The sequence below is a fragment of the Capricornis sumatraensis genome, chromosome 1 (assembly GCF_032405125.1).
Source record: "Capricornis sumatraensis isolate serow.1 chromosome 1, serow.2, whole genome shotgun sequence".
Taxonomy (NCBI): Eukaryota; Metazoa; Chordata; class Mammalia; order Artiodactyla; family Bovidae; genus Capricornis; species Capricornis sumatraensis.
The window spans coordinates 91,427,780-91,571,958 of record NC_091069.1 but is presented as its reverse complement, the minus strand read 5'-3'; the positions used below and the strand labels follow the sequence as shown (position 1 = coordinate 91,571,958).

At 38.7% G+C, this 144,179-nt stretch overlaps 3 protein-coding genes across 6 annotated transcripts in view; 2 read left to right on the top strand and 1 right to left on the bottom strand.

Moving 5' to 3' along the window:
• SPAST (spastin) overlaps positions 1-35,793 on the top strand; it is a 50,877-nt gene extending 15,084 nt beyond the window's left edge. The window contains exons 2-17 of one of the 4 annotated variants that reach the window (XM_068970597.1): positions 51-134; positions 1,831-1,914; positions 8,315-8,410; positions 11,271-11,458; positions 12,486-12,619; positions 12,878-12,971; positions 18,262-18,336; positions 19,297-19,368; positions 21,036-21,111; positions 21,398-21,489; positions 21,635-21,714; positions 23,672-23,714; positions 24,863-24,942; positions 27,501-27,571; positions 28,971-29,011; positions 34,537-35,793. In XM_068970597.1, coding sequence (XP_068826698.1) covers positions 51-134; positions 1,831-1,914; positions 8,315-8,410; positions 11,271-11,458; positions 12,486-12,619; positions 12,878-12,971; positions 18,262-18,336; positions 19,297-19,368; positions 21,036-21,111; positions 21,398-21,489; positions 21,635-21,714; positions 23,672-23,714; positions 24,863-24,942; positions 27,501-27,571; positions 28,971-29,011; positions 34,537-34,659 — 1,433 coding nt within the window. In that variant the 3' untranslated portion in view covers positions 34,660-35,793. Of the gene's footprint in view, positions 1-47; positions 135-1,830; positions 1,915-8,314; positions 8,411-11,270; positions 11,459-12,485; positions 12,620-12,877; positions 12,972-18,261; positions 18,337-19,296; positions 19,369-21,035; positions 21,112-21,397; positions 21,490-21,634; positions 21,715-23,671; positions 23,715-24,862; positions 24,943-27,500; positions 27,572-28,970; positions 29,012-34,536 lie in introns of all 4 variants that reach the window. The other 3 variants (XM_068970589.1, XM_068970614.1, XM_068970605.1) reach the window with 3 other exon arrangements.
• Positions 35,794-49,338: 13,545 nt separating this feature from the next.
• SLC30A6 (solute carrier family 30 member 6) lies at positions 49,339-91,091 on the top strand. The gene is made up of 14 exons (XM_068973127.1): positions 49,339-49,371; positions 53,471-53,557; positions 58,683-58,767; positions 59,754-59,796; positions 61,256-61,321; positions 66,886-66,966; positions 67,432-67,467; positions 68,169-68,263; positions 70,476-70,524; positions 70,840-70,959; positions 73,305-73,407; positions 74,323-74,370; positions 75,526-75,594; positions 90,054-91,091. The coding sequence occupies exons 1-14, from the start codon at positions 49,369-49,371 to the stop codon at positions 90,552-90,554; spliced, it is 1,386 nt and encodes a 461-aa protein (XP_068829228.1). The 5' UTR covers positions 49,339-49,368; the 3' UTR covers positions 90,555-91,091.
• A 5,885-nt stretch (positions 91,092-96,976) lies between these two features.
• On the bottom strand, positions 96,977-142,223 carry NLRC4 (NLR family CARD domain containing 4). The gene is made up of 8 exons (XM_068967149.1): positions 142,022-142,223; positions 130,196-130,456; positions 127,301-129,295; positions 116,267-116,359; positions 115,948-116,118; positions 113,237-113,329; positions 112,433-112,600; positions 96,977-97,269 (listed from the first exon to the last, which is right to left on the bottom strand). The coding sequence occupies exons 1-8, from the start codon at positions 142,221-142,223 to the stop codon at positions 96,977-96,979; spliced, it is 3,276 nt and encodes a 1,091-aa protein (XP_068823250.1).
• Positions 142,224-144,179: the final 1,956 nt, after the last annotated feature.

Genomic DNA, 144,179 nt, shown 5'->3' with positions numbered 1-144,179 from the left:
CACACACACACACACGATTTACACAAATTATTATTTTTATTTTAAAGTAGGACAAAAGGACCAAGCTGTGGAATGGTATAAGAAGGGTATTGAAGAACTAGAAAAAGGAATAGCCGTTGTCGTTACAGGACAAGGTAAGGTTGTGTTTACATTTATTTAGTGGCATCCCAAATTATATTCACATGATTGCCCTGATTTCAGATATGTTTATCTAAATAAAAGTATTTAACAGATTTTCAAATGTTACTGTTGCTCTTTCTAGACTTACAGTTGATGCTTTATTACCTGTGCTAAAAATGAAGTTATGACCAAATATGCTTAAACTTGATTACCTATAGCAGTAAGATAAAAAATGGTATATTACCTGTGTCCTCCTTGGAACCACGATTCATGATATTTTAACCCTATTTGTAGCCCTGGCTTTGAAACCTCATCCTTTCCTCAATGTCAAGGGAGGGAAGGAGTAGTTAATCCACAGATCCCCCTTCTGCACTATGGGTAATGCTTGACTGCGTGTTAGAATATGAGCTGTAATGTTTTTGTTTTTGTTTTTGATTTACACATGACCTTTTAAAATCAAAGTAGATACTTTTCATCTTTTTTGTCACATCAAATTAAAAACCAGAGTCTAATATTATCGTTAAATATATAGACAATTTTTGCACATACTGTGTACTGAAGCATCATTTTATGTGCTTCATACTTACCATCTCTTTTAATTTCACCACAGCCCTACACTCTGAAGCTGCTACTGTTTTCCTTATTTTTCAGATTAAAAACCTTAAGTGGGAAGAAGTTAAGTAACTTGCCTGAGGTCTCATAGGCATGAAGAGGTAGAGTCAGGATTTGAACTCAGGCAGTCTGGCTTCAAAACCTGAATTCTTAAATACTGTATGTGAATATGTGTGATATGTGACACTATTAAATGAGTAACGTACTTCAGCTGTCACAGCTCTGATAAATTCAAAAGCAGAAATTATAATACATGGGCTAAGAATCTTAGCCTTAGGGATCAATCCACCCAGTAGATATTTTATCTGGCTGACTGATTCTATAATTTATATCAGCTAATCTCCAATAACTACAATGTGTCCAATATTTACCATGATTTTTTCTGTCTCCTTTTTATTTTGACTATTTCTCTAGCTGGTCTCCTATATAAAAGAGAGCAGGGAGGTTGGGTCTTGGAGACTTTCATGAGTTTATGAGCATCACTTTATAAATTATGTACAAAATATATTTGCTAATTTTTGTCAAATGTATAGAAGAAGAGATCAAAGAAAATGAGTTAGTTATGAGAAAAATGCTTCATTGAATTCAAGATGCCTTCGATTGTACCACTAAAAGAAAAAAATGTCAATTAAACTATTAACACATTCTTTTCTTAACACATAGAATTTGACTTTTAACCTTATTCAGTTTGCTGTCTTAATCTTATTTAGACATAGCTGTAATAGAAATATTAATATTTATGACCAAATTTTTGTATGCAGAGGCAGTGACAAGCTATGTTGTGACTGCAGTCTGGCTAATAGCATTAGTAGGTTGGACCGGTGTTAAAACACTTCCCGACTTCAGAGATTTTTAAATGTCAGGGAAAAAATATGTCTCATAAGCCATGAAATCCATGAAATACCACCCTAGGTCTGATACTATCATAAGGAACTATAACTGATTTTTTTAAAGATATTATTTGAAAATGATATTTTCTTAATTTCTTTATAAAGACCATGACTTCTCTTGAGGTTAGTTGTTGTGATAACTTATCTTGAAGCAGTGTTAGTAGGTAAATGTAGATATTTAATTATTTTTTTCTGCTTTTTCTTTCAGGTGAACAGTGTGAAAGAGCTAGACGCCTTCAGGCTAAAATGATGACTAATTTAGTGATGGCCAAGGACCGTTTACAACTATTAGGTATCAATTAATGAATTGTATAACTGCAATGAGATACATTTGAAATCTGTGTTTAGTGAAATTCTAAATGTAGTTAGAAATAAATCAGTGATCACACTGGATCAATGGTCACACAAGAACACACTTGAAAATATGTTCTAGTCTTTTCTTTAACTCATGAAAATTTTAAAATACAGAAAAGAGCATATTGAACTAATTATCTATCATTCAACTTTGGTAATTATCAGTTTATCATTGGCCTTGATTCAAGATTGGCAAACTATAGCCTATGGACTCAGTTCAGTACACTGCCTGTTTTTATAAGTTGACACAAAGCTGCTCTCATTTCTTTGTATATTATCTGATTGCTTTTGTGCTGCAGTGACAGAATTGAGGTGTTGATACAGAGATCATGTAGCCTGCAAAGCCTCTTAATATATAACTTTTGAAAATATTTTAATATTTACTCTCTGGCTCTTTACAAAAAATGTTTGCAAACCCCAGTTTATATCCCTGCCCACCTTCCCCAGCTTCATATTACTATTTTGAAACTATTTCTTGATATCTTTTTATTTCATTTATAAATAATTTATATTGTATCTCAAAAGATAAAGATGCTTTAAAAATAAAATTCCCAAAGTGAGAAGAATATACCTTCTTATGTTTCCCTTCTTTCCCTTCTTCCATTATTTCCTGTGTATCATTTTAATTTTTTACTTTGCTTTGTACTTGGAACCTTCAAAAAGAAAACTCATTTCATTATAGGTAATGAAGGTAATGATTCCTCCTTCTGAGGAAGCTGTATTAAATGGGGTCATGAACATGACCACCAGGGGGAAAAAATTGCCAAAATACCATATCACACCTAAAAAAATAAATAGTTCTTTTAATACAAACATAAAACTAATAGCCAAAAAAGGTCAGTTTCTAGATTTAATATATAATGTGCAGTCAGTATCTCATAATTTAATAACTGCTACTATTTTTTTATAATTGTGTGAATCCGGATCTCAAGAAGATCTATGTTATATGTCTTTTTTTAATATACATATCTGTTTTTTCTTTTTCTTGTGATTTATTTATGAACCAAATCTTTGCCACATAGTTTTTCCTATAGTCTCTGTTTTGTTGCATGTATATCCATGTTATCTTTTCATATATTCTTGTCCTCCCTGTAAATTGATATTTGAATATAGAGCCTTAATTGGATTGAAAGTAGATTTTTATTTCTTAATGCTAAGACTGCTTGATAGGTGGTTTTGTGTTTATCCATCAGTAGTTCTTTAATGATGTTAGTAGCAGTTGATGACTTGTGCCCAGTGACATTGTAATTGTCACTCTTTCTATGTTTATCAGTTGAAAAAGGACTATAATGAGAAACTTCTCTTTTTCTATTTGATGGTATAGGCTTTAAAAATATGTTACAGTAAATCTACCCTTCAAACAAAGTGGAACTAAAACCCACCCTTCTTGGGTGGTTGGTTCTACCATAGCTTGAAGTGATACAGGTAGTATAGAAACTTGGCAAACAGGCAGACTTTATTTGTTGCTCTGCAACTTTGATAAGTTACTTAGCATGTCTCAGTCTTTTTTATTTCATTTGTAACATGAGGCTGATAGATAATTACTATCTCAGCATATTTGTGACCAATATATTGTTGAGTAAGCAAGTACTCAGAAATGCTGATTTTTGTTCATCTCCTTGCCTGTGTGTAATCACCACCCCTGCTTTTGAGTAATATATATACATTTGTATTTTATTCATTCAGTCATTCATCCATTCATTCTTACATGGTCTGTTGAGTTTATAAATCCCCACCCCCACCCCCACATTGTTGAAAAAGAAGCCCTTACTGTTTTCAGATAGCCAATAAGACAGTGTTCCCCTGGCTCCTCTGGCTGACAGGGTTCACCTTCTTAAGTGAGGGTTACTGTGTTATAGTACATCGAGGGTTGTTGTAGTAAAATAATTACCTAGTTGTTCTAATTGGTCCTTTCTATGTGTTTTAGCTGTAACACCTTGTAGTATATATATAGAGTATCAATATATGTGATGAAGATTGTTTGATTATGGAACATTTTATAGCTTGTTTCAAACTGAACAATAGCTGGTTTTTAATCTTTTATTGTAAGTTGTGATATGGTAAAACATTAGAAGCAGCTCATCAGTTTGTAGACTTGTCTTTAAATGCAGCTTTGTAATTTCTTATTTGTGTTATTAGAAAAATGGATAAAAAGGATATATGATAGTAATACAACATGAAACTAGGTATTAATAGAATTAATATTTGGATGCTGTTGTTGTCTGTTATCAAAAATATGATTTGTCCATTCATGAAAGACATTAGTTTAAAAAAGAGAGGATGGAATAAAAGACATCATCAACATGTTCCTGTCTTCTGAGAATGCAGAATTTCTGGGAGTTATATACAAAAGACAGTAAAGAAGAAGTGTGCAAAAGTGCACAGTAGAGTGTATTTGAGTATCATGTGCTATTTTAAAAATGGAGCCTTTCAGAGGTGGGATGGCTGACAGGCATCCAATTAGGATGAAGAATGATATTGGGAGTTCCCCACACAGGGTTTGAGAGGATATATCTTCTCTGATAGAGGTGGGGAAGAGTTCCTGTGTATAATATATCTTTAATTTAGTCAAAGTGAACCTTAGAGCAAAGGTTAAGTGTAAAATCTGCTATAAATAGAAAGGTAATTCTGGCACTGACTTCTTGGTATACTTGGCAGTTGCTCTTTTTAAAAAATTTAGCTTTATTCAGTGTCCAGTTTAAATCCTTACTCTGTACCAGATACAGTACCAAGGGATATAAACTGAATTTATTTCTTAACTTGGGAAATATTTATTGGGTGGTTACCATATTGTAAGCACTTAGGATATAGACAAGGATCCCTGTGTCATAGAATTTATATTCTAGCAGGAGGAATAATGACAGTAGGCAGTAGACATATAGAATAAACAAATTATACCATGTATTGCTGCTGCTAAGTCATTTTAGTCGTGTCCGGCTCTGTGCGACCCCATAGACGGCAGCCCACCAGGCTCTGCCGTCCCTGGGATTCTCCAGGCAAGAACACTAGAGCAGGTTGCCATTTCCTCCTCCAATCCATGAAAGTGAAAAGTGAAAGTGAAGTCGCTCAGTTGTGTCCGACTCATAGCGACCCCGTGGACTGCAGCCTACCAGGCTCCTCTGTCCATGGGATTTTCCAGGCAACAGTACAGGAGTGGGGTGCCATTGATGGTGATAAATACATGGAGAAAAAAAAGCATAAAATACAGCACAAGGGTTTAGGAGTAGATGAGAGGTGGTCTGAATTTTTAGCTTTAAATAGGATGGTCAGGGTATGCCTCTTTGAGAAGCTGACATCAGTTAGTCTTGCAAGTGTCTGGGAGAAGAATGTCTGCAGAGAAGTAAGAGCTGATGCAAAGCCTTAAGAAAACACATCTGACATGTTTGAGTTTCCCTGGTGACGCAGACGGTAAGGAACCCACCTGCAATGCAGGAGACCTGGGTTCAGTCTCTGGGTAGGGAAGACCCCCTTGAGAAGGAAATGGCAACCCACTCCAGTATTATTGCCTGGAGAATCCTCATGGACAGAGGAGCCTAGCTGGCTACAGTCCATGGGGTGGCAAAGAGTTGGACACGACTGAGCACACAGCAAAGAGACCAGTGCGCCAGAGCAAGGAGAATATAGTAGAGATTGGAGAGCCGATGGGGCAGGTGGGGACGGGAGGGTCTTGACAACAGGCAGGGTTTTAGAGGGCACTCTGAAGATCTGAGCTTTTACCTCGTGTGAAGTGGGGTGCAGTTAGAAGGATTTTTAGGAAAGGAATAACATCATCTGACCTCTGTATTAAAAGGATCCGTGGTTGTGATGTTGCAAGAGTATGAGTGAGACAACTGTTATGGTAAGCTAGGGGGAAAATGGAGTCTTGGACTAGGGTGATACCAGGAGTAACCATCAGGTGAATTAATATTATGTTTGAAGGTTGAGCAAACAGATTTACTGATAGATTGGATAAAATATTCTGTTTAAGGCTCTTGATACAATGGAGGAGGCATAAATAGATAAATTATCACTGCAGGATGGAGAGATGTATGTATTTTGTGGAGATGGGAAAACACATGTCTGAGAAGTCTTCCTAGAAGAAGTAAAATCTGAAGTGGGGATTTAAAAAGATACATAAGTTATTAATATTTGGGAGTAAGGATATTCCAGGAGGAACTAACAGCATGAACATAGACTGAGGGACAAGGAAAACCATGGTGCTGATGGAGATGTGAATTTGGGATTGCTCAGGCATGAAAAGTGTAGGCAGATTGTGGCAGACCTCCCTGGTCATATCAAGGAGCTTCAGTGCTGATCTGTGGGCAGCAGGAAGCTGCTAAAGGGTTTTAAATCCACGAGTTATGTGGTTAAGATTTCCCTTCTTAAGTAGATCACTGAGATGATTGTGTGGGGGTTGCCCATGAGGGGATCAACAAGCAAGGTGACTTGTTTTATGTTAAATCATTGGTTAATCTATGACCTTTAGTCATTCTAAAAGGAAGCATTAAACTAAGTTTACTTTCTTAAAAAAAAAAAAAAAAAGAACTGGAGCAGATTCGCATTAGCTGTGTCCTGCTATTGTATATGTATATGTTTTCACACATATAAACGTAAACCCTACAAACAAGTTCTGTGGTTTTTCATTCTTAGTTATCAGAACTAAGGATTTGTTTGTTTTTTTGGCTATATAATGAATGTTTACGTGACCTTTTTGTTAACATTGAAGAGAATGTTGAAGAGAGTGTTAATTGATAAATAAGATATTTACAAATCAGTTTTTTCTAATTTATGTCTTTTACCAACACAAATGGTTTCTTTCTCAGTATAGTGATTTGATGAGTATTATCTTTGAGAAAAATCAGATGACCTATCTGTTAACTAACAATAAGAAAAGGGCTCCAAGGTATATTGTATCAGCCAGTTCTAGGATACAAAAGCTTTGTGCTTTGTGCAGAGAGGGTAGCTGCTATTTAACCTGTCCCAAAGGCATGTGTGTTTGTACCATAAACCAAGCAGGGCGCCTGCTTGTCTGACCTTAGAAATGAAAGTTTAAGAGAGTCAGTATATATGTGTTAACATTTCATTGACTTCTTAGTACTGGAGATAAGAATCAGTAATGAGAGACTTCCCTGGCAGTCCAGTGGCTAAGACTCTGTGCTCCCAATGAGGAGGGCCTGGGTTCAATCCCTGGTCAGGGAACTGGATCCCACATGCCTCAACTAAGAGTTCACATGCTGCAGCTAAGATCATGCAGAGCCAAATAAATAAATAAAAATAAATCATTTAAAAAAAGAATCAGTAATGATAACTTGGAGTATTTCAATAAAATAGACATGGTCAAAATTTAGCCCTCATATAAATGAAGCCCAGGTAGGTCCATTATGTATTACTTTATTTAATCCTTGAAACCCTTGTGAAACTAATGCTGAAGCAAGTTCATACTAGTGAATGAGTGAGTGGTGGAGCAAGGTGTTCATCAGTTAGAAATAGGGGGTGACTTCACTAGGGAAAGACTGCAGCAATGATGTAGGGTGGCAAGAAAGTTCAAACAGCTACACTTTGGGGCTTCAGGTCCTAGACGTAAAAGACCCAGATCTTGAGAGGATCACATTGTAATTTGAACTGGAGGGGAAGGGTAGGGTTGATATAATCCTTTAAAATCTTTGATTAATTTAAAAATAGATACTATATGCACATGCCAAAAATTTTGAGACGTTGGAAAAGCATCCACCCCATACTATGTCCCAGCCACTCATTTCCGCTCCCCAGAGGCAGCTAGTATTTACCAGTTTCTCTGGGTCTTTTTTAGAGAGAATTTTTATATATACAAATATACATGTGTGTTTAAATAAGTGGTTGGGTACTGTACACACAGTTCTGCAGCTTGCTTATTCCTTTCTGCTTTGTTGCATTTCTTTTTTGCTGATGAGATGTCCTTTTGTTTTTTTTTAATCTTTCCAGATCCTAGCCAACTCAGAGCCCACGTTCTCTGTAAAGTCTTCTTAATGTTCTCTTTCTAACTGTATCCTGTTCTCCCTGTACAATGATTTGGATGTATTGGATATCCAGGAAATGTTTACTGGTGATAGTAGTGTTATAGAATTGCCTCAGGTTACCAAACCTGAATAATGCATATTTTGAATATAGTCATTCACTTGTTTATTTTTGTTGCTATTTTAATGTCTGAGTTTTTGCTAATTAGTTATGTTGTTAAAGATAATTTTATATAAATGCAAAATCCTTCGCTATATAACTTTTTAACACCTTGAATCATTTTTAATTTTCACATAAACATTTTTTATTATGTTGTTTTCTGTTTGTTTATTTTTTTCTTTTTTACATCCCCCTCTGTTGCATAGAGAAGCTGCAACCAAGTTTGCAATTTTCCAAGTCACAAACGGACGTCTATAATGACAGTACTAACTTGACATGCCGTAATGGACACCTCCCGTCAGGTGGGTTTAGGTTAACTAACATGTCAAATAGTAAAGCTTGCATGCAAAGTAGAGTCCTGCTTAACCCGATAACGTTGATTTGATTTTACAGTGATAGATTTGATTGGTTTTTGTTCACACAGGGCTGTGTAGAAAATACAGCATCCTTATTGTTCATGATATGTAAACATGTAACAAATAGGTGTAGCCATTCTCAGCATGTTATATTTTCATATTTTACAACCTCCAAGTTTTGAGATGATAAAATGTGAAGGTTCATTTTCCTAAACTATTAAGATGTTCTTTTGTTTCTATTTGATTTTGAGCTTTGGTGTTTTTTCCTATCAGTACCTGTACCAGGTTTTTATAAAGCAGTGTTTTTTGAGACAGTAATTTTAATTTTTTGATCATATATCAGTTTTTAGTGCATACACATTTTACTTATACAATGAGTGAGTATTTAGTCATAACCGCTGTTGGAAAAGTTTGAAGCTGAGTTCACACAGTGAGGAGAAACATTAGAATACTGTTATTCACTATGGGTTAAATTTGTTTCCCATAAGCTTTGAACATCACATAAGCTCCTACAGAAAATTAGATGTTTTTTTGTCTTGTTTTGTTTGGGTGGAAGGAATCTTCATTTCGTAGGTTCCCTGACATCATGTTTAGTTTTATTGGTAACTTTTTCAGAATTAGTTTTGTGTCCAGTACTTAAATTTTATTGAAGTAAATATTACTTTGTTCAAATTGTAACAGAAAACTTGTAGTATAGACCATAAAAAAACTGCTCTCTTTACTCATATGTAATAAAAAAAAAGTTTAAAGATTTCTTGTATTTTAAATTTTTATTTAAATCAATTATATATAACTGATTTACATTGTTATATTAGGTCCAGGTGTACAGCATAGTGATTCAATTATACATATATCCTCTCTTTTTTAGATCCTTTTTCCATATAGGCCATTACAGAGTATTGAATAGAGTTCACGATGCTGTACATTAAGTTCTTATTAGTTATCTACTTTATACGTAGCAGCATGTGTATGCCAATCCCAATCTCTATTTGTCCCTCCCCGCCCTTACCCCCTGGTGATGATGTTTGTTTTCTACATCTGTAACTCAATTTCCATTTTTCCTCCCCTCAAGTTGTCTGATTTTTTTTTCTTGCTCTCTAGCTTCACATTACAGGTTCTTGCTCTTTGTGCTTTTTAACTAAAAGACCTGCTTTAAAATTTCTTTTAATGAAGTTTTGTAGATTGTAAACTCTCAGCGTAGTGTCTGAAAACACCCTCGTCCTTACTTGTCTGGTCACCGGAATATAGAATAGATGAGAATTAACATTGTTTTTTCCTTCAGCATTTTGAGCCCTCTCAGTTGCCTGCTGACCTTTGTTATTTTTATGAGAAGTCTGCTATCATCCTCACAGTTCCTTATAAAAATTTTTATCCATTTATAATCTTAGGACTGTATATTTTCTGTTTGTAGAAATTCTTCTCCAGTCTCTTTTTTCCCGTTTGAAGTGGGTGATAAATACTTACCACCCTAGACGGATCTTGCTTTTATTCACACTTTGACTTTTAATTGTTGTCATTCTCTTTTTCTGGATTGATTTCCTGGTTTTTTCTATAGGGTCTTTATCCTTTAGTTCCTTAAACAAATGGTGCAGAACATTGCATTTATTTATTGGAAAAGAACCCTTGTTTATTTTACTGTACTTAAAAAATTTTTTTTATTTTTTTCACCACACCATGTGGCATATGGGATCTTAGTTTCCCAATCAAGGATTAAACCCATGCCCCCTACACTGGAAGCAAGTTCCCTTCTTTGGAGTTTCCTTAAGCTACATTAAGGGATATTATGACAGAGCAACGATAAGGCTTTTGTCTTTAAGCTAGTCTTTTCTCTAGGCCTCTCTAATTTGCTGACTGATTTAACAATGAACATTGCTATTAATAAACTTTGATGTTTGTTATATAGTATATGAAAATATTTAGAAGCAGTGAGATTTGAACATTTAAAGTGTATAATTTATGTAGAAGAGCAGAGTACGTAGGTCATGTGACCTTTTAGACTTATTAGAAAATATCTTATACTTGTTCATTTATCTGTGCATGCATGCGTGCCCAGTCATGTCTGACCCTTTGCCACCCTTGGACTGTAGCTTGCTAGGGTCCTTTGACCATAGGATTCTCTAGGCAGGAATACTGAATGAGTAGTCTTCCTGACCCAGGGATCGAACCCACATCTCCTGTGTCTCCTTGCATTGGCAGGTGGATTCTTTACCACTGAGCCACCTGGTAACATAGATATAGCACAAAATACTTGGCATATTAATCACATCTTTATACTCTTTAAATTAAAATTGCCTTTTAAAACTCTTCTGGTGGCACGGATTGGATTTTCACACTGTTTTATAGTCTGAAAAATTTAGAATGATGTGCTATTTGTCCCCCCCCCCCACCCCCATACAGCCTACCCCTAGTGCCTTTACTACATTTTGTTTCTTTAATTTTTGGCAGCTTTTAAATAAAACAAAACAAAAAAGAAAAAAATTTTGGCAGCTCTATTTTCTTGGTACCTTTTTTGTATCCTCCTCCTGCCCCCACAAATAGTTATTTCTTTTTATGACAAATACGTGTTTCTTAAAAGAAAATTACACACCAGGAAAAGGGAAAGGCTAAACACTCATAATCTTGTCCACACCCAGTAACAATCGTTAAGAATACTTTAGTATATATTCTGACTGAAGTCTTATTTTGAGATACTGCTGAAATAAAAATAATATTATTAGCTTTCAAATTTGTACTGGTCCTTATATTAACTTTTATAATGTTTAGCCACAGTTTTCTGACCATGATGACTTTATTTTTTCCTTGATAGAAAGTGGAGCTGTTCCAAAAAGAAAAGATCCGTTAACACATGCTAGTAATTCACTGCCTCGTTCAAAAACAGTTATGAAAACTGGACCCACAGGTCTTTCAGGCCACCATAGAGCACCTAGTTGCAGTGGTTTATCCATGGTTTCTGGCGTGAGACAAGGACCTGGTTCTGCAGCTGCCACTCATAAGGTATTTTGAGACAGTAACTTCAGTTGCTCTGCTGTTGCAAACAAAATTTTGAACATGACAATGCTTACTGAAATTTATTATAAGTACTTTGTAATACCTTAAGAGAATTGATAAGTTTCCACAAAGTTGAATGATTTCTTTTCCTTTTTTTGAATTTAGATTTATAAAAATCTAAGTAGGAACTTCCCTGGTGGTCCAGTGGCTAAAACTCTGCACTGCCAAGCCTGGGGACTTAGGTTCAATCCCTGGTTAGGGATCTAGATCCTGCATGCTGCAGCTAAAAGAAACTACATGCTGCAGTGAAAACCCAGTACTGCCAAATAGTAAATAAATACAATTTTTTTTAATAAAAAGAATAAAAAATAAAATCTAAGTAGCAGAGGCAACTTGCTACTAAAAAGCAAATCTTTTTTTTTTTTCTCTATTATCTTTGAAGGAAATCTTGCTAACTAGGTGTTTTTAACAGTAAGTTTCTTTATCCAGTGTGTTTCATATATTCTTTATCCAGTCTGTTTCTAATTTTATTTTATTTCTTTATTTGGCTATGCCATGAAGTGTGGCTTACCATTATCACTTCCCAAACCAGGAACTGAACCCAGGCCTTCAGCAGTGAAAGCAGGGAGTTCCAAGCACTAGGCCACCAGGAAATTCCCTATAGGTCATTTTAAATTCGTTCTTTGTATAATTGTGTAAATGTACATAAATGTTTTGTAACATTAAACATACATACAGTTTTGTTACAATTCTAACAAGGATCAAAATTATGTGAATGTGTTGTCATAGAGCCTTTTTATTTCATAGTAAGTAAATCTCTCTGGATAAAATCTTCTATAAACCCACTTCATGCCAAATGTAGTTCTATAGAGAATGCCATTTTATCTTAGAGTAAGTATACAGTTTGGGGATTTTTATATCTATTTTTTGCTACTTTTATTCTTTTAATTCTGTGAACATTAAAGTTAACTCACATGTGAAAATTGCAGACATTATGTTGTGTTTTCACATCAAAATTTTGTGTCCTTCCAAGAGTACACCAAAAACAAATAGAACAAATAAACCTTCTACCCCTACAACTGCTGCTCGTAAAAAGAAAGACTTGAAGAATTTTAGGAATGTGGACAGCAACCTTGCTAACCTTATAATGAATGAAATTGTGGACAAGTAAGTATTGTCATCTAAAGCATTTTATGGAGTTTAAACATTTTTTATTGGCAAAATATATCATTAGTAAAATGGATAATAAATACCTTGTCTAATTTACATATTTAATTTTTATGATGGTTTTCAATTACTGTAAATGAGAAAGCCATTGCTTTACTAATTTAACTATATATGGCTACATTACATAGAGCTTAGACTTAATATTATAATAACTGAAGAATATTTATGTGTGTAGTTAACTGAAATTCTGTTTCTTAGCGGAACAGCTGTTAAATTTGATGATATAGCTGGTCAAGAGCTGGCAAAACAAGCATTGCAAGAAATTGTTATTCTTCCTTCTCTGAGACCTGAGGTAAGGACTTTATATTGTCATTTTCTTATAATATCATCCATTACTGAATCCATAGTATCAGTAAATAAATGAGCTACACTAGAATGATTAATTCATTTAACAGTAGGTTTGATTTTTTTTTTTTTTAAGGAAAAATCATTAGCAGTTGATGTTGACTGTATTGGAGAGGAGATTGACTATAATGGTAACTAATTCCCAATCCGTTTGTAATTAAGTTTATAGGAAAAATAGGTAACAGGCAATAATTTTATATTAAGGTAAGAGAGATTTAAAATTAAAAGACAGAAATCATACTGGAGAAAAGAGAAATTAAGATAAAGTTATTTAGAAGAATTATTTCGAAGATACTAAGTGATCAAAGTAAATGAAGAGCTGATAAGTGATGAGTAGGAGCCTAACCTTCCATCCCATAATTTTTTAACTCACTGAAGAAGTTAGGTAATCTTGCAATTGATAATAAATATTTAATTTTCCATATTTGGTATTGTTTTCGGTTTTCACAATTCACAGATTTCATATTTGATGCTATTCTGAAAAAATTGCAAAAAATAAACCTGAGGATCCAGTCTGGGTCAGCTGTTTCTCTTCCTTCTGAGCTTTCAAGTCTTTGTGGACTCGTTTACAAAATCTAGTGAACATAGATGTTATATGGCATGTTATTGTGAATACACTCTTAAACGAACGTGTAAAGGTTGTGTGGCCCTATTTTTCTGTAGTCTTTGTCATTTTCATACTGTTTGTAACTCGTGAGTACCAACTATACTGACATTTATTATTTGTTGATTGTATTTTCTTTTACCTCTTGCTCATTCTAAGAAGCAGTGTGCAGGAAATCACTGGTTTAATATACTAATTGAATATTCTTAATAATAAAATAATAAAGGTGGAAAGCATTTGTCTTTATAGTAGCCAAATTTGTCCCTTGTACCACCTCAGGCCACACTTTGAGGAAACCTGTGATGGTTTGTATTTTGGGCTAACGTTTCCCCCTGGGGCTATATATAAGCGTAGTAAATGCACCAGACTGAGTATTGACCAAAAAAATGCCTGTTGAAAGGATTCATGCAACCATAGACCTGAACAGGATTTTAGCAGTCATTTAGTCCATTTGTTGCCAAAGAAACTAGTCCTAAGACCTAAATTTCTTTCTCTACATTTTAGTTAAGTGATAGATCAGTCTCAAGTATGGCCTTTATTATAAATGATGTGCTTCTTAGGGTACAAAAATATATCTAAAATTGTAAAGGTAGTAAGGAAATATCTGGACTGTGTTAGAAGTCATTCAGCTTCTGCTCTATGCATAACTTTAAGGAGCACATCTAAAATGGAGAGTAAGGTCAAACAGCATATGAATTTACATTTAGGAATATTTCCATGGTAGGGCCATACTGTTTGAAAAAACTGGAATTTCAAAGTTGAATAACCTAGGCTTGGGTGGGTCGGAAGCCTTAGTAAATGTACTAAATTGGAGCTTAAGGAGGAATGGCATCTGAGGTAGAGCCAGATCTCAGGATTTGGACCATTTGTCTATCTCTGCATCTGCCAATTTGAACATTTTTATAATTCCTGTTAAGATTCCCAAAAAAGAGAATATGATTACCCTAGCTCATCTTTTCACAGTAGACTGTAAAATGGGTCATCGGTCAGAGCTTATTTCATAAAGCACCTTTATTGTGCAACAGGTCAGCTTTATTCTTAATTCTCCACAGTGGAGAGCTTGTATGGATCACAATGGGGACATTGTTAGGCTAGATTGGAAAGCTGGGTATGACAGGCATCAGGATGAATTTCATTCATTTTTTTTTTACAGTGCTAGAATTTTTATTTCATCTTAAAAACACGGAATCCTAATTTTTTTGTGCAGTCACTCAGTCATGTCTGACTCTTTTCGATGCCATGGACTACAGCACGCCAGGCTTCCCTGTCCTTTATCACCTTCCAGAGTTTGTTCAAACTTATATCCGTTGAGTTGGTGATGCTGTCCAACCATCTCGTCCTCTGTCCCCTACTCTCCCTGTCTTCAATCTTTCCCAGCATCAGGGTCTTTTCCAATGAGTCAGTTCTTCACATCTGGTGGCCAAAGTGCTGGAGCTTCAGCATCAGTCCTTCCCATGAATATTTAGGACTGATTTCCTTTAGGATGAACTGGTTTGATCTGCTTGCAGTCCAAGGGACCCTCAAGAGTCTTCTCCAACAAAACAGTTCAAAAACATCAATTTTTTGGTGCTCAGCCTTATTTATGGTCCAGCTCTCACATCCGTATACTGGAAAAACCATAGCTTTGACTATACAGACTATTGTTGGCAAAGTAGTGTCTCTGCTTTTTAATATACTGTCTAGGTTTGTCATAGCATTTCTTCCAAGAAGCAAGTGTCTTTTAATTTCATGGCTGTAGTCACCATCTACAGTGATTTTGGAGCCCAAGAAAATAAAGTCTGTTACTGTTTCCATTGTTTCCCCATCTATTTGCCATGAAGTGATGGGACCCGATGCCATGATCTTAGTTTTTGAATGTTGAGTTTGAAGCCAGCTTTTTCACTGTCCTCTTCCACCTTCATCAAGAGGCTCTCCAGTTCTTCTTCTCTTTCTGCTGTTAGGGTGGTGTCTTCTGCGTATCTGAGGTTATTGATATTTCTCCCAGCAATCTTGATTTTGACTTGTGCTTCACCTAGCCCGGCATTTTGTATGATGTACTCTGCATGTAAGTTAAATAAGCAGGGTGACAGTATACAGCCTTGACGTACTCCTTCCCCAATTTTGAACCAGTCCATTGTTCATTCCAGTTCTAACTGTTGCTTCTTGACCTGCATACAGATTTCTCAGGAGGTAGGTTAAGGTGGTTTGGTATTCCCATCTCAGTAAGAATCTTCCATAATTTTTTGTGATCCACACAGTCAAAGGTTTTAGCATAGTCAGTGAAGCAGAAGTAGATGTTTTTCTGGAATAGCCTAGCTTTTTCTATGATCTAATGGATGCTGGCCATTAGATCTCTGGTTCCTCTCCATTTTCTAAATCCAGCCTATATATCTGGAAGATCTCAGTTCACGTACTGTTGAAACCTAGCTTGAAGGATTTTTGAGTGTTACCTTGCTATCATATGAAGTGAGTGCAATAGTGCAGTACTTTGAACATTCTTTGGCATTGCCCTTTGGAATTGGAATGAACACTGACCTTTTCCAGTCCTGTGGCCACTGCTGAATTTTCCATATTTGCTGGCCTATTGAATGCAGCACTTTAACAGCATAATCTTTTAGGATTTGAAATAACTCAACTGGAATTCTATCACCTCAACTAACTTTGTTCTTAGTGATGCTTCCTAAGGTCCACTTGACTCACGATGTAACTACATTCAGATAAATATATCTTTCCTTTTCTTCTTTTCCTTTCACCTCTTTTCTCAGCTAGTTGTAAGACCTTCTCAACAATAATAATTAAGTTACTGAACACTAAAAGTGGCTTGAATGAGATAAATAATATTAAAAACACATTCTTGAGTTAATTTATTCTCAGAATTACTTAAAGCAAATACTTTCACCTTTGTTCATTCAAGATGGTTTTCAGTAGTTAAATGTATAAGCAAACTATGGTATATCCATAATAATGAAATATTATTCAGCACTAAAAAGAAATGAGCTATCAAGCCATGAAAATACATAGAGGAACATTAAGTACATATTGCTAAGTCAAAGAAGATAATCTTAAAAGTCTTATACTGTATGATTTCAACTAGAATAACTATGGAAACAGTAAAAAGATCAGTGGTTGCCAGGCATTCATGGGTAGGACAGGAAGGTTAAATAGATGGTGGAGAAGGCAGTTTTTAGGGTAGTGAAACTGTTCTGCATGAAACTAATGGTAAATATTTGACACAAATAGTGGACCTTAATGTAAACTATGAACTTATGTTAATAATAATGTGTCAGTATTCATCAGCTGTATTAAATGTACCATACCAATGCAAGATGTTAATAATAGGGGAGATGGGGGAGGTGAGGAGTTACATGGAAACTCTGTTCTTTCCATTAAATTTTCTGTAAACCTGAACCCACTCAAATAAAATTTTGTGTCTAAGTTGATTATCAGTTACTTCATATGGTTCAACTTAAAATACATACGCTTTCACTGTTGAGTAAAATGTTATCAGTTGAATGCCGTGCCTGGTGTCCTTGAGTTTGGCAGCTGTGGTTTGATGTCTCTAGAGAAGGAAACCTCTGCCTCCTTTTTTTTTTTTTTTGACTCTTTTTTTTTTTTCTCCAATAAAAATTATATATATATATATTTTTTTAATTTTAAAATCTTTAATTTCTGCCTCCTTTTGTTATGGAAGAGCAGTACATGCTGCATGCTCTTGGTCAGGGCAGGAGCGTGGTTTCCGTTGTTCCTCACACAGACTTTCAATCAGTCCCCCTGTTTTTGGCCAACTGCCTCACTAGTGCTTTCTCCCATACCTGATTCCTCCAATTCCAGAGCTTTTCCAGGGTTTTTTGTTCATGTCAGCTTGCTCCTGGTATCTAGGTATCCCTTCACAAGCAGGCGCTTGGTTTTAGCTCCCTCAACTCCATTAAATAATTTACCACACTTTATCAATTCACCATCTACAAAAATTTGTGTCCTCTGTTGTTTCCTTTTGTATTTTTTTGTTTTGTATTGAAGATTTCTTTTTTTTATTCATTTACTGTTATTTTGGTGAGATTTCTAAAAGTGGAGAAACATTCTTTGTTCAAGATGTCTTATTTAATAAGCCTGCTTTCAGTTTTTTCAGTGTACTTTTAAAATGTTTTTAATTTTTATTTTGGCTGTACTGGGTCTTCACTGCTGCACAAGGGGGCTTTCTGTAGTTGCAGTGAGCGGGGACTACTTTCTAGCTGTGCACGGGCATTGCAGTGTGGTGGCTTCTCTTATTGTGGAGCATGGGCCCTAGGGCACACAGGGTTCAGCGGTTGCAGCTTGCAGGCTCAGTAGTTGTGGTTCACGGGCAGTTGGCTCACAGCCTGTGGTGTCTTCCCAGGCCTAGGTCTGAACCTGCGTCCCCTGCATTGACAGGCGATTCTTAACCACCGGACCACCAGGGAAGCTCAGTTGCTTTCAATTTGATCAATAAGAATTTGGGTTTATTTCACTTTGTTTTCTTCTGTTTGGGGTAATTATAGTAACTTATTGATTATATGTTCTGTTTAGAGCTCTGGGCAGCTCTCTTTTGGAGGATGCTACTGATAACAAATAATACTCAAAATGTCTGGAAAAAGTGTCTCCAGAATCACAGTTGTGAACTAAAGTATGTATTTTTAAGTTGTTCACAGGGCTTAGGGCTCCTGCCAGAGGATTGTTACTCTTTGGTCCACCTGGAAATGGGAAAACAATGCTGGTAAGAATTCCTTTTAACTTGGCAAGTTCTGTTGAGATATTAAGGGTATATTGTGAATAAAAGAAACATTTCATTGTCAGAGTCTGTCGTTTATGATTTGCCTTTTGTTGTTATATACTTTCTCCCTCCCCCTCCCTCCCCTCCCCTCCCCCCACACTGCACACCTTATGGGATCTTAGTTTTCAGATCAGGGATTGAATCCAGGGTCATGGCAGTGAAAGCACTGAGTACTAACCACTGGACCACCGGGGAACTCCCAGGTTTTAAGCTAGTTTTTAATGATGAAGATAGGTGAAAAACCATGTATGTTATCTCCAGTATTAGTTTGATGCTGGGAACAGTATAATTTTCATTGTTTTCCCAAGTTAAATATTAAAATTTTGCCCTAGAAGAGCTTACCTTACTATATTGAGTATCTTCCTAATCTCTGTTTTTGTTTTTGTTTTACTATTTTAGCAAGTTTATTTAAATAAAATAATCAGCCTGATAACAGATTTCTCCCTTTCTTTTTTTCTAATTGAGGCATAACTGACATACAGCAGATTGTTTTTTTCCATATCGTTTTGCCAGAAGTTTTTTGCTAGGATCTGAATACCTCTTTTCCTGAATGACTCTGCTACAGGGAAAACTAAATAGAGAAAGAGTAACTTTTTCCTTCAGCTGTTTCTCTTTCTCTAACCAGTTATCTTCTATAGCTGGGAAGAGAATAACACACCCTTTTTTTTTTTTTCCAACCTGTCCCTTTGACATCTCTCTTAGAGAGAAAGAGAGTGAGAAGAAGTACAGCTCCTCCTGCACCTTTTTCTCATTGCTGAGAAGGAAGTACATTGATTGCTATTTGTTGGAAATTGTGTCATACCTTATGTTTTTAGGAAATGTTTTATAGAAATTAAGTTGATCACATGTAGTTATCTTTTTAAAGCAATTGAACTAATATATTTACCCTTCTGATTTTTAAAGGCTAAAGCGGTAGCTGCAGAATCTAATGCAACCTTCTTTAATATAAGTGCTGCAAGTTTAACTTCAAAATATGTGAGTGTTCTTTTTCCAGTATTGTCATGCTTTAAGTTACTGTCTAAATGTTACTGTGTTAAGAATAAATGGCAATAACATTACACAGAGATGTTTTTCTATGGGTTTTATATCTATTACTTACATATTATTTAAATATTTTTTTACTCTTCAAAGTAGAAAGTTATGTACATTTGTTAGGCTCATTTAAAAGTGAAATTTTTCTGTGAGATTTGTTAGGGTTGTGTATTAAAGTAGCACAGACTAGCTGGCTTGAACAATAGAAATTTGGAGGCTAGAAGTACAAGATCAGTTACTGGCAGATGTCTCAGTTTTGTAAAGTAATTAAAAGTAACTATACAGTGATACTTTTCCCGGTTAAGTTTTGCTTCCTGTGTGAAATTTTACAAGTAAAACTGTTGTTACAGAAGGCTACCTATAGCCTACAACAGAGAACACTGTCAGGTAGGGATGCCAACCTAACTTACATACAGAACTGGCCTTAAGAAAGTATCACTTGAGGTTTTACTTCTTTTATAAAGTGGTTTTTTTTTAAAATGTATTTGCTTATTTTTGGCTAGGCTGGGTCTTCATTTCCGCATGCAGGCTTTCTCTAGTTGTGGCGAGCAGGGACTACTCTCCTGTTGCGATGCACAGGCTTCTTATTGTGGTGGCTTCTCTTGTTGCGGAGCACAGGCTCAGGAGTTGTGTCCCTCAGGCTTAGTTGTTCCCGCAGCATGTGGAATCTTCCTAGATCAGGGTTTGAACCCAGGTTCCCTGCATTCACAGGGGGACTCAACCACTGGATCACCAGGGAAATCTTACAGGGTTGATGTCATAAGAGGTCATCTCTTGCGGTTCCTTCTGGCTCTGAGAATACTTGTTTTGCAGATTCTAAATCTGAGGCTTTTCCTTTTTAATTTAATTTTCAATAAAAAGAATAGATGCCACCTAGAGTACAAAGTAGAAATGGCAACCCACTGCAGTATTCTTGCCTGGAAAATCCCATGGACGGAGGAGCCCAGTAGGCTACAGTCCGTGGGGTCGCAAAAGTCCGACACGACTGAGCAACTTCACTTTACCGCAAACCTCATGACCCTTTCAAAGCATAGATGCTTTGGTGCATAGAATGGCTTTAGTATAGTGTTCAAGCCCCTGATAATGTCTTAAGGAGTGTTCATAGACCACCTGGACCACCTAGAAATGCTTTGACATTTATTGACAGTGATATTGTGAGAATGGATTTTCAAGATGTTTTTAGTAGAGCAAGTTTTGTTTAGGAGAGCACGTTCCAACTTCTGTGCTTCTGTAAACACACCCTGCAGCCTACAGCTTACGGAATATTGCTGCATCCCTCTGTCCTCTGGTGTTCCCTCTTCTCAATAGTTACATCCCAATCTCAAGTCTTAGAAATGCATAGTGAAACAAGACAGAGAGATATTTTGTTTTGTTTTTTAAAGTACTCACCAGATTCTCTTAATAAATAAGCCGTCTATTTACTGGTGTTGTAAGGAACAATCAATAACCCCCAAAACCCCTCACCCCTACTCTTTAAACCAAATCTTTGGTTGCTGCAAAGAAGGGAAGTTAAATTCCTAGGTACTAGATTTTCAGTAGTGACATTAAAAAAGCTGGAAGGAACAATCTTGCGTTTTGTGGGTTTAACAGTGTCCAATGCCTTGTTTTAGGTGGGAGAAGGAGAGAAATTGGTGAGAGCTCTTTTTGCTGTGGCTCGAGAACTTCAACCTTCCATAATTTTTATAGGTAAGAACATGTCTTCCAATAGCTTAGTTGAACATTTGTAAAGTTCCCTTCTTCCAAATGTGAGGGGATGATAGGAAAGATTATTCAGAAGTAAAAAGTTTTTAAAAATTTTTATTGAAGTGTAGTTGCAGAAGTAAAAAGTTTTTAAAAAGCACAAGATTAAAGACTGTCCAACAAATTGAGTAAGATACATTATATTAATAACCTAAATAATAAACTAGGTTAATCTCAGATAACTCACGTAGCTTGGCTTTTAATTAAAGTTTCATCCTTGTATTTCCTCTAGATGAAGTTGATAGTCTTTTGTGTGAAAGAAGAGAAGGAGAACATGATGCTAGCAGACGTCTAAAAACTGAATTTCTAATAGAATTTGATGGTGTACGTATTGATTATGATATTTTTATGTGGTAGCATTTTAGTGTATATATTTTCCAATTGAATGGCCCAAATTAGAAATAGATATCTTTATTGTGTTTTTCTTTGTTATTACTTTAAAAATATTGAAAATAATTTTGACTTATAGGTACAGTCTGCTGGAGATGACCGAGTGCTTGTAATGGGTGCAACTAACAGGCCACAAGAGCTTGATGAAGCTGTTCTCAGGTAGGGAAATTTATGTGGAAATGCACACATTACAGATGTATTTACTCCTTTATTCATCTCACGTATTACTTGTCTCTTTCGTTCTCAGTGTAAAGACTGAATTCATTGTAACATGTTCCTCTCTATATCCATCCTCTGGCCTCTTGTTAGTAAACAAAACTTTTGAGGACAGGACCAGCATGATATCAGGAAAACTATTTTTAACTTTATGGTTTTAGGCAAATTGCTTATTTCTTCTGGGTTGAATTAAAGTCTTAAAACTCCAAAACTGATTTTTACCCTGCTAACACAGTTCATGTTTGAGCAAATTTGTTCCCTTTCTACTGGGAGGACAGTTTGACTCAACTGTCCAAATTATAAAATTCTTGGACCTCCCATTCTTTTCCTGAGGAATTTGTAACATTACCTATTGTTTCTAGGACTGGATGTTGCAGTGTGAAAGTCTGAAGCCAGCCTGCTTTTATTCACATTTATTGGTTAACCCAGTAGGGTTAGTGTCTAATCTCCTTTCTACTACTACTATTACTTTTGTGACCTTTGTTTTTGTGATGGTTTTTGTTTTCTTTTTTATTGCTTTCCTGTTCTTTGCAGTCCCATTTTTCATCTTCTGTTGTCTTACTTCTTTGAACCTTTTTATCTCATTGAGCTCTTATTTCATAGGAGCCTTTATTTTTTCCATTAAATTATTTTCTTGGAAAGATATTGGTCACAGTTTTAACTTGCTTTATGGCAAAATCCTCTTGTGCATGTTCTTCATTTTATCTATTTTATGTTTATTGTATTTTTTCCCATCTTTTTTTGGTACTGTTCTTTAAAATCAGTCCTATGCTTTTGTCTGTTTTGCCTATTTTATTTGAATGAGGGGAGTTTTCTTGGAGAACCTAATTTTGAAAGGATGTTGTAGAAGAGCTAGAAAAGTAAGATAGCAAGGCAAATATCTTGAATTGTCCTATATACCCTGGACTGGTGGGCAGTCTCACTGACTCACAGCAAAACCCCACCTGGTAAAGAAGTGTACGTGTATGTAAATAAGAGATTGGGTCGATTTAGTCTTCTTCAACTGAAAAAGATTGGCCATTGCAAGACAGCTTGTCCTCTTGCCAGACTGATATCTCCTTACAAAGATGTTGTGTCTTTGAGTTTCTTTGTTCAGTCTCATCTTCCTTATCATTCCTTTGCTACTGACTAGGGTCACATGATCTGCAGAGCCAGTCCTCACATGCTTGTTTAAATGTGGGGAGGTTAGTTTTATTGCCCCTTTATTGTTCTCTGTTTTCTCTGGAAAACTGCTCTGACAGCTGTGTCTGGAATTTGCATTGGCAGGTCCTGTCTGTATTCACCTTTGTCGGTATAATTTTCACTGCCCTAGGCAGGCCTTCTTCATACATCTTAGTTCTATAAGCATTACCTGGTTTGCTAACGATGGAGTTTGCATTTCTGTTTCTGTTGTTCGTGTTGGTTTTAGTTGTTTTCAGTTTCAAGGATCTGTTTCTTCAACTCCTTATAGCAGATATTTTGTTTTAAAGTGTTAACTACTGTTAAAAAAATACAGATACATAAATGGTTAATTCTGACAATACTAAGGATTTTTAAACATTAACTGGAATTTTCTTAAATTGTATTGGAGTACAGTTGATTTACAGTGTTCTGTTAGGTTCAGGTGTACAGCAGAGTGAGCCAGTTATACACATACATATATCCACTCTTTTTTAGATTCTTTTCCCATATAGGTCATTACAGAGTATTGGGTAGTCTTCCCTGTGGTATATACAGTAGATCCTTACTAGTTATCTATTCTATATATTTAACTAGAATGTTTTAAAAGAGTGATTTTTTACATTGATGACTACTAAAATGTATTCAAATGCCTTGAGCACTATACTTAAAGCTTTGTTTCTGTTATTTGCTGTTTAAATTCAAAATTGTATTTCTGAGATTGCTTGAATCCTTTTTTTAGGCGTTTTACCAAACGGGTTTATGTGTCTTTGCCAAATGAGGAGGTATGTATCCATGTTTGAACTTTTTAATTTTAGGCAGAAACAAGACCTACCATTTAACATTACTGAGTCTTCTAGTATATGGTACAGCTGCATTGGAAAGTTTGGCAGTTTCTTAAAAAGATGAACTTACTGTAAGACTCCACGGGCTTCCCAGGTGGCGCAGTGCTAAAGAATCTGCCTGCCAGTGCAAGAGACGCAGAAGACGTGGTTCAATCTCTGGGTCAGGAAGATCCCCTGGAGGAGGAAATGGCAACCCACTCCAGTATTCTTGCCTGGAGAATCCCATGGACAGAGGAGCCTGGCAGGCTACAGTCCATAGGGTTGCAAAGAGTCGGACACGACTTAGCAACTGAGCATGCATGTAAGACTCCAAAATTTTAATCATAAGATTCTACTAGAGAAATGAAAACATGTATCTATAAAGACACGTACAAGAATTTTTACAACAGCATTATAAATAATAACCAAGAACTGCAAAAAAATCTAGTCATCAATTGGTGAATAGATAAATGTGCTCATTCCTTTTATTGCTAAATGGTACCATACCATTCCATATATGGTACTTTTACATACCGTAATATGGATGGACCTCAGAAACATTTTTTTAAGTGAGGGATGCCAGATGCAAAAGATTACCTATTATATGATTCCATTTATATGAAGTGTCTGAAAAAAGGCTATTTCTAGAAACATAAAGTAGATAGTGGTTAGCTAAGGCTTTGGGTGGAAGTCAGAATTAATTGCAAACAGACACAGGTGAGCTTTTTGGAGTGATAGAAATGTTCTAAAATCGGATTATGGTGATGGTTGCCCAACTCTAATCTTATTAAAAGTCACTGAATTATACACTTAAAGTGGGTGAGAGTCCATGTTATATGAACCCATACCTTTAAATTGTGGTTGTCTACCTCAGACCCTTAACATCCTTGGTGGTAGCAGCAGCTATTTACTTATTTGGATTAGTTTTAACTCTTTTAGAAACTTTCAAAAAATTATCATTTTAATAGATAAGAGTGAGGCAGTAAGAGGTAGAGTGTTTTGTGTAAAATCATAGAGTTCCTAAATGAGAGTTAGGATTTGAACCTAACTTCTGGATATTTTATTAAGCTAACTCTTTGGACTGATAATTCTTTAATATTTCTTTTCAGACACGACTACTTTTATTAAAAAATCTATTATGTAAACAAGGAAGCCCATTGACCCAAAAAGAACTAGCTCAACTTGCTAGGTGAGTGATTGGATTTCATCTATCCTGCAGCTTTTCTTTATTGTTAAGAAGTCTTTCTGTTTTGTTTAAAGTAAGCGCATGTCTGAAACAAGTAATTTATCTGAATACTTGTTTTATTCTCTACTTCCTTTATCTTTTCCCTTACCTCATTTTCTTATGTATGATACCTAAATTTCAGTTTCTAAATCCTCTGGAAGACATGACCTATTAGCTATTTGCTAATGATGGTACTATATTTTTTTAATAAACTTAAGTTCTATTAAAATAATTTTTCAGATGTAAAACATTGCATATTTGCCCACACCAACAGGTATTTTCACTTAAACTTGTTCTTTTGTATTACACATAATTTTTTTTAAACTTTGACATCTTCAAGTTTTTTTTAATAAGTGGTGTATTAAGTAGAAACTGAATATAGGAGATGCACTCATACATTTTTAGTCATTGGAAAAAACTCAAAAAGTAATTTAAAATATTCAACAAGAATGTGAATAGCTAGTATTGTGAGTTAAAACTCTTGAGTTGCCAGATACCTATGAAAAAAGAACAAATTCATTCTTTGTTATTCCAGTAAAAAATCTGCTAATAATGTTTCTGCAGTTATTTAACAGAGTACATGAAAAGTAAATATTTTTTTCCTGTTCTGTTTTCCTCTTCCTCTTGACTTCCCTAGTTCTTAGTTCCCTTTAATAATCTTTTGGCTGCCCAGGAGTTCCCACTGTGGCATCCCATTCAGGTATACCTCTTTTTGCCCATGTCTTCTACCCCAGACCCTCCCTTCACCCTGTCTGTCCTATAGGGTGTCCTACAGATGAAGAAATCTTCCTTGATTGCCTCTCATTCCATCAAGGCAGTTCTTGGTCTAGATAGAGACTCGTTAATCTATAGAGAAGTAATTGCAGTTATGTGTCAGTTGGCCAGCAATGGTTTATAGATGTAAGCTTTCCAGGGCACATATTTACAACTTAATGGAGTCTCCTGGAGATGCAGTATACCTTAATCTAAAGGAATGGTTCTACTTCCTATTGCCATACACAAAGATAAACTCAAAATGGATTAAAGACCTAAATGTAAGACCAGAAACTATAAAACTCTGAGAGGAAACATAGGCAGAACACTTGGCAACATAAATAAATTAAAACAAGATCCTCTATGACCCAACTCCTAGAGTAATGGAAATAAAAGCAAAAATAAACAAGTGGGACCTAATTAAATTTAAAAGCTTTTGCACTGGAAGGGAAACTATAAACATGGTGAAAAGAAAAGCCTCAAAATGGGAGAAAATAATAGCAAATGAAACAACTGAAAAAGGATTTACTTCCAAAATATATAAGAAGCTCATATAACTCAATACCAGAAAAACAACCCAATCAAAAAGTGGGACAAAGACCCTTAACAGATATTTCTCCAAAGAAGACATACAGATGGCTAACAAACCCATGAAAAAATGCTCAACATTGCTCATTATTAGAGAAATGCAAATCAAAACCATGATGAGACACCAGCTGACACTGGTCCGAATGGCTCTCATCAAAAAGTCTATAAGCAGTAAATGCTGGAGAGGGTGTGGAGAAAAGGGAACCCTCTTGCACTGTTGGTGGGAATGTAAATTGATACAGCCACTGTGGAAGATGGAATGGCGATTCCTTAAAAAGCTAGGCATAAAGGCACCATATGACCCAGCAATCCCACTCCTAGGCATATACCCTGAGGAAACCGAAATTGAGAAAGACACATATACTCCAATGTTCATTTCAGCACTATTTACAATAGCTAGAACATGGAAGCAACCTAGATGTCCATCAACAGATGAATGGATAAAGAATCTGTGGTACATATGTACAATGGAATATTACTCAGCCATGAAAAGGGATGCATTTAGGTCAGTTCTAATGAAGTGGATGAACCTAGAGCCTACTATACAGAGTGAAGTAAGTCAGAGAAATATAAATATCACATACTAACACGTATATATGGAATCTAGAAAGATGGTACTGATGAGTTTATTTATAAGGCAGCAGTGGAGAAACAGACATAGAGAACAGACTTATGGACATGGGGTCGGGGAGGAAGAAGAGGGTGAGATGTATGGAAAGAGTAACATGGAAGCTTACAGTACTATATGTGGAAATAGATAGCCAATTGGAATTTGCTGTATGACTCAGGGAACTCAAACAGGGGCTCTGTGACAATCTAGAAGGGTGGGATGGGGAGGGAGGTGGGAGGGAGGTTCAAGAGGGAGGGGACATATGTATACCTATGGCCAATTCATGTTGACATTTGGCAGAGAATAAAATTCTGTAAAGCAATTATCCTTCAGTTAAATTAATTAAAAAATAAAAAGGGAATGTTTCTAATGGTGAAGACTTGAGGCATTATAAGGAACCAGTAAGTTGCTTTGTTTTTAGTGAGTGGGCCTTCCTGTGCCCTTAAAAATCAAATCACAGAGCTGTCTGCTTGATGACAAAGGCAAACTAGGGTTTTACCCTCTTATTATGTGGTGATTTTAAATCTGGAAAGGTAAAAATAACTTGTTCTTTCTTCCTTCTCATTCTCAGAATGACAGATGGATACTCAGGCAGTGATCTAACAGCTTTGGCTAAGGATGCAGCACTGGGTCCTATCCGAGGTAGGAATTCCAGAGCTTGAAACGTTTAGAACTGTTTATTACACCATTCAGAAGTTTAAGAAGTCATTATTGAGAGGTCTTTTTTATTGTTGGAAAGCAGTAAAGCTGAATCAGTGGAAAACTTGATTAACACTTGATACAGAGTTTTTAGACTTAAAGTTAAGTAACCTTTCTGAGAAAAGCTTTAGATTCGTTGGCCACATATGCTCTGTAGCATAGCTGCTGCTGCTGCTGCTACTGCTTCTGCTGTTTCTTCTTCCTCTTCCTGCTTTTCCATTCTCCTCCTTCCTCCTCTTCTTCCTTCTCCTCATCTTCCTCCTTCCTCCCCCTCCCCACTTTTTTTCCCCACAACACAGGAAATGTGAAACCATTCTTAGCTCACAGACCATATAAAGACAGTCCATGGATCATTGTACCTTCTAGACAGCAGATTTTGCAACTTGATAGTAGGTTCGCAGCAAAAAAAAAACCCTCAGGAATAACAGAGCTTTTTTAAGCAAGTGAAAAAGAATAATAAAGGGAAAATGTTCTTATCTATTTTATGGTTCTTTTCTATATTCTAATATCGCTTGAAATTGATGTGTGTAAGGAAACTTATATAAATAGATGTTTTTACTTTTATCATTATATGTTATCTTTTGAAAAATTGCAGCAAAGTATATCATTCATTGCTTTGTTTTGATTCAAGGTAATTTGTTGATTCTGAAATACCACATCTGTCATTTTTAGATTATGTTAAACTCCGGGTGATAATCACTTTAGAGTAGATGTTGTCAGCTACTTTTCCACAGGCAACATGGGAAGTGGATGGGTGATGCTCCCAGGTTTGCACTCAGATTACTGGCTATGATGGCAAAATAGAACATGGAACATGCAACTTCAGAATATATCTCTCACAGTCAGACTACTGGTTAAGAACTGCTGCTTTAGAGAGTAATAAATAGAACCTTGAGAATATATTTTGAAATTCTGGGTAAAGCATTTTAGTCAAGCTTTCATTATGCTGGAGGCATAACATCTTGTTCAGATACCGAACTCAGAAACATTAGCTAATGTATAAATCGTTTGTATTTTGGGGGATATGTTAGCTATTATCCTGAAAAAAAAAAGTTGTTGGCTTAAAACAACTAATGACTTTTGTAAAAAAGTTGCATTATTTTAAGTTTAGTTTCACATTTATAGATCCTATTGTTCTTAAGCAATATATGAAGAAACCGATGCCTTCCTAAGAAAGAATATTAGTGTAAGCATTTATAAATTGTATATGCTCTTATTAATAATCTATTTTTCTCTTCATATAATGATTTATATTGAACATATACTTTTAGATTTTGAACTTTGTTTATTTAAACTTGGAAGTCTTTTTCTTCCCTAAGTGCTTCATTTTTATATTTTACAGAACTGAAACCAGAGCAAGTGAAGAATATGTCTGCCAGTGAGGTAAAGTGTTTTATAATTACCTTTCTTTTGTCTGGTCCTGTAGATTGTAAAACATATATTTTGTCTGGATTTTTCCAGTTTGATTAGAAACCAGAAAAAATTACTTTTGCTTCATTTCAAAATATGGAAGACTCAAATGATGATCTCCTTTGGTGTCATTTGGTAATGCACAAAATATATTAGACATAATCATTAAGTCATTTTCTGTCAAATCATTATATAAATACTAAACAAAACAAACTTATAGGCAACTTGAGAATTTTATACATTGTAAAGATGACTTGTAACGAGTTAACCCCTTGATGTTCTATTCTGTTAGTTTTTCAGTAATGTTTGTTTTCTTTCTTATAAAAGCAATACAGTTTCCATTGTAACATAATTTGTTACATCTTAAAAATATGGTAGGTCCCTTTAAGAAATGCTGAAGCATTACTTTTGAAAAAAATTGCCTGCAAAATATAGAATTGGATATGCAGAATGTTCATAACTATGTATTCAGACATTTTAAATCAGATTTAAATTATGTAACTTATCTCTCAGAGCTCAGATAGCACCTGAGACATTACTAACCAAAGAGACTTCATTCTTGGCATAGAATAGAGAACAGAACTCCACTGGAGTTCGAGTGTGAACGCCAAAAAAGAAAAAAACCAACAAAAACCCCCAGAAACATGGGCTGGAGGATGGCAAGGGGTTTGCACATTGCAGAGAGTCCTGTCCAAGTATTAATAGTGAAATCTTAATGTAGAGAATGAGTGTACTTGAATTTGAGTACATTTTGGCAGTCCTCTTTCTTCATGTTTCCAAGTAAATTTGAGGTTATTATCTTCAGGCATCTTGTGCATAGTGGTTAACCAGCTACATTACTAAGAAAGCCTTCACACTTCTTGCAGCCACAACACTTTTCCATTTCAACAGTCTAGTTTTCCTGGAGTATGAATGAAACTTTTTAGGAATAAAGAATTCCACATATCATATACTTGTGTTTAGCTACGATTACCTTTAAAATTCACGTTTAAAGTATAGTTTCATGTTCCTCTTATCTGACTCATTATTTTGATTCCATATATTTCTAATTTAAAAAATATGTATTAGTATTAAGTGTCTTGAGGGCTTTTATACTTATATATAAATTATTAACAATATCCCATCTATATATTATTTTTTAAATGTTCTTTTAGCATAAACCTAATATGTGCTTTTCTATCCAAAAAGTAAGCACTGTGCATGAATTTCTTTCTTTCCCACACACCACTCTCCCTACCTTGGACTCAGGACAGGTGAACTTGGTATTTCATGTATATACCCTGTCCCCCCTAGATTAAAATTGAAGAAAGGTCTGTTGTGTGACACTTTAGGCCTCTGTCTTTGTCCCGTGAACAGACCACACAGAATGAAGGCGCTAATCAAGCCCATAAGTAATGAACTAAAACCATCAGCTGACAAATAATTTTTAGTAAGAAGTTGTCTACTAATTCCTAATCAACTTCTACAAAATCCACTGAACCCCATGTCTGCAAGTATTCCTCACTCTGTCTCAAGTGCCTCGGCCCTGGCATTTTCTGTGAATAAGGAATGGCTACCCACTCCAGTATTCTTGGCCTGGAGAATTCCATAGACAGAGGAGCCTGGCAGGCCCCAGTCCATAGGGTCGCAAAGAGTCAGACATGACTGAGCAACTAACACTTGTACTTTTTCACTTTCAACCATTCAGAAGGCCACTAAAAAACCTATAAATGGATGCTTGGATACACCTTCATTAGTACCTTATACTGATTTTATGAAAGCAAGTGGGTGGCTGCTTAGGGAATAGGAAAAATTCTTAGGAATCTGTTCATAATTATTTCATGAGAAAAGAAACCTGTTTTCTGTTGATAGTGGATTTATTAACCTTTATGTTTTACCCATCCTGAGAATTATACATACAACTAAACTTTAACATTTTTCTTCATTGAACAAACTCAACTTAAACATAGTTCCTATTTTACTTGAAGAGTAAATTGAGTCTATTTTCTTTTTTTAGTAACTCTTTTAGAGTCATGATTTTAAAACAAGGCAGTTCTGTGGCAATAGGTGTCTATTGCCATGTAACAAAACTTGCCACAAAATTTAGCAGCTTAAATGGCATGTGTTTATTATCTCACGTTTTCACAGAGAAAGGAATATGGGCACAGTTTAGCTCAATCCTCCACTTCAAACTCTGAGGGCTGCAGTCAAAGCATTGGTCTAGGGTTTCTTACAAAGCTGTAATCAGGATGTTGTCTGGGGCTATAGTCATTATAAGGCTCAAACTAGAAAGATCTGCTTCCAGGCTCATGTGTTTTTTTGTGTTTTGTTTTTTGCCAGATTAATTTCCTCTTGTGTTGTTGGCCTGAAAGCCTCAGTTTTCTCTGTTTATTGGCTGGAAGCCACCTTCTGTTCCTTGTCACATAGGCCTCTCCAACATAGTAGTTTGCTTCATCAAAGCCAGTGAGCCAGGAAGAGAACAGAGAGTGCCAGCAGGATGGAAGTCATAGTCTTGATAACCTAATCATGGAAGTCACATCTTATCACTTTTGCTGTAGTCTGTGCTTAGGTCCAGTCTATACTCAGGGGAAGGGATTACACAAGGGCATATATAACAGGAGATGGAATCATTAGGAGACACAGCAGGATATACCTGCCACATCTGTAAATCAATTTAATTTTATGTTTAATGGGTCACACTTGGCCAGCAAAATCTGCTTTTATATTAAGATGAGCCCTCTCAACTCTGCTTTAGAACTCTGAAAAACATTGTTGCTTTCTGGGAGCAAGGCACACCTTGAAATTGCATATCCCAAGACTAGAATCAGCAACTTTAAGAACCTGGGTTCATTTTAATGGAGAATAATTTAAAGACTGTGTGTCAAAATGCATACTACTTTGTTTTTATTAGTTTGGGTGTTAAGTTAGCCTACTCCAATGACAGCTTAAAAATGCAGATTTTTTTAAATATCATGAATTCATTCTAACAGTACATTTATTTCAGTATTACAGTGTAACATATCTACTTGAATTATATCTTGTATTTTAAAAATATGTAAGCCATTTCATTATTTTAAACTAAGTTTTTTCTATTTATTTGGCTGTGTTGGGTCTTCATTGTGGCACGTGGGTCTTCCTTGCAACCTGTGGGATCGTCCATCGTGGTGCACAGACTGTCTAGTTGTGGTGTGTGGGCTCAATAGTTGTGGCACATGGGCTCCAGACTACACGGGCTTTAGTAGTTGCTCTGCAGCATATGGGATCTTAGTTCCCTAACCAGGGATCAAATCTGTGTCCCCTGCATTAAAGGCAGGTTCTTAACCTCTGGACCACCAGAGAAGTCCCTAAATTTTAGATAGTACTAAAACTTAAAACTACTGAATTATAAAAAATAACATGATGGTACCTTTTTGTGATCATTCCAGTAATAATGTGTGTCTGGTTACATTATTAAAGTTTTTGCTCCTACTGTATACTTTTATGCAATATATTTTTAACCTAATGGTCTTAATATTAATAATTTGGTAACAGCTTTTAGCTATTAGTCCTGGTTTATGAGTTGATGTTTATAAAGCACTGAAAGTCTGGCAATAGTGAATACTGCATTAAAAAAGTGAAAGTGTTAGTCACTTAGTCATGGTCGACTCTTCGCAACCCCATGGACTGCAGCTCATCAGGCTCCTCTGTCCATGAACTTCTACTGTATAAGTGTCCATTAAATAACTGACATGAGTCTCCTGCAATGCAGGCAGATTCTTTACCATCTGAGCCACCAGGGAAGCCCTAATTTAAAAATACATAAATAATAATGGCAACCTTTTATAGAGATCAAGGAAATCCATTTTATTTTCTTACTCTATGATTTTCTTAATCTATGCAGTGTTGATATTAGCGAGGATATAAAGTAGTTAGATTGGGTTTTATAAGAGTAATAAAAAGAATATACTCAATATAGATGTCTATCAACAGATGAATGGATAAAGAAGTTGTATACATATATACAATGGAATATTACTCAGCAATAAAAAAAACGAATTTGAGTCAGTTCTAGTGAGGTAGATGAACCTAGAGCCTGTTTTACAGAGTTAAGTAAGTCAGAAAGAGAATAACAAATACCATGTATAAATGCATACATATGAAACCTAGAAAAATGGTACTGATGAACCTATTTGTAGGGCAGTAATAGAGACATAGACATAGAGAACAGACTTGTATACCACAGCAGGGGAAGGAGAGGATGGGACAAATTGAGAGAGTAGCATTGAGACATATTCATTACCATATGTAAATAGTAGCCAGTGGGAATGTGCTGTATGATGCAAGGAGCTCGACTTGGTGCTAGAGGGCTGGGAGGTGGGAAGGAGGTTCAAGAGGAGGAGACATATGTATACCGATGGCTGATTCATGTTGATGTATGGCAGAAACTAACAACATTGCAAAGCAGTTATCCTCCAATTAAAAATAAATTTTAGGACTTCCCAGGTGGCGCAGTGGATAAGAATCCACCTGCCAGTGCAGAGGACATGGGTTTGATCCCTGGCCCAGGAAGATTCCACATGCTGAGAAGCAACTAAGCCCATGTGTCACAACTACTGAAATCTGCATGCTCTAGAGCCTGCAAGAGTAGCCCTCACTCTCTGTAGCACTAGAGAAAGCTCTCACGCACCAATGAAGACCCAGCACAGCCATAAATAAATCAAATTTAAAATGTAAATTAAAAAAAATACAGATAAGTATCAGTTGAAATTTTGTCTCCAGTTCTTCTTATTTGGAAGCAAAATATACATGTAAATCTGTGATAATTTTTAATTTACCACTTTGTGCCAGATTTCATTTTGTCTTTTAAAAATGCTTAGGTAAAAATTAGGTATTTATTAACTCATTTTTGTTTTATTCTATATTCTCAAAACCAATTAAAAATCTGAGAAAATAAGACCAAATTAAATATATTGCAAACAATAATAATAAAACTTTAGACATAAGCATCCTCCATGTTGTATTAAGAGCAATATTTCCTTCAGAGTCCCACGTGCATCTTGTAAACTCCTTTTCCCTTTCTGAGAAACATGAATTTAGCCAGAGTATGCTTGTGGTGAGTGAGACTTGAGAATGTAAAATTTCATGAAACTGTGCAGAAAAAAAATTGGAAGGAGATAACCCAAACAGTGGTTGTATATCTGAGTAGTGGGATTGTGTTTATTTTTTCTGATTGCAAATATTTTGTCTAGCTTTCTGCAATGATTGTGTTTTGTTTTTATAGTGGGAAAATACTGGGATTTAAAATGTTAATACCTAAGAAGCCAAACACATGAAATGAAAGTATATTATTTGGTAGGATTTCTTAGATAGGAAACGTACCTAATATATACTAATATGTAAAATAAGATGATTGGCATGATTTTCTAAGAATACGTCTATATATATTTTAACATTAATAAACAAAGCATTTTTAGCCACCATTGGGTCGGCTATTGTATATGTGATAATCATTTGTATTGTGTGCTTTTTTTTAAATCTAGATGAGAAATATTCGATTATCTGACTTCACCGAATCCTTAAAAAAGATAAAACGCAGTGTGAGCCCTCAAACGTTAGAAGCATACATACGTTGGAACAAGGACTTTGGAGATACCACTGTGTAAGCCTGCAGAATATTTACTTTTCAAGAGAAAAACATACCATCTTCGATGAATAGTTTTATCAGCTACGGAAAGTCAGCCTAAGTTTACAGGACTTTTCAGAGTCTTACAACTACTTGTGCACCCCAGAAGATGAACCATAAAATAAATTTAAATAAAGTATACAATGCAAATGGAATATTTTTGTTTAAGGCCTTCTTGGCTTAATGGTCACGGATATCCCAATGGGCACTGTAAGTCAGAACACAACAAAAACTGAATCTGGTCTTCTTTACCAACATAATCGTAATGTAAATAGTAATTTGTATATTATGTTGCAGATGAAAGTATTCCAGAGACGGTGAATGGTAGAAGACACAGAGCCTTTGGTGGTTTGTCTTCTGACATCTTTTCTTAAAATAGTCATTTTTCCTGTTTTCATTTCCTGCTGTTGTCTTTACTATGAGTGATTGGAATGCCAAACACTCTGTTTCTTTTTTTTTCTTTTTACAAATTGTGTGCCAAATGAAACTTTTTCCTATGTAACAGTAGTAGGAAAAAGAATTTTGAAGGTTTTTTTTCTTCTTCTTACATCTACAGACATTAAAAATGTTTTCTTTTCACTTTTTATTTTTTCTATTACCTTTCTACCAAACAATTTGGAGAGCAATACGATAGCAACAAAACAAATCTAGTGAAAGGAGAAGGAGAAATTTTGAAGTTTTCAGATACTCTGTCATACAACATGTAGACCAGTCCTCCTGTGATCTGTAGTATTTTTTTTCTAATATGTTTGTCAGAAATCTATTGTAGACTGTTAACTTATTCCTAATGGAATTTATTTTCTGCTAGAATTAGTCTAATATTTAAGAAAGCCAGTTTTAACCACTATGAAAGTGGTTCCTGTGCAAGAGAAGGGAAATACTGGGAGCGAAGACATTTCTAATTTATTGCTTATTACTTTCTTACTGTTTACAGGATAATTACAAGCCAGTGGATCTACCATGTTTTATTAATGCCTCCAATGAAACTTTAAAAAATTACTGAATTTTTATATTGCATACATTTTATAGGTTTCTTGTGCTCACTTTGTTAACTAAAAAGTTTTAGTCTGTTAATCTGCCTTTTGTTCCCCAAAAATGTACAGTAATTCCATTACTTGTTTGTATGTGTGGGCTTTTGTTACAAAAATGTCCTTGTAGGAAGTAGAGACTCATATCAAGGCCTTCTAAATATTGTAATAAAGGCAAATGGATATTTGCCATTAGTTTACTGGTTAAAAGTTTGTTTACAGAAATCGTCTTTGGTGCTTTTATGTAAAATGTCATGGGTGGAAAGAATAATTTTATAGTAGTAACAAATATTTTTTTTTTTGAAAAATATCTCTGCTTTGAGAAAATATATTAAAGTTAACTTGCCCCCACTAGATAAGAATTTTATAATGAAGACATACATTCTTCTTAACTTTACTCTTTCTTATCTTTAAGATTTATCTAAATGTAGAAGATGTATGATTATATGCTGTTTGTAGTTATAACTTAAATCATGTCTCCTCTAGTCATAGAACTCCCTGGATAATAAAAATGAGGGTTGAGATACATAGAAAAAAAAAATTTTAAGCCAAAACCATGATATTTTAGGTCATGAGTAATATCTTTTTAAGGTCTCAAACATTATAGCATCCATTATAAAATACTGATAATGAAAGATGATGAAAATATACACAATAAGTATGATGAACATCCCAAATTAAAACATTTTCAATAAAGCTCATAAAATTTCATTTTTAAATTTTCATTTGGAAAAAGATTATTGATAACTGATAAGTTGTATTAAAAGTCCATGGGCTTTAAACTTAAAACTTTTAAACTACAAACTCCTCTAAAACTGTCATAATACTATTTACATTAATTGTAGCTCATTTATTGGGAAAAGTTTTAGATAACAGACTTCACATGTTACATAATAAATTAATATTATCATAAACATTGAGTCAGAATTATACTACTGTATGCACATCCATGTATGGAAGTTAATTTCCTGATCAAGTCTGAAATTGAACTTAGTGCTAGAGGACAATTTTCTTTGACTTACATGACGTGAGTTTTATTTTAAGCTGTGTTTCTCATAGAATGGCCATAAAAGTAGAGTAATTATATGGTAGGATGTGTAAGGTTTTGGTTTGATCTTTTTCAATAAAGATAGAAGTTGCTGAGGATTTCTGAAATAATTTTAGATTGTGACCTTGTAGATTTTGCATTGAGCTCTGTGTCATAGTATTCAGTAAAAGGTAATGTTTAAACCTTAGTGTGCTCTTCATGTTACTATGGCAGAGTTTTGTAAACTAAATTAAAACTTACTGATGTACTGGACTTTGAGCCAATGGAAAGAATCAGTACTATCTTTCCAGATATCTTAAGGGTAAAAGCTTATTCTAAGACAGTCTGCCAAATGAGGTTATTAGGTTTCTGACTTGCAAATATGCTTCGTGCTTGGAAAGAATTGGAAGAAAAGGTAGAACTCTAATTTACTATACAGCCGTCTTTGTTTATAGTGTACACTTCATTATATTTTGTACAAAAACTAATTCTTTTGGTAGAATGAACCATTTACAGTTCGTTTTTGGACTTTGAGTCAAAGGATTTACCTTCAAATACTTGTCTCAGTTTTACTCTGGTCTTTTGTACTTTTCTTCAGAAGAAATGAATTAAAAGATTCAGCTGCATAAGTGGGTTTTTATCCTAATGGATTGGAAATAAATTATAAAGTTTATTTTGCCTTTAATTTATTTGAAACTTTTTGAGATTTCAGAGGTTGTAGTCTGGTATTGAAGGAGTAGCTTGTATTGAACTGACTCTTGCCAATAACAATTACAAACTCTGAATAAAATATAAAAAGCTGTGATTAGAAGACTAGAGAGCAGTCAAAAATGGGCAAAAACAGCACAAAATCATACTAGAAGAGATCCACATTAACTAGGTTTCACCATGAGAGCAACTTGCAGCATCTGCACTGTGCTTGGAAATAAATTCAAGGAGAATGTGACAGTCTTAATGAGCTGAGGAGTCATTTAGTGCTCCTAGAACAGTGTGAAGTTGGGAGGGAAATTTTGAAAAGGAGAGATCTAAGTCCCAAAATCTGCCTGCAGATTCTTTTCAAATGCTTGTTGGTTTCTGAAATTATACCTGTGCAGAGTGACAGTCAAAAGAATCCAGGAAGAAGCAATCATTGAAATCCAGAGTAGTTGTAGCAGTCGCTGGACGAATAAAGTTTGAAATTCAAATTCCAGTAAGGGGTCTAGTAAACACTCTGGTTTTCTATTGACACCCGAAAAGGGCCATGGCTTAGGAGGAAGGACAGCATCCTAGAATGAGGGCTGTACTTTAGAACTCTGGGCACAGCTGGAAGAAACTCGCTGAAACAAAGCTTAAAATCAGGCTTTCAAAACATCAGGGTTATCCATTAGTACTTTAACAGCTAGCCAGAATAAAACATTGTTAAAACAGAATCCAGAGCCTTTACAACATATTAATTCACAAAGCCCAGCAAAAATAATAAGCATATAAAGAAAAATTACATGATCCATAATCAACAGAAAATCTATAGAAGCAGAAACACAGATGACTTTTGGAATTAACAGAAAATTATTTAACAGCTTTAAAATACATTAAAAATTTTACAAGGGAAAATGGTGGATTAATGGATTAGGATTCTTAGCAGAAAAATAGAAACTGAAAACCAAATAGAAGGTCTGTGATTATAAATTATGAAATGAATGACATTGTCTGAAATTTGAAAAATCACTGGGCGGGCTTAACAGTAAACTGGATGCATCAGAGATAAAACAGGAAGGCAGTTAATAAAATTATCAAAGTGAAGCACAGAGAAATAAAGAAACAGATTTCAGACCTGTGGGACAGAATCAGTCTAATGTACATGTACTTTGAGGTCCAAAAGGAGAGGACAGGGAGAGAATGGGGCAACAGAAATATTTGAAGCAGTAATGCCTGGAATTTCCCAAAATTGTTGGAAGACATCAACTTACAGGTCCAAGAAGTTCAGTGAACTCCAAGCAGAATAAATGCGACAAAGATCACATCTGAGTACCTCCTTTGCAAAATACACACACATGCACAAAACGAAATCAATTAAAATAAATATCAAAAGCAGCCAGCAAAGGGAAATGACATTACACTTGAATAAAGCAAAAATGGTGGGTAACTATTTGAAACAGTGGAATCCAGGAAATGGAGTGACATTTTTAAAGTGTAAAAATTATACAATACTATGTAAAAAAAAAAAAGGTGAACAGTGGACCTACTGTGTAGCATAGGAAACTATATTCAATATCTTACAATAACATATCATCAAAAAAAATCTGAAAGAGAATATATAACTGAAATCACTTGACTATGCACCTGAAACATGTTGTTCAGTCGATTAATGGTGTCTGATTCATTGCGACCCCATGGACTGCAGCACAATAGGCTTCCCTGTACTTCATCTCCCAGAGTTTGCTCAAACTCATGTCCATGGAGTTGATGGTGCCATCCAACCATCTTATCAACAACACTGGAACTCAACTATACATCAATTTAAAAAATAAATGCAAGAATAAAAGTTAACCTAAAATTTTGTTTACTTAGAATGTTCAAAATACATAAAACTCATTCCAGTTGTACAAAAAGTAAGAGAATTTGTTCTTAACAGGCTGACATAGGAAATTCTTAAGCCTGTTTTTAAAAATAGTTATTTTATTTATTTGGCTGCTCCAGGTCTTGGTTGTGGCACTTGGGATCTTTGATCTTCATTGTGGCATGCGATCTAGTTCCCTGGCCAGGGGTCAAACCTGGGCCCCGTGAATTGGGAGCTCAGCGTTTTAACCACTGGACCACCAGGGGAAGTATCTAAAAAATTCTTTGGGCTGATGAAAAGGAATCCTCCAAAGGAATCCACATCTCCAGGAAGGATTTAAGGACTTTGGAAATGATATTGTTGTTCAGTCATGCAGTCTTGTCCCACTGTTAGTCACCCCATGGACTGCAGCATGCCAGGCTTCCCTGTCCATCACCATCTCCCAGAACTTGCTCAAACTCATGTCCATTGAGTCAGTGATGCCATCCACCCATCTCGACCTCTGTTATCCCCTTCCTCCTGCCTTCAGTCTTTCCCAGCATCAGGGTCTTTTCCAATGAGTCATTTCTTCCCAAAGTGGCCAAAGTATTGGAGCTTCAGCTTCAGCGTCAGTCCTGCCCATGAATATTCACGGTTGATTTCCTTTAGGATGGACTGGTTGGATCTCCTCGCAGTCTAAGGGACTCTCAAGAGTCTTCTCCAACACCACAGTTCAAAAGCATCAATGCTTCGGTGCTCAGCCGCCTTTATGGTCCAACTCTCATCCATACGTTGCTACTGGAAAAACCTATTTTTGACTATACAGACCTTTGTTGGCAAAGTGATGTCTCTGCTTTTTAATATGCTTTTTAATATGATGTCATAGCTTTTCTTCCAAGGAGCAAGCGTCTTTTAATTTCATGGCTGCAGTCACCATCTGCAGTGATCTAGGGACCCCAGAAAATAGTCTGTCACTGTTTCCATTGTTTCCCCATCTATTTGCCATGAAGTGATGGGACCAGATGCCATGATCTTAGTTTTTTGAATGTTGTTTTAAGCCAGCTTTTTTACTCTCCTCTTTCACCTTCATCAAGAGGCTCTTTAGTTCTTCACTTTCTGCCATAAGGGTGAAGTCATCTGCATAGCTGAGGTTATTGATATTTCTCCTGGAAATCTTGATTCCAGCCTGTGCTTCATCCAGCCTGGCATTTCTTATGATGTACTCTGCATATAAGTTAAATAGGCAGGGTGACGATATACAGCCTTGATGTACTCCTTTCCCACTTTGGAACCAGCCCGTTGTTCCATGTCCAGTTCTAACTGTTGCTTCTTCACCTGTATACAGGTTTCTCAGGAGGCAGGTCAGGTGGTCTGGTATTCCCATCTCTAAGAATTTTCCACAGTTTGTTGTGATCCACAGAGTCAAAGGCTTTAACATGGTCATTGAAACAAGTGGATGTTTTTCTGGAATTTGCATGCTCTTTCTATGATCCAATGGCTGTTAGCAATTTAATCTCTGGCTCCTCTGCCTTTTCTAAATCCAGTTTGAACATCCAGAAGTTCTTGGTTCCTGTACATTGAAGCCTCACTTAGAGAATTTTGAGCATTACTTTGCTAGCATGTGAAATGAGTGAAGTTGTGTGGTAGTTTGAACATTCTTTGGCATTGCCTTTCTTTGGGATTGAAATGAAAACTGACCTTTTCCAGTCTTGTGGCCGCTGCTGAGTTTTCCAAATTTGCTGGCATATTGAGTGCAGCACTTTCACAGCATCATCTTTTAGGATTTGAAATAGCTCAGCTAGAATTCTATCACCTCCACTAGCTTGTTCATAGTGATGCTTCCTAAGGCCCACTTGACTTCGCACTTCAGGATGTTTGGTTCTAGGTGAGTGATCACACCACTGTGGTTATCTGGGTCATCTCTCGTATAGTTCTGTGTATTCTTGCCACCTCTTCTTAATATCTTCTGCTTCTGGTAGGTTCATACCATTTCTGTCCTTTATTGTGCCCATCTTTGCATGAAATGTTCCCTTGCTATGTCTAGTATTCTTGAAGAGATCTTCTTTCCCATTCTATTGTTTTTCTCTATTTCTTCACATTGATCACTTAGGAAGGCTTTCTCATCTCTCTATGCTTTTCTTTGGAACTCTGCATTCAGATGGATATATCTTTCCTTTTCTCCTTTGCCTTTTGCTTCTCTTCTTTTCTCAGCTATTTGTAAGGCCTCCGCAGACAACCATTTTGTGTTTTTGCATTTCTTTTTCTTGGGGATGGTTTTGATCACCGCCTCCTATACAATGGGGTTTCCCTTGTGGCTCAGCTGGTAAAGAGTCTGCCTTCTATGCAGGAGACCTGGGTTTGATCCCTGGGTTGGAAAGATCCTCTGAAGAAGGGAAAGGCTACCCACTCCAGTATTCTGGCCTGGAAAATTTCATGGACTCTATCATGTGGTCACAAAGAGTTGGACCCGATTAAGCGACTTTCACTTTCATTCCCGTGGAATAAGATGACCCTCCATCCATAGTTCACGCACTCTATCAGCTCTAGTCCCTTGAATTTGTTTGTCACTTCCACTGTATAATCTTAATGGGTTTGATTTAGGTCATACCTGGAAATGATATAACTGTCAGTAAATACAAAAGATAATTTTTCTTATATGTGTCTAAATACCTACCAGTTTTTTTTTAAAGTTTACAGTGTAGTATTTATATGTAGAAGTAAAGTAGATAACAGTAATAGCACAAACGATGGGAGAGGACAGTAAATGGAATTATGTTGAAATAAGTTTATTGTGGATAAAGTTGTACAGTTGTAGTATTAAGGCAGACTTATGATGGTGCATCTCTTCCCAGCAAAGGGAACAAGGGTATGGCACAAAGTCTAGAGGAAACCAAAGACTGGCTGTGAAGAGTCCTCTCCCAGTGGAGTTACACAGGATGTGCTTAATTCCTCCAGCATTGTTATGACATCTGTGAAAAGAAAGTGGTCCACTGGAGAAAGGAATGGCAAACCACTTCAGTATTCTTGCCTTGAGAACCCCATGAACAGTATGAAAAGGCAAAATGATAGGATACTGAAAGAGGTACTCCCCAGGTCAGTAGGTGCCCAATATGCTACTGGAGGTCAGTGGAAAAATAAATCCGGAAAGAGTGAAGGGATGGAGCTAAAGCAAAAACAGTACCCAGCTGTGGATGTGACTGGTGATAGAAGCAAGGTCCGATGCTGTAAAGAGCAATATTGCATAGGAACCTGGAATGTCAGGTCTATGAATCAGGGCAAATTGGAAGTGGCCAGACAGGAGATGGCAAGAGTGAACGTCGACATTCTAGGAATCAGCGAACTAAAATGGACTGGAATGGGTGAATTTAACTCAGATGACCGTTATATCTACTACTGCGGGCGGGAATCCCTCAGAAGAAATGGAGTAGCCATCATGGTCAACAAACAAGTCCAAAATGCAGTACTTGGATGCAATCTCAAAAATGACAGAATGATCTCTGTTCATTTCCAAGTCAAACCATTCAGTATCACAGTAATCCAAGTCTATGCCCCAACCAGTAATGCTGAAGAAGCTGAAGTTGAACAGTTCTATGAAGACCTACAAGACCTTTTAGAACTAACACCCAAAAAAGATGTCCTTTTCATTATAGGGGACTGGAATGCAAAAGTAGGAAGTCAAGAAACACCTGGAGTAACAGGCAAATTTGGCCTTGGAATGCGGAATGAAGCAGGGCAAAGACTTAAGAGTTTTGCCAAGATAATGCACTTGTCATAGCAAACACCCTCTTCCAACAACACAAGAGAAGACTCTACACATAGACATCACCAAGATGGTCAACACCGAAATCAGATTGATTATATTCTATGCAGCAAAAGATGGAGAAGCTCTATACAGTCAGCAAAAACAAGACCAGGAGCTGACTGTGGCTCAGATCATGAACTCCTTATTGCCAAATTCAGATTTAAATTGAAGAAAGCAGGGAAAACCACTAGACCATTTAGGTATGACCTAAATCAAATCCCTTATGATTATACAGTGGAAGGGAGAAATAGATTTAAGGGCCTAGATCTGATAGATAGAGTGCCTGATGAACTATGGAACGAGGTTCATGACATTGTACAGGAGACAGGGATCAAGACCATCCCCATGGAAAAGAAATGCAAAAAAGCAAAATGGCTGTCTGGGGAAGCCTTACAAATAGCTGTGAAAAGAAGAGAAGTGAAAAGCAAAGGAGAAAAGGAAAGATATAAGCATCTGAACACAGAGTTCCAAAGAATAGCAAGAAGAAGAAAGCCTTCTTCAGCGGTCAGTGCAAAGAAATCGAGGAAAACAACAGAATGGGAAAGACTAGAGATCTCTTCAAGAAAATTAGAGATATCAAGGGAACATTTCATGCAAGGATGGGCTTGATAAAGGACAGAAATGGTATGGACCTAACAGAAGCAGAAGATATTAAGAAGAGATGGCAAGAATACACAGAAGAACTGTACAAAAAGGATCTTTACTACCCGGATAATAACAATGGTGTGATCACTCATCTAGAACCAGACATCTTGGAATGTGAAGTCAAGTGGGCCTTACAAAGCATCACTACGAACAAAGCTAGTGGAGGTGATGGAATTCCAGTAGAGCTATTTCAAATCCTGAAAGATGATTCTGTGAAAGTGCTGCACTCAATATGCCAGCACATTTGGAAAACTCAGCAGTGGCCACAAAACTGGAAAAGGTCAATTTTTATTCCAATCCCAAAGAAAGGCAATGCCAAAGAATGCTCAAACTACCACACAATTGCACTCATCTCACACGCTAGTAAAGTAATGCTCAAAATTCTCCAGCCAGGCTTCAGCAATATGTGAACCGTCAACTTCCTGATGTTCAAGCTGGTTTTAGAAAAGGCAGAGGAACCAGAGATCAAATTGCCAACATCTGCTGGATCATGGAAAAAGCAAGAGAGTTCCAGAAAAACATCTATTTCTGCTTTATTGACTATGCCAAAGCCTTTGACTGTGTGGATCACAATAAACTGTGGAAAATTCTTAAAGAGGATGGGAATACCAGACCACCTGACCTGCCTCGAGAAATCTGTATGCAGGCCAGGAATCAAGAGTTAGAACTGAACATGGAACAACAGACTGGTTCCAAATTGGAAAAGGAGTACATCAAGGCTGTATATTGTCACCCTGCTTATTTAACTTATATGCAGAGTACATCATGAGAAACGCTGGACTGGAAGAAACACAAGCTGGAATCAAGATTGCCGGGAGAAAAATCAATAACCTCAGATACGCAGATGACACCACCCTTATGGCAGAAAGTGAAGAGGAACTCAAAAGCCTCTTGATGAAAGTAAAAGAGGAGAGTGAAAAAGTTGGCTTAAAGCTCAACATTCAGAAAACGAAGATCATGGCATCTGGTCCCATCACTCCATGGGAAATAGATGGGGAAACAGTGGAAACAGTGTCAGACTTTATTTTTGGGGGGCTCCCAAATCACTGCAGATGGTGACTGCAGCCATGAAATTAAAAGACGCTTACTCCTTGGAAGGAAAGCTATGACCAACCTAGACAGCATATTAAAAAGCAGAGATATTACTTTGCCGACTAAGGTCCGTATAGTCAAGGCTATGGTTTTTCCAGTAGTCATGTATGGATGGGAGAGTTGGACTGTGAAGAAGGCTGAGCGTCTAAGAATTGATGCTTTTGAACTGTGGTGTTGGAGAAGACTCTTGAGAGTCCCTTGGATTGCAAGGAGATCAACCCTGGGATTTCTTTGGAAGGAATGATGCTAAAGCTGAAACTCCAGTACTTTGGCCACCTCATGCAAAGAGTTGACTGATTGGAAAAGACTCTGATGCTGGGAGGGATTGGGGGCAGGAGAAGAAGGGGACGGCAGAGGATGAGATGGCTGGATGGCATCACTGACTCGATGGACGTGAGTCTGAGTGAACTCCGGGAGTTGGTGATGGACAGGGAGGCCTGGCGTGCTGCAATTCATGGGATCGCAAAGAGTCGGACATGACTGAGCGACTGAACTGAACTGAACTGAACCGTTAGGCACAGTGAACCATTATCAGTTAGGGAATAGTGGGAACCCTCCTCCAAATCCAAGTTCCCAGATGCCAACTAAGGGCCAAACTGGCAAGGCCTTTCAAAGGATAGCAATCCCAGCCCTGCTATTTTAGTTCTTTTCTGCACCGTGGTTCAGGGCAGGCTTTGCAATGAGGAAAAACAACATATGTGGGATGTCATAGACCAAGTGGGATGAGGAGGGTGTCTACAATAATGGACACTTAGTCTGAGGAAGTTATTTTATGGGTGGGAGCAATCTGGAATGAGGAATAAATTCTCAAGAATAGAGAGGTGTATATATTGAGGAACGGTGTCAGCACAGATGACAAACTGCTTACATACAGGAGACTTGATCAAACAAGTCAATGTACATTACCCCTATTGGAACCCTGTTTCTCACTGTTTCATAAGTTATGAATACAAAAGAAGGAAACTTGTATGGTTGGGTTGGAATTGGATTTAAGAATATGAATTCATAATTTAAGACATAAAAAAGTAGATGAAGAAATGTAGATGTAAATATGTGTCTAGTTCTTTGCATTGAGAAAGCCTTGGAGTAATTACACCCCAAAAGCAATGAGCACACATATCACTCCTGTCTTCTAAATTCTTCACTGTCTTAGTCTGTTCAGCCTGCCATATTTTTAGGTGGCTGCCTTTTTTGTGTTTTCTTTGGTACATGGCATGTGGGATCTTAGTGCCCCTGAGCAGGGATCAAACCTGCACCCCCTTCAGAGATAGCATGGAGTCTTAACAACTAGACTGCCAGGAAAGTCCCTTTATTTCCTTCTTTGTGCTTGCTTTTAGTTTAGTTTGCTCTTCTTTTTCTAGTTTCTTAAAGGGGAAGGTTAGGTTGTTGAGGTTTTTCTTATTTTTTCAATATAGGCATTTACAGCTATAAATTTCCCTCCAAGGACTGCCTCTGCTGCATCCAGTAAGTCTCAGTATATTGTTTTAATTTTCATTCATCTCAATGTATTTTCTAAGTTCTCTTGTGATTTCTTCTTTGTCCCATTGACTAAGAATATGCTTCTTTTAATTTCCACCAGATGGAAATTGGATGGTGTATTTTAGATGTGTTAGGTCTACTAGGTATATAGAGTTGTTCAAGTCTTCAGTTTCACTGTGATCTTTTGTGTAGTTGTTTCCTAGGATTTTATACCAATTACTCAATTCCCTGTATTAGAGTCTTCTTTTCTCCTTCTTAAAATAGCTTGACAAATTTCTTTTTACTACCTCTAAGCCATGTTACACTCATCAATAAGGAATTAGTTAACTATACTGATACCCAGGTAGCACAGTGACAAAGAGTCCACCTGCCAATGCAGGAGACATGGGTTTGATCTCTGGGTCGTGAATATCCCCTGGAGGAGGAAATGGCAAACCTGCTCCAGTATTCTTGCCGGGAAAATTCCCTGGAGAGAGGAGCCTGGTGGGCTACAGTCATGGGTTTGCAGAGTCAAACTTGACAGTGACTGTGCACATCCACAGACGTGCACAACACATACACACAATTGATATTCAGGCACATGCCTATGACTGAATTCTCTAAGGCACTAAAACTATAATCTAGAAAAATTAAGACATGAGAAAAAGTCACAGTACGTCCTTACATGAAGTAGGCAAACTATAAAGAATGCGTACTGTCTGATTTCAGTTTTGTTAAAATTCAAAAGACTGGAAAGAAACTTCAAGAATCAAAACGATTTGCTCAGTGTAAGTGAAGCAATAATATTCTAATTTGCCTTTTCCGTGCTAATCTTATCCAAGAGTAGCAAGTACAGGATAGCTGGTAAGGCTTTAAAACTAGGTTGTACAGAATTCCACCCCTGACTAGTTGTTTGACCCTGACACACAATTTTCCAAGCAGGAGCTAACAATGGTACCTGTATCAAAGGGATTCTGGGCTGTGCTTAGCGTTCAGTCTTGTTGGACTCTTTGTGACCCCATGGACTGTAGCCTGCCAGACTCCTCCATCTATGGGGATTCTCCAGGAAAGAATACTGAGTGGGTTGCCATGTCCTCCTCCAGGGGAATCTTCCCAAACCCGGAATCGAACCCAGGTCTCCCGCATTGCGGCAGATTCTTTACCATCTGAGCCACCAGGGGAGCCCCTTTTCCAGCGAAATTTGCCGACCCAGGAATCGAACAGGGCTCTCCAGTTTTTGCAGACGGTTTGTTTACCAACTGAGCTACTCAGTTCGGTTCAGTTCAGTCACTAAGTTGTGTCCGACTCTTTGCGACCCCATGAATTGCAGCACGCCAGGCCTCCCTGTCCATCACCAACTCCCGGAGTTCACTCAAACTCACCGTCCATCGAGTCAGTGATGCCATCCAGCCACCTCATCCTCTTCCGTCCCCTTTTCCTCCTGCCCCCAATCCCTCCCAGCATCAGGGTCTTTTCCAATGAGTCAACTCTTTACATGAGGTGGCCAAAGTACTGGAGTTTCAGCTTTAGCATGGGAAGCCAGAAAGCATAATATAAGGATTAAACGAGCTAATACACTTTAAGTCCTTGGTGCCTACTACGTAAGTGCTTTAATAAATGTTAGCCATTATCTTCCAACTACAATCCGTTCTGCATACTAGAGCCAAAATGTAGCAGGCCACTCCGTTGTAAAAACTGTCCCCTGGCTTCCTGTCTCCCTCGGGGAGAGGCTGGGGGGGAGGGGGGAGGGGCGGGAGTAGGGGAAGCAAGCTCTTTAACCCTGATTAGAAATTTCTGCTTGATCTGACCCCTATTTACCACTTCGATATTCTCTTAATTTCTTCCCCTCAAGGACAACGCTCCAGACACACTACCTTCTTTCAGATCTTAAAACACACTTACTTGAGTTTTGCACTACTTATTCTGCCTACAAAAATCTTCACAAAAAGACTTGTCATTTGACAGTCAAATTAAATCTTCTTAGAGCTTTCTGTGACTACCTCTTTAAATCAGCGACTGTTACTCCCCGTTGCTGCTGCTGCTACTGCTGCTAAGTCGCTTAGGCGTGTCCGACTCTGTGCGACCCCATAGACGGCAGCCCACCAGGCTCCCCCGTCCGTGGGATTCTCCAGGCAAGAACACTGGAGTGGGTTGCCATTTCCTTCTCCAGTGCATGAAAGTGAAAAGTAAAAGTGAAGTCGCTCAGTCGTGTTCGACTCTTAGCGACTTCATGGACTGAAGCCTACCAGGCTCCTCCGTCCATGGGATTTTCCAGGCAAGAGTACTGGAGTGGGGTGCCATTGCCTTCTCCGCAGTTACTCTCTACTATTACCCATTTTCTAAATGGCACTACTTACCAATATAGTTAAAGAATCTCTTCCTCTCTGTTTTGCCTCTTCTTACTAGAGTATCTGGAGAAGGAAATGGCAACTCACTCCAGTAATTCTTGCCTGGAAAATTAGATGGACATACAGTCCATGGGGGTCGCAAGAATTAGACACCATTTAGCTACTGAACCACGACCACAAGAGTAGCCTTTTCATGAGAGAGGTACCTGATATACACGTGTTGCATATTCAATTTTTGCTGAATGAATTATACTTCAATGTGTTTTATTTTCCTTTTTAAAGTAAAATCAATCCTATAAAATTTAAGTATTATTTTAGGAATTACCACATAATACTGTCAGTCGGCCTGAGCAGCAGCTACTATGGCAAACTAGGTATGTCTCTGGGTAAGTTTCTCTCACTTGAAAAATGGGAATGTTACCTATTTCATAAGGTATTGAAAAAATTAAAAAACACAACGTAGCTCAAACCGCTTCAGGACTCAAAGAAATTCTTCTAGTTACAAACAAATTGCTCCTAAACCTAAAGACCTCAGCTGGCGAATCTGCAACCAGACCTCCGCCAGCTTGGAAGAGTCGCTCTAGCCGCCGCCTTCGCCTCTATGGAACGCAGCGGCAGCCGGGAAGTGGGGCGCCGGACCAGAAGGCCAGTGCACGCACTTCCGCCCCCCGCGTCGCTCGCAACCAATCGGCCTCTGATGTCCACGCCCCTTCCGCTCCAGGGGACTACCAGCTCCCAGAGCGTCTTCCGGTGGGAGCTGTGCCGCTCCTTATCATGGTGAGTTGGCCAGGGGAATGAGGGTTTCTTTTGTGATTCTTATTCTCTCTGGTTCCGAAGCGGCCTAAAAATGCTTCAGCTGCCCAGAGGAGGGGTCGTCAGAATTATGCTCGAGGTCCCCGGAAGGAGCCTCTAGCGTCGGAGAGAGTGCCCTCAGAGCTCTGATGCCGCCTCGCTCCCTCACCCGGTTCCTCTGCCTCTCGGGACCCCGGCATCGCTCCGGACCGACTTTTTTGGCTCTGATGAGGACTCCTCCCTGCCGTAATACCCTTGATATAGAAATAGAAGTCTTTGCTGGTGTCAGTAACCACAACACCGACAAAAGATCTGAAAACAAGTCCACAGCAGCAACGACCGTATTAGTGATGCTTACAGCAGTGATGATAACGTTGCATTAATGAACAGCATGATTAATAGGCTATTGAATCTGACGCCTCACTCAACAAATTGGTTTTACTGAGTGCAGATAGCCGGATACAGCACAACTTTCAGAAGGCCAAAGATTGGCGAAAGTCAAGGTGTCGGTCGTTCCTCTTACTGCAATTTTTTTGGTGCGTTTGTAGATCCCAGTATACCTTAGGGCTTTAGGAATGTGGTGTTTAAATTTTGTTAGACAAGTTAGTTATTTTATTCTTTCATAAATCAAGTATATAGCTCTCTGAATTTTATCTAAGGGTAAGCAGTGGATTGTGATTTCAATGTCAAAAGAGTTACACACCATTTTATCAGAAAAATTTATGGATTTCTTATTGATAGCCTGTATCATGTTTCTGTGTCTAAGCATTGTCATTCCGTTTTTTCCTTGAGTGGATATGGTGGAAAAAATCTTATTTATCTACTGAAATATTTTCTAAATTTCTTGTAATCTTTCCTTTAAACATGTAGAAAGTAGGTAAAAGTTTACTCTTGCATGACCAAATAGCCTCTGTGTTCAACATCAGAACATTCACCACTGTATAGCAGAGTTAAGTTTCTAAAACTTGACCGTAACAGTCCCTTGCTTAAAATTCTTCCTTTTTTTTTCTTTAGCCCACAAGCTAAAGACCTGTTTAGTATGGCAAGCAAAGACATCTGTAGTCTATCTTCTTACCTTTGCAGGTGTTTTTCACCCATACATACATATATCCATATTCCAGCTACCAGGAACAGCTTGCGGATTGTGCTCTAAGAATTAGACCTTTGTACTGAATTTATATGTGCTGTTCTATCTGCCAGAATTGTTCTCCATCCCTTCCGTGTCTTTTAGTCTCTTTCCTGAGCCTTTCTGTCATGTTCAAGGTCCTATTAAGTGCCTCCTTTAGGCTCCTATGAGGCTGCTTTTTACCAGTAACATCTGTAGCCCTTACCAGACTGTGTTACGATTGTGTATTTACTTGCTTGTCTTTCTCACTTCCTAGGCTATAAGTTCTTTAAGAGCAGAACCTATGTTTTCACTGTCATATTCCCAGAGTCTTTTGTACAGTGCCTGGCCCAGAGGAAGTTTTCAATAAATATTGTTTCAGAGAATGATGAATAAGTAACCTTGGCAGTAAACTTTTATATTTGAAACATTAGTAATAAGGGAAATACTAGCATTTAAGTTTTATTTTTAAAATTGCCCATTATTTATTTTAATAACATATACTATGTGCAAAGCATAGTGCTGTCTTAGAGAATGTTAGGAAAATATAGCCCTTGTCATTGGTGAAGTTACTGAAAATGAACTTACCATGCAAGATGACAGTATGAAGGCTAGCCTGTGGTGAATTACAAAGCAAATGGCATTTAAAAAAAAAAAAAAAACCCTGTCATTTAAATAACCTTATATGGCTTCTTGTAGGAAGTGAACCAGTGAACTGAGTACTTTGTCCCTTTATTCCAGTCTCTTAGTCTACTATTCATTACTCTAGCCTGGGTGAGGAAACAGAGAGGTCAGATAACTTGCTAAGTGCTACAGGGCTGTTAGTGCCTGGGTTAGACCAGTCTGACCCTGTCACTCTAGAATTATCAATATGATCATGAGACGAGTACACCAGTACAGTGGAAATTGAGGAGAGCAATTTCCTCAATAGTGGAAATTGAGCAAGAGAGAAAATGGAAAGAAACAGGCTAACTCACTGAACACATTGAGTTCCAAGTTGTAAAATTTGGTGTTTATTTTGATAACAGTGGAGAGCCAATATAATTTTAGAGAGAGTGACATTAAGATTAGGGTATTTGTAGTTGTTCCTTCACTATCAGAATGGCATCAGAAATGGACGGCTGCCTTTTGAAAAGGGAAAGTGAAGTCACTCAGTCGTGTCCGACTCTTTGTGACCCAGTGGACTGTAGCCTACCAGGCTCCTCCCTTCATGGGATTCTCCAGGCAAGAGTACTGGAGTGGGTTGCCATTTCCTTCTCCAGGGGATCTTCCAACTCAGGGATCGAACCCAGGTCTCCTGCATTCCAGGCAGACGCTTTAACCTCTGAGCCACCAGGGAAGCTTGATTGTCTTAACCTGAAACTTAAAGTAACTGAAATAATTTTAAGTGAGCTAGAAGTTAGAAGGTATTCAAGGATACCAGTAGTAAGCAGAATTTATCTTTAGGACCAAAATATCCCACTCATAATTCTTTAAGAATAAAGTATGTTTGTTAACATTAACATTTATTAACATCTTGGATAAAAACAGCATATTGTTCCTTTTCAACTGAATTGATTTATTTAGCAGAGCCTTAGGTTATTCACATACACTGATATTTATTTGGGTATCAAAATTGGTAATACCTTTTTCTTGATGCTTTATTTTTACATTTTAAAGTATATCTTTAACTTTTTATTGTGTAAACTTTCAAACATGCAGAAAAGTAGAGAGAATATCATAAAGTCCCCATATAGCCATAACTTGGCCTGCACAGTTAGCAACATTTTGCTGTTTTTGTTATACCACATTTCTAGCACTCAGCCTATTTTCTGCCTTCACTGAGTCTCAACACGACTAATGACATGTCAAACTTAAAGAAATGGAATATATCATTTTATAGCTACTGAGATGTTTCTAAATGCTACCTGTAATGGATCTGAAACTTCACATTTTTTATCTGTTAACTCCCATTTCCTCTGCTCTCTGTGAAAAGTCAGTCTTTGAGTCAAATTGGCCAACTTTAATGAGATAGAAATGCCGTGTGGTATAGTGACTGTGGCCTTTACCATCTAGGAAAATGTTTTGTTAAAGTTGAAATCCAAATATTTAAGTGCATGGCAGTTAGTAGTCAAGTTATTGTGTATGACCCATTGAAAATTGTGAAGGATATTTTTTCTATAGAAACAATTACTTTACCTTTGTAATAACAAAGATCTTCAGTTTATTTTTCTTGGGTTTTCTTTCTTATACATGAGTTTCTTCAAATGTTCTATTGTTTTATATTTGAAAACTTAGATGGAGAAGTATAGTAAGGACCCATCTTTGCCTTTTTCCAAATACCATTTATTGAATAAGCCATACTTTCTCCTACTGATGTTGGATACTGCCTTAATTTCAGGCTAATTTCCTATATGTGGTTGAGCTCTCCTTTATGTGAAGGCTTTCTTACACTGTTTCCTGAACTTGAGTGGCAAGTCCCTCTGTGGTCAGCACTGCCATGTTCCTTCTCTGCTAGTACCGTACTGCATACTAGCAGGGACCCTGGAAGCTAGCTAGATGTCACATACTTTGAATGCCTAAGAGAGAAACTCAGAGGTTTGACTGTAATAATAGTTGCCAAACTTTTCATATATAAAGCTTTAATTAGGTAAATGGTATAATTTCTTGGAAATTAGAGCTACTTGCAGACTGCTTTTCCAGTTCAAAATTGCTTAGGCAATCTATTTTAAAGCAGAGGTTTTGGTCCTGAGCTAAAACTCCTAGGTTTGAATTCCTGCTCAGATGTTACTAGCATTGTGTACTTAGTTTACTAAAAATTATTTCTACCACATAGATTATTGTGAATCTTATATAGATAAATACATGTAAGGTGTCTAGAATAATTGCTTGGCATGTATCAAGCATTCAAGAAATGTTAGTTGTGATTTACTATATCACAGGAGTGCAGAAGCTTAGGTACTTAAATGCTGATTTGTATATTTTTTGTTTACTTTAAAGGGGACAATTCATCTCTTTAGAAAACCACAGAGATCTCTTTTTGGCAAGTTATTACAGGAATTTAGACTTGTAGCAGCTGATCGAAGGGTAAGTTATTTTTATTTCTTAATTCTAATTTTATTGTATCAACAATATTATAAAGTTGAAAAAGGTAATTTCTAAGACAAATATAAATCACTCTCAATTCATCACAGTGTTTTCATTTTTTTTGTTGGATAAGTAATTTGTTAATATAAAATCACAGCACTTTAGTATACAGTTGTTATGCCTGGGAGGAAACTCGACTTTGATTAGTTTTTTTTCTGATTTTAAAGAGTTTTGAAGAAAAATTGTTTGGTGATTGCCTTATGTTGTTAGTTTTTTAACAAATTAAGTGGATGTGGTTTGAACCCATGTTTTCTCATTTTGAATGTAAGGTAGAAAACAAGTTTTCTCATTAAGGTAAACTTTGAGACTATAAATAAACAATCGGTACCCATTTTGGTCACCAATGCAGACTTTCTAGTTATTATTCTGTTTTCATTGTTCTCATTACTGTCTCATTTATACTGTAAGTTCCTTGAGGGTAGTGACTCTGTGTCTCTTGCTCACATTTTTAATAAAAGTATAAAATAAAGTTTTAAATAATGCTAGCTTTATGTAACATAATAAGCAGAAACAATAATATTGACCATGTCTTGTGATACTAAAGACTTCTTTTCTTTGTTTTTTACCCTTTTATCTCCTGTTTATAAAACCTTGGGATATCATCAGAAGCCAGTAATCCTAGTATTTGGAAATATTCTCACCTCTAGATGTTAAACTTTAAGAGCCAAGGGTAGAGAACTAACTCACCTACTTATGTATCTAGTCCATTTAGTATGCTGTCTTGAGAACAGATAGTTATGATGTTGATGGAAAACAACTCTATTGCAGAAGTAAGCAGGAAGTTCTTTAAGCATACTTCAGTGAAGCACAGTATCCCTCAGGATAGGTAGTAGGAGCAAAACTGATACAGGAGCACCTGGATTGTACAGATAACCTCTATCATAATTTAAATCTGAAGAGATCCACCTGGCTCATTGCTATTCATTACTTCTCCTGTCTTAGTTCGTAGTGATTTCATATTTCATGTGAAAGATCCTTACCCCTCAGTTCCTCACCACAGATCTTGTCCTGTGTCTGTCTCAACTGCCCACTCCTATGATCATACCATGCTGCTGCTGCTGCTCAGCTGCTAAGTCATGTCTGACACTTTTGTGACCCTGTGAAGCCCACTATATGTCTATGTCCAAGAGATTTCCCAGGCAAAAATACTGGAGTGGATTGCCATTTCCTTCTCCAGGGAATCTTCCTGACTCAGGGATCGAACCCGCAAGTCCTTCTTGGCAGGCAGATTCTTTACCACTGAGCCACCAAGAAAGCCCGCGCATGCCATATGCTTTATCATTCACAATAACTGTCCTCCCATTGTCTCAGTTATAAGCATTTTACTCATCAGTCACCGTCTCTTGTCTTTCCAGTTCCCTTCTCTTACCGGGACCTCCAATTCATTGACTCTGCTGTGTTTTCACTGTTTTTTATGTCTCTTATTGTCAATTGCTTGCCTGTCAATTTAGATTCTCTGGTCCATCATTTTCATTTTCTTGCACATGCCTTCAACCCCTCTGTTCCCATCTTCTGTCTATCATACTTTATTGGCAAATCCTCAACTTTATTAAGTCTTACTCTACTCTACCTCATGCAAGCAACTGAGTGTAGCCTTAAACACAAAACTGTACTGACTGGTCTTACCTTGTTTTTTGTTGTTGTTTTTAAATTTTTTTGGCCACACCATGCCACAGGTGGGATCTTGGTTCCCCAACCAGAGATTGAACCTGTGCCCCCTTCAGTGGAAGCACAGTCTTAGCCACTGGTCCACGAGGGAAGCCCCTGGTCTCACTTTAAATTCATGATCAAGTATGCCATTAGCGCTGCCCACACTGTATCTTCCTAGTTTATTCAATTTCCCACGTTCTTAAGTGACAGTTTGATCCCATTTTCTTTCACTTCTATCCTCAAACTCCCCAAACCTTGTTCATCCTCACTCTAACCTGTTGCGTCTTGCTTCCTGTTTCTCTGAAGGAAAAGAAGCAATCAGGAGAAAACTTCTGCTTCCTGTCATTAGCACATCTGCCAACACTCTGCCTTCCCTCCCATTTCTTTGAATGAACTGTCTGATCTGCTCCATAAGGCCAGTCCCTCCGTTGTTGCCTTACTCAGAGCCAGTGTTCCTAGAACCATTCCGTCTTCTCTTGCATTGTTATTCCTTCTTTAATCTTTCTCCTTCTCACATCATAATTACGTGCCATAAATACCACTCTCAGCTGCTGCTTCCTTTTTCTGCTTGCTTTTGAAGCAAAACTGTTTAGAATTGTCTTTACTCTCTTTGTTCAGTTTCTCTTCTCCCTGTTTCTGTTAAGCAAAACCAGTGTAACTCTAGTCCCCACTTATCCCCAGAAACTGCTTTTACAAGTACCTAATAACCTCTGTGTTGCCAAAAGCAATGGTCATCCTCATTTCCCATTTTATTTGGCCTTCAGTGGCATTTGAATTAGTCTTCCTCCTTAAAGCATTTTATTCACTTGGACTCTGAACTGCCACCCTTGATTTTCTTCCTAGTTACTTCTTGAAAGTGTGAAAGTATTAGTCACTCAGTCATGTCCGACTCTTCATGACCCCGTGGACGGTAGCCTGCCAGGCTCCTCTATTCATGAGATTCTCTAAGCAAGAATACTGGAGTGGGTTGCTGTGCTCTCCTCCAGGGGATCTTCCTGACCCAGGGTTCGAACCCGCGTCTATTATGTCTGCTGCATTGGCAGGCGGGTTCTTTACTACCAGCGCCCCCTGTGGGGGCCCACTTACTGCTTAGTCTTTATTTTTCAGCCTCCTTTGTTACTCCCCTCCCATCTTTCTGACTTCCGAGTTTGGGGTGCCCAGGACTTAGAGAACTCTGGCCTCTATTGTTTGCCTCATTCCATCTTGGTGACACTTTCACTACCGTATGCTGGTGACCCCGTATTTATATCTCACCCTCTACCTTCTTCCCTGCCTCCAATTCCTATATATAATGGCCTTCTCAACATTTTCACCCAAATATCTAATAGCCATCTCAAATTTAGTAAGATCAAACCTGAACTTTGATTTTCTGTCACTTCTTCACTACATGGCTCAGGCCAGAAACCTTGGAGTCACCTTTACCCCTCTCCTTCCTTCACTCCTCATAGCTGTTTTGTAAGTAATTGCCAGCTCTGTCCCCGTAATACCCAGAATCTGACTCTTCTAACACCCACCTTCCAAGCTACCATCATTCCCCACATGGTTTATTGCAAGCACATTCTAAATGGTCTTCCTACTTTCATCCTTGCCCCTGTGCAGTATATTCTAGGTTGAGAAGCTGAATGAGCTTTTTAAAATGAAAGCTAAGTCACTGTTCCATCTCATCTTTTCCTAGCATACATGACACTACGTAATGTAGCCCCAGACTTACTCTCACCTCTCCTGTCTAGCTGTCCTCAGCCCCTCTTTTATCTCAAAGTATTTGCACTGTGGTTCCCATTTTCTCTCCGAGATGTCTGGATGCTTATCATCTTCGCCTCTTTCAGATTTCTGGTCACATGTCACCTTATCAGAGTTCTTTTCTGACCACCCTATCTAGATTAGCAGCTCTTTAATATCTTCCATTACTGTGTTCTTAACTATGCTTTATTTTTTTCTTCCTAGCACTTATCACCACCTGACTTTATATATTTGCTTCTTGTCTGTCACCCCACCTGGATTATAAGGTCCATGTTTCATTCACTGCTGTATCTGCAGTGCCTCAAATAGTATCTGTTACAAAATAGATACTCAAATTTTGATTAACGGCTTGATTCGGCAGTAGAACGGCATGTATTACATGCTTTATCTGCCTCTTCTGACTGTTACTGAATCCCTGTCCTGACTAGGCCCCGTGTCCTGTCATGTCCTCATTAAGCATACAGTTCCTCGTCCTGTTAACCTGTCATATCAGTTCTCAACTTTCTAACATCCCCATGTCACCTGCCCTTCTGGTTTTGCTCCTCCTTGAGGAGGAAGTTCGAGAATGGTGTCTCCCATAAATTCATGCTGGTAATTGTTCTTCTTTTTGATGATTCAGTAATGTATTCACCATAACAGATATTCTGAAGATTTTTTCTATATTTAAGTTTCCAGTTCTACTTTACCATATGCCTTAGTTTTAGGAAATGGCCTTGTTTCTTCCTTAGATTTACAGCCTGTTACCTCTGTGCTCCATCACTGTCACTTCTTTCTTCCTTATGATTTCTGTCTCTTGCGTTACCTCCTTATCCTTCTCACTTCTGGTGGTGGTCTTCCTTTCTAGACCTACAGCTTTCATCTGTATTCTAAAACCATCCTATCCCATACCTTTCCCATACCTTAATTGACCTTAGCAATTATATATTTAAACTTAACATTTCCAAATAACAACCTTTCCACTATTTCATCTATACTTTGAAACAAGTGTTGGTCTCCCCGTGTAGGGATTGGAGCAGAACAAAGTAAAAAACACTTCACTTGATCTCGTCTTCCTTTATTTTTAGAATGCTATTCTTCCTTCCTCTGACTAGATCCTAGCTGTTTCAAGGTGTATCTCAAATCCTCCCTTTTCTGTGAACTTCTAAACTGTGGTAATCTCCTTTTTTTAGCAGTCCTGTTTCTTATGACTTATTTTGTAAATAACCAAGCATTGTTCTGTTTTTGGTGGGTGGATGGGTGGGGTAACTTTTTTGATGTAATTGCAAGCTTACAGAAAAGTTTTAAGATTGGTATAAGGGATTCCCTTATACCCTTTATTCAGATTCATCAGTTGCTTTATATTTTGCCCCATTTGTTTTATCACTGTCTCCATATACATGTTTATAGAGTCAAAATTATATTCAAATGTCATCATATTTTCTCAACTATTTGAGAATTTATATATCAGAATTTATTTTCTCTTGAATAATTCCCCTTCTTGAATTTTTTTAGGTTTATATATTATAATAACTTAGTTGATGAATTTTTGGGGAAGTTTTAGAAACTATAACCCTTCAGTTTTTTAGAACAGGTTGTCCTTATTCCTTTGAATATTAGAGTATGAATCATAAAACTTGAGTGGACCCAAAGAAGTTTATCGGTGTTGTACAAATAAGAATGATTTTCCTTTTCACAGTCCTGGAAGATACTGCTCTTTGGTGCAATAAACCTAACATGTACTGGCTTCCTGCTAATGTGGTGCAGTTCCACTAACAGTATAGGTATGTCACTGTTCTTATTTTTATATTTAATTATTAATTTCACTTTTATTGTTCTCACTTTAAATAAAGGTATGTCTTCCTTAACATGGAATATATTATTCTGAAATATAACTGGAAGATTTAAATGGGGGAATCTATTCCAAAAGTACCTCGTTATATTCTGTTTTGGCCGTGTCACTTGGCATGTGGGATATTAATTCCCCAGCCAGGGAGTGGTCCCCTGCTTGCTGCAGTGGCAGTGCAGAGTCTTAACCACTGCCAGGGAAGTCCCTCACAAGTACCTTGTAAACTGTACAATTTGGTTCAATTGCTAGGCATTATTTAAAATGAGCTTTTTCCAAAAATTTAAATCTATTTGAAAAACGGAGGTTTCTTTTTATTTTTTAATTGAGATACAGTTGATTTATGTTATTAGTTTCAGGTGTACAGCATAGTGAGTCAGTATTTTTATAGATTATACTCCACTCAGAATTACTATAGGGACTTCCCTTGGTGAGGAAGCTATATATTAATACATTTGTTTGTTTTATTTTTTAGATTTCATATATAAGTGATACCATATAGTATTTGTCTTTCTCTGACTTATTTCCCCAACCAGAATATACTCTAGGGTTTATCCATGTTGCTGCAAATGGCAGAATTCATTCTTTTTTATGCATGAGTAATGTTCCTTCCTGCATGTGTGTCTGTTGATGGACACTTGGGTTGCTTCCATATCTTGGCTACTGTAAACATATCTTGCTGCTGTGAACATGGGGTGCATGTATCTTTTTGTGAGGTATTTTTAGTGTGATAGATTAGTTCTTCAATTTATGTAGTTTATAAATAAGATTTTGAGGTTTATTGAGTTTTCCTTAAAAAGTAAAACCTCTTAATATCTTTCTTGTGTTTTTAAAAACTTCTTATATTTTTATGTGCCATTATCTGTTGTATTTACTAACCATGGATTCAGTAACATTTTAATGAGTCTTTCTGTTGTTTTGCAGCTTTAACTGCCTATACTTACCTGACCATTTTTGATCTTTTTAGGTAAGTTTTAAAAACTCTCCTTAATGTTTTGAAGCTTATATAGAATTTTTCAATCAACTATACTTCATGTAAAAAAAAGAAAGAGACGTCTAGAAGACTTCCCCGTTGTTTTACTCCTGGCCTTAATTTGTGGTTACATGGGTGGTTTTTTTTTCCTATTTGTTAAAATGTACCTAGGTGCTTTATGCACATTTCTGTATAAATGTCCTATTTTGAATAAAACAGTAAAAATAAAAGAAGAATTTATTGCACTGGATGTATGAAATTTTCTTTAATTAAAGGAAAGTAATCTGTGAAATAAGTAAAATTATCAGCATGGATCATGTATACAAATAAAAGCAATTAGAAGATATGCTGGAAAAAGATATCCCATTTACATAGCAACAGAAAAATACCCAGACATTAGGTCAGTTGCCTACCTAGAGATGAGTCAGCTGAAGGTTCCTGCTAGGGAGCAGGAACATGTAAGAGCATACCAGTTCCCACTGGAACTGTGTAGATGGGAAAAGAAATGATGGGCATTAATAACTGCAAAGCATGTATGTGATTGTGAGATTGAGAGACAACCTTCGGCTCTTGCTTTTGGGGACCTTTCTTATTTCCAGTGTGTGTGTGCTTAGTCACTCAGTGGTGTCCGACTGTTGGAGACCCCATGGACTGTAGCCCGCCAGGCTCCTCTGTCCATGGGGATTCTCCAGGCAAGAATACTGGAGTGGGTTACCATGCCCTCCTCCAGAGGATCTTCCCAACCCAGAGATAAAACCCAGGTCTCCCGCATTGTAGGCGGATTCTTTACCATCTGAGCCACCAGGGAAGCCCCATGTTTCCAATAAAGATTACAAAGTGCTTGGACAATGATGTCTCCAATATCTGTGCTATAGGTGTGTTATAAGGATGTCTTTTCATCAGTTGCAACTAAATCTTCTTGATGGATCTAAAACAAATAGTTGTTACTAAGTTTCACACTGTAGTAAATTGTTTTAGAGTGAATCTCCGCTATACTTGGAAAGCAACCATAACTTTACCTCATCTAGGATATTGTCAAGGTGTTATTAATATTTAGTTTAACTTTTAATATAGATTAAATAAAGTTTATCAAAGTTGAAATGTTTATGCCTAAATCAAGTTAATATTCTGATTATTACTGTGTTATTTTTTGCAGGCTCAGTTATGGAAACTATTTAGGGTGGATAACTTACTGAGTAGAGAAAATATGAGTTTAAAGTATTCTGTTTAACTGTCTTAATGGTATTATCATAACTTCTTCTGTTTCTCCCCATGTTAAAACTCACATCTTAGGGTATTTACTGTGATTAGATTATAAATTATTAGAATAATTTGTTACTAGCCTGTGAACACTGTTAACTTTTAGCAACTTAGGTATTCTAAAAGCTAAATTTCTTTCTGTATGTCCTCTGGCTCTTCTTCTAATGCTGAATTTATTTGCCTTTTTACTTAGTTTGATAACTTGTTTAATAAGTTATTGGGTGATGATGAGGAAACCTAGCCCTGCCTATTCATTTGGGTAAGTTCAATTTGCTTTATTTTCTGCTAACTTATTGCTATTAAAATTAGTAGTTAAACTACTAATGAGCTACCTTGAATATTCCTAGAAAATAAGTATTGCCTGTTTAGTGTGATAGTGATAAATAGTAAAAGTAGATTTTAAAAAGCATCTTCTAAGAGGATTCTAGATAGGAAACATAGATGATTAAATTTAAATCATATTAAAGTAAAATGTTCACATTAGGTTCTTTGCTATTTTACAAAGCAAATCTTAACATAAAATGTTCATTTTAAGGTCTTTGATACTTTGGTAATTTCTTATTTCAGTTAGAGAAGGTACAAAGGATTTTCGTGTATGTATCTTCTAGATGTTAAAGTAAGTGGGATACGTTTTAACATTGATGCAGTGGTAGAGGTGTATTTTTATCTTGAGACTAGATTTGTGACAGCAACACACTGACAAAGATTTTGAGATTTCTGTGTCTATAGTTTAGAAATTGCTGAAAGCTGGAAAATAATGTTTTATATCAGAGGATTTTTTTTTATATTTATTCATTTATTTAGCTGTGCCAAGTCTTAGTTGCAGTATGTGGAATCTAGTTTCCTGACCAGGGATCGAACTCAGGGCACCTCTATTGGGGGTGTGGAGTCTTACCCACTGAACTGCCAGGGAAGTCCCCGATTTTTTTATTATATTAGGAAAAGACATGAATTCCTTTCAGATTCAAGGAAAGAACTAGAAAGAAAAATTTAACCTTGGTGGAGAAACTTCTTGAACCAAACTAAACTTTCTTTTCCATACTATTCATCAGGATTATATTCTTTCGAACAAAATCTGGTTTTATTTACTTAAGTAATAGGACAGAGTGAACATGAAATTTTATGCAAAATGAAAATATTTATGTGTCACTGAAATTTGATAGAGTTGGACTGTTACTATGATAACCATTTGTAGAGAATAGATATCTGTATATGGAAATCTCAACTCTGGAGTCAGGCTTTTGGTGGTGACAGAAATCCAACTCAAACTAATTTGGCGGGAAAATGATAATGTACTTTTTCAAAGTGCGGGAGGACTGAGGTAAGCTGGCACAGGGACACTCAGGACATTGTCTTTCTCTTACCTCAGTGGCCTCCTTTTCTCTGCATGTCAGGTTCGGTTTCTCAGACCATTTTTCTCCACTCTTCTGGAATGATAACTTCTAGCAAAACTTGGAACCTTCTCACCTTCCTCCTAGAGAGGAAAGGACTCTTCCCCAGCTCTAGTTCCGAAAATCATGAGAAGGAGCTGTTGGTTTTTCCGCCTTGGTATAGATGTTAGTCTTCTTAGTTCAGCTCCTGTGGCCAGGATACAAGGTTTAATAAAGACATGACAGCTCCCATTTTGGTCTCATTGCTTAGAGAATAGAAAATGAGAAAGCAATTAAATATAATTACAGTCAGTCACATGGCTTGAAGTATCATCTATATCTGATAATTCCAAAATTCAGTTCTGCAGCACTGAGATTTATCTCATGTCAGTGTTCCCTTCATGCCAGCTTCACATGGATGCATAATTGATGTCTTAAATTCAAGCTAAATTTCCTGTTTTGTTTTCTTTCCCCCAAATCTGTTCCTCTGTAGTTTTTCCCATCTTAGTAAATACACAGCCACTTAGTTGCTCAGGCAAAATCCTCGATTATTCTCTCATCACCCACATTTATCCATCAGGAGGTTATGTCAGGATAACTTACAAACACATCCAGAATCTGCCTCCACCCCCCTTTCTGTCTCCGGTACTACCATCCTAACCAAGCTACCTTCGTTTCTTGCCTTCATCAACATCCTGCGTCCTAGTCCTAACTAGTCCGCATACTTAGCTTTTACTGTCGCTTGTAGTCCATTCTCTGTGTAGCAACCAGTGTTTGTTTCTTTAAGCCTAAGTCATGCTATCATTCTACTCCTTAAAACCATCCAGTTGTTTCCTATCACACTGAGAATAAAATCCTGACTCCTTTCCCTTGTTTATAAAGGCTTTGTATGACTTACACCCAGCCTACTTGTTTTCAAGTCACCACTGTCATGCACTCTGTCTTTGTGTCTATAATTTGAATATAACTTATTCTTGCTTTAGGATCTTTATACAGACTGTTCTCTCTCCTTGAGATGCTCTTCACCTGATTCTTGCAAGATAAGCCCAGTTTTGTTATTCCACTCTTAATATTACCAAGTGCTAGTATCATTAAGTGACTGGGCCCAATCTAAAATGAATTCTAAAATAGATCACCCAGTTAGTCTCTTGTCACATCAGCCTGGACTTCCCTGGTGGCTCAGACAGTAAAGATTCTGCCTGCAATGCAGGACACCCAGGTTCAGTCCCTAGGTTGGGAAGATCCCCTAGCAAAGGGAATGGCAACCCACTCCCAGTCTTCTTGCCTGGAGAATTCCATGGACAGAGGAGCCTGGCAGGCTGCAACCCAGTCCATGGGGCTGCAAACAGTTGGACACGACTGAGCGACTAACATTACACATCAGACTACTGTAATTCTCTGTATAGAACTTATCAGTTATTTTTTTGTCTCCCCCTTTAAAATATAGATTTCTTGGTAGCATGGACTGTTATCTTATTCCTTTCTTATATCCTTGTACAGTTTGATGAATTTTAACAGATAAATATACTTGTATAACTACTATCTGGATCATTATATAAACCATTATGAGTTCCCCCAAAGCCTCCATTAATGACTTAAGGTTGAGTCAGAGTCAAACGCCAACAAAAGTAACCAGTATTCCGATTGCTGTCATTGCAGATTATTGTTGCCAGTTTTCAAATCATATAAATGGGATTGTAATATGTATCATCATATAGCAGTAATTCATTCTTGTTCTTTGCTCTAATATTCCAATATGCCAACATACGTTTATATGTTCAACTATTGAAAGAAATTTAGGTAATTTTTAGCTTTTTGTTATTATGAATAAAACTACATATGGTCATTTTGTACTTTTCTTTTGGTATACATGTATGCTCATTTATGTTGGGCATATGTCTTTGAGTGAAATTACTGTCATAGAACTTGCATATATTTGTCATTAGAAGACAGGATAATACCAAGCAGTTTTCCAGAGTGGTTTTGCATTTCTACTGGCAGTATACATTTCCACTGGCAGTATATCTGGGTTCTAGTTGCTTCACGTCCTTACCAACTGTTGGCATTGCCTTTTTTTAGAAGCCATTCTAGGAAGTGCAGTGGTATCTCATTGTAGGTTTAAGTTATTTTCTTTATGAGTATTTGAACACTTTTTCTTATGTTTGTTAGCCATTCAGATTACCTCTTTTCTGAAATCCTTGTTAAAGTGTTTTATCCATTTTTATATTGGGTTGCTTATTTTTTCTTATTGATCCATAGGAGTTCTTTCATTCTCTTAAAGCTATCTTCTGATGCATGGAAAGTTTTTAATTTCAATGATAAAATTCAGTTTATCAGTCTTTTCCTTTACAGTTAGTACTTTCTGTGTACTTGTCAAGAAATCTTGGCCCAGGATCATAAGATACTCTGCCCTGTCATTAGAAGTTTTACAATTTGACCTTTTACATATAGGCTTAACAATCAAACTAGAATTTGGTTTTTGTATATGGTTTGAAGTAGAGGTCAAGGCACATTGGTTTCTATATAGCTATTCAATTTGATAAAACATTAATTGAATCAAGTTTCTTCTTTTTTATTGCTTTTATGTGCTACTTTTTCATTAATCAAGTAACTGTGTATGTGTTGGTCTGTTTCTGGATTCTCCTTTCTCTTCAAGGTGTATTTGTCTGTCTTTGCATCAGTTCTGTACTGTGTTAATTACTGTAGTTTGAAATCTTGTAGTGGAACACTGTAATGGAAATCTTCCTACTTTGTTCTTTAGCCCTTTACTTTCCTTCACCTTTTGCATTCCCATATGCACTTTAGTATCAACTTATCAATATCTGCAGATAATGTTGCTGCATTTACATACTGTTTTTTTCATACCCTTCTATAACCCACTTTTCTTCATTTACTTCCTTTCATGTCAGTAAATACATTTGTTATATTTTTAGTAATACATAATGGTCTTTTGTTGATTCCAACATTTTTCCGTTACCAATAGCAATGTGATGTATGTCCTTAATTATTTTATTATTTCCTGAATTTTGTACCTCCTGGAATTAAACCAGCTGATTTGAGGAGAAAAAAGTAATGTGATGAGCATCCTTAATTATTTATTATCTTTTCTGAACATAATTATTTCCTTGAGAAATTTTAGTATATGTACATACTACAAGTGTTGAATGCCATTAAACTCTGTATAGTGGCAAAAACCAAGATAAATAAGACCTCCAGGGATAATAAGACATATTCAATCAACTGCAATTATATGTAGATATGACAGTCAGTATCAGTTCAGTTCAGTCACTCAGTCGTGTCCGACTCTTTGTGACCCCATGAACCGCAGCACGCCAGGCCTCCCTGTCCATCACCAACTCCCAGAGTCCACCCAAACCCATGTCCATCGAGTCGGTGATGCCATCCAGCCATCTCATTCTCTGTCATCCCGTTCTCCTCCTCCCCTCAATCTTTCCCAGCATCAGGGTCTTTTCAAATGAGTCAGCTTTTCACATCAGGTGGCCAAAGTATTGGAGTTTCAGCTTCAACATCAGTCCTTCCAGTGAACACCCAGGACTGATCTCCTTCAGAATGGACTGGTTGGATCTCCTTGCAGTCCAAGGGACTCTCAAGAGTCTTCAACATCACAGTTCAAAAGCATCAGTTCTTCGGCGCTCAGCTTTCTTTATAGTCCAACTCTCACATCCATACATGACCACTGGAAAAACCATAGCCTTGACTAGACGGACCTTTGTTGACAAAGTATTTGAATATGTTATCTAGGTTGGTCATAATTTTCCTTCCAAGGAGTAAGCATCTTTTAATTTCATGGCTGCAGTCACCATCTGCAGTGATTTTGGAGCCCCCCAAAATAAAGTCAGCCACTGTTTCCCTTGTTTCCCCATCTATTTGCCATGAAGTGATCGGACCGGATGCCATCATGACCTTAGTTTTCTGAGTGTTGAGCCAACTTTTTCGCTCTCTTCTCTGTAGTAGTGGTTAAAGTCATGGACACTAGAGCCAGGGTGTCTGAGTTTGTCAGTCTGACCTCTCCACTTGCCAGCTATAGGACTCTAAACAGTTACTCTTCCTCTTGGGCTTCAGGTTCCTTATCTCTTACTTATTTATTTTTTTAAAAAGGGATAGAATAACCCTCATAAGGATTTAGGTGAGGTAATGTGTTAAGTACTTTGACTGGTGTCTAACATAAAATGGGTCAATTAAGTGTTAGCTGTTATTATGATAATGAACATTTCTAGAGAATAAAAGCCATAGAGAATATATGTTGTATAAGTAGGTACTCTTTCTAAAATCTTAGATATTCACTGTTTATTATCATTCTAGAAACTAGACTTTTTTAAACAGTGTTTGGCTTATAGTAGTTACACTTGTAGTGAGTGAGTGAATGTGTTATAGAGATGCTAGTTTGTAAATTGAAAAAATTATGCTAATTTAATTGATTTTCCAATTTCAGATTTGAAAGATTAGAAGTCCTGGCTGTGTTTGCCTCCACAGTCTTGGCACAGTTGGGAGCTCTCTTTATTTTAAAAGAAAGGTACATTTGTATATGATGTTTCTGTCACTGCAGATTCTACCTATGCTACCTTTGGAAATATGAAAGAATCCAGTGAGACATTCTGGTTTAAAAGGGTATACAAATTAATATGAGCAATGCTGGAGATTTGATAGTATAATTTCTTCATGTTTCAGACTTTTCTCCCCCTTTATACCCTTCTTTTATTACCTTTGATACTACTAAATCCAGTCATAAGTGATGGGAATAAAAGGAAGGGATTCAGTCAGACATGTTTTAATGCTTAGTATAAACCCAAGAGCAGGTTTGTTAGACAAAGATTGGACATTGCACCTTGAGGATAATTTGTGGGTCTGTTTGTCTCATCACTACTAGTAATCAACAGGTCATATTTAAAAGTTTTGTGAATTTATTAGATTAATTATGTATTTAATAAAGTTTTTTAACTTAATTCTTTAATACATTAACATTATTTCTTTCTTTTAGTGCAGAACGCTTTTTGGAGCAGCCCGAGATACACACGTAAGATTCTACTTTTGCCATATAATATACTATTAAGTTTGATTCCCAGTGATTAATTGGTATATTATGAAACAGTGATTACTTTGGCCCATACTAGAGTTCAGAGTGTGGTAATATATATTTCACAAGCAAAATCCCCAAATCCCAAGATGCCTTCTTTTCACCCTTAACTGTTCCCAAGCCCCTACGTTTTTATACTGAACAGAACGGCCTCTCTACTGTGATGTCAGGTCCCTCAGCATTTCCAAACCCAGGTGAACATGCTAAACCAGCCTTGTCTTGTCTTCTATAATTTGGATCCCCAAATTTTTTAGTAGCATCTCTAGAAGAGATGGAAATGTTATTAGCTGTAACATAGTTGTTAACTGTGTGGATCTATTCTGATCAGTTTCATTCAGGACAGTTTGACTTAGCCAGCAGACTATAAACCAAATACCTGTAGCATTTCTGAAGATTTATAACAGCAATTACCTGTAAGAAGACGCTGTTAATGCTAAGGGTCTTTTTTGGAGGGGTGGGGATCCCATGTAAGATAGAGCAACCACATGCAGAACATGGGTCATGGAGCTAGAAACAGAGTTCAAATTCTGACTGTATATATTGAAGCAGACCACTCTGCTCCTTCATCTCCTAGTCTCGCTACATGCTGAAATTACATATTAATATTACCAAGAAAAAAATAACAGTGTTATTCTTTTTAGGGGAAGATTATTAGTTGGTACTTTTGTGGCTCTTTCCTTCAACCTGTTCACAATGCTTTCAATTCGGAATAAACCTTTTGCTTATGTTTCTGAAGGTATGTTTTTGTTTACCATTAATAAAAATCCAATTAATTTTTCAAAGCAACAAGTCTTTTTGTTTGTTTCATTGATTCATAAATCAACGAGACAGTGTATCCTGAGGAAAAGAAAGGACTACCTCCCCCTAAAGTTCTAAAATCTTCAGAAAATTATGAAGCAGAAAATTAAGAAAAAGAATCTAACTTTATAAGCTTTAAAATAACATATTCCTTAAAAACAAGCAGAACTGACATATTAAATTACATGAGATAAAAAATGACATTTACCAGATAACATGAATGAAATTTTAAATGTATAAACTACCTAAGAACGCATTTTAGAAGCCTCAGCGTACATAGACTAGTTGATGTGCTCATTGCAAATAATTATATTTTGTTAATTAACTTCATTCCCAGGAACTCTCTGGGGCAATGATGGGTGGGCATATATTTGAAAGTAGCCAGATTTTGGTCCTTTTGATACATTCTTTTCCTTTCAAGTCTTTAAAAATTCAGATAGAATTTTTCATTTTAGTGGTCTAAATTATTGACATTTTTCACTAATTTCAGTGTTTTGGAATCCTACTCCCCAAAACCAGGTTAACCACTGTTGGATGGCTGGAGGAGTTTTACCTCACTTTACACTGAGGTAAAAACAAAAGCGGGCTGTGTACACACACCTACACTTTGAAGAAAAAATAGGGGAAGGTCTTTTTAAGTCTCACTGACTTGAATACCAAGATAACCAGGGGAAGAAAGCTTTCTGAAATACCCATTCAAGCTTAAACAACTTCCTAAGTGTCATGAAGTATGAGTTGTATTTGTATGAATTAGAGTTTAAGAATTACTGCATAAACTAGAAGATTAAATAATGATATTTATGATCATCAGAATTATTTTGAAAAAACTTTATTAAAATACTGTTACACCCATTCTTGAAATTTTAAGAAGGTACAAAGATTTACAAACTGTGTTTCCTTGAAGAGCAAAAAATACAAGAAGGAAATAGTACTGGTAATCTCATGAGCCAGAGATAACATCTGTTAACATTTCTGTTTTGTTCCTTTTTTTTTTCTGTGCACATATGTATATTTTTTTACATACTTAGAATTTTATCAGTTAAAAATTTTATGTTTGGCTTTTTTCACTTAACTTTACATCTTGAATATTGCCTGTTATTAAATAATCTTTGAAAAATAATTTTTGAATGCTTGGATAACATTTTGTCATGAATATTTTAAAAAATTAGTCTATTGTACATATTCAGCTTTTAACTGTAACCACCTTTTTTCTATCAGATTTCTTATATGCATTTCTAATCTTCTCAGAGAAAAAATTATAAATGAGTTAAAGATACAGTATGTTTTTTAAGTGTTTGATATATATTGCCAAGTTTATTTCCAGAAAAATCATCTAGTTTGTATTTATATTAGCTGGAAATGAAAATTCGCAGAAATATCAAGATTTACAACATGAGTTGAAATTTGAGTGAAAAATAATATTAAAGCACTTTCTGCCAGGCACTGTGCTCAGTACTCTACACAGAACCCATTTAATTCTTCCTATAACCGTATAAGGTAGATCATTTTATTCTCCCCACTTTACAGTGAGGCACTGAGAGATTAAGTCACTTGCCTCAGGCCTCAGTCAAGGGGAGGGTTGAGGTTGAAGCCAAATATTCTGGCATCAGAGTCTGCTTTAACTGCTGTTCTAGGCCACTTTTTATATGGCTTGCCAATCTTTTCTACATCATGGTGCACATAAATGAGAATTTCTGTAGCACCCTGGGGTAAGCGTAAGAGTATGCTTGCACCTGGAGGCTACATGTCCAGGGTCAGTCACTGACTGCCACCTGCATGTAGCCAGATACCTGGCCTCTCTGAAAGCTAAGAGAATTAGTAATTGGTGGACCTGCAACTCATTCTCAACACACTGGTTAGGAAGCTTTGCTTTGCAGTATAATAAGCCTTGAAAACGTCAAATTAATAGTAACGATGACACATGTAAGTTCATTGATTCCATCAGGTCAGCTATGTGCTGTAGTTGAAACTACTTTTCATTTAGTATCCTAAAGGCATAAAAAAGAAAAAAGTTATAGGTATAATGTATCCCTTTGTAGTGTTACATAGTAATCATGAAATTTATTTTTTAAATTTAAGAATCAAGTATTTCTGGTAATCTAATAATTATTTCTGGTAATTTTAATAATTTAAGTATTTTCTTTTTAAAGCTGCTAGTACAAGTTGGCTTCAAGAGCATGTTGCAGATCTTAGTAGAAGGTAAGATGTTTGGGGTTTCATAAAATACATATTGTTAAAGGAATGCACAGGAAACATATCTATTATGGGAACTTAGCATTATTCATTGCTGAGGTTACTATATGAATCTCACAGATCAGATTCTTCTTTTCCCTTCACTTTTTCTTATTTTTTAATTGATGATACAAAAAAGAACTTTACAAGTGAGAGATTTGTTCTCAAATCCTCCTTGTTAAACAATTTATGATACTAAAATACAAGTCATCTTTTATATAGTTTTCATTATTATTACATAAGTTTTGCTAATGAGTACTCTTTTTGTTTGTTTTTTCATAGCTTGTGTGGAATTATTCCAGGACTTAGCAGTATCTTCCTTCCCCGAATGAATCCATTTGTTTTGATTGATCTTGCTGGAGCATTTGCTCTTTGTATTACGTATATGCTAATTGAAATTAAGTAAGTATTTTTTATTGCTCTCAAGTGGATTTCCATTCCTGGGGCCTGATTTTTAAGGGCATTAGGATGCATGCAGATTAAGTTTATAGCATGTTTATGACCTGTGCAACTTTGGTCAAGTCTTGTCCTCAAGTGTCTTCATCTGAAAAAATTAAGGGGGTTGGATTCAATAAGAAATCTTGACTACAATCTGTAATGCAGATGGAAAAACTATTTAAATTCCCTTCTGCTGGCCAGATGAGTGAAACAGAAGAGGAGAGTAAGAGACACATAAATCACAGCTGCTGCTGCTGCTAAGTCGCTTCAGTCGTGTCCGACTCTGTGCGACCCCATAGACGGCAGCCCACCAGGCTCCGCCGTCCCTGGGATTCTCCAGCCAAGAACACTGGAGTGGGTTGCCATTTCCTTCTCCAGTGCATGAAAGTGAAAAGTGAAAGTGAAGCCACAGCTGCTGTTGCTGAATGAGGAAAGAGGAGTAGATGTGAACCAATTTTTTTTAAAAGCAAGCCTATTAAGAAATAGTCTTTAGCAAGCTTAAGTTTAATGTTATGACATTATTCTTTGACTCCCTACCCTTTTGCCTACTCTCCTAGGACATCACATACCATTGTTTGTATTTTCTACCTTTGAGTGATTCCTTCACTTTATTTCTAGCCCAGATCTCTATATCTCAGAGCCTATCTTCTGTTCGTGTCCACCTTGACTGAACCTGTTTTCCCCATCTGCTAAACTGCTTTTTTTTTTGTATTTCCTGTGAGAGTGAATGCTACTACCATCTATTCTTTGCATTCTACTTTTTTTGTTGTTCGTTTTAATTTTATTTATGTGTGGCTGCACTGGGTCTTTATTGCTTCATAGGCTTTTCTCTGGTTGTGGTGAGTGGGGGCTAGTTGTGGTGCTCAGGCTGCTCACTGCATTCGCATCTCTTGTTATGGAACACGGGCTCTAGGGTGCACAGGCTTCAGTAGTTGTGGTGCATGGTCTTAGTTCTGTGGCATGTGGGATCTTCCTGAATCAGGGATCAAACACATGTCTCCTGTGATGGCAGGCAGATTCTTTACCCCTGAGCCACCAGGGAAGCCCTGCTTTCCACTTTTACTGCTGCTGCTGCTAAGTCACTTCAGTCGTGTCCGACTCTGTACGACCCCATAGACAGCAGCCCACCAGGCTCCTCCATCCATGGGATTTTCCGGTACTCCAGCAAGAGTACTGGAGCGGGATGCCATTGCCTTCTCCGTCACACATCTTTAGTTACCTGCTATTTTGCTACTGAAGTGATTATTAAAAGTTGCAAATCTAGACATAATATTTTCCTGTTTCAAAATCCTCTCCTTTGTATACTTAACAAAATTAAAAGTTGTTAGTATGGTGAAGCCTCTGTCAACCTTACTAGCCATCCATCTGCCTATACGTACCTGTTCATAGCTTCTTCACTGCAGTAGGATTTTCATGCCCTTGCACATGCTGCTTTCACTGTCTACAGTATCTTGCCCCCATCATCTTGGCCATCTTTGAAGGCTCAGCTCAGAAGTCACCTTTTTTATTTAGCCTTTCTGGATTATCCTACCCCTGTAGGCTCACTACTCACTCCTTTGTGCAGCCGTGATACTCTGTAGGACTTCTCCTTTGTGCTCAAAGTCATTTCTTGTATTTTTCACATGGGTGTTTCCTGTCATTTCAAAGGCAGGAACTGTGTCTTTACTTGTGTTTCTATTCCCAGCTTATAGGAAAAAGTGAAAAAGAGTACATGATTAGTTTGTAACCTTTGGCATTTTTGGTCTCTGTTGTTAATAGAGCTGTGAACTACTGATGAGCAATTGTACTTCAGTCACAGTGTTTACTGTAACAAATTCTTAAAAATCTCATCTTATGAAATTCCTGGGGAATTTGAAATTTTTTAATACTAATTATTGGAAAGTTTATGTTTACAGCAAGTTGATAGAATCACAGATGAATTCCATTGGTCTTTATCAGAAATTACTAGTTAAAGGTTTTTATTTGTTGCAGCAAATACATATATATGACATAATTACAGTTGACAAGTAGATTAAAAGTACATTGTGGGGAAATTTTTTTTCTTCATCATCTCTCTTCACACAAATTAACATAATTATTAGTTATTTTCCCTTAAACTTTGGCAAGAAAGGATTCTAAAAACTTTCTTTTTTCCTTTGAGATGCTCTCATGGCAGTAGTAGCCAGCTGTGGTAAAATAGTCCTGTTGCTTGAGATAATTAAAGTTTGGTGGATTAAATTGTAAGAAGCCTAGTGAAGGATTTAAATTTAACATTTAAACATTTAATCTTAATTTAACATTTAAGATTTAGAATTGTTTTTTCTTTTTAGTAATTATTTTGCTGTAGACACTGCATCAGCCATTGCCATTGCTCTGATGACGTTTGGCACTATGTATCCCATGAGCGTGTACAGTGGGAAAGTATTACTCCAGGTAATGGTCATCTTTCAGTATGCATGCTTAAAATTAGCTATGTTCTTTTACCAGGTTATAAAAATAAACGTGTTCTGCCAGATTATGAAATTTTTAGCTACTGGAGGGTCCTATTGGAAGTGAAGCCAAACAATAACCTCTGAAATTTGTATAGTAAGAACCAGATGAAATTATGTTGGTGTACAAAATAGGCACAAATGAGTCTTCATATATTTACATATAAGACAAAAACGTAAATGAGAAACTTTGCCTCTAATAATATTTCAAGTAAAAACAATATTAGTTAAAATCTCTTTAGATACTTATTTTCCCCTAACAAATGTATTTTGGCTATTAATATAATCCAGTTATGATTGTTTTCTTATTTCCTATCCTTGAATTAGTGAGACTTCTAAATTTCAAACTTAAAAACGAGAAATTACTCCTTATTGAAACAATAGGAACACCTGTAGACAGCACCTGACTAGAAAGATGGTTTCCCAGGACTAGATGAATATATAAGCACTGCTTCTCATTATGTCTCTCCCACACGTCTTTTCTAAAACATATGGGTTGTATCTCCCTCTCCAGAAGCAACAATAACAGTAAGGTATTAGTTTACTAGTGCTGTGTCTTATACAAAATTTTACTTTCTTAAAGATTTTTTTGTTGATTTGTTGGTTCTTTAAGGCTTATTTGGTTACAGAAATAGCAGCTTCTTTGCAAGATAAGAAATAAGTGTGGGTGGATTCCTGATGTTGCTTTATGAGTGAGTCAGTTGAAACCTCTCTTTCTTAAACCATGTGAAGGCACATGTGAAACAAAGCCAAGGCTGCTATAAAATGCATGTTGTTTTTTTTTTTTACTGTCAGGACCACTGTTGCAGAATTTTTTCTCTCTCTAGATTCATGTTCTATTTTATTTTTTTTCCCCTAGACAACACCACCCCATGTTATCGGTCAGTTGGACAAACTTATCAGAGAGGTAAGATGGAATAATAAAATCATTTTAATTTAGGATTAGAGAATACAAAGAGTGGGTACAAATAATTTCAGGCTCTTTCTAGAATTTTAGGGAAGTTTTTGTAACATAGTGACAAAAATAGAAAAATTTGACCACTTGCTCAGTCTGGAAGCCAAATTCACTTGAAATAAATGTAGACGGTAATTGTCTAAAGACCACACTATTTGTTATAAAGAGCTGTGAATTATATGATTCTGTACTCAAACCTGGGCTTCCCAGGTGACCCAGTGGTAAAGAATCCAACTGCCAATGCAGGAGACACAGGAGATGCAGGTTTGATCCCTGGGTCGGGAAGCTCCTCTGGAGGAGGAAATGGCAACCCACTCCATTCTTGCTGGGGAAATTCCATTGACAGAGGAGGCAGTAGTCCATGGGGTTGCAAAGAGTTGGACAAGACTGAGCACGCACACACACAAGCATATTCAAACTTAGGATTTTAATTAAGTCAGAGGCACTTTGACATGGTGATTGCTTCACCACATAGTAGGTTTTGATTTTGTATTGTTTTAAAATTCCACCTGTTAACTAATTAAGGAATAAGATAATCAAATTATTTGAATGTTGAGAGTAATTAAGACTATTGATTGTCACTATCACAGAGGCCACTTTGATCAGTGTAGCTGACCACTTGTCTCAGCTACTAGGTCTATGCCACTGTACCAATGGGCTATACACTGTCCTTGGAATTTCCTTTTGGCTCAAATCCAGATGATATCCTGTGTTGTACAGAAATGTGTTGAAAGAGAATCCAGAGGAAGAAATCATTGAGAAGACAAAAATTCTGATACCTCAAGTACTGGATATAAACATATACTATACTAATAAGATAAAAAGAACTACACACTGTTGGAACAAGATGTGGGTGAGGGAAGTAAAGACCTAATTCTAAAGAGACTGGTGCAGATAAGAAACTGGGGGGAAAAAAAAAACCAGACCCTGGCTCAGTATGGAACAAGAAGAAATGATATCTTGAGTGAATGGTCTGGCACTTGACTAATGAGTGTCTTCAGGCAGGGTCTGATCATGTCATCCCTAGGTGTGGAGCAAGTCCATAATTTGACTGAGTTGTGTTGGATATGTCAAATACACAAACTCTATTTCTGTGTTTTTGATTAGGTATCTACCTTGGATGGAGTTTTGGAAGTCCGAAATGAGCATTTTTGGACCCTAGGTTTTGGCTCATTGGTATGCTTTCTATGTATTACTTTAGTGATATTTTAAAACATAGTTTATAATTTTTAGGCTCTTTATCAGCTCCCTCATGGCTCAGCTGGTAAAGAATCTGCCTGCAATGTGGGAGATCTGGGTTTGATCCCTGGGTTGGGAAAATCCCCTGGAGAAGGAAAAGGCTACCCACTCCGGTATTCTGGCCTGGAGAATTCCATGGACTATATATATTACTTTAGTTATAATTTAAAACATAGTTTATAATTTTTAAAACTGAGAAAAGTGTTTCTTTAAAATTTTTATGGATCCTTTGATTCCCATTTCTGTTCAATAAAGTAAAATATGTAGATGGATTCAGTAACCTAATTGAAATTAATTAAGGGATGTTTTTGTTCATTTTTTTCCTTTCAAACTAAATGATCTTAATACTGGCCTGTTCAAAAGAGAAAAATCCATAGTCAGACATTCCTAAATATGAAAATGTTGCAAAAGTAAAATGTGCTTTTATTTTCTTTTTATTACAGTTCTGATTTTGGAGATTTTTGCTGAATATGTTAAAGAGCTATAATAATAGCTGTTTCAGCATAAAATTCTATCTTTTCTAATCCAGTTTTGACCTTATTACCAAAGAGATTTTGTTATGGCATGATTTTATTCCTATGTCAGGAATGATGAAGAAAATACAGGAAAGTACCCAGAAAAAAAAATTGAAACAACCATAATCCTATCATGTGAAGAAAACTGCTATTGATTTTTTGGTTTAATACTTACATACTTAAACTCTTTAGAAAATGAGGTCATGCTGTTTTATAATTTGTTGTTTTCACTTAATATATCATAAACAGTTCTCCATGTTATTAAATATTACTCTTCTACAGTACCAGTTTTTTAAAAAAAATAGGATTTGACTTTTGTAACATAGATTTTAGAGGCAGATTAGGGTTGGTCCAACAGCTCAGTGATATCACTGCTTTGCAGTCTTTAGTTCAGACTTACACTCTTTTAATGGAAAAATGGCTACTTCATCTCTCCCTTCCCCTTCTCTTCCTCTCTCACTCATTATTTTGGATATCTAAAACTCATTCTCTAGTAAATTCTTCAGAAAAAGGCCCTTGCAAATAATATTCCCTAAATTTTTGCATGTTGAAAACAGTTGTGAACATTATTGAAAATCATTTGGCTGGATATAACATCCTGAGCAGATATTTTATTTTCTTGAGTTTCTTACCTCTGGCATAAGACATTATTGTAATAAACCCTGATGACTCATAGTCTTATTTTTTCCCGTTGATATGTGACTTGATCTTTTTACCTCTATGCCTAAAATATTTTTTCAGTCCAGTAATTTTACTAGAATCTGTCCTGGTGTTGATGGTCAGTTATTTCAGGGATGCAGTATACCTTTCTATAATGTTATTTCAAAAACAGTTCTTTAAAATTTTCAGGAAAGTTTTCTTTAATTAAAGTTCTTAATAGTTTCTTCTCTTGCTTTGATTTTCTTCTTTGGAAATGCCTATTATAAGCATGGTGGAACCTTTCTTTCATATTTGTTATTTTCTTTCAGTTACTTAGTGTCTCAATTTCCTTTGATTTTTAAAACTTCTCTTTTTATCTTTTTTTTTTTTTTTCATAATATACCTGTATGTTTATTGCTTTTCTAGCTTAATCTTTGTTTCAGAAATTCGGGGAGTGGGCATGCTTCGCGACTTGCCCTATCTTAGTTCCCTGACCAGAGATTGAACCCAGGCCCACAGCAGTCAGAGGACCAGGTCCTAACCACTGGACAGCTAGGGAATTCCCTGAAAAAAATTTTTTTTCATATATTTCTAATTGCCACTCTATTTCTAGGTTTTCTATTTTGATTTATATTCTACTTAATCAATTCAAAAATTGATTTGAAAAAGAAAGTCAGTTCTCATCAGTTTTGTAGGTAAATCTTTCCAATCTTTTATAATCTATTCTGTATTCTCCTTTTTTCTTATAATAACTATGTGTGGGATTTGGATTCAGTTCTTTTCTTTTGCTCCTTTTTATGTGAAATTCGTTTTCCTGAATTTTAAAATAAAAAATGGTTTAAGGTAGTGTGTCTGAATTCATGGTTCTAGAGTTCCCTCTTCTGATGAGTCTGTGAAGTGTAAGTTTTTTCCCTCTTGGTTCTGTTCCTCTCCCAATTGTATCCGAACCTTCTTTATCCTCTGTTTCTACTCTGCTGCTCAATTTAGATTCTCTTCCCAGCTGTTTCTTCTTAATGTGGGGCTTTGTGCTGGAAGGGAGCTTTGGAGAGCTCACAGGGTCGTACTACTCCAGTTCTTCATATCTTATTGCAGACACAGTGCATTCACCCGGCATTGAAATGTGCGAAACACCTTCCAGTTCCCAGCTGCCTTTCTCAAATTCACTGTCCTAGATTTCCATGAAGAGCTAGTTACTTACTGTGAGGTTTTTAGGTCAATCAGATGCCCTATTGTATCCTCTACAGATGCTGATACCTTATAGGTCTTACAGTTTGTATTTGGGTTTTTTAGGGTGTTGTGTTATCTTTTTTTTTTTTTTGGTAGGTGTTGTTCATAGGTTTTTGAATTTGCTATCTTAGTTTCTGTTTTTATGGGGATATTTGGGGCATTTCAAAAATGCTCCCAATGTTTCTTTCAAGAATCCCAGCATAATTCATAATGACTGCAGAATTTTACAATATATGAATATACCATATTTTATTTAATCAATCCTCTAATATATAAATTTTTTTTTTCTTAGCTGTGCTATGCAGCATGCAAGATCAAGGCCATTTTTTAATTGGGGATGGGAGGTTTTGATGTTGAGTTGAATGAGTTCTTTTATGTCTTCATCAGACATACTATTTGCAAATATCTTCTCCCATTCAGTAAGTTGCCTTTGATGGTTTCCTTCACTGCAGAAGCTTTTTAGGTTGATGAGTTCCCATTTGCTTATTTTTGCTTCTATGGCCCTTGCCTGAGGAGACAGATCAAAAAAATATTGCAAAGGCTGATGTCAAGGAGCTTATTACTGCTTGTGTTTTCTTAAGTTTACTCGTGTACATGGTATGAGAAAATGTTCTAGTTTTGTTCTTTTGCGTGTAGGTATCCAGTTTTCCCAGCACCACTTGTTGAAGGAACTGTCTCTTCCCCTTTGTATTTTCTGCCTCCTTCATTATAGACTAATTGACCATATGTGTGTGGATTTATTTTTGGGTTCTCTGTTCTGTTCCATTGATCTGTGTGTCTGGTTTGTGCCAGTACGGTGCTATTTTGATTACTATAATAGTATATTATACTACAAATATGTTGGGGGGATGTGTAATTTCCTCGGTTCTGTCTCGCTGCAGCAAAAATTTGAAGCAGTGGACCAGTGTTAGACAGCTCGGTTACAGCTCAGTTTTATTTGGTAAACAAAGGAAAATACATCCTCGAGGAGGGAGGATGGGCCAACCCAAAAAAAGAGAGGGGCTCAGTTTTGGCTCCTTTTTTATCTTCTTTCTCCTCCCCCTGAACCTGCCCTGTGTAAATTGGGCTAGCCAGGAGGGCTGTTTATTTCACCTGAGGTCCTCACTCTGGTCCTTGGACCTTCCTTTGTTCTATGTTTGTGGGCTTTTTCCTTTCTTTGTCTTTTAGGCACCACTATTCTGGACTCCTTTTTCCTATTCTAGCTACCTAACATTCCCCCCTCAAGAGATGAGAGGCCCAATTCTTTGGAAATAGAGGCGTCAAGGTCTCTGTTACACTTCCTGCTGAGCTGGGCCAGTGAGGGGCACTGGGCCTCCCCCTCTTGCTAATCTCAAGCCTCAGAGTCCTTATAGCAGTATCCATCTAAGGGTGAGTGATATTTTCCACGGTCGGGTGTAGTTTTATATATCCTTGTTGAACTGGCACCGCATGTTGTAGCTTGTTGACCTGGGCAGAGATAAAATGGGTTAGACAATTGATAATACATGGAGCAATCATAAGCAGCATCAATATGGTGATAACAGGGATTAGTTGGAGCATTAGCCAACTCCAAATTCCCCCTCGCCAGGAGAAGGATCCCCCAAAGAGAGATGGGAGCCACCCCAAGAACTCTCTAGCTCATTCTTTGAGATCCTGTAGGAGATGTTTTTTTGAGGACTGTGTTTTTCTTGAGGACTGTGAGACTTTCTTTAACTTAGCTGGAGGTATTTACCCAGAAATGGTATGTCTCATTCAAGGTGGCTCAAGTCCCTCCTTGTTCAGGGATCAGGAGATCTCCTGCCTGTTTTGGAGTACAACCTCTGCCAAGCTATGTTGGCTCTTTAGAGCTATCTTGAGAAATCGTATCCCCAGAAACTAGATTTTGGGGGTGTTCATTAGAATGACACTCATTTACGGTTCTGAATAGGTATCTGAGCTCCCAGGGGCTCACAGGTGTATTGAGTGTCCTCTTCTGTTTTCTTCCATGGCTTGACTCATGAGTAGTGAATCTAGGAGTTGTGTCCTGGTACCTTGACTGCTGTGGGCGTAGAAAGTATTACAGGGTAGGGACCTTTCCATGTGGGCTGGAGTTGTGCCTTTGGGGACCCATCTTTCTAGACTTTAATTACAACTTGAGTCCCTGGAACATTTAGTGGTAACTCTTTAGAATCTTTTGGGTCCTGGTTGACACCCCACAAAGCGTATATCTTGTTGGAATTGCCTGATGGCTGTGGTATAAGATGAGAGGGTTTGAGTCTCTGGATCTAGGAAGAGGTCACTGACATAAACAAAAGGTCTCCCATATAGCATCTCATAAGGACTAAGACCAGCCTCTTCCTTAGGGGCCATGCAGGTGCAGAGCAGAGCTATCAGTAAAGCCTCCTTCCATCCCAGGGAGGTATTCTGGGTTATCTTTTTTATCGCTGATTTTAAGAATTGGTTGGCTCTTTCTACTTTTCTTTAAGACTGAGGCCTCCAGGCACAATAGAGATAATAAGTAATGCCTAATGTTTTAGAGACCCTTTGGGTGACCTTAGAAATAAATGATGTCCCATTGTCACTTTGTAATGACCTGGGCGGGCCAAATCTCAGAATGATTTCATGGAGCAGTTTTTTTGCCACCTCCTCAACCTTCAGTTCAACCTGTTACTGTATCTTATCATGACTAGTAGATATTTATACCCTTGAGAAACTGGCATCTGGGTGAAGTCCATCTGCCAGCCCTTTCCTGGGTAGGTCCCATGCTGTTGGACAGGCTGGGCCAGTTGGAGTCTTCAAGCTCCTTGGGGGTTATTTAATTGGCAAGTGGGACAAGAAGACACCATTTGCCTTATAGTTGTTTGGAGGCCTATTCCTCTGAAGGACCTTTCTAGTAATCTTTGGAGGGCCTTCTCCCCTAAATGAGTGGTGGCATGTAAGGAGTTAACCAGCTTCCATTGGAGGTTCCCTGACAAAAAAAGAAGTCCCTCCTTTTGGAACCACCCCATATGATCTTCTTGAAAGCCCTCATTCTTAGCTTTAATAGTCTTACCTTCAGTATATGAAGGAGTTTCTGGCAAATTAATCTATGGAACTAGGATGGCAACCCCTATTAGGTCATTGTTCTGTAACGCTGCTCTCTTAGCTGCCTGACCAGCTGCTTGGTTCCCTTGTGCCACTTCTGTGCTCCCTTTTTGGTGTCCTTTACAGTGGGAGACTGAAACCTCAGTGGGCAGATGGACTGCCTCCAAGAGCCTAAGGATTTGATCACCATATTTGATTGGGAACCCTAGGATGATCAAGTGGCCTCTTTCTTTCCAGACAGCAGCATGTGCATGTAACACCAGGAAGGCGTACTTAGAATCTGTAAATGGCTACTCTTTTTCCTTTTCCCAGCTCTAAGCTCAAGTCAGGTGTATGAGCTCAGCTAATTGGACTGAAGTACCTGGTAGCAAAGGTTTTTCCTCTGTGGTCTCAAAATTGGAGACTACTGCATATCCAGCTCTTCTTTTTCCATCCAAGACAAAGCTGCTTCCATCAGTGTACCAGATTTCCTCAGGATTGGTCAGAGGATCTTCTGACAATCCCTCTCAGGGTTTTGTCCAGTGGTCCAAGGTTTCCAGGCAAAAGTGAAAGGGGAGAGAGTCCTTAGGGGTAAGCAGGAGGGTAGCTGGGTTAAGAATCCCACAAGGGGTTGTAGTCAGACCTGGATTTTCCATCAGCACTACTTGATTTCTGAGGATCCTTTGATCAGACATCCATAAATGGCCTCTCCCATTCAGGAGTTATTTCATTTGGTAGCTGGTAAAAATAGTTTTCCCCCAGAAGAGAGTTTTAAAGCATCTTCTATCAGGACTGCAATACCTGCAAGATTTTGAAGGCAGGAAGGCCAGCCTTGGGCAGTTTGTTCAAGCCTCTTGGATAACCAAGCTATAGGCTGGGGCTCAGGTCCCAGCCTTTCAGTTAACCCTCCCAAGGCTCTTCCTTCCTTTTTGTGTAATCTGAGCTCCCAGGTAAGTGACCTTTGTCTCAGTCATCTGTGCCTTAGCACAGGAGACTTTATATCCCCTGTCTACCAAAAAGTTTAGATCCTGAATTGCATGTTGGGCATTTTTCTCATCTGGAAAGCAGATTAGTAGGTCATCTACATATTGTAATATTTTCCCATTAGGTCCCAGGTCCAGATCTAGGGCATCCCAGCTAAGAGCCTGCCCAGACAGGTAGGGGCTGTCTTTGAACCCCTGAGGTAATACTGTCCAAGTCATCTGTTGGTGTTTTTCTCCTGGAGATTCCCACTCAAAGGTAAAAAGATACTAGGATTCTTTAGGCAGTGGTCTGCAAAAGAATTCATCCTTGAGATCCAAGACTGGAAACCACTTGGCACTGGGTGGGTTTTCTCCCCAGATTACATCGGGATTGGGTACTGTGGGATGGAGGGGAACTATAGCTTCATTTATGATCTGGAGATCTTAAACCATTTGCCAGGTCCCATCTTTTTTCTTTATAGGGAGGACTGGGGTGTTAATGGCAAATTGGTGGGGACCAATAGCCCACAGGCAAGGAATTTATTTATTTTAGAGGCTGCAGTTCTTCTCGAGCTTTTCTTCTGAGAGGGTATTGTTTCTGGTTTGGAAACCGAGTGGGATCTTGGAGGACAGTGATGACCAGTTCAGCTTGGTGGGCTCATACAGGAGTCCCGTGGTTCCACACCTGGTGGTTAATTTTGTCCTCCCATAGTTTTTGGTCTCTCCCTGTTGGAGAGGTTGTAACGGGTTCCTCAGTAGTAACCAGGAGCTGTAGGGCTCTAGGGGCTGAAAAGCTTCCCATCACAAGGGTGGTCCCATTTAGTGAGTATATCTCTTCCCAATAAGGGGTTAGGACATAGGGACTATCAGAAACTGGTGGGAAGATATTTGTCCACCTCAGCAACAAAGAAGTGCTTGGGTGAATCTTTTTGTAATTGTTTTTCTTGTAGTACCCAAAATGGTACAGGTTTGGGAGTAGAAGGCTACAGAGTAGGAGGTCAGGACAGAGTAGGTAGCCCCTGTGTCAACCAAGAAATTCTTGGACCTACCTGCCAATCCAGTTGCACCCTTGGCTCCAGCCCTGTGATGGTTATCTGTGACAGGCGGGCTGGCTGGAGGGCGCCGCTTCAGTCCTGTTGAACTATCAGTCCTGTTGAGGGAAGCCTTGGCACTTGACCTTGAGGCTCTTGGGTCCCAAGGGCAGTTTGTCACCCAGTGTCCAGATTGGTGGCATTTGTAGCAAGCCATTTTAGGAGACTTGTCAGGATTTGGACACTCTTTGGCCCAGTGTCCCGCCTGACTACAGACTAGGCATTTGCCTCATGCTTTGTCCTTTAAGGACTCAGAGTTTGCCGTAGGGCTTCGCTGGAGGGCAGCCAGAATCTGGGCATGCCTTGTCTCTGGGCTTTGGCCTCCCTCTCCTGTTGTTCTCTGTTATAAAAGGTATTGGTGGCTAGAGTCTGGTGGCTGGATTCTGGACCATCTCTTCTAAAGAGGCAGCAGGGTCCTGCTGCTATAGCTGTAACTTTATCCTGATGTCTGATCCACACTGGGACAGGAATTTGTCCTTTAAAATCACCTGTCCCTCTTAAGAGTGTAAGTCCAGATTGGTAAGTGGGGTTCTTGTTGGGCTCCTGAGTTATTGCTGACCCTCGGGCATAGCTGATTACTTTTTTCTGGGCTGCTTTTAGTTCTGCCTTTACACAGATCAGAAAATGATCCTTTTCCCAGATGTGCTCAGGGTCGTTATAATTCCAATCAGGATCTGAAGAGGGAACCACAGTTTCCCCCACTGGGTATTATCGCTTGACATGTGAAGCCCCATAGCATACCTTCGGGCTTCCTAAAGACCCTAGCGTACTCAGGGTCAGATGAAGTTTGACTAAATATGACCGTGATGTCCTTCCATGTCAAGTCAAAGGCCAAGGTAATGTGATACATTCCAATATATCTATCTATTTGCTGGGTCATCTGTATAGCTTCCCAGGTCTTGTTTGATCTGTCTTAGTTTTAAGAGGGAGAAGGGCTTATGGACCTGCACTGGTCCGAATTCTCCAGTTTCAACTAAGGGACATACTCGAGTTGGCTTTTGTGGAGGGGGTGCTCCCAGATATGGAGGCATGTTTGGATAGAAGGAAGGATCACCAGGCAACTTGGGAGCCATGGGAGGTGAGCCTACACAGGGGGCTTCCTTCTTTTGGTTGTCTGCCTAACACCATTTGCCTGGTAGGTTCACTTTTAGGCCATACAACAAACTCATACTTAACCCAGAGTTCCTTCATATCTCTTGGAAGAAAATTTGAACATAGGGAATCTCTGTCCGTTTCCCTTATCTTTTGCAGAATAAGTCTAGCTGCAGGATGGTGTTGTAATTTAAACTGCCATCCTCAGGCCAGTGTTCCTTACCCCCAGAGGATACCATGGCCCTCAGTGGCACAAAATAATTTTAAGCGACTTCTTAGAGTTTGAAGATTGGAATAGATTCCAGTTATCAAGAATGCATCTCAAGGGCGTCTGTCAGGAAGTGGATTGGTTGTTTTCCATCTGAAAGACAGTGATGACAGAGAGGAAAAGAAAAAAAAAAAACTAATAGGCCTCCTTCTGTTTTTATGGGTGGATTTCCTTAGGGGTGAGTCTCTGAAGCCTATCCTACTCAGTATTGTTGGAACCTGAGAGCTGGGTGTCCCCAGGTCAGGGTGCAGATCCCCTGCAGGCTGAGTCATGACAGCCTCCTGGAGATCAAATTCCTGGGCAGGTTGAGGCAGATTGGCCTCCCGAGAATTGGGTCCCTGGGCATTGGTCAAGGCATGTCAACCTCCTGGGATCCCTGAACTGGTGGATCCCCAAGCAGGTTGAGGCATGACAACCTCCCAAGGACCAAATCCCTAGGCAGGTCGAGGTAGGTCAACCTCATGGGACCCCTAGCTGGGGTTGGGCATCCCCAAGGTCTCCAGCGTGACCAGTGCTGGGTAGGATTAAGGGGTTGTAATCTTAACTCATTGCTGGTTTGTCCACTGCAGATGGGAATAGATATCATGATGTAAAGCAATCCAAGCCTGTGCCCTGAGACTGGAAACCTGGTGAAACAGCCATCAGCCTTATCCTCTTATTGCTCTGAGGGAATGTAAGTCACTGATTTCTTCCCTTAGTCCTCCATAAGAGCAGTTCAGGGTATTTCCAGTGGTAAACATTTCATTGTCATAGACCCACTTTAGGTAATAACAGAAGTAATGACAAAGGAGTGAGTTACCTCGGTCTGTTAAGGGCATTCAGTTCAGTTCATATCTGAGGTTAGTTCAGTCGTTCAGTCGTGTCCAACTCTTTGCAACCCCATGAACTGCAGCACGCCAGGCCTCCCTACAATCACCAACTCCTGGAGTCCACGCAAAGCCATGTCCATTGAGTCAGTGATGCCATCCAACCATTTCATTCTCTGTCGTCCCCTTCTCCTCCTGCCCTCAATCTTTCCCAGCATCAGGGTCTTTTCAAATGAGTCAGCTCTTCACATGAGGTGGCCAAAGTATTGGAGTTTCAGCTTTAACATCAGTCCTACCAATGAACACCCAGGACTGATCTCCTTTAGAATGGACTGGTTGGATCTCCTTGCAGTCCAAGGAAATCTACTCTAAAGAGTCATCTCCAACACCACATCAGTTCTTCAGCGCTCAGCTTTCTTCACAGTCCAACTCTCACATCCGTACGTGAACACTGGAAAAACCATAGCCTTGGCTAGACGGACTTTTGTTGACAAAGTAATGTCTCTGCTTTTGAATATGCTTTCTAGGTTGGTCATAACTTTCCTTCCAAGGAGTAAGCGTCTTTTAATTTCATGGCTGCAGTCACCATCTGCAGTGATTTTGGAGCCCAGAAAAGTAAAGTCAGCCACTGTTTCCACTGTTTCCCCATTTATTTGCTATGAAGTGATGGCACCGGATGCCATGATCTTCATTTTCTGAATGTTGAGCTTTAAGCCAACTTTTTCACTCTCCTCTTTCACTTTCATCAGGAGGCTCTTTAGTTCTTCTTTGCTTTCTGCCATAAGGGTGGTGTCATCTGCATATCTGAGGTTATTGATATTTCTCCTGGCAATCTTGATTCTAGCTTGTGCTTCCTCCAGCCCAGCGTTTCTCATGATGTACTCTGCATATAAGTTAAATAAGCAGGGTGACAATATACAGCCTTGATGTACTCTTTTTCCTATTTGGAACCAGTCTGTTGTTCCATGTCCAGTTCTATCTGTTGCTTCCTGATCTGCATACAGGTTTCTCAAGAGGCAGGTCAGGTGATCTGGTATTCCCATCTCTTTAAGAATTTTCCACAGTTTATGTGATCCACACAAAGGCTTTGTCATAGTCAATAAAGCAGAAATAGATGATTTTCTGGAACTCTCTTGCTTTTTCGATGATCCAGCAGATGTTGGCCATTTGATCTCTGGTTCCTCTGCCTTTTCTAAATCCAGCTTGAACATCTGGACGTTCACAGTTCACGTATTGCTGAAGCCTGGCTTGGAGAATTTTGAACATTACTTTCCTAGCGTGTGAGATAAGTGCAGTTGTGCAGTAGTTTGAGCATTCTTTGGCATTGCCTTTCTTTGGGATTGGAATGAAAACTGACCTTTTCCAGTCCTGTGGCCACTGCTGTTTTCCAAATTTGTTGACACATTGAGTGCAACACTTTCACAGCATCATCTTTCAGGATTTGAAATAGCTCAACTGGAATTCCATCACCTCTACTAGCTTTGTTCATAGTGATGCTTCCTAAGGCCCACTTGACTTCATATTCCAGGATATCTGGCTCTAGATGAGTGATCACACCATCTTGATTATCTGGGTCGTGAAGATCTTTTTTGTACAGTTCTTCTGTGTATTCTTGCCACCTCTTCTTAATATCTTCTGCTTCTGTTAGAAGCAGAAGATATTAATGGTCCATACCATTTCTGTCTGGACCGGAAATGGTCCATACCATTTCTGTCCTTTATCAGAGCATCTTGATATGAAATGTTCCCTTGGTATCTCTAATTTTCTTGAAGAGATCTCTAGTCTTTCCCATTCTGTTATTTTCCTCTAATTCTTTGCATTGATCGCTGAGGAAGGCTTTCTTATCTCTCCTTGCTATTCTTTGGAACTCTGCATTCAAATGGGTATCTTTCCTTTTCTCCTTTGCTTTTTGCTTCTCTTCTTTTCGCAGTTGTTTGTAAGGCCTCCTCAGATAGCCATTTTCCTTTTTTGCATTTCTTTTTCTTGGGCATGGTCTTGATTCCTGTCTCCTATACAGTGTCACAAACCTCCGTCCATTGTTCATCAAGAGTATTTTAATATAAGTGGGGTCGAGTTACATTGCCTATAAGGGTGCAGAGTCCTGGCTGTAGGAGTTAGTAAGTGGTTTAAGAACAAATTGATGAGGCAATAGACTAGATTTTCCATAAAAGTAGAGTGTAGATTTGGTCTGGGGCTATGTTTGTAACTTAGGACAAGGGTGATAAGGATTTGGGCCAAATGGCCTGCAGGGCTAACTCCGAAAGTGGCAAACATTGTCCCTGGAAGCCCAGTTGCCCTTGAAGGGATACCACCAACAGATGGACTTCTAGCAGGCACTGTGTGCCTGTCACCTGCCCTAGCAGGTTCACTGAGAGCTGCTGTTGTTGCACATTTTGTAGAAAACATGGAAGATGAAGGCCTGACTAGAGGGATTGGATATTATATAGTATTTCACTCCCAAAGGCCAGCTATTTTCTGGTTGTCTCTCCAGAAGATAGTAGAGGCAACATTGTGGGCGCAGATAGGGCTCAGGAAAAGAGCATGAAACAGGATTGAAGGGGGCAGGGTACAACTTTTGAGAGAATGATGTAGCCCAAGAGCATAACATAAACCGATTAAAATTAAATGGGTCCAAGACAAGTCAAATTTAACTTGATTCTCAATCTGCAAGCTTAATGACACACCCAGAGGCACCAGGACAGTTCCAAGGCACTATCAAAAGAGCAAGGAGTGGGTGGTTCTCCAGTTGTTAGAATGATCCTCCCTCTTCACCATAAGAAATCACACACTCTGGACTGTGCATCTCTCTGCATCTGAACAAATCTATCTCTTACCTATTGCTGTGTCTCTCACTGAATTTTTTGCAATGAGACATCAAGACCCTGAGCTTCATTAGGTCCTGAAACCAGGCACCCTGGGTTTTGGCTGTGCTTAAGTCCCATTTGTATATGACTGAGTGACTAATATAGCACAGAATCCCTGCCATGTGGGTTTTGAGTCCCAATCTTAGGTAAACAGTTTAAAACACAACTTTCAGAAATGGAAAGATGATGACCTGCCCAGTACTTCGTAAGCAGTGGCATAGATGGAGAGAGGTGCTGAAGGACAGGAGGAAAAAGCAGTGGGAAAAACATCCCGAGGAATCCCCTTCATAACCTGCTGGAAAATTTGCTAAATACCTGACCTGTGTTCACAGTTTTCATTGGCCTGATCCTTGGCACAAAAAAGGTTAAGGACAGAAGAATCCCCCACCCACTTAGGCAACAGCAACTAAGGTGCAACAGATAGTAGAGCCTTCGGGACACACTGGGGACTAGCCCCTACCAGAGTCCCTCAGTTGCACCCACTGCCATTCAGGGCGTTTTGGGAAACAAGAAATTAGAGATTGTAAAGGAATTTAGATTTTGTTAGCCATATGTCAGACTCTTTACAGCCCTGAGAACTATAGCTCACCAGGCTCCTCTGTTCATGGAATTTCCCAGGCAAAAATATTGGAGTGAGTGGCCGTTTCCTTCTACAGGGGATCTTGTGGACCATATCTCCTGTGTCTCCTGCAGTGGCAGGTGGATTCTTTACCATTGAACCACCTGGGAAGCCCTCATGTTCGTCATAAATGGCCTTTATTGTGTTGGTGTATGTTCCCTCTGTACCAACTCTGTCAAGAGTTTTTATCATGAATGGATGTTGAATTTTGTCAAGTGCTTTTTCTGCATCTATTGAGATGATCATATGATACCATTCTTGATATTTTTGTTTGTTTTAATCAAAATATCATTATTGTATCTACTATTTTATTATCTTTTGAAAACAAGATGTATAATGACCATTTTATCAAGTTAGTATACATACTTCTGACCATCATTCTAATGCCTGGGCTCTCTATCCTCCTGGTGACCTAGGCTAGAAACCTTGAGATTGTGTTTTGATAAGTTCATCTCCCTCATTGATTATTATATCCAGTTGAAAATCGAAGTCTCCCACTTCTAACCCCTGGAATATCATGAAATCTGTAGTCCCACTATATCTGTCCTATCTTGGCCTCTCCATTCCTAACCTAGACTGTTTTAGTCAGTTCCTAAATAATTAGCAGTTACCCATAACTGTAATTTTTCTGAACTCTGATTATCTTACTTCTGTTGGATTGCTGCAACTAAAACTCCTTTATTCATGATTTTTAGAACCCCACAGCTAGCCTTTCTTTTTAACTTTACTACCTAAACTTACTTTCTTCTTTACCTTCTTCCTTTCCTTATTTGCTTCCTCTTTTCCTCCTCCTCTTCTTCCTGTCTTTTCTCTTTCATTCTTTTTCTGCCTCCTGAAATACTGTGCTTCTTTTATATAGTAATGTTGCTTATTCTTGCCCAAACATGCCATGTTTTCACATGCTATTGCCCCAGCTTAGAATGCCTGTCTCTACCTTTTGAGATTTCATTTAATCCCCAGCCCTAGATCAGATGCCATCTTCTTTTAACGTCTTCCTCAACTGGAATTAATAGCTACCTTCTCTGCCCTTTCAGTGCATTTTTCCATATACTTCATTTGTGTTCTGCCTTCTGTTGCTATATACCTGCCATCCTTCTACATGGATTTCTTTCTTTTTTTAATATTTTAATGTTATATTTTATTTAGAGTCATAAATCATTTTATTAACTCTTTACATCAACAATTACTACTAAAGTAGTTTTTAAGGAATATCAATAAAATGTTTCTTTCTAATGGAATTTTCAGTAGTATAATTGTAAGCAGTCTTTTTCTTATGATTTTGTCCCTTTTAGGCTGGATCAGTTCACGTGAGAATTCGACGAGATGCCAATGAACAAATGGTTCTTGCTCATGTGACCAACAGGCTGTACACACTTGTATCTACTCTGACTGTTCAGATTTTCAAGGATGATTGGATCAGGCCTGCCTTACTGTCTGGGCCTGTTGCAGCCAATGTCCTAAACTTTACAGATCATCACGTAATCCCAATGCCTCCTCTGAAGGGTACTGATGATTCAAACCCTGTCACATCAACTCCAACTAAACCTAGTAGTCCACCTCCAGAATTTTCATTTAACACCCCTGGAAAAAATGTGAGCCCAGTTATTCTTCTAAATACGCAAACAAGACCTTATGGTTTGGGTCTTAATCATGGACATGCACCTTATAGCAGCGTGCTTAATCAAGGACTTGGAGTTCCAGGCATTGGAGCAACCCAAGGATTCAGGACTGGTTTTACAAATATCCCAAGTAGATATGGAACTAACAGTAGAATTGGACAACCAAGACCATGATGTACTATAATTTAATTTATTTTTATGAGAAATATTGACTCCTTGAGTTTCAGTTGATTTAGTAATCCACTTTGCATCGACTGTTCAATCATTTACTCTAAATGTTAGAGAGTAGTAGGCTTGTTCACATTTCATGAAACCAATGAAACTATATTTTTGTAAAACATATTTGGGGCAGTGAGAACCTTTTAAATGTTATAGACTTTAAATAGGCTTCCTTTAGAAAGCGTGTTCTCTAAATTTGAATTTTGCCGTCTTTGGTTTTGTAGTTGATTGCAGTGTGATATAGCATTACCTTTATAAGAGAACCACTTGATGGAGTAGATTTGTCACATTATTAAAAATATAATGCTTTCTTCAGTGAAATTTATAAACATGCTTCTTGAGTACACATTTTAGGAAAGGGGAAAAACGTCTATTCTAAAAGTAAAAGTCTCTTTTATAGATTTTCCAAACTTAATTGCTACATTTTTCTTTGAGGTCCTCCTGTGGTATGCAAAGTAAAGGCAAACATTTTTATCAGAAATTTTGAAACATATTTTACTATCTGGCACAGTTAAAAATTTTTAATTATCAGTTTTTTAATAGTTTTTCTCATTAAAAAACTTCAATACATTTGTAAGTGACCCATCAATCTCACAATGTCTTATTTTGGTTAAATAAACATCTTATCCTTAAGTGATATGCAGTGAAGGAATTCCAGTTTTCAGTCTTACATTTAATTAAATACTGACATAATGATAGATTTTTATCCTTTTTGTAACCTTTTTATTGGTTGACTTTAATTTTTCATTTTATTAACAAAATATATATTACCAAAATACGTGGAATTCCATACAATGTAGTACTTTTTGATCCTTTTTTCAAAGTTGCATGAACAATTTGAATTTAAATTATATAATTTTGCCAAAACCTAGTGCATCTTAGGTTTATAGAATATAGTATTGGTTAGATCTGCAGTAGGCAGTTTCTAACTTATTTTGTTCTGCTTTATTGAAAATAGTGAATTGTTAACATTTATAAGTATGAGAATCATGTAGATTATTTTATTTTTAAACTATTTTCCAAATACAAATGTTAAGGACTTCCCAACATGGCCAGTATTACTTATAAAAAGTATAACAAGCAACAGTCACAAATTACCTATGACTTTTTTTTTCTTGTTTTATCATGCATTTTATACTTAGGTTTTAAAAATGGGTTTTGAGAATGGATTCAGCTTTTCTAGAATCCAGTACTCCTGGAGATTTGTGACATTTCCAGCCATCAGCAGCTATCTAGAGAAGTGTTTGTTTTTGTTTTTAAATTTGCAACTTTCTTCAGTCAACTCATCCTCTTTTAAATATAAGCAACCCTCCCAAATTCCTGTTTCTTTACAGTGGAGTAATAAACATCTAAGAAGCCATCTCTGTCAAGTAGAATTGTAGTCACACTGTGAGAGTAAGTGACCATGTCCCAAGTAACTTTTGCTTGATGAGGAGTTGATCATTGTCTTTGACATTTGCAGCCCTGTTCAGCCATTTGACCTGCTGAAGAAATAGAGCCCAAGCCACCTTGACTGCTGGGGAAAATGAAACGTAAATGTGATAAGGCAACCTGTTCCTTGACATTTGTCTTTCGTCCTCCAACTATTTCTATACCTATTATTGGTCTACTATTACAGGGTGATTTTTCCTCCATTGATCTCATCTAAATGTGAATTTGGGTCATGTGTGAAATCTGAAGAACTGCCTTGTACTGAATGATGATTAAGAGGTATGTCCTGCCACGCTATGCATGTCTTCTCCGTCTCCAGGGGATTTTTAAAGTGCCCGGGTACTAAACACAGTTCTGTGCAAGGTTAAATGCCTGTTTCCTCAACACTCATTCAGAGGTTACATCTGTTCTGTTGTCCTTCCAAAGGTGCTTTGATACCCGACTACACTACTTGAGAAGTTGCATATGGGTTCTTGAAGGGTTGGCTCTACTTGCCGAAATTTGATAATGCCAACTGCTGCAGGTGGCATTGCTCCAGACATTATTATATAAAGAAGTCTTATTTGCCAACCTTCGGATAGGTTCTGGATATGAAAATAAGAAACTTGGCCAGCATAAGCCTAGATTTTATAGCCCAACTGGTAAATCTTGCCATGGAGTTACATGAAGCTAGACCAAGAAGCAAGTTTGAGTTAAAAACTTGACCTATGGTTTGTGATTAAGAGCAAGTTCCACGGAGTGTGATTAATCTTGTTTGAGAAATTACTGTTTTATAATGGAGGAAAACATTGGGCTGTAAGACAAGAGATTTGGATTCCAGTCCTGATACTGCCACTGTTTGAGTAGTTTTATAACCATGGGTAAGTCATTTAACTCCTCTGAGATTTCTCATCTGGAAAGTTAGGGTGGGAAATGAAGTAGTTGATTTGTAAACTGTCAGCTCTAAAACTGTATTACTAAATCTGCAGAAAATATATCCACTTGTGAAATAGAATATTGTACCCAGAATTTCTTTTTAGTGACTACCTCAACATACAGGCCAAATGTTACCTACGCCAACACCCAAGCCATTAATTTGAGGTGCCATGAGAACAGAGAGTAAACTACAGGCTGACATTTGGTTTTTGTGTATTTCAGAGTTGCCTTGACTTAAATCTGTTTAGTTTAAACAGATTTTTCTTAGACTTCTTTCTTTGTGAGGAAGGATTATTTTGGGAGGTGTTGGGGGAAAGATTAGGACAGGGTACTCTTAACCTTTCACAGGGTACTAAAGAATGGGATCCATTTTTTCTTCTTTAATCTCTGAAGTCACAGATGGAATAGCATACATGTATCAGCAACTGGTTTAGCTACTCATTCAAGCATCTGATTGAGCTACTCATAAACTGCCAATTTTTGGTTAACTAAAGATTGCTGATTATGGGGCAGGGGAGCCTGATCTGCTTTTTATACAAGAAAATACTTTTACATTCCAAATTGTTTGAATTAAACTATTTGAATAAAGAACATACATGGACTTTTCTTTCTGCTTTTAAATAATTTTGGCCTGTTTGTTTCAATAGCTATTTATTGGTAACTTTATCTCATATTCAGCAAATGCTTGTCAGGAGTTTAGTATATTGCATGCACTGTACTAACTAAATGTGCATATAGTATATAAATTTTGGTGACCTGCTATTCTTGAGACTGAAGAGAATACAAGGATAAACAGGAATCCCCTTCAAGTAGCTGGTAGAAGTGACCAGACACCAGACCTATTTATCAGTTCAGTTCAGTCGCTCAGTCAAGTCCGACTCTTTGTGACCCCATGGACTGCAGCACGCCATGTCTCCCTGTCCATCACCAACTCCCAGAGTTTACTCAAACTCGTGTCCATTGAGTCAGTGATGCCATCCACCCATCTTATCCTCTGTCTTCTCCCGCCTTCAGTCTTTTCCAGCATCAGGGTCTTTTCAAATGAGTCAGCTCTTCACATCAGGTGGCCAAAATATTGGAGTTTCAGCTTCAGCATCAGTCCTTCCAATGAATATTCAGGACTGATTTCCTTTAGGATGGACTGGTTGGATCTCCTTGCATCCAAGGGACTCTCAAGACTCTTCTCCAACACCACAGTTCAAAGGCATCAATTCTTCAGCGCTCAGCTTTCGTTATAGTCCAACTCTCACATCTGTACATGACCACTGGAAAAACCATGGCTTTGACTAGACGGACCTTTGTTGGCAAAATAGTATCTCTGCTTTTTAATATGCTGTCTAGGTTTGTCATAACTTTGCAAGGAGTAAGCGTCTTTTAATTTCATGGCTGCAGTCACCATCTGTACTGATTTTGGACCCCCCAAAATAGTCTCTCACTGTTTCCATTGTTTCCCCATCTATTTGCCATGAAATGATGGGACCTGATGCCATGGTCTTAATTTTCTGACTGTTGAGTTTTAAGCCAACTTTTTCACTCTCCTCTTTCACTTTCATCAAGAGGCTCTTTAGTTCTTCTTTGCTTTCTGCCATAAGTGTGGTGTCATCTGTGTATCTGAGGTTATTGATATTTCTCCTGGCAATCTTGCTTCCAGCTTGTGCTTCATCCAGTCCAACATTTCTCATGATGTACTCTTACTCTGCATATAAGTTAAATAAGCAGGGTGACAAAATACAGCCTTGACGTACTGGAAGCAGTAGGTTTCCTGATTTAGAACCAGTCTGTTGTTCCATGTCCAGTTGTTCTAACTGTTGCTTCTTGACCTGCATACAGATTTCTCAGGAAGCAGGTAAGGTGGTCTGGTATTCCCATCTCTTTAAGAATTTTCCACAGTTGTGAGCCACACAATCGAAAGCTTTGGCATAGTATGCAGAAGTAGATGTTTTTCTGGACCTCTCTTACTGTTTTTATGATCCAATGGATGTTGGCAATTTGATCTCTGGTTCCTCTGCCTTTTCTAAATATAGCTTGAACATCTGGAAGTTCATGGTTCGCATACTGTTGAAGCCTGGCTTTGAGAAATTTGAGCATTACTTTGCTAGTGTGTGAAATGAGTGCAGTTTTGCGGTAGTTTGAGCATTCTTTGGCATTGCCTTTCTTTGGGGTTGGAATGAAAACTGACCTTTTCCAGTCCTGTGGCCACTGCTGAGATTTCCAAATTTGCTGGCATATTGAGTGCAGCACTTTCACAGCATCATCTTTTAGGAGTTGAAATAGCTCCACTGGAATTCCATTACCTCCACTAGCTTTGTTCATTGTGATGTTTCCTAAGACCCACTTGACTTTGTGTTCCAGGATGTCTGGCTCTAGGTGATCACCCCATCGTGATTATCTGGGTTGTGAAGATCTTTTTGTACAGTTCTGTGTATTTTTGCCACGTCTTAATATCTTCAGCTTCTGTTAGGTCCATACCATTTCTGTCCTTTATTGTGCCCATCTTTGCATGAAGTGTTCCCTTGGTATCTCTAGTTTTCTTGAAGAGTTATCTAGTCTTTTGCTATTCTGTTGTTTTCCTCTGTTCCTTTGCATTGATCACTGAGGGAGGTTTTCTTATCTCTCCTTGCTATTATTCTTTGGGACTCTCCATTCAAATAGGTATATCTTTCCTTTTCTCCTTTGCCTTTAGCTTCTCTTCTTTTCTCAGCTATTTGTAAGACCTCCTCAGATAACCATTTTGCCTTTTTGCATTTCTTTTTCTTGGTCTTAATCACTGCCTCCTGTACTGTGTCACCAACCTCCATCCATAGTTTTTCAGGCACTCAGTCTATCAGATATAATCCCTTGAATCTAGTTGTCACTCCCACTGTATAATCGTAAGGAATTTGATTTAGGTCATACCTGAATGGTCTAGTGGTTTTCCCTACTTTCTTCAATATAAGTCTGAATTTGACAATAAGGAGTTCATGAGTTGAGCCACGGTCAACTCCCAGTGTTGTTTTTGCTGATTGTATAGAGCTTCTCCATCTTTGGCTGCAAAGAATATAATCAGTCTGATTTCTGTGTTGACCATCTGGTGATGTCCATGTGTAGAGTCTTCTCTTGTGTTGTTGGAAGAGGGTGTTTGCTAAGAGCAGTGCGTTCTCTTCACAAAACTCTATTAGCCTTTGCCCTGCTTCATTCTGTACTCCAAGGCCAAATTTGCCTGTTACTCTAGGTGTTTTTTGACTTCCTACTTTTGCATTCCAGTCCCCTATAATGGAATGGACATCTTTTTGGGTGTTAGTTCTAGAATGTCTTGTAGGTCTCCATAGAACCGTTCAGCTTCAGCTTCTTCAGCATTACTGGTCGGAGCATAGACTTGCATTACTGTGATATGGAATGGTTTGCCTTGGGAATGAACAGAGATCATTCTGTCATTTTTGAGATTGCATCCAAGTACTACATTTCAGACTCTTGACTGATGGCTACTCCATTTCTTCTAAGGGATTCTTGCCCACAGTAGTAGATAAAATGGTCATCTATGTTAAATTCACCTGTTTATACATGTCATCAAGTTAAACTCCCTCCCACTTCCTCCTCTTTGGCCTCATTTTCATAGCATCCTCCTCTTTTCTGTCTCCTTTTTATTTGAGTGATGAAATTAAGAAAGTTGATTTCCATGGAAGAGGCCAGCTAAGAAGGCGATGATGCCCCACATCATCCTTATATCCGTAAAAGAAGAAAACGTTTAGAAAGGGTGAGGTGGCAGAGACTGTTGAGAAGGATAATTTTTAGATATATAGTGGATTGCTGTTTACTTTCAGACTCTTGAAGTATATGAGCAAAGTTAGCATATTTTAATTAGCCAGGCCTTTATTGCAATCATGCAATTTAAAGAAACAATCCAAACATCTCAGTAACTTACAACGGTAAGCATACATTTCTTATAAGTATGCAGGGCACCTGGGGCAGTTTTTTTGAGCAAAGATTTTTAAATCACCAGGCTGAAAGTAATGGAGTCCCCAGAGCATTCAGAGGCTTAGGGTACCCTTTATTTAAGCAATTACTAGTTGAAAAGCACCTTTAAGAACACTGACATCATCGTCATCAAGTTGCCAGCCAACAAGCTGAACCTCTTGCAGAAAAGTTAGTTTGGATAACACATGGCTAAGTTTCCTGACTAATGATGCATCAGGTAAGAGTGCTTTCGTACTGAAGTCAAAAAACACCAGTTGCTTAAGATTCTCAAATCCACTCATGAAGGCAAGCCATCCATCACTGCTTACACAATTTCCCGCCAAATCCAACTGCTGGAAGTTTTCCAGAGGATTCCCTTCAAAAAATACACCTGAATAAAAACAGAAATAAATCTATTAACTGGAAAAATGGTTTTGTTTTGTTTTAAGAGAAATGGCTATATTTGGACCAGTGCTTCGCTTAAGAAAGAAATTCTCCGTGTAGTTAGAAAAGTGGTTATAAACCTGGTTCATTATATTTACAAATTATATTTTTCCTAAAGTGTAAGGGAATCTGATAAATAGGAATTATAACAAATCAAGATAAATGACTTACATACTTTTTCTCTTTTCCTGACTTTTCCAAGTAATGGAAGATTGTGTAAAAATTGATGTGGGAGATACAATTGAAATATTCAGTACCTGTTTTGAAAACTGGAGTCGGACTTTGGCAACATTAGGTCATTTCCTCTTCTGGAGAAGCATACACTACCTAACGATTGTTTCTTTGGGTGTGAAATGTTCCAAACTAAACCTGAGTAGGTAAACTCCTTCAGTATCTCAAGATAAAGAGTTTTGGGGTTGTTATTTTTAACCCTCTTTAAACTCTTCAGCAATTTCCTTATAGAATGGGGCACTCTAAAGTACCTCCTCCAGGGACTGCCCTTATGGCAGAAAGCAAAGAAGAACTAAAGAGCCTCTTGATGAAAGTGAAAGAGGAGAGTGAAAAAGTTGGCCTAAAACTCAACATTCAGAAAATTAAGACCATGGCATCAGGTCCCATCATTTCATGGCAAATAGATGGGGAAACAATGGAAACAGAGACTATTTTGGGGGGTCCAGAATCAGTACAGATGGTGATTGCAGCCATGAAATTAAAAGACGCTTGCTCCTTGCAAAGTTATGACAAACCTAGACAGCATATTAAAAAGCAGAGATACTATTTGCCAACAAAGGTCCGTCTAGTCAAAGCCATGGTTTTTCAGTAGTCATGCATGGATGTGAGAGTGAGGACTATAAAGAAAGCTGAGTGCCGAAGAATTGATGCTTTTGAACTGTGGTGTTGGAGAAGAGTCTTGAGAGTCCCTTGGACTGCAAGGAGATACAACCAGACTATCCTAAAGGAAATCAGTCCTGAATATTCATTGGAAGGACTGATGCTGAAGCTGAAACTCCAATACTTTGGCCACCTGATGCGAAGAATTGACTCATTTGAAAAGACCCTGATGCTGGGAAAGATGGAAGGTGGGAGGAGGAGATGACAGGATGAGATGGTTGGATGGCATCACTGACTCAAACGCCACCATTAAGCCTGTGTTCAAGAGCCTGCCAGCTACAAATACTGAGTCCATGCACCCTATAGTCTGCTCTGCAACACGAGAAGCCACTGCAAGAAGAAGCATGCTTACTGCAACTAAAGAATAGACCCCGCTCTTCACAATTGGAGAAAAGCCTGTGTAGCAACAAAGACCTAGCACAACCATAAATAAATAAATGTTAAAAATTTTTTTTAAAAAGTACTCCTACAATGGAAAGGTAAATATCCTAGCCATTACCATGAAGTCAAAGGTAACACCCTAAGAAACAGAGGAGTAAAGAACATGTAGGTTTCTGTCTGAAAGACTGCACAGAGCAAAGCCACTCCACCTGCCTGGACTGCACAGTCCTGAGTGTTATAGGAGAGGGGAATATAGCTCTGCTCTGCAAGCCAAGGTGTGGCTGGGTCTCCTTAGACCAGCTTAGCCTGTGCCCAGCCTCAATCATACATAGGGCCTCATTCCTCCTTTCTTCCTCCTTCCCATAATGAGCCCTTCTTTCTTCCTCATAGGTTTCTCCCTTCTCTTAAACCTCTTTCTCAAGTCCTTTCTGTCTCTGCCTCGTTCCCAGGTTCTTCCCAGCAAAGTATGTGTTCAGTCAAAATACTGGTTGCCATGTCTGCATATAAAGCTCCTTCCCCCACAAAAAAGCAACTTCATTTCTCCTCAATTACCAGAACAGATTGCAGCACCTGAAACGAACTTTAAGGAAGAAGAATTTCAAGCCAATCCCACCCTCAAAGGGTAAGCTATTTATACAGGCTACTTGCCAGGCTTAAAGAATGGTATCAATTAGAGAGATTTGGGGATAATTACCAGAATGTGCACAAGCACACGAACCAAGAACAAGCAGTGTAATCCACAAGGGTACACATTTCGTTCATTCGATCTGGTGTTTTTGTCGTCATGAGGAGCAGACTACTTCTGAGAGAAGAGGAATCAGTGACATTTAGCTCTGTAGGCTGTATGTGGCTTGTGGAGAATGCAAGTGGCTTGATCCTAATTCCAGGCAGAATCTCAGATTCTCTGGATAGGATTCTGATCCTTGAAGGGTTCCCACAACTTAAACAAAGCTCTAGTGTGGCAGAGACCACCCTGTAGTCCCGCTGAGCCAGAGCTCTTCCCACTTACTCATTCAACAAAAAGTTTTGAGTGCCTACCATGTACCCTGGATAGTGCTGGGTGCTGCTTCTGCTAAGTCACGTCAGTCGTGTCTGACTCTGCTACCCCATAGAAGGCAGCCCACCAGGCTCCCTCTGTCCCTGGGATTCTCCAGGCAAGAACACTGGGGTGGGTTGCCATTTCCTTCTCCAATGCGTGAAAGTGAAGTTGCTCAGTGCTGGGGATAACATAAAAGGACATATGGGCTCTGTCTCCTTGGGCTTACATGTAGTGTGAAAACATACATAACGAAGTAACTAGATGGAAGATAGGTGCTGTGGTGGGTCCAGGTGCCTTGGGAACACACAAAGGCAATAGATCTTCTAGCCCCACTTCATTTGCAGAAGAGTGGCAACTGGGCTTATATACTCCAGGAGAAAGAAGGATCCTTCTCAGGAAAAATTGAATTGCCTCCAAGGAAAGGCCCTACACAGGAAAAGCTATTTTTCTTTCCTGACCACCCAGGGTGAACCTAAGCCCCTCCCTCAGGTGCAGGGAGCTTCCTACCAACTTGTGCCTCACTCTAAAATGTGAAGAGAACAGTTCAGGAATACCAGACAGTTGAGAACAGCCTCCAACAAGGAACTAAAGACAGACAAAAAGTCGAACAAAAAGCTCCCAAAAAATGAGGCAACATAGGGAACAGGAAAAACAGACTTCATAAATTTAGTTCTTTTCAGAGACCCCCAAAAGCTACTGTGTCTAACAATAAGATGCTATTTAAAAAAAAATTACAAGTAGAAAGCAAAACAGAGCACTTGGAAAATTCTGAGGATCCATGTGGCAGAATGATTTGGCCCAGAACTTACCACTGAGCTAGAACATAAGTATAGTCAGTGGTGGTGGTTTTTTTTTTGAGGAAAAAAATTGGATAATGGAGTTCAGATGTGATGCCTTTTTGAGAACATGCTAGATTGTGAGTTTAGCCTCAAACATATAAATCAAACTGTCATCTAAAAAAGTAAGTGAGAACAGGTGCAGTAGATCCCTGAGCTCACAATGATTCCTATTCAGTAGTCCCAGACTGCTGATCAGGGAGAAACAAAATCTCGGGGGTCAAAATTTAAACATGACAATTAAAGCTTTAAGATGAAGTGTACTCTCTAAGGAAGAAGAGCGGAGAACCTAGGACCAGGTTCTAAGGAAGATTGGGAGCATTTAACATCTGTATGAAGGAACTGCCATGGAAAAGGAGACTGAGAAGTAACTGAGGTAGCATGGAAATCAAGAGAACATTTTGAAAAGGAGAGAGTACTCAGTGTCAGCTTTTACATAGGTAGGTCAAACACTTTGGGGAAATATCCACTGAGTCATATGCAAGTGTGTAGCGTCAGCTGGAATAAGAAGGAAGCAGAGGATGGTCAGATAGTGGAGATGTGTTGAGGGTACATAAATTTTTGCCTTGAAGGGAAGGAGGGAGAGGATGATAGTCGTAGGGGGAAGATAGGAGTCAGGAAGAGTTCTATATAAAATGAGATTTGAGTACCTTTAAGAACTGATAGGAAAGAGTAAAGTGAAAGTGAAGTTGCTCTGTCGTGTCCAACTCATTGCAACCCCATGGACTGTAGCCCACCAGGCTCCTCCGTCCATGGTATTCTCCAGGCAAGAATACTGGAGTGGGTTGCCATTTCCTTCTCCAGGGGATCTTCCCGACCCAGGGATCGAACCCAGGTCTCCTGCATTGCAGGCAGACGCTTTAAACTCTGAGCCACCAGGAAAGAGTAAAGAAGGGCATAATTGGTGAAATGATCTTGAACAGGGATGAGGGCAGGGATGGGATCTCAATCAAGGCTAGAGCAAAGAGACTGCCCTTAAAAGGGGATAGACCCACTATAATGTAATAAGAAAAGGAGAGGGGAGGGGGGAGGAAATCACATTCATTGTGAAATAGAGAAAGACATGGATTACGGAGAATAAAGTTTACATTTGTTTATATAGAGAAAGCTGCATACAGAGGCACAGCAAGATTGTCAGGAAATGTTGACAGGTTGTGTTTATTGTTTATTCAGAATTGGATAGATCACTAATTTCACCTATTCACTCATGAATCTATCACTTAATCTGAGAATAGAACATGGATAAAAACTTGGATCTATTATGTGGTATCCTCCTGTTGTACACATCTGTCCCCGCTGACCCACGGAAACTACTCTTCTGATTTAGAGTTTGTCATTCTTTTGTATTTTTGAAAATACAGTTTTGACAAGTACTGTGTAAATACAGTTGCTTAGGATATACCTTTAGGGTCTTCTATATATATAATATACATACCATAAAATTCAACCTTTTAAAGTATAACTATAATGGGTTTTGGGCCTCCCCACGGGCTCAGCAGTAAAGAATCCACCTGCAACGCAGGAGATGCGGGCAGGAGACTCGGGTTCAGTTCCTGGGTTGTGATGATCCCCTGGAAAAAGGAAATGGCAAGCCATTCCAGTCTTATTGCTTGAAAAATCCCAATCCATGGGATTGGGGTCTCAAAAGAGACATGACAGGGCAACTAAACAGCAACAACATAGTGGGTTTTAGTATATCCACAAAGTGGTACACCATTATCTAATTCCAGGACATCTTCATCACCCCCAAAACTGAACTCCACAGCATTAGCAGTCATTCTCACCCCACCCCCCAACATTGGCAACCATTAATCCACTTTTCGTCACTATGGATTTGCCCATTTTGGACATTTCATATAAATGTAATCATACTATATATGGTCTTCTGTGACTGGCTTCTTTCACTTAGTGTGGTATTTTCAAGGTTCATCCATGTTACAGTGTGTTCTAACACTTCATTCCTTTTAACAGCTGAATAACACTCTATTTTGTAGATACATCACATTGTGTGTATCCATTTAGCAGTGATGGACACTTGGGTTGTTTCCACTTTGGGATTATAAAATACGCGATGAACATTGTTATGCATGCTTTTATATGGACACATATTTCATTTCTCTTGGATTCTTCAGGGTGGAATTGGTAACTATGTTTAACCTTTTGAAGAGGTGCCAGAATGTTTTCCTAAGTAAGAAACAGTCCAACCACCAGCATAGGAGGGCTCCACTTTTTCTATGTCCTTGTCAACACTTTTTATTACCTGTCCGTTTTTTATTTAACCATCCTAGTGGATGGTAAGAGGCATTTCACTGTGGCTTTGGTTTTCATTTCCCTGATGGCTAATGATACTAAGCATTTTTTATGATGTTTATTAGCCATTTATATATCTTCTTTGGAGATATGCCTATTTAGATTCTTTGTCTTCTCTAAACTCTATCAAGTTGTCTTTTTATCAATGAGTTGTAGGAGTTCTTTATGTATTCTAGATAGTAGTCCTTTATCAGATATGTGATATGAATAAAGCCGCTACAAACATTCATGTGCCTAGGTCTCCACTTTGGTTAATGAAATTATTTATGTTGCTCTGCTTTTTCTTGATCAATTTTGCTGAATTTTTAATCTCTATTCATTTGTTACTCTTTAAAAAACTGTTTTAAGCTTTACCAATCTTTCTTTAAACTTATTTTTGTCTTCTATTTCATTGATTTATATTCTTATGTTTATTATCTTGAGTTTACTCTTTTCTGGCTTCTTAAATTAGAAACAATAATTTTCAGCGTTTCTTCTCTTCTAATATAAGTATTTAAGACTACAAGCATTTTATCAAGCCCTGCTCTTGCTGCATGCTATATTTCTATATATAATGATTTCTTACCATTTTCTCTAAGTATTTTCATTGAAATTTGTCACTATAAACCTGAAGTGTACCTATCTGCCAAATTGTGTGATTCTTCCCAGTGGTCTGAGTGTAGGTACAGAACAAGTGGAAAATTGAGGACAATCCAGGCTTTCAGTTTTGCCAGCAAGTACACCCTAACCACTGTATCTAATTTCACACCTCACCTCCACTCTCATTTTCTCCCTGCATCTCATTAAGTAGTCGTTATTTAGAAACTCCATCTCTCATTACACTTTCTTCATTTCACTTTTGCACCTATCACACACACAGGCCATCACTAAATGTCTTTGCCTAAATTGACTTGTCATACTGTGGGCCACAAGGGTTTCAGCTATTTTGACAAGAACGTTTGCAGGATGAAGGATGGAATTTAAACTAGGTGGGAAGAAAAGTCAAAATAAACAGGAGCTATTTGTTAGGAAAGTGGTAGTGGGCTCAACGGACTGGATGTCCAAATGAAATGAACTGGTGATGAGTCACTACGTAACTAAGATGGAATCTTAGAAGGCTGTTTGAGAATGAATTGTCTGAATTTAATATCCTGTAGAACAGTTTTAGGTGGAGTTATCATAATCTGATAATTCCATCCTCACAGATGGGTGAAGGATAATAGAAGGGAAGGACCAAAGAGGAGGTTCCTGAGTGTTGCCTGAGTAGTTTCACATAAGAAGTAAAGTCTTCTCAGTTGATGACCAAAATTAGAGGGTGAGGAATTCTGTAAGACAGTTGTCAAAGGCTTCAGTGCATAAGAAAAGATGCCAGTAAATTCAGAATTCATAGCAGTAAGGACAAGCCATAGTTCAGTTAAGTGGCCTAAGCCACATGGAAGTAGGGATCCTTCACGAGGTTGGAGGAGTGGACTGGAGGATAGTGAAAGTCAAGGAGAGATTGACCTTGCCTTTTGGACCCTGAGAGGCATAAAGATCAAGAGAATAAAAGTGATTGATTAAGAGAGCTGTAGGGGAGAGCCAGGTTTCAGTTAGGACCAGGAGGTATCTAAAACCGCTGGTAAAGAGGTACTTTTCTGAAAATACACCTTATGTCTCCAGCACATCTTAACTACCACATATTTCATTAAACACTTCCTATGACATATTTCCTCCCTGCTTCTTCCTATGGAGCCTATATTTCATTAGACTCCCCATCTCTTACTACTAGCCTGAATTTTATTATCCCATCTCAAGACATATTGTGTCTCATCCATCACATATACCATCACTAAACAGGGATGGGAATCCCAAAGCCAGCTCTAAGCCAGGAGAAGTACTATGGACCAGAGTCAAGAAACTTATGCTAGAGGTTTGAAGAATTGGTTGGTTCAGATATCATAAAGAGTTTGTGAAATCATACAAATATATTTCAGAATTTGGGTATGATTTTATATGTATAAGAAAATAGCATTTACTATAATGAGTTTTCTAAGAACCCAAGCTAGCCTATATCTCATGGCAAATAGTGGAGGTGCTATAAGTTCTTTTGTTCTTTTATACAACATATTTATTGAGTGTGGGATATACACTCAACACCAAGTCTAATGGCCTGAGCCCTGTTCTCTAAGATCTCACAGTTAAGTGGGGCAGATAGATATATGAATACATTCTCTAAGTTCAAATGGTAAGTGCTCTAACAAAAATAAATGGCTATCTGTGTGTAATAATGAAAACCACAGGTTTTTAAAACCTGAATTGAATATAAGTACATTGGAAGACTGACATGCATATTAAAGCTGAACATATGAAAAGTGAAAGTCAGTTGCATCCAACACTTTGTGACCCCATGAACTGTAGCCCACCAGGTTCCTCTGTCCATGGTACTCTCCAGGCAAGAATACTGGAGTAGGTAGCCATTTTCTTCTCCAGGGGATCTTCCCAACCCAGGGATCAAACCCGGGTCTCCTACACTGCAAGCAGACTCTACCATTTGAGCCACCAGCAAAGCCCAAAGCTTAACATATGCTTTACATGTAAACCAAACCCACTCCTATGTAGACACCCAGCAGAAATGTGCCCATATGTTCACCAAAAGATGTACACAAGGATGTTCATAGCAGCACTATTTATAGTATTCAAAAGATAAAATTACTCAAATATTAACAGTAGAATGGAAAAAACCAGTTGAAGTATGTTCACACAATAGATTTTACAGCAATGAGAATGAATGAATCTTGCCTACACATAATAATATAGATGAATTTAACACACATGATATTGAACCAAAGAAAACTCAAAAGAATATACAGTGTATGATTCCATTTATGTAAAATTAAAAAGCAGCCAAGACTAATCTATGATGTTAGATAGAAGTCAGGAAGCTGGGAGAAGGGAGCTACAAAACTGAGAATCTTTTGTTTCTTTCTTTTTTTTTTTTAATCTTCCACATCTTGATCTGGGTACTAGTTACATGGGTATATGAACCTTATGAAAATTCATTGTACTATCTACTTAGGATTTGTACACTTTTCTGTGGGTATGTTACACATCAATTAAAAAACAAAACTAAAATGAACCCTGATTTTGGCTTCTTCTGCCTTTTAACATGATTCATATTATGGAGGAAATAAATCTATTCTTCTCTCTGCTGTTAATAGAGCCCAGCAGTAGAGGGGAAGAGGAGAAACCTGAATGTGAAGCCTGTTATTCATAGAGCACATTAGTGTGGCTATGTGAAGGAAGGGCTTCCCTGGTGGCTCAGTGGTAAGGAATCCTCCTGTCAATGCAGGACACCCGGGTTCAATCCCTGGGTCAGGCAGATCCCCTGGAGAAGAAACTAGCAACCCTCTCCAGTATTCTTGCCTGGGAAATCCCATGGACAGAGGAGCCTGGCAGGCTATAGTCCATGGTGTGGTAAAAGACTGGACATGACTTAGCGACTGAACAACAACGTGAAGGAAGGTCCTGAACTGAGTTTGGTATTAGGGGCTAGATGTAATTGAGTTACTCTTCATAACAACATAGAAGGATTTTTTTTTTTTTCGGGGATTGTAAGAGATGGTGATGAAATAGGACAGGGCAGTTGACAGGCAACTGGAGCCTGAATTGGCAGAAATGGTCTTGCATCTATTTGAGAAAGGGGAAGAGCCAATATTAAACTTCAGTGCTGTTCAGAGCTATCATGTAAGCCCACATTTACAAATACTTAGAAGCATTCAGTGAATCTGCTACTTCTGTAATTATACTGGGACCTTCTTGTAGATGTTAAGGATAAGTGGATTCTCCCCATCTGAGTAACTTGGAGAATAGGGAAAGGGGTAAGTTGACACAGATCCAGAGTCACACAAAGACAGAAATGCAGAGCCAGGAGGGACCACGGGAACAGAAGCCCTGGAACTAGCTTATGGATTAGAGCAGTTTTTTTAATCATTTTTTAAATTGAAGTATAGTTAATTTTTCTCTTGTGTTGTTGGAAGAGGGTGTTTGCTATGACCAGTGCGTTTTCTTGGCAAAACTCTATTAGTCTTTGCCCTGCTTCATTTATTGACTATGCCAAAGCCTTTGACTGTGTGGATCACAATGAACTGTGGAAAATTCTTCAAGAGATGGGAATACCAGACCACCTGACCTGCCTCTTGAGAAATCTGTATGCAGGTCAGGAAGCAACAGTTAGAACTGGATATGGAACAACAGACTGGTTCCAAATAGGAAAAGGAGTATGTCAAGGCTGTATATTGTCACCCTGCTTATTTCACTTATATGCAGAGTACATCATGAGAAACGCTGGACTGGAAGAAACACAAGCTGGAATCAAGATTGCCAGGAGAAATATCAATCACCTCAGATATGCAGATGACACCACCCTTATGGCAGAAAGTGCAGAGGAACTCAAAAGCCTCTTGATGAAAGTGAAAGTGGAGAGTGAAAAAGTTGGCTTAAAGCTCAACATTCAGAAAATGAAGATCATGGCATCTGGTCCCATCACTTCATGGCAAATAGATGGGGAAACAGTGGAAACAGTGTCAGACTTTATTTTTTTGGGCTCCAAAATCACTGCAGATGGTGACTGCAGCCATAAAATTAAAAGACGCTTACTCCTTGGAAGAAAAGTTATGGCCAACCTAGAAAGCATATTCAAAAGCAGAGACATTACTTTGCCGACTAAGGTCCATCTAGTCAAGGCTATGGTTTTTCCAGTGGTCATGTATGGATGTGAGAGTTGGACTGTGAAGAAGGCTGAGCACTGAAGAACTGATGCGTTTGAACTGTGGTGTTGGAGAAGACTCTTGAGAGTCCCTTGGACTGCAAGGAGATCCAACCAGTCCATTCTGAAGATCAACCCTGGGATTTCTTTGGAAGGAATGATGCTGAAGCTGAAAGTCCAGTACTTTGGCCACCTCGTGCAAAGACTTGACTCATTGGAAAAGACTCTGATGCTGGGAGGGATTGGGGGCAGGAGGAGAAGGGGATGACAGAGGATGAGATGGCTGGATGGCATCACTGACTCGAAGGGCTTGAGTCTGGGTGAACTCCAGGAGTTGGTGATGAACAGGGAGGCCTGGCGTACTGCAATTCATGGAGTCGCAAGGAGTCGGACATGACTGAGCGACTGAACTGAACTGAACTGATAGTTAATTTATAATATGTTAGTTTCAGGTGTACACCAAAGTGATTTAGTTCTGTATATATATTTTTCCTGTTCAGATTCTTTTCCATTATAGGTTATTGTAAGATATTGAAAGTTCCCTGTGTTGTACAGTAGGTCCTGTTGCCCCTCTATTTTATATATAGTCGTGTGCATATGTGAATCCAAAACTTCCAATTTAATTCTCCACCTGCCCCCAATCCTGCTGTTTTCTTTGGTAACCATAAGATTTTTTTTATGTCCAAGAGTCTGTAAATAAGTATTTGCATCATTTTATAGATTCCACTTATAAGTGATGTCATATAATATTTCCTTGTCTGACTTCCTTCACTTCACATGATCATCTCTAAGTCCATCCCTGTTTCTACAAATGGCATTTCATGCTTTTTTATGGCTAATATTCCATTGCATAGATGTACCACATTTTTTTTTAGTGATTTTAAGAAGATTTTAAAGTATACGTAAATACTATAAAAATGTATGTGTATGTGTGCATTGGATAACAAGATAAAATATACTTTTAAAATGTGGGTCATAGGCAAAAAAATTTGAAAGACTCTGGACAAGAGGCTTAAAACAACCATCTAGGTTACTCTTAGGGGTGCAGAAGAGAGAGCATAAGGAGACTATTTCACCAAGAGTAGCTAGTGGGAAGCTGCTAGTAGCACAGGAAACTGACCCTAGTGCTCTCTAACAACCTAGAGGGGTGAGATGGAGTAGGAAGGAGGCTCAAGAAGGAAGGGACATATGTATACCTATGGCTGATTTATGTTGATATACGGCAGAAACCAACACAACATTATAAGGCAATTATTGTCCAATTAAAAATAAATAATTTTTCTTAAAAAAGGAGACTATTTCACCAAAAAAGAGATACATCAGCTAGGTCTTAAAGGACTGTAGAGGAGGTGAAGGACTTCCTAGATGGAATGCATGTACAAAGGCATTTTGGAGGACTAGCAAGAAGTTCATGAGGATGAAGCCTCACATAGGTGGGGAGGCATGCAGAAGATGAAGGTGGAGAGGAATGTGGATTGGGGCTTTATTGTGAAGGACCTTATACATCAAAAGTGAGCAGCCTGAAGAAGTTCTTTTTTGAAGGAAGATGACCCTAGCATCTGGTTCCCCTTGAAGCTGCCAGAAAATAATGATCACAGTACCATTTATTGAGCATATACAACGAGTCAGTATTGAACTTCTTACTATTCATTAGCTCAATTATGGATTAGTATAATAACCTCTCATATGGTAGGCATTGTAATTATCCCCATTTGACAGATGAGCAAACTGAGGTTCAGCAGCTTGAAGTTGCTGCAGACCATACATCTATCAAGTGGAAGGAATGGGTAGGTCTGTCTGACTCTAAAACTAATTCACTTAACCACTTCATAATGATGGAGCCTCTAGAGGGGACTGACAGACAGCAGTCTCTTCACCTGGCTAGAGACCAAAGGCAGAGAATGCTTGGCTCTCACTCTTCAGCTAGTGCCTCACATCCAAGTAGACTGCTTTTTATACCTCTAGCTGCATGCGTGTGCACACTTAGTTGTGTCTGACTCTTTGCGATCTCAAGGACTGTAACCCACCAGGCTCCTCTGTCCATGGGATTTTCCAGGCAAGAATCTGGAGTGGGTTGCCATTTCCTACTCCAGGGGGTCTTCCCGATCCAGGGATCAAACCTGGGTGTCCTTTATTGGCAGGCGGATTCTTTGCCACTGAGCCACCTGGGAAGCCCTTATACCTTTGGGGGGTGGAGGAAACGGCTGGAGAGGAGTCACGCCAGCACCTGCACGCTCTTGCTCCTTTCATCAACTCTTCTGTCTCTAGCCCTCTCCCTGCTTTGGTCTGACAACTTTCTTATGTCTCTGCTTCTTTTTTAAAAAAAATTTTTTGGCCTTGCTGCATGGCGTGAGGTATCTTAGTTCCCTGACCAGGAATGGAACTGGTGGCCCCTGCAGAGGAAGTGCAGAGTCCTAACCACTGGACTGCCAAGGAGGTTCCATGTCTCTGTTTATAAAACAGGGATAATAGTTGTTTTATTAGGTATATAATGGTAATTCCACAAATTCTTTTTAAAAACACTCTGAGAATAAATTAGTTCTTCATTTTGTCATTTTTTCACTTGCATCTTGGGGTACATCATTATGGGTAAATTCCCAAGAGTCAGCTGTCTTCTGTTATATTTATATCTCTCATTTACATATGGACGCTGTTAGGCACTAGGCTATTAAAGTGAAATGGCAAATTACTCCCTTAGCTTAGTTCTTAATGAACCCACCACAGCATCTCCTCCTCTGGTCTCAGTAGTCAGCCTCGGAAGTGGGCAAGTTAAGCAACTACCTACTTACAGATTTGAAAGATGATAAAGAGTCTCTATGTAAAAATGCCTTCCCTCACCTGTAATTCTAATTCTACACACTTCCCAACAGCCTCCTTGAAAAGACATATCCTTTCCAACTTGCTTTAGGTATGAGGTTACCTGAGAAGGATTATTTATTAGCTAATTAGCCTGTCACAGAAACCCCACCTGCTTCCAATATCACCCAGAATAGCAGAAGGTCCTGAAAGAATGACACCCAGGATGATATGATTTGATGGTGAAGGGAGCAGGTAGAGGAGATGGAAGTGGAGTTAGAAATTAAAGAGAAGGAGAGGACTTCCCTGGTGGCCCAGGGGCTAAGAATCTGCCTACCAATGCAGAGCACACAGTTCAGTCCCTGATCCAGGAAGATCCCACATGCTGCAGAGCAACTAAGCCTGCAAGCTGCAACTACTGAAGCGTCTGTGCCCTAGACCCTGTGTCCCACAACAGAGAAGCCACCATGATCAGAAACCCAGGCACTGCACCCAAGAGCAGCCCCAAAGTCCAAGCACAGCAGCAGAGACCCAGTGCAAGCAAAAATAAATAAAAAAATTAAGGGAAGGAAAGACCCAGAATCTCAGCACCACTAAGAATTGCAGACCCTTTGGGCAGCCTAAGGAATTAAAGACATACACATCTCTAGGAGAAATTTTTAAAAGAGGGAGTTAGTCTTTAATGAGTACAGAGTTTCAGCCAGGGAAAATGAAAAAGTTCTAGAGGTGGATGGTGATGGTGGTTGCTTAAGAACGTGAATTCCACAAAACTGTAGATTTTAAAATGGTTAAAATGGTAAGTTTTATGATGTGTATCCTACAAATACTTTCTAGACAATCTGGGAGGGAGATGAAGGCAGTCAAGGCTGTTTTTACCAATTCTTTGCCTTAGGTAATATAGTAGTCAGCCTTCAAGTTGGCTCCAATGATCCTCACCTCCTAGTGTCCACTCTTTTGTGTTGTCCCCTCCCACACTGGGATGGGCTGACATGAGTAACCATAGGACACAGCAGAGATGACCCCAGAATGATCTTCCCAGGCTAGGTCATAAAGGATATTGCAACATCTAACTGATTTCTCTTTTGGATCTCTTGCTCTGGAGAGAGTGAGCTGCCATGTTCTGAGGACATGCAAGCAGTGTATGGAGAGGTCCAGGGATGAGAAACTAGTGCCCCATCCAACAGCCAGCACGAACCTGCCAACCCAGTGAGGAGCCACCTTGGAAGCAGGTTTCCAGCAGCCCCAGTCAAATCTGTACTGCAATCCCATGACACAAAGCCAGAACCACCCAGCTAAGCTGCTTCCAAATTCCTGACCCACAGGAATGTGAGGTAATGTTTATAGTTGTTTGTTCTATAGTTTGTGTAAGCCAGAAATTTTGGAGTCATCTTACACAGACATGATAACTAATACAGAGAGCGTGGGGACACTTCAACTGCCGGAGGCTGTTGTGTCTTCAGTCATCTATTTATCTTTTTTTGTTCCTGGGTTATTTTGCAACTTCTTAAATGTATTCCATGATCCCATTTACATTAAAATTGCACTTGGGCTTCCCTGATGGCTCAGATGGTAAAGAATCTGCCTGCAATGCAGGAGACATAAGAGATGCGGGTTCAGTCCTTGGGTTGGAAAGATCCCCTGGAGAAGGCAATGGCTATTCACTCTGGTATTCTCACCTAGAGAATTCCATGGACAGAGAAGACTGGGGTTCCAGTCCATGGGGTCACAAAGAATTGGACACGACTGAACGACTAACACATTCTTTCTTTCTTTTCCTTATTTGTTTTGAATACCCAACAAGTGACTTAAACATATTTCCCAAGATTGGAGGGGCCTTGCTGAATTTCAGATAGTTAAGGCCAGGAAGAGCAATTCCTAACATAATACACCTTATCAGATAATGTGAATGTTTTTCCTTTAAACACTTCAGGTGAAATGCTTGAAGACAGGTCAGTTGTCTTCAATCATTTTACTCTTTAACATATGTGAACACTCTTTCAATATGTTTGTATAAAAAAGAGGAGTCAAATAAATAAGCAAATCAGATGCTAGCTAACTAACTAAATAGAACAACCCAACTGAAGAGCTTTGTGAGGGCTAACTTCCTTTCTCTTAGCGCTGTATGTATACCTACCTAGAATTCTAATCTCTGCATCTGTGAGTCTCCAGTTTTTCAGCCCAAGCTTGACGAGCTGTGGGACCTTCTTCAGTTGCTCCAACAGTCTGGCCAGACTGACTCGTACATCACCACACCAGGGCAGCATCAGAACGGTTAGCTGTTCTAAGATGTGCAGCCTGTCAACTTGAAGAACCAGGGAGCAGTTTCAGAAATTGGATCCATCTCAGAATTGATAAAGGATGAAGGGATGTGAGAGAAGGAATGACTATTATCTCAAGCCTGCTCAGTGCGCAATAAGAATCTGCTTGTTTTTTGGTTAATATTTTTATGGGAAGTGTTCAAAAATATACAAAAATATATAAAACTATATGTACTAATATGCCAACTTTCAACAAAAACCAAATCATGGATAATCTTGCTTCATTGTCATCAAATTCCTTCCCTTCTATATTATTTTGAAACAAATCTCAGACAGTAGGTACCAGGTTGTTTTATTTTAACATAATCACAGAATTGTTATCACAGCTTAAAAATCTTATCACTAACTTCTTAAGCAAATTTGCCTTGAATGTCACTCTCAGACACTAGCTCCCTGGAAGGAGGCAAGCAAGTGGGAATCTCAGGTGCAATGATATGGGAAAACTAATAACTCAAAAACCATTGGCCCGTATTCTTCAAGAGTAGTTTAAATAAGGGCTACATTGACTTATGTAATGACCTTCATTTCACTGAGGTCCATCTAGTAAGGCATATGTGGATTAAAAAAACTGCTTTTCTGACCTTTTGAGTATTTGGTTTTGGCTAAATTGTCATTCTTACTTAGTTGCTGAAGAGCTTCTTTTCCATCCTTTTCCAGATGATTTTCAGATAAATCAAGAATGCTCAGTTTGGCCAAGTTATGAAGATTCTGAGCTGGAAAAAAGAAATTTCAATCCAAAACAAGACTTTCAGGGAACTGTAAGTGCATTTTAAAATATCCTTAGAAGAATTCTGAGTCCTTGTTTTCTTTGTTGGTAGCATACAAAACATTATTTCACTTGATTAATATAATTATTCCAAAAAAGTCTCTGGAAAGATTTAACCCCCAGTTGCCACAGCTATGATTGATGCACATATATTTCCTGGTCCTAAGTTCTGACTAAAAACTTAAATTCACCATAAGCCTAATGCAGCCTGGAAGATAGTTTTTATGTTATTTTAGTAAAGTCACTCTGCTTTTCTAGGCTTCACCAGCTTCATATTTAGAATGAGGAGGTTGAAATGGATAAACTCTTGAGGTTGCTTACAATTCTAAATACCCTATCATGCAGGAGAAACAAAGGAATAGAAACCAGATGAGATGAGCTGTTCTTTGTGTACTCAGTTTAGATAATTTTGTTAATGTCATAGTTGTGATGCTAATAATAAAAACTTAGAAATTAAAAAAAGACAGATGAAAAAACAGAAAACAAATAGCAAAATGGCAGCTGGAAATCTATTCATATAAATAATTATATTAACTGGATTAAACATTCCAATTAAAGACAAAGATGAATAAAACTAGATTTTCTTTTTTAAAGCAAGACCCAACTCCATGCTATCTATAAGAGATGTATTTTAATAACAAAAATACAAATATATTGAGGTTAAAATTTTGGGTAACTATATTACATGTAAACATTAATCATAAATGCCATTGTTAGGCAGTTACAATAAAAGGAGTCCAAAATGGCAGTGACTAAAAGACAAAGAAAGGGGAAAGCCCGTGAAAAAGGAACAAAAGGAAAATTTTGACGACTGGAGTGAGAACCTCAGGTGGAGCAAACACGCCCCCTTCCTGGCTAGCCCTAGTTTGCATATGGCAAGCTCAGAGGGTAGGAGACAAAACCGAGGGAGACAAAAAAGAGGGAGCCAAGCCAGGTGGGGCCTCTCCACTGGGGTCAGCCTGCCTTCACACCTCGAGGGTGTACTATCCTTTGTTTGCTGAATAAAACTCTGAGCTGTAACCCTGGTCCACCGTTTCAAATCTTTGTTGCAGCAAGACAGAACAGACGAAATTACACTCTCCTGACACTATCATTCTAGTGAAGAACTGCTTAATTCTTTTCTTCATTTTCAGATATTTATCATGGTTGTTTAGTTGAAGTTTTTCCTATCAAAACTGATTGGAAATATCCCCTTTAGAAATTAGTCAGTTTTTTAATGAATACATACTCTTGTTATAATATTAGCTATTATTGTTTTTAATCAATCATATGAACCCTTTTCTTAGAGTAAAGCATCTTCTGTGATTTGGTTTCAAATACAAAGCGTGGGACTTCCCTGGTGACTCAGTGGTAAAGAATCTGCCTGCCCATGCAAGAAACATGGATTCCATCCCTGGTCCAGGTTGAGTCCACATGCCACAGAACTACTAAGCCTGTGCACCACAGCTACTGAGCCTGTGCTAGGGCCTTGGAGCTACAACTACTGAAGCCTGTATTCTCTGGAGCCTGTGCTCCTCAACAAGAGAAGCACTTATAAATAATTTTTTTAAGCCTGCAGAGCTCCTCTTGAAAGGGGTACAGCTGGTATTTTCAGTTCTAAACCTGTCTCTCCCCAGGGCAAGTGAAGAAGTAAAGGAGTGTGCTCATCATTCTTGTGCTTCTCATTGTTTGTCTGGCCTTTTTTAATCCCTAGGTATCTCTAACTTTTGGTTTACACTGGCGTATACATAATTTCCTTAGGAAAGTTTACAGATTCTTAGTGGTTGTTTATTCTGTTTTTTAAAGGGCTAGACCGTCTTTCCCCCAAAATCCTAAATTTAAAAAAAACATCTAAATTGACCATATCTAGTTTATCCAGAAATATGCAAAAGTTTCTCCATACTTGGTATATATACCCTTTAGGAACTCAAGACTCAGCTCTTATATTGATGCATATTACCTCCATCTTAACAAGGCAATAGGTAAGAATTAGGACAGAGAACATTTAAGAAAATCCTTCTCTCTCTGCTTCTCAATCACTTATTTATCCATTCAATCAAAATTTTATTAAGCAGTTATTATATAACAGAATGTGCCAAGATTCAATCACTCATTTCTTATTTTCTTCCTCTTTACCCTCTCTTGGGCTTCCCTGGTGGCTCAGCTGATAAAGAATTCACCCGCAGTATGGGAGACCTGGGTTCGATCCCTGGGTTGGGAAGATCCCCTGGAGAAGGGAACAGCTACCCACTCCAGTATTCTGGCCTGGAGAATTCCATGGACTATATAGTTCACGGGGTCTCAAAGAGTAGGACACAACTGAGTGACTTTCACTTTCACTTACCCTGTCTTAAAATGACATCTTCAATTATCTCAAAATTCTCTACTATTATTCATCCATAATAAATTTTCATTCCAATCACAGAGAAGATCATAAAAATAGGTTAGATATTACCTAGAAGTCTTTATCTTTTCCAATTTCTCTAAAGACTAAATTTCCATTTGAGAGATTTAGCATGCCCTACTATAAACATATCGCATGTTTTCTTTTACTGTTTTCATTCAGTTAATGTAAGCAGCAGTTACCTAGGGTTTTCACAGCATTTCCTGACAGGCAGCAGGAGACTAATTGAATTTCTTTAAGGCCACAGGGTTCAGCTGATAGAGTCTTGACTATGTAATCCATTCCTTCCCCTATATCAGACAAGTGGGTCAAATGAAGTAAGCACATCTTTTTCAGATTTGTCAGACCTTCAGCTGCAAACCAATGGAAAAGAAATGCATTAGGACACCAAGTACATAAAGGCCTTCTTGCATTGTATAAACACAGTCAGTGTCAGAGTCTTAACTGTTCTTATTATTAAACTTATATTAATAAAAATATTAGAGAAAACAAAAATCTGACCTAGTTTTAAAGCATCTTCCTCATTCATCTTAATGTTATCCAGTATGAGCTTCGTAAGATTCTTCAAATTACCTAAACTGTCAGTCAGACCACCTGCCAAAAGAAAAGGGATTGGTGTTCAGCTGTCATTTACTCGAGTTCCAGGACCAATCAAAAGAATTTTGTTCTACCATCGGCAAGAAATGTTCATGAAATTGAAACACAAATATATAATTTTTGGTCAGAGATGGAAGCATGTCTTCCCAATATAATGGAATTACACTGGAAAGGTAATTGGGAAATCTCCAAACAGGTGGAAATTAAACAACACACTTCTATACAAGCATCAAATAAGTCTCAAGGAAAATTGGATAATATTTTGAAAAAATATTTTAAAAAACTAAAATATATCAAAATCACAGGTTAACAGTTGCTTAAAGGGAGGTTTAGAGCACTGAATACTTATATTGGAAATAAGGAAAACTTTCCAATCAGAAACCTAAGCTTACTTAAGAAACTAGACAGAGAAGAGCAACATAAACCCAATAGAAGAAGGAGCAATGCAATAATAAAGGGCAGAAATCGATAAAAAATTGCAAACAGATAAACAATAGGGGAAAATCAATGGAAATTAAAAGCTGTATCCATGAAAAGATCAATAAATTTGATAAATTTCTAGCAAGACTGATAAATAAAAAATGAAGAAAAACAAATTACGAATATCAGAAATGAAAAGGAAGATAACAATACAGAAATCACAGATGTTAAAAGAATAGAGAAAAATATGCATAAATTTGACAACACAGATGTGTGTGTTTTAGTCACTCAGTTGTGTCTGACTCTTGTGACCTCATGGACTGTAGCCCATCAGGCTCTTCCATCCATAGGATTTTTACAGATAAAACTACACAATTTCTTTTTTTTACTTACTTAATTTATTTTAATTTGAGGATAATTTCTTTACAATATTGAGGTGATTATGGTCATACATCAATATGAATCACCCATGGGTGCACATGTGTCTGCCTGTCCTGAACCTGCCTCTTACCTCCTTCCCCACCTCATCCCAGAGCACCGACTTTGAGTACCCTGCTTCATACATCAAACGTACACTGAAAACTACACAATTTCTTGAAAGCCCCAAGCTACTAAAATTTATCCAACATTACATAAATAGCCTGAATAGTCCTATGTAACTAAGGACATTGAATTTGTAGTTTAAAATTTTCTCAAAAAAGAAAGCTTCAAGCACAGATAATTTAACTTGCAAATTCTACCAAACATTCAAAGAAGAAATAACATCAATTCTACACAATAACTATCAGGAAACAGAAACACAGGCAACACTTCCCAACTCATTTTATGAAGCAGCAAATATGGAAAACTCAGCAGTGACCACAGGACTGGAAAAGGTCAGTTTTCATTCCAATCCCAAAGAAAGGCAATGCCAAAGAATGCTCAAACTACCGCACAATTGCACTCATCTTACATGCTAGTAAAGTAATACTCAAAATTCTCGAAGCCAGGCTTCAGCAATACATGAACCATGAACTTCCTGATGTTCAAGCTGGTTTTAGAAAAGGCAGAGGAACCAGAGATCAAATTGCCAACATCTGCTGGATCATGGAAAAAGCAAGAGAGTTCCAGAAAAACATCTATTTCTGCTTTCTTGACTATGCCAAAGCCTTTGACTGTGTGGATCACAATAAACTGTGGAAAATTCTTCAAGAGATGGGAATAGCAGACCACCTGACCTGCCTCTTGAGAAATCTGTATGCACGTCAGGAAGCAACAGTTAGAACTGGATATGGAACAACAGACTGGTTCCAAATAGGAAAAGGAGTGTGTCAAGGCTGTATATTGTCACCCTGCTTATTTAACTTATATGCAGAGTACATCATGAGAAACTCTGGACTGGAAGAAACACAAGCTGGAATCAAGATTGCCAGGAGAAATATCAATCACCTCAGATATGCAGATGACACCACTCTTATGGCAGAAAGTGAAGAGGAACTAAAAAGCCTCTTGATGAAAGTGAAAGTGGAGAGTGAAAAAGTTGGCTTAAAGCTCAACATTCAGAAAATGAAGATCATGGCATCTGGTCCCATCACTTCATGGCAAATAGATGGAGAAAGAGTGGAAACAGTGTCAGACTTTATTTTTGGGGGCTCCAAAATCACTGCCGATGGTGATTGCAGCCATGAAATTAAAAGATGCTTACTCCTTGGAAGAAAAGTTATGACCAACCTAGATAGCATATTCCAAAGCAGAGACATTACTTTGCCGACTAAGGTCCGTCTAGTCAAGGCTATGGTTTTTCCATTGGTCATGTATGGATGTGAGAGTTGGACTGTGAAGAAGGCTGAGCACTGAAGAATTGATGCTTTTGAACTATGGTGTTGGAGAAGACTCTTGAGAGTCCCTTGGACTGCAAGGAGATCCAACCAGTCCATTCTGAAGGAGATCAGCCCTAGGATTTCTTTGGAAGGAATGATGCTAAAGCTGAAACTCCAGTACTTTGGCCACCTCATGCAAAAACTTGACTCATTGGAAAAGACTCTGATGCTGGGAGGGATTGGGGGCAGGAGGAGAAGGGGACGACAGAGGATGAGATGGCTGGATGGCATCACTGACTCGAAGGGCGTGAGTCTGAGTGAACTCCGGGAAATGGTGATGAACAGGGAGGCCTGGCGTGCTGCAATTCATGGGGTCACAAAGAGTCGGACATGACTGAGCGAATGAATTGAACTGAACTGAACCATTAACCAATGTGAAACTCAGACCAAGAAAATATAACAAAAGAAAACTTTGAAGCAGTATCACTCATGAACATAGAAGCCAAAATTCTCAACAAAATATTACCAAGGAATTCAGTCATGCATAAAAAGAATATTATACTACCACCAAGTGAGCTTCATACAGGAATGCAGGATTGTTTTGATATTTGAAAATCAATCCATGTTATTCACTATATTAACAGTCTAGAGAAGAAAAATGAAGTGATCATATAAATTGACACAGCAAAAATATTTGTCATGATTTAATAACTATACAATGAGAAAAACTTTCAGCCACCTAGTAATAGAAGGAAATGTCCTCAACCTGACAAAAGGCATCTTAAAAAAAAAAAGAAAAAATGGCAATTAATGAATGTCATACTTAGTAGTGAAAGTCTGAATGCTTTCTCCCTAAGATTAGAAACAAGGGAGGATGTTCACTCTCATCTCTTCTGTTCAACACTGTGTACTGTAAGTCATATCGATGCAATAAGGCAAGACAATGAAATAAAAAGTATAGAAATTGGAATGGAAGAAATAAAAATATTCTTTTTGGAGGGGACATGAAATAAGTTTATCATAGATACAGAGTACAATATCAACACACACAAAAATCAATTGTATATCTGCTGCAGGGTAGGGGGCACTGTGGCAGTGCGAGCATGGGAACTTTGAAGGAGCTCCTCATTATCTTCATTACCTCCAGCATAGTTTGGTCTCAGGTCAAACAACAGGGAGGAAACACAGCCCTGCCCATCAACAGAAAATTGGATTAAAGATTTACTGAGCATGGTCCCGCCTACCATAACAAAACCCAGTTTCCCCCCACAGTCAGTCTCTCCCATCAGAAAGCTTCCATAAGCCTCTTATCCTCATCTGTCAGAAAGCAGACAGAATGAAAACCAAAATCACAGAAAACTAATCAAACTGATCCCACGGACCACTACTACTGCTACTGCTAAGTCGCTTCAGTCGTGTCCAACTCTGTGTGACCCCACAGATGGCAGCCCACCAGGCTCCCCCGTCCTTGGGATTCTCCAGGCAAAAACCCTGGAGTGGGTTGCCATTTCCTTCTCCAATGCATGAAAGTGAAAAGTGAAAGTGAAGTCGTTCAGTCGTGTCCGACCCTCAGCGACCCTATGGACTGCAGCCTTCCAGGCTCCTCCATCCATGGGATTATCCAGGCAAGAGTACTGGAGTGGATAGCCATTGCCTTCTCCGATTGTCTAACTCAATGAAACTATGAGCCATGCTGTACAGGGCCAACCAATATGGATGGGTCATCGTGGAGAGTTCTGACAAAACATGGTCCACTGGAGAAGGGAATGGCAAGCCACTTCAGTACTCTTACCTTGAGAACCCCATGAACAGCATGAAAAGGCAAAAAGATAGGACACTGAAAGATGAACTCCACAGGTCAGTAGGTACCCAATATGCTACTGGAGGAGTGGAGAAATAACTCCAGAAGAATGAAGAGACAGAGCCAAAGCAAAAACAACACCCAGTAGTGGATGTGACTGTGATGGAAGTAAAGTCCGATACTGTAAAAAGCAATATTGCATAGGAACCTAGAATGTTAAGTCCATGAATCAGGGTAAATTGGAAGTGTCAAACAGGAGATGGCAAGAGTGAACATCAACATTTTACGAATCAGCGAACTGAAATGGACTGGAATGGGCAAATTTAACTCAGATGACCATTATATCTACAACTGTGGGCAAGAATCCCTTAGAAGAAATGGAGTAGCCCTCATAGACAACAAGAATCTAAAATGCAGTTCTTGGGTGCAATCTCAAAAACGACAGAATGATTTCTGTTCGTTTCCAAGGCAAGCCATTCAATATCACAGTGATCCAAGTCTATGTTTCAACCGGTAATGCTGAAGAGGCTGAAGTTGTGGTTCTATGAAGACCTGCAAGACCTTCTAGATGTCCTTTTCATTTTAGGGAACTGGAATGCAAAAGTAGGAAGTCAAGAGATACCTGGAATAACAGGCAAATTAGGTCTTGGAGTACAAAACGAAGCCAGGCAAAGGCTAACAGAGTTTTGCAAAGAGAATGCACTGGTCATAGCAATCACCTTCTAACAACACAAGAGAAGACTCTACACATGGACATCACCAGATGGTCAATACCAAAATCAGATTGATTATATTCTTTGCAGCCAAAGATGGAGAAGCTTTATACAGTCAGCAGAAATGAGACTGGGAGCTGACTGTGGCTCAGATCATGAACTCCTTATTGCCAAATTCAGACTTAAATTGAAGAAAGTAGGGAAAACCGCTAGACCATTCAGGTATGACCTCAATCAAATCCCTTATGATTATACAATGGAAGTAACAAATAGATTCAAAGGATTATATCTGATAGAGTGCCTGAAGAACTATGGATAGAGGTTCATGGCATTGTGTAGGAGGCAGTGATCAAGACCATCCCCAAGAAAAAGAAATGAAAAAAGGCAAAATGGTTGTCTGCGGAGGCCTTACAAATAGTTGAGAAAAGAAGAGAAGCTAAAGGCAAAGGAGAAAAGGAAAGAGATACCCATTTGAGTGGAGAGTTTCAAGGAATAGTAAGGAGAGATAAGACAGCCGTCCTCAGTGATCAATGCAAAGAAACAGAGGAAAATAACTGAATGGGAAAGAGTAGAGATCTCTTTAAGAAAATTAGAGATACCAAGGAGACCATTTCATGCAAAGATGGGCACGATAAAGGACAGAAATGGTATGGACCTAACAGAAGCAGAAGATATTAAGAAGCAGTGGCAACATTACAGAGAAGAACTATACAAAAAAAGATCTTCATGACCCAGATAATCACAATGGTGTAATCACTCACCTAGAGCCAGACATCCTGGAATGCAAAGTCAAGTGGGCCTTAGGAAGTATCACTAGGAACAAAGCTAGTGGAGGTGATGAAATTCCAGTGGAGCTATTTCAAATCCTAAAAGATGATGCTGTGAAAGTGCTGCACTCAACATGCTAGCAAATTTGGAAAACTCAGCAGTGGCCACAGGACTGGAAAAGATCAGTTTAAAGGCAATGCCAAAGAATGCTCAAACTACCACACAATTGTCATCATCTCACACGCTTGGCAAAGTAATGCTCAAAATTCTCCAAGCCAGGCTTCAGCAGAATGGGAACCGTGAACTTCCAGATGTTCAAGTAGATTTAGAAAAGGCAGAGGAACCAGAGATCAAACCACCAACATCCATTGGATCATTGAAAAAGCAAGAGAGTTCCTGAAAAACATCTACTTCTGTTTTATTAACTATGTCAAAGCCTTTAGCTGTGTGAATCACAACAAACTGAAAATTTTTGAAAGAGATGGGAATACCAGACCACCTTACCTGCCTCCTGAGAAATCTGTATGCAGATCAAGAAGCAATAGTTGGAACTGGACATGGAACAACAGACTGGTTCCAAACTGGGAAAGGAGTATGTCAAGGCTGTATACTGTCACCCTGTTTATTTAACCTATATGCAGAGTACATCATGCAAAATGCCGGACTGGATGAAGCACAAGCTGGAATCAAGGTGCCAGGAGAAATATCAATAACCTCAGATATGCAGATGACACCACTCTTATGGCAGAAAGCGAAGAAGAACTAAAGAGCCTCTTAATGAAAGTGAAAGAGGAGAGTGAAAGTGTTGGCTTAAAACTCAACATTCAGAAAACTAAGATCATGGCATCCAGTCCCATCACTTCATGGCAAATGGATGGGGAAACAGTGGAAACAGTGATAGACTTTATTTTTGGGGGGTCCAAAATCACTGCCGATGGTGACTGTAGCCATGAAATTAAAATATGCTTGCTCCTTGGAAGGAAAGCTATGACCAACCTAGACAGCATATTAAAAAGCAGAGACATTACTTTGCCAACAAGGGTCCATCTAGTCAAAGCTATGGTTTTTCCAGTAGTCATGTATGGATTTGAGAGTTGGACTATAAAGAAAGCTGAGCGCTGAAGAATTGGTGCTTTTGAACTGTGGTGTTGGATAAGCCTCTTGAAAGTCCCTTGGACTGCAAGGAGATCAAACCAGTCTGTCCTAAAGGAAATTAGTCCTGAATATTCATTGGAAGGACTGATGCTGAAACAGAAGCTTCCATACCTTGGCCACCTGATGTGAAGAACTGACTCATTTGAAAAGACCCTGATGCTGGAAAAGATTGAAAGTAGGAGGAGAAGGGGATGATAGAGGTTGAGATGGTTGAATGGCATCACTGACTCAATGGACATGAGTTTGAGCAGGCTCTGGGAGTTGGTGTTGGACAGGGAAGCCTGGGGTACTACAGTCCATGGGGTTGCAAATAGTCGAACACGACTGAGTGACTGAACTGAACTGAATTTCTGTAGTAGCAATAAATAATTGGTAACCAGATTTTTTAAAAAAATTAAATATTTATTTATATTTGGCTTCACCTGGTCTTAGTTGCAGCACAAGGGATCTTGATCTTCATTGCAGCCTGCAGACTCCTAGTTGTGGCACTTGGGATCTAGTTCCATGACCTGGAACTAGACCTGGAACTAGGCCCAACTGCATTGGGAGCAAGGAGTCTTAGCCACTGGACCACCAGGGAAATCCCATTAACCAGATTTTTTAAAATACCATGTACAATAGCTCCAAAAGAATGTAAAAGTATAAATCTAATAAAACATATACAGGATCAACATGATGAAAAATTCAAAATAATGAAAAAAAATTAAGAAAAATCTAAATAAATGGAAAGAGAAACCATGGTCATAGGTTGAAATATTCAACATAAAAATTATGTTAATAGTGAATAGTGAAGTCGCTCAGTCTTGTCCGACTCTTTGCGACCCCATGGACTGTATGTAGCCTACCAGGCTTCTCCGTCCATGGGATTCTCCAGGCAAGAATACTGGAGTGGGTTACCATTTCCTTCTCCAGGGGATCTTCCTGACCCAGGGATCAAACCCAGGTCTCCCACATTGGAAGCAGACGCTTTAACCTCTGAGCCACCAGGGAAGACCCTTCTCTCTAAATTAGTCTATGTGTGTATGTGCCAAGTGACTTCAGTCATATCTGACTCTTCATGAAGCGATGGACTGTAGCCCTCCAAGCTCCTCTGTCCATGGAATTCTCCAGGTAAGAAGACTAAAGTGGGCTCAATGCCTTCCTCCAGGGGGTCTTCTGGACCCAAGGATCGAACCAGTGTCTCACGTCTCCTGCATTGATAGGCATGTTCTTTACCACTTGCCCCACTAATTTGGGAGAACCCCAAATTAGTCTATGCTGGTGCTGCTAAATGCTTCAGTCATGTCAGACTCTGTGTGACCCCAGAGATGGCAGCCCACCAGGCTCTGCCATCCCCAGGATTCTCCAGGCTGGAGTGGCTTGCCCTTTCCTTCTCCAATGCATGAAAGTGAAAAGTGAAAGTGAAGTCGCTCAGTCATGTCCGACTCTTAGTGACCCCATGGACTGCAGCCTACCAGGCTCCTCCATCCATGGGGTTTTCCAGGCAAGAGTACTGGAGTGGGTTGCCATTGCCTTCTCCGAAATTAGTCTATAGATCAATGTAATTCCAACCAAGATCTCAGGGAGAATTTTTGGCAATATAAATGTGATTCTTCGGAATTCACTGCAAGTCTAGTGGTTAGAACTCTATGTTTTCACTACCGAGAGCTCAGATTCAGTCCCTGGTTGAGGAACTAAGATCCCACAGGCTACGAGCCCTAGCCAAAAAAAAAAGTGATTCTAAAATTTATATGGAAGAACAAAGGAACTGGAATATTTTGTAATTTTTTAGAAAAAGGAAAAGTAATTTGGAGAAATAATACTACACAATTTTATGCCTTACTATAAAGCAAAAGTTATTAAGACAGTGGAGTATTGACAAGAAATAGGCATGGGTATTGGCAAATGAAAGATCAATGGAAAATAGTATTCAGAATTACACCCATACAACTATAGCCAAATAATTTGGGCAAGGATAAAAAGGTTATTCAAACATGAAAGAATTGTCATTTCAATAAACAGAATAACTGGATATCCATAGGGAAGAAAAATGAACTTTGATCTAAACTTAACACTTTACACAAATATTAACTCAAAGTGTGTCACAGATCTAAACGTAAAACGTAAAATTTCAAAAGAAAATATGGAAAAAATCATGTTGATTTTTTGCAAAGAGTTCTTAGACATGACACTGAAAGCGTGATTCACAAAGAGAAAAAGTGGACGGCACTAAAACTTTTGTCTTATGAAAGACACTGTTAAAGAACGAAAAGACTACAGATTGGGAGAAAATATTTTCAAATCACTTATCTGACAAAAGACTTGTATCCAGAATGTATTAAAAAAAAAACTTAAAACTCAACACTAAGAAAACAAATTAACCCAATTAAGAATGGGGAAAAACTTGAACAGACATTTAACTAAGTTGGCAAATAAGTACATGAAAAATTTTCAACTTTTATCAGCCGACTCTGATGAGACAACATGATGCATAGAGTTCTAGTTTCTCCATATCCTCACCAGCACTTGGTATTGTTGTTTCCTTTATTATTATTATTATAAAATGAAAAAAAAGAGAGACAAATAGGAAGAATACTAAGTGCTAGTGAGAATGCAGAACAACTGAAATTCTCATGTATTGCTACTGAGAATGTAGAAGGTACACAGTGGAAGATAGCTGGGAAGTTTCTTCAAAAGTTAAACAAGCACTTGTCACATGGTTCAGCAGTTCCAGCACTAAATATTTACCCAAGTGAATTGAAAACTTATTTTTACATAAAAATTTGCATAATAATGTTTATAGTAGCTTTACTTATAATTGCCCAAGCTGAAAATAACCTACATGCCCTTCAGTAGTGACTAGATCCTAGCTGTAAGAAAAAATAAATGCTGATTATAAACTCAAATGTCAGAGAGGGTGAGAGAGATGATGTTATTACAAGAAGTAGAACGGGTGACCTCTGTGTCTTACTGAAGATTATGTGTCTTGTCCAAAGAGCATAGGATCAGATCATGAAGCTCTAGCCAGCTTTTACCAAGTGCAGTTGTCAAGTCTTTAATTTTCAAGAGCAATGAGACCTGTATTTTCATATGACATCTCCCAACTTCAAAATGGTGACAGCTCCTTCAAGGAAAAGAATCATTGTGAGGGGAGAGGGAAAGGAAGGAGACTTTTCATTATAGATCGTTTTATAATTTGGACCATGTGAATACCTTACTCAAAAAATAAATTTAAGATATTAAGAACAAAATATTGGCCAACATGAAAAAAGAAATTTTTAATAATATGTAGATCAAATTCAGCCTGTAAGTGACCAGTTTGCCAAATTGGCACAAAAGAACTGCCATCAAGAGGAGACAGTAAGCCTGCTAGCACAGAAGGTAGTTTAATAGTCTGAGTAACTATCCAGAACCTGATAGAAGGGATTCTTGCATTGAGTAGAAGGTTGGAAAGCTTATCCCCTACATGGTGACAAGTGAGGCAGAACCAAAAGGGAAATCATTTGCGGATGAAAACCAATCTCAGATTACAGTCCCATAAAGCAAGGCTCCTGTCGACCCATAACTACACAGAACTCAGCAGCCCCTGCTCTGGTTAACAGGAGGGATCTAGACAGATGCGGCTGGTCTACACAGGTGACCCTCACCCTTAGTGTTATTTTGAATTTGGTGAAAACTCCCCTTTACCCAGAAAGATTTACCCCATATGTATTGTGTCTGTTGTCTCTAATTTCTTCATGTTAGACAAAGCCTGTTCCCCAAATTTTCTTTCAGAATGAATGATGCTTGCGGTAGAGGTGGGACTGAGTGTGTGCTGCAATATCCTAGTTAAGAGTCTAGTGGCATGACTGGCCAGCAGCTTCTGCAGGTGATCAATTAATGGGTGGTTTCCTCCCAGACTTCAAAGAAGGACAGGTGCTACTTGGTAGGAAAGCAGTGAGTGTTGGGTTGAGACAGAGATGCTGACAAGATGGAGGGTTCACAGAAAACAAGCTTAACCTACTGTACACATACACATGCACACACACACCTACATACACACACACACCACCACCATACACACTACCACATAGCTATGCAGTCAGACTATAGGGCTTCAGTTCTGGGAATCCACCCTAGGGCCTCCCAACATGACAGCCTTCCCCCAGCAAGGAACTCTCTCCCAAGCCCTCCCACTTCCCTTCTAGGTCCTAACTCCTGGTAGAAACTATTGGAAAATTTCAGGCAAAACAAATGATAGCTAATATTTCTGCAGTAAATAACCAGGTTGGATTATAGCTTAAACTGCTGGTGTTCACAATACCTGGCAACCGTTGAATCTGTAGGTCATGAACACCCAAGGTCTGCAGGTTTGTCACAGATGTGATATGCTGCTCGTCTTCTAGGGTGAGGGGACTGGCTTGCACTATGAGGGAATGAATTTTCGTACAGGTGCTGAGGACTGAACTGAGGCTTCCAGCCATTCCGACACATTTCTTAATGTGCAACCTGAGGCTTGTAGCTGAACTGAATATTTTCTCCAGATATTTGACATCTTTCTTACTCAACTTGCAGAAATCCCGGAGTGTGACTTCCAAGGTCTTAAACTCCTGCTTCCCGTTGAAGAACAAAGACACAGCCCTGCTGGGAATGTAGGTTCCTGAGAACTCTTGATCCTGGGTCCTGCCTATGTCTTCTGTGGTCTTGTCCCACGAAGCCACAGTCCCCCCATAGAAGTCCAGTTTAACGAAGTCCAGAGCACTTGCACAGTTAGGCAAGTCTTCAAAGAAGTCAAATAAGTAGTCAGGGATATTCTCTGAGTTGATATATAAGCTTTTACCGTGAAAGAAAGCTTCAAATTCATTGCTCAGGCTAGACGTGGATATACTCTCATGGAATAAGTTGATTCCACACTCTGTAAAGGAATTGATGTTTATGGCTTTCAGAATTTCTTGCACAGTGGTGCTTTTCATATTTGGCATAGATTCCTGCCTCCAGAGAGGCCTCTTGGTGACGGAAAGTCCCAAGAGACTGCCATGTTCATACACTGATGACAAGTGTCTCAGAACAGTCCGGGTGGCTTCAGCAGATGAGCCGCACGTGTACAGAAGCAAGTTGCTGTACTTGGATGTAATGTCTGAAATGGAAACCATTTTCTGCAGGTGACCATTCCCCTTGGTCACCTCTGCTGGTTCTCCAGATGTCAGTAAACTGCTGAGTCTGCGTCCTGCTGTGTACTCCTGGAATGACTGATGAAAGAATTTATACTTTGGCTTGAACCGTTGCGCTGTGTATTTACAGAGGAGTCCTGTTGTCAGCAGGACATCCTCGTTCACATCGGACAAGTCATCTGGTTCGAAATCAAACCTGCGGGAGAACACACCCTCCAGAGCCAGGTCTCCACAGTGGTCCAAGCTCTGAGTGACTTCACTAGGAGCCAGCCCTTTACGTTTGTGCCTGTTTTTATTTATTAGCAGATCATAGAAGGCACAGAACAGCGTGGTTTGTGTGTGAGAGTGGAACTCACTTTTCCCCATCTGAATTGCACAAGTGATGACCACAAAGAGAGGGGTCTTCATTAGATTCCTCAGGCACCTGGATTTCTGAATTTGGAGCAACAAGCCTTCAGCGAACTCCTTTCTCAGCACCTCCTGAATGAGAGCCTGGGCACTGCTCTCAGTCATATCCCCCACCTCGGCAATCAGTGCCCCAAACTGCCGGATGTGCCTCAGGCTCTCCGTGGTGGTGGTGACGATAACCATATTCTTGAAGCGGTGGTTTTCCTTTATCAGGGCTTCAATTTCTGGGCAGTTCTGGGCCTTGAATTCATTGTAGCCATCAAGGAGAAAAAGAACCCTCTGCCGTAACTTCAGCAGCGTGGCCATGAAAGTCTGCTTACTGATCACATCAGGTATATCCAGGAGTTGGTCAGACAGGGTTTTGAAGAGTCCACCCTGGGCCCTGCTCAGACGAAGAAAGAAGACTAATTTGAACTTGGCGAGAGCCTGGCACTCTCCGGAGGCCCAGAGCATGGCAATTCGCTGCAGCAGAGTGGACTTCCCTTTGCCTGATTCCCCTTCAATGATGCAGGGGCTCTGAAGAGTGTCCAGCAGGCCACTCAGGGTCAGCTGTTCCAGGCGGTGATGGTGTTGGTCCTTCTTCCATAGCACCGGTTCTGTGAAGGTGCTTTTCAAATTAAACATGATGTCAATATCTTCACCCAGGGGATAGAAGTTGAGAAAAGATGGGCTCTCATAGAAGTACTTTAATTCCTGAGCCAAATCATCTAAGTCATCTTCTGACATCTGATGAAAAAGACCTGTTAGAGACGAGGTGAGTTAAAAAGGACCCAGTTCTGTGTGTCCCCAGAACTTAGCGTTCAGGAGAAGGAAGGAAGGGATGGTGCTGAGAATCTGACTTCAATTTCCTTCCCCAGTTCTGGAATGGCAGAAAGGGTTCCAGGTATTTACTCCTGCTTTTCCGTGTTAGCCTTTACCCCCATTCCCCTTCTGTTTCTTCATTTCCAACACCAAACTTTGTAGCAGCTGATTGGAAAGGAGAGGAGCCAGTGTTTGGTATAAGGAATGTACATGAGACTAGTGGGGAAATGGCTTAGAATGATGGTCTGGGGTGACACTCAGCAAATCAAGAGTTAACCTTGATTAATATTTCATGAAAAGCAGAATCATGCTTCTTTAGTCAGTCAAGCTCTCTTTAGAGTGGAGCTTGGATCAGAGTAGGTAGTCACGGGGCCACTTGTCCAAAGACGGTCCTCGTCAGATTGAGGAATGTTGAAAACTGCACTGACTTCTCTTTTTTAGGGGTGTGGGCACTTGGCATGATGGATCTTAGTTCCCTGACCAGGGACTGAACCTGTGCCCCCTGCAGTGCAGTGTGGAGTCTTAACCACTGAACTGCCTGGTGAGTCCCTGCTTTGACTACTTAAGTACCTTCATTATCCAATTTGATTCTGAAGTCAGACTATGCTAAATCATTTATTCCCTGACCTCGGAGTTTCTTATTTGGCTTCACCATCAAGTAATCTAGTGGGAGTGTTTTTCTTTTTCCTGAGAGTGTCTGAGCTTTTCCTGAATGTGACCAAAGCTCACAGCCCAGGAATATGAAAAGGGAGGAGAGCAGAGACTCTGTCATGAGGATTACGGATCTTCTTCGTGGTTTATTCTCTTTGTAGAACATATAAAAGCAAACTGATACTTACTTAGTCCATGCAATTCCTGAAACAGAGGATAGTTCCACTTTTCAAGGGATTTAAGAAAGAGGTTACAGGCTTCTGAACCCTTCTTCAAAATCATGTGAATGATCCCTCTTGCAGCGTCCTGCTCAAACTTCTCACCACAAATGACACTTACTTCTTCATAATTCATAACATTCCATACAAATAGCTCATCCAAAATTTGCTTTATCACAGTCATTCCCATCCTTTGAATGAGAACTTGACTGTTCTCCTTTATGAAGTTCACTGAGAAAGTGAGGGGAAATATACATATTTATTCATTTGTACAAAATACATATACTAGCATCATGTTGCCAGAGCATTAGGTTCATTCGTCCCCCACCACCACATCCTTTGGACCTATCTTGAATTATGGGAATACCGAATGCTTGAATTCCAGGCCTTCAAGCAGAGCTCTGTAAAGCCCTCCATTCCTAACATCAGAGTCCTTGGTGAACAAGATGTTTTATTCTCTGATAACAAAGTAAAGTGAGTAGTCTTGTCCTCGCTGTACAAGAGTAAGGCCAGAGGGGCAAATGTTGGGCTTTCAAACAAGGAGACTGGCATACAATCTGCCAGTTGCTACCATCTGTATAACCTTGAAAAAGTGAAAGTGTTAGTTGCTCAGTCAAGTCTGACTCTTTGTGACCTCATGGACAGTAGCCCTCCAGGCTCCTCTGTTCATGGAATTCTCCAGGCAAGAATACTGGAGTGGGTTGCCATTTCCTTTTCCAGGGAATCTTCCCAACCCAGGGATCAAACCCAGGTTTCCTGCATTGGCAGACAGATTCTTTACCATCTGAGCCAACAGGGAAGCCTTGCCAAGTTGCTAAGCCTCTCTGAGCCTGTTTCAGTGCTGCACTGCCGACCACTGAAAACACTGCCTCTCTGAGGGAAAAGGCCCAAATTCATAGCACATACCAATGTGCACATTATATTTCCACTGTGGCCAATTTCAAGCTAACAATGTATGTCAGCTGGCTAGCATAAAGCATAAACATTCACCAATCAGGTCTCATAAAACAGTAAGGACCAGCTCCAGTATACCATTGGTTCCTTATCTGTACAACGGAGTTGAGAAGTTACTTATGAAGTTGTAGTGAGAATTCATGTGTAGTATTTCACAGAAAGTAATAGCTCAATAAATGTTAGCTACTATTGTTACCCATTATTCTGTTGCTACCACTCAAAGGAGTGGCACATTTTATCTGAGGTGAAATTTGGTGTTTTCTGAAGAGTATCACTGCAAAACTCTCATCTCCCATGGTGAGGTTCCCTGGAAAAACTGTCTCATGTCTGACTTGCCAAGATCTAACTCTCCCAGGCAGTCTCTGCCAGCTCTGAGAAATGTCTCTCTGGTGTCGTACCCTTAGACATTTGTCTGCATTACTTTTCTCCCGGGCTAGGCTGCTCCTGCTTTTCAGATCTTTCTTGACAAATCCAAGTGGATATCTGCTCCCAAAGACCCCACGGCCTCTCTGATCTGAACTGCATCATCAGGTGCTCAGACCTCCAGAGTCCCATCCAAGGTCCCCCTTGTCTCTGTCGCTGATCCCTACTGCTAACCTCGGCTGGAATGCCACCACATTTTCTGAGATGGTACGCATGTTCTGTATTTGTACTGTCTAGTAGTGCAGCCATTAGTCATATGTGGCTACTGAGCAGTCGAAGTGTGGCTTGTGTGACAGTGTGACTGAATTTTAAATTTGATTTAATTTTTATTTAAATTCACATCTTAAATAGACACACATGGCTACTTGCTGCTAACTACATTGGACAGCATACTCTAGACATGGTCATCAAGGTGGAAAGAGTTACGTTTTGGTTGCCACTTAGATCTACACAATGTTCGCGCAGGTGATGGCAGGGGACCAATATTTTAAAACCATCACTCTTGGTGGCTTATCTGTGGTTCTGCCATTTATCCCAGGCCACCATATTTATAACTGAATTCTCCAAATCACAGAAGAATATATGATGGGAATTCCATATATAACTGATCGAAGAAAGGCATAAATTGATTTTTCTATTCAATACCACCCATATATGAAAGCATACTATGTAATCAGGCAGATTTGATTTCTAGTATACTTACTTTTTCTGAATAAAAACTTCCCAGCTTTTCGTATCTAAAAGACAATATTATTTCCAAACGGAGAAATCAAATATGACTCCAATATTATCCTCTTCTTTCTGTAAAATGGCTCCTCATTCTGTAAAACTAACAAGACAGAAGCTATCAGGAAGCAACCATTGTCACTTTCCCTTTTTTTTTTCCACACCAAGAAGAACACAGATTACGTAATGTTTGACATCTGTTTTGTTCATTTACTGAAGTTTTTGAGACCTTTCTGTACCAGTTAAATATTAAACTGCTTCATTTTTTTAAAGATTTTTGATGTGGACCATTTTTGTAGTCTTCACTGAGTTTGTTACAACATTGTTCCTGTTTTATGTTTTGGTTCTTTGGCCAGGAGGCATATGGGGTCTTAGCTCCCTGACCAGGGATTGAACCCACACTCCCTGCACTGGAAGGCAAAGTCTTAACCACTGGATCACCAGGGGCGTCCCCAAACTGCCTCATTTTAAAAATCAATCTCATTGATGTATACTTCACACTCAGTAAAATACAAGGAAGTTTCCCAAATGTACACACCGGAGTTAACTTTACCCCCAGTCAAGATTTAGAAAATTCCCATCAGTGCAGAAAGTTCCCTTGTGCCTCTTCATAGTCCCCATCAAAGCAACCACTGATCTGATTTCTGTAACTATAAATTGCTTTTGCCTGTTCTAGCACGTGTGTGTGTGTGTGTAGTGGGAATTCCTAATAATGTACTTTCACAGCCTTGAGAAATTTCACAGAAATAGCGCCTGGAAAAACAGCATATGTTAAGAAACTATGTTAATGATTATCTTTCATGTTTTCCTTAGAATAATCGCCTGTTACAAACCCCAAGACCAGACCCAGAAGGGAGTATGACTGGGATCGTGAAAGCATGGACCTTGGACACCGGGTCAGCGTCAGGCATGAACGCCACCTACACACTTGCTAATTGTTCCCAAGACTAGCTGAGAAGGGGGTGAAGCAAGGAGATCTGGACTATGTCAGTGTAGTGTCGTGAGAAAGATAAGATCAAAGAAAGTCTTGTAGTCTGCAATTAGGAATAAAACCTGGACTCAGAGTGGACTCTGCACCTCAGTCCAATAGAGGCTGCAGGTCCCTTGACCCATTGCACCAGATTTTGTGTCTGTCTTCCTTCTCATCGCTTGCTGCTGGACCATTAGGGCAACACGTGTGCTCAGTTGTGTCCAACTCTTTGCGACCCTATGGACTGTAGCCCACCGATATCCTCTGTCTGTAGGATTTTCCAGCCAAGAATACTAGAATGGGTGGCCATTTCCTCCTCCAGTGGATCTTCCCAATCCAAGGTTGGAACCCATGTCTCCTGAGTCTCCTGCATGGGCAGGCAGATTCTTTTACCACTGAGCCGCTTGGGAACCCCCTGCCTGTTCTAGAAGTTCATGTAAATGGACAAATGTAGTGTTACTCTTGTGTCTGGCTCCTTTCACTTACTATGGTGCTGTTAAATTTTGCCTTATTGTTTGCAGGTGTTGATAGTTCAGTCCTTTTTAAATTGCTGAGCTGTATTTCACTGTTGGAAAAGATCCATTTACCTATTAGTTCTGTTGATAGACATTTGGTTTGTTTCCAGTTTTTGGCTGTCATGAATGAAGCTTCTATGAACATTCATGGACAAGTATTTTTATAAACATATGTTTCTACTTCCATAAAATATGGAAAATAAAAAATATGATTAGTACAACGGTTTGCCTTTTATTCTTCTGCATCTTTTGAAGAGCAAAACATTTTTATTTTTATGAAGCCCAACTTACTAATTATTTCTTTTCTGATTCATGCTTTTTGTGTCCTATCAACAAAACCACTCTCATCCTGAGCTACAAAGATTTTCACCTACTTTCTTCTAGAGGTTTTGTAAGTTTAGATTTTATTTGGGTCCCATTCATTTATTTGTCTGCTTATTTTTGGCTGCACTGGGTCTTCACTGTTGCTCCTAGGCTTTGCCTTGTTTTAGCAAGTGGAGGCTGCTCTCTAGCTGTGATCCATGGGCCTCTTGGAGCAGTGGCCTCTCTTGCTGTGGCACATGGGCTCCAGAGCTTGTGGGCTCAGCAGCTGTGGTGCCTGGGCTTCGTTGCTCCACAGCATGTGTGATTTTATTTCCTGGACCAGGGATTGAACCTGTGTCCCCTACACTGGCAGACAGACTCTTAACTGCTAGACCACCAGGGAAATCCCCATTGATCCATTGTGAGATAATTGTCTTGGTTATGATGTGAGATAAGGAGTTGAGTTTCACTTTTTTTCCATAGGGATGTACAGTGTTTCCATCATGATTGGTTGAGAAAAAAATCTTTTACCCATTGAATTTGTGAATCTATTTTTGGACTCTATTCTGTTCCACTTATTTATGTCTGTCCCTGTGCCAATATCACACTTTCTTGATTACTGTATCCTTATAGTAAGTCTTGAAATCAGGTAGTGTAAATTCTTCAATTTTTTTCTTTTTGAGAATTGTTTGCATTCCCATATTTATTTTATTTTGTTTTATTTTTACCGTGACAAGTTAGGGCAGTTTATTACATAGCAAAAGCAATCAGAACAGAGAAACAGGAAATGATGGCGAACAATAATAGTGATGCACCTCCTAAGTCCTAGAATCAAACCTCCTGTTTTCCAAGTTGCAGATGCTATAGGGTGTCACAGTTCAACCCTTCTGCCTACACTTAGAGTTCCCGCTCTTCAGAGCCTGGTTTATTTCAGTTCTCTGCTGTTTCCTGTGTAACTTCTAGATCAAGAAAGTGTGAATAAGCTTTATATAAACACTTAAAATTTATTTCCTGGAAGTTCACCAGACCAGACTTGTGAATCCTCCCTAGTCTGCATAGTAGAAAACAAGTTATATAATTTCTATTTCTCAGGGCAGAAAGGGCTATGCAAGACACAGAACACTGGGACTGATGCCTGAAACCTTGGAATCATATTTTATTTATTTTTAAATATTGTAATTTTATTGGAGTATAGTTCATTTTCAATGTTAGTTTCAGGTCTACAGCTAAGTGATTCAGTTATACATATACACATATTCATTCTTTTTTAGATTCTTTTCTCATACAGGTTATCACAGAATATTGAGTAGAACCTCCTGTGCTATGCAGTAGGTCCTTGTTGGTTATCTATCTTACATATAGTAGTGCGTGAATGTTTGGGACTTCCCTGGTTCAGACAGTAAAGAATCGGCCTGAGACCTGGGTTTGATCCCTGGGTTGGGAAGATCACTGGTGTGTATGTTCATCTCAAGCTCCTGATTTGTCCCTCCCTGCTAAGGCAATGGCACCCCACTCCAGTACTCTTGCTTGGAAAATCCTGTGGATGGAGGAGACTGGTGGGCTACAGTCCATGGGGTTGCTAAAGAGTCGGACACGACTGAGCTAATTCACTTTCACTTTTCACTTTCATGCACTGGAGAAGGAAATGGCAACCCACTCCAGTGTTCTTGCCTGGCGAATCCCAGGGACGGGGGAGCCTGGTGGGCTGCTGTCTATGGGGTCACACAGAGTCGGACATGACTGGACAACTTAGCAGCAGCAGCAGCTATCCCGACATTTCCCTTTTGGTAACCATAAGTTTGTTGTCATTATCTGTAAGTCTGTTTCTGTTTTGTAAATAAGTTCATTTGTATTGCTTTTTAAAAAATTAGATTCCACATATGGGTGGTATCTTATGATATTTGTCTTTCTCTGTCTAACTTATTTCACTTACTCTGATAATCTCTAGATCTACTCATATTGCTTCCAATGACATCATTTCATTCTTCTTTATGGCTGAATAATATTCTAGGTTTAAGCAAACTAAATGTCCATCAGCAGAGGAATAGATGGAGAAGTTGTGTATATATACAATGGAACATTACTCAGACATAAAAAAGAATGAAATTATGCTATTTGCAGCAACATGGACGGATTTAGAGATTACCTTGTCCCAAGGAAAGGAAGGAAGCTACTGTCATAAGCTACAGTATTGCTGAAATTTGAGGACATGGTGTTAACTGAAATAAATTAGTCATAAAAAATGAATACTATGTGCTTTAACTCACATGAAATGTCTAGAGTAGCCAAAACATTCATAGAAACAGGAAGTAGAATGGTGGTCACTAGGAGATGTTGGGAGGGTGGAAATGGGGCATTCTTGCTTAACGGAGACAATTTCAATTTTTCAATATGCAAAAGTTCTGGAGATTCTACCACAGTGTGAATATACATAACTGCTACTGAACTGTACACTTAAAAGTGGCTAAGATAGGGCAGCTCCCTGACGGTCTAGTGGTCAAGACTCTGCTTCCACTGCAGAGGCATTGGTTCCAGGAACTAAGACCCTGCAATCCATATGGCGTGGCCAAAAAATAAATAAAATAAAACCCAGTGTCTATTTTTTAATAATGGTTAAGATGGTAGATATCATGTTACATGTATTTTGCCACATTAAATTTAAAAAAAAATGTCACTGAGTTTCCTTTTTGCCATTACTATCATTAATCCTGTCATATGACTATTATTAAAAATTAAATTATATAAAGGAGGGAGGTGTCTGAAATGATTCGTTTAAATGTCAAATATGTGAAGAACACCCAGCTAAGATACAAATTGTCATGCTTGTAGGGCCAAACTTTTCATCACTGGACAAATAAATGAGATTAAAATGGAACTTCTTAGATGACTAATGTATGGGACACCAAAGACCTGGACCCCAGTGCATTTGTGTGAGCTGCCAAGCATCTGAGGCTTTCAGAGACCAGAGAAGCAAGAAAAGCTGTCAAAGGATGAGAGAGTCTCCTTGAAGACAATTTTTCAAACTGCTGAACTCATTAGCAGGTCATGATATCAACTGAGGGCAGGCAGACAGATTGAAAACCACAATCACAGAAAACTAACCAATCTAATCACATGGACCACAGCCTTGTCTAACTCAATAAAACTATGAGCCATGCCATGTAGGACCACCCAAGAAGGATGGGTCATGGTGGAGAGTTCTGACAAAACATGGTCCACTGGAGAAGGGAATGGCAACCACTTCAGTATTCTTGCCTTAAGAACCCCATGAACAGTATGAAAAGGCAAAAAGATAGGACACAGAAAGATGAATTCACCAGGTTGGAAGGTGCCCAACATGCTACTGGAGATCAGTGGAGAAATAACTCCAGAAAGAATGAAGAGATGGAGCCAAAGCAAAAACAACACCCAGTTGTCGATGTGACTGGTGATGGAAGCAAGGTCCAAACTGTAAAGAGCAATATTGCACAGGAACCTGGAATGTTAGGTCCATGAATCAAGGCAAATTGGAAGTGGTCAAACAGGAGATGGCAAGAGTGAACATCGATATTTTAGGAATCAGTGAACTTAAATGGACGGGAATGGGTGAATTTAACTCAGATGACCATTATATTTACTACTATGGGCAGGAATCCCTTAGAAGAAATGGAGTAGCCATCATGGTCGACAAAAGAGTCCAAAATGCAGTACTGGGATGCAGTCTCAAAAATGAGAGAATGATCTCTGTTCGTTCCCAAGGCAAACCATTCAATATCATGGTAATCCAGTTGATGCCCTGATCAGTAATGCTGAAGAAGCTGAAGTTGAACGGTTCTATGAAGACCTACAAGACCTTCTAGAACTAACACCCAAAAAAGGTGTCCTTTTCATTATAGGGGACTGGAATGCAAAAGTAGGAAGTCAAGAAACACCTGGAGTAACAGGCAAAGTTGGCCTTGGCGTACAGAATGAAGCAGGGCAAAGGCAAATAGAATACTGCCAAGAGACTGCACTGATCAGAGCAAACACCCTCGTCCAACAACACAAGAGAAGACTCTACACATGGACATCACCAGATGGTCAACACTGAAATCAGATTGATTATATTCTTTGCAGCCAGAGATGGAGAAGCTCTGTACAGTCAGCAGAAATGAGACTGGGAGCTGACTGTAGCTCAGATCATGAACTCCTTATTGCCAAATTCAGACTTAAATTGAAGAAAGTAGGGAAAACCACTAGACCATTCAGGTATGACCTCAACCAAATCGCTTATGCTTATATGGTAGAAGTGAGAAATAGATTTAAGGGACTACATCTGATAGAGTGCCTGATGAACTATGGATGGAAGTTTGTGACATTGTTCAGGAGACAGGGATCAACCCATAACCAAGAAAAAGAAATGCAAAAAGGCAAAATGGTCGTCTGAGGAGACCTTACAAATAGCTGTGAAAAGCAAAAAGCAAAGGAGAAAAGGAAAAAAAGCAAAGGAGAAAAGGAAAAAAGCAAAGGAGAAAAGGAAAGATATACCTATTTGAATGGAAAGTTCCAAAGAATAGCAAAGAGATAAGAAAGCCTTCCTCAGTGATCAATTCAAAGAAATAGAGGAAAAGAACAGAATGGGAAAGACTAGAGATCTCTTCAAGAAAATTAGAGATACCAAGGGAACTTTTCATGAAAAGATGGGCTCTATAAAGGACAGAAATGGTATGAACCTAACAGAAGCAGAAGATATTAAGAAGCGGTGGCAAGAATACACAGAAGAACTATACAAAAAAGGTCTTCATGACCCAGATAATCATGATGGTGGGATCACTCACCTAGAGCCAGACATCTTGGAATGTGAAGTCAAGTGGGCCTTAGGAAGCATCGCTAGGAGAAAAGCTAGTGGAGGTGATGGAATTCCAGTGGAGCTATTTCAAATCCTTAAAGATGATGCTGTGAAAGTGCTGCACTCAGTATGCCAGCAAATTTGGAAATCTCAGCAGTGGCCACAGGACTGGAAGAGGTTAGTTTTCATTCCAAACCCAAAGAAAGGCAATGCCAAAGAATGCTCAAACTACCGCACAGTTGCACTCATCTCACATGCTAGCAAAGAAATGCTCAAAATTCTCCAAGCCAGGCTTTAGCAATATGTGAACAGTGAACTTCCAGATGTTCAAGCTGGTTTTAGAAAAGGCAGAGGAACCAGGAGATCAAACTGCCACATCCATTGGATCATCGAAAAAGCAAGAAAGTTCCAGAAAAACATCTATTTCTGCCTTATTTACTATGTCTAAGCCTTTGACTGTATGGATCACAACAAACTGTGGAAAATTATTAAAGAGACAGTAATATCAGACCACCTGACCTGCCTGTTGAGAAACCTGTATGCAGGTCAGGAAGCAACAATTAGAACTGAACATGGAACAACAGACTGGTTCCAAATAGGAAAAGGAGTACGTCAAGGCTGTATATTGTCACCCTGCTTATTTAACTTATATGCAGAGTACATCATGAGAAACGTGGGGCTGGAGGAAGCACAAGCTGGAATCAAGATTGCCAGGAGAAATATCAATAACCTCAGATGTGCAGATGAACCCACCCTTATGGCAGAAAGCAAAGAAGAACTAAAAAAGGCCTCTTGATGAAAGTGAAAAGAGGAGAGTGAAAAAGTTGGCTTAAAACTCAACTAAGAAAGTTAGAAAACTAAGATCATGGCATCCGGTCCCATCACTTCATGGCAAATAGATGGGGAAACAGTGGATACATTAGGAGACTTTATATTCTTGGGCTCCAAAATCACTACAGATGGTGACTGCAGCCATGAAATTAAAAGATGCTTGCTCCTTGAAAAGTTATGACCAACCTAGATAGCATATTAAAAAGCAGAGCCATTACTTTGCCAACAAAGGTCCGTCTAGTCAAGGCTATGGTTTTTCCAGTAGTCATGTATGGATGTGAGAGTTGGACTGTGAAGAAGGCTGAGCGCCAAAGAACTGCTGCTTTTGAACTATGGTGTTGGAGAAGACTTGAGAGTCCCTTGGACTGCAAGGAGATCCAACCAGTCCATCCTAAAGGAAATTAGTCCTGAATATTCATTGGAAGGACTGATGTTGAACCTGAAACTCCAACACTTTGGCCACCTAATATGAAGAGCTGACTCATTTGAAAAGACCCTGATGCTGGGAAAGATTGAGGTGGGAAGATAAGGGGAAGACAGAGGATGAGATGGTTGGATGGCATCACCGACTCAACGGACATGGGTTTGGGCAGACTCCGGGAGTTGGTGATGGATAGGGAGGCCTGGCATGCTGGGGTTCATGGGGTCGCAAAGAGTCGGACACTACCGAGTGACTGTACTGAACTGATATCAACTGAAGTGTATTAGGATTAATATAATTTAAAAAGTGAAATAAAATTTAAACTATCAGAATGCTGTAACTATTCTATATTTTTTCATCAAAGTTTTGTTTCAGTTATTTATATATCCTGGCACTGGGTAGTGATGTCTTACTTATTGTGAACTGAAGTCAATAAGAGTTTGAAGGTCAGTAGGGCTTCCATCAGAGAAGGCAATGGCAACCCACTTCAGTACTCTTGCCTGGAAAATCCCATGGATGGAGGAACCTGGTAGGCTGCAGTCCATGGGGTCGCAAAGAGTCAGACAAGACTGAGCGAATTCACTTTCACGCATTGGAGCAGGAAATGGCAACCCATTCCAGTGTTCTTGCCTGGAGAATCCCAGGGATGGCGGAGCCTGGTGGGCTGCCATCTATGGGGTTGCACAGAATCAGACATGACTGAAGCGACTTAGCAGCAGCAGCAGCAGCAGGGCTTTCATGGAGGAATATTTAATTCTGCCTGGAGGGGGTAAGTTTTGAATATTCTTAAATGAAACCAAAGTTACCAGGGTATAAAGGGGAAAGGCTATTTCTAGGCAGAGGAAACTGCACAGGGTAAAAACTATGGGGAAAAGAGCCTGAAAACAAGGATTGGGACAACTCCTGAGTGTGAGCAAGGGCCTACTTTGTATTTTGATGCCTGGATTGAGGTAAATTCCAGCTCTAGCACCAACAGGCTGGGAATCCTCAATCAAGGGATAGTGACTGGTACACAGAAAGGATAACAGCTGCTATAGTTTCTTCCTTCCCTTCCTACACGGCCCTTGATAGGTCAGACTTCCGTTGAATGGGTCAGAGTTTAAGTGAGAACAGAAAAAAGAGGAAGAAGATAGAGGAAGGAGCCAAAAAGTTCTTTATATTCACATATAAACGGAATAAACTAGACCCAAAGTTAGCCATCTAGTCACCTTGTCTGCAAAAGTGATTAAAACTATGTGGATCATCAGGCAGGAATCTCAGCTGATTTTAAAGATGTTAAAAATTCATATTCAGTTTGGATACTGGAGAGTCTTCCTACCCACAGAGAAGTCTGTGACTAGATTAGAAAACCTAGTCAGACTATTGACCTGTTACTTATTTCTCTCAAGAATAAATGCTGCCTATAGTCCAAAGCTCAGGTCATCCACTCTTACCTACTGGCATAAAGAATAAGACTGTGATCAGCTGGCTCCCTTGGGCCCTGACTATGGCTCTGAACCCCCAGCCCTCAACCTGAAGCAAAATGTCCAGAGAATAAGTGAATTACATAGAAGAAGTCCTTTTTCCTATATTTGTGCTTTGGAAAATAATATTTAGACTAATTCTAAAAATAGATATTTTCTTCAGAATGGTTACATGAGTTCCTTAGAGAACTGAGTTTCATCAGGACCCATAAAACTCATGTCTATGGAGCATTCTACAGTCTATGGATAAAATTAGAAAACAGCTGTTAGGACTTCCCTGGTGGTACAGTGAATTGAAAACTGCCTGCTAATACAGGAGACATGGGTTCGATCCCTGATCCAGGAAGATTCCACATGCGGTAGAGCAGCTAAGCCACAACTACTGAGCCTGTGCTCCAGAGCCTGGGAGCCACAGCTCCGGAGCCCGTGTGCTTCAGCTGCTGAAGCCTGAGAGCCGTAGAGCCTGCGCTCTGCAGCAAGAGCAGCCGTAGCAATGAGAAGCCAGCGGAGCACAGCCGGAGAGTAGCCCCCAAGCACCGCAAACAGGGAAAAGCCCAGGCAGCCACGAAGCCCCAGCACAGTCATAAACAAATCAAGAAGATTAAACAGAAAAGCAGCTGGGACAGAGATGATCAGTGGGTATTATCTTTCTCCCTTTCGAGTAAAAAGGCTGTAGTCTAGAATGTACTTAGATCTCCATTAGACTCCAGCAATCTCATAGATTATTGTTACTGTTAATGTCACAGGCTTAATTGTGTTCACCCCACCCCCTGAAATCCATATGTTGAAGCTCTAATCTTCCTGGTGTCCTTATAAGAAGAGTAGATTTGGACACACAAAGAGAGACCTGAGAGATGCATGCCCCAAGGAGAGATCATGGGAGGACACAGGGAGAAGGAAGCCATCTGCAAGTTAAGAGAGCAGCCTTAGAAGCCAGACCTGCTGACATTCTGTCTACCTTGGACTTCCGGCCTCCAGGATTGTGAGAAAATAACTTTCTGTTGTTTAAGTCACCCAGTCTATGGTATTTGGTTTTGGCAGCCAGAGCAGGCTAACACAATTAGTATTATAGAAGGTCACTGAACTGTTAAGGGAACAGTGGCAGAAAATGGGGTCCTATCCCATCTTTAGACAATCATTGCATAATCTGCAGCAAGTCACTTGATGTCTCTCTGCATTTTCCACCTCTCTCCTCCAGTGTCGTAAGGACTGACTGAGATAAAGTCTGTAAAGACCCTATCAATAACGGGGGTCCTCTAAGCATCCTTCACTTCTCTGTCTGGATTGCAGCCTTCTCCTAATTCAGGGGAGTGCATGGACTGAGCAGTGCCCCCACGGCTTTTCAGCTCTGAACTTTTGCAACTCTAACAGAAATCTCATGACCCAAAGTATTTTCAAAGTCCTTCCCCTCACTTTGTCTCACAGTAAACACAAATGCACCCCTCTGACTTAACGTTAGTTTAAACCTCAGTTTTGAAAAACTGGATGAAATCGCAGCAGACCAGACTCATGACTCCTAAAGTCTCCCGGCTTGCAAATCCAACCAGTCATGCAACACTGCCCTCTTTAGAGTTAAGGCTTCATACCCACCAAAAACAAATTTTAAATGAATGTAAATCCAAATGTCAATATTTGGTTCCAAAACCCGCTTAATACCCCATTCTCTGTCCCCACAGTACCTGGCTGAGCATCCGGTTGCCCTCTTCTTGATGGATCAAAAGACACTTATAAAATAAAAGTTTCTCGTCGTGTGGCTAAAAATGAAAATAAAATTTCTTTTTGTTTGCTTTCTGTTTCATCACAAAATCCAGTATTCTTGTAGGTCTGAAGTGTCTCCATTTCCGGCAGGGGATTGTAAGAGAAGGGCAAATACTGACAAGTTCCTCTTTCTCTTCAAAGCATAGTAAGCATGGTTTGGACACGGTATGAACTTCCAGTTCAAAAAGAGAAGATGAGCGTAAGTACAAGTGAAATGAGTGTAAAAGATGCAAAGCTGGAAATTCACATCAGGAAAGGAATTACTCATTTTTTCCCTGTTTATTCACAAATGTGAGTCCTGTTGCTGTTAGTTTATTATTCTACAGCTTAAAATGAAAACAATGTGCTTTGAACATTTAATGTACATTAGTTTTTATTGTTAACCAAGACAGAAAGCAAGAGAAATGAAATGAGCTGATTTAGTTAATTAAAGTTTATTGCTACCACAGCCAAAGTCATCCTTATCATCTATATCTTGGGTCCCAGAGTGCATGTGTGCTAAGTCGCTTCAGTTGTGTCCAACTCTGTGTGACCCCCATGGACTGCAGCCTGCCAGGCTCCTCTGTCCATAGGATTCTCCAGGCAAGAATACTGGAGTGGGTTTCTATGCCCACCTCCGGGGGATCTTCCTGACCCAGGGATCGAGCCCGTGTCTCTTATGTCTCCTGCATTGGCAGGTGGCTTCTTTACCACCAGCGCCACCTGAGAAACCCTCGGATTCCAGGGGACTTTAGCAAATGCATACTTTTTGTCACCAGAGTCCTGAGCAAGATTAACACAGAG

What these genes read in the sequence shown, in the direction of transcription:
- SLC30A6 (XM_068973127.1), top strand. An exon ending in GAGCAGCCCGAGATACACAC is followed by an intron (nt 67,468 to 68,168) that starts GTAAGATTCTAC and finishes TATTCTTTTTAG; the next exon opens with GGGAAGATTATTAGTTGGTA. An exon ending in TATATGCTAATTGAAATTAA is followed by an intron (nt 70,960 to 73,304) that starts GTAAGTATTTTT and finishes TTTTCTTTTTAG; the next exon opens with TAATTATTTTGCTGTAGACA.
- NLRC4 (XM_068967149.1), bottom strand. Translation starts at nt 142,223, where the DNA reads ATGACTGTGCTGGGGCTTCGTGGCTGCCTGGGCTTTTCCCTGTTTGCG. An exon ending in GGAAGATGCTTTAAAACTAG is followed by an intron (nt 116,119 to 116,266) that starts GTCAGATTTTTG and finishes ATTGGTTTGCAG; the next exon opens with CTGAAGGTCTGACAAATCTG. An exon ending in AGAAGCTCTTCAGCAACTAA is followed by an intron (nt 112,601 to 113,236) that starts GTAAGAATGACA and finishes TGGTTCTTCAAG; the next exon opens with TTGACAGGCTGCACATCTTA.